Source organism: Patiria miniata, unplaced genomic scaffold, assembly GCF_015706575.1.
Source record: "Patiria miniata isolate m_02_andy unplaced genomic scaffold, ASM1570657v1 HiC_scaffold_23, whole genome shotgun sequence".
NCBI lineage: Eukaryota > Metazoa > Echinodermata > Asteroidea > Valvatida > Asterinidae > Patiria > Patiria miniata.
Window position 1 is genome coordinate 4,315,101 of NW_024037062.1, and position 144,179 is coordinate 4,459,279.

General features: G+C 39.4%; 3 protein-coding genes across 9 annotated transcripts; 1 reads left to right on the forward strand and 2 right to left on the reverse strand.

Moving 5' to 3' along the window:
• Positions 1-3,407: 3,407 nt before the first annotated feature.
• LOC119731162 (chondroitin sulfate N-acetylgalactosaminyltransferase 1-like) lies at positions 3,408-33,407 on the reverse strand. 5 transcript variants are annotated; one of them, XM_038204212.1, is made up of 5 exons: positions 33,193-33,407; positions 23,070-23,122; positions 20,339-20,499; positions 10,327-10,542; positions 3,408-8,451 (listed from the first exon to the last, which is right to left on the reverse strand). In XM_038204212.1, exons 4-5 carry the CDS (start codon positions 10,540-10,542, stop codon positions 6,952-6,954), a joined length of 1,716 nt encoding a protein of 571 aa, XP_038060140.1. In that variant the 5' UTR covers positions 20,339-20,499; positions 23,070-23,122; positions 33,193-33,407; the 3' UTR covers positions 3,408-6,951. The 5 variants fall into 5 exon arrangements, with proteins under 5 accessions (XP_038060140.1, XP_038060137.1, XP_038060136.1 ...); XM_038204209.1 differs by having other exon boundaries at positions 23,070-23,228; XM_038204208.1 differs by having other exon boundaries at positions 23,070-23,234.
• An 87-nt stretch (positions 33,408-33,494) lies between these two features.
• LOC119731163 lies at positions 33,495-68,418 on the forward strand. 2 transcript variants are annotated; one of them, XM_038204213.1, is made up of 12 exons: positions 33,495-33,808; positions 46,522-46,744; positions 49,949-50,175; positions 51,172-51,269; positions 54,023-54,156; positions 56,055-56,111; positions 56,859-56,933; positions 57,806-57,925; positions 62,455-62,586; positions 62,885-62,923; positions 65,963-66,054; positions 68,131-68,418. In XM_038204213.1, exons 1-12 carry the CDS (start codon positions 33,699-33,701, stop codon positions 68,234-68,236), a joined length of 1,413 nt encoding a protein of 470 aa, XP_038060141.1. In that variant the 5' UTR covers positions 33,495-33,698; the 3' UTR covers positions 68,237-68,418. The 2 variants fall into 2 exon arrangements, with proteins under 2 accessions (XP_038060141.1, XP_038060142.1); XM_038204214.1 differs by lacking the exon at positions 68,131-68,418 and adding an exon at positions 66,505-67,244.
• A 19,309-nt stretch (positions 68,419-87,727) lies between these two features.
• Positions 87,728-137,406, reverse strand: LOC119731316 (solute carrier organic anion transporter family member 5A1-like). Of its 2 annotated transcripts, XM_038204466.1 has the most exons (10): positions 137,314-137,406; positions 114,868-115,038; positions 105,662-106,482; positions 104,848-105,165; positions 103,513-103,674; positions 102,237-102,435; positions 96,552-96,705; positions 95,176-95,384; positions 93,257-93,321; positions 87,728-90,871 (listed from the first exon to the last, which is right to left on the reverse strand). In XM_038204466.1, exons 3-10 carry the CDS (start codon positions 106,446-106,448, stop codon positions 90,582-90,584), a joined length of 2,184 nt encoding a protein of 727 aa, XP_038060394.1. In that variant the 5' UTR covers positions 106,449-106,482; positions 114,868-115,038; positions 137,314-137,406; the 3' UTR covers positions 87,728-90,581. The 2 variants fall into 2 exon arrangements, with proteins under 2 accessions (XP_038060394.1, XP_038060395.1); XM_038204467.1 differs by lacking the exon at positions 137,314-137,406 and having other exon boundaries at positions 90,698-90,911.
• Positions 137,407-144,179: the final 6,773 nt, after the last annotated feature.

A 144,179-nucleotide genomic window follows, 5' to 3' on the forward strand; every position in this document is an offset into this window, starting at 1 on the left:
CCATAGACTTTGTACACAGAATTTTTTTTTAAAATGTCAATTTTCAGAGGGCATTTTCGACACTTTGCCAGTAATTCATTTACACCAATCTTTGTCCAAGCAATGACCCTAATTTAAACAACATTGTGTAAGGATGACGTCATGATGACGTCATCCGGTGTTTATTTATAGGCAATTAAATTGTGACACTTTTAATATTTAAAAACGCATAAGAAATCAACCGTACGCGTCCGCAGCATTCTGTTGCCGGCAAGTGGTAGAGTAGGTTGAGGTCTTTATTTCATTCAGTGTGCGTAAAATCATGTGACCCTTGCTTCCGGTCGAAAAAGGCCAAAACCGGAAGTGGCTTATTATTTAAAAGTGGTAACAGATATGAACTTGCTTTTAAACGGTGTTAGTCTCTTGGCTGATAGTATTCTTCAAATCATCTACCGATGACGTCATGCAATCTTCGAGCGCCCTCTAGCGACAGGTTGAAAATTTGCAAAAATGTATTTTGAATAGATGTCTGTGGCGAAGTTTGTCGGAATCGCCTAAATATTGGTGTATATGATGACCTTGACCCACTTAAGGCGTGTGCGAAGTTTTAGGCGAATGACGTCATCAGACCGGAAGTTATAATGAAAAGACCCTTTTTCCATAGAAAATTCCTGAAAAATCAACCATGGCAGTTTTTATATTAGTTTTTACTTTAATTGTCTATTTAAGGGTAGGTCTAAAATATTTCAAAGCTTCGAGGCAATAAGCTTACTCGAACATACCCTGCACACGCTTAAAACTTCAGGTTGACAATAACTCTGCTTTGTACATGTACATGCACGTACGTTGTACATATCGTATGTCAGTCAGCCCGCGCGCAGCGCACGTGTTGCTGAGGTCAAATCCTGTCGACAGTGACCGTTTTAGCCGATTTTCGGCTAACTTTGACAGATTTTAGTTCATGCATAGTCAGGGACGTATTATTGATAAAAACAAATCATAATGCGGAAAAGCCCTATCTCGTAAAATGTGTGACTTCATCATGACGTCATAAAAAACGTGATTTAAAATTCTTTTTTGCAAAGGGTTTGTTAGGTCGTAGATAGATACAGAAAATTTCAAAGAAAATGTGTGCCGTCATCATGACGTCATGAAAAATGTTTTTTTGTTTAACATAGGATGGACACTTTTTGTATAGAATACGCTAAAATTTCTACAGAACGGTTTACAGGATGTACATGTTCATTCGACCTGGATGAAACTCCTTTACGGCAGTCATTAATAAAACGGTCGAAACAGCTCAGTGTTTGTCCACAAACACATTTCTAGTTTCTTTTTTCTTTTCTTTTTCTGGACAATACTTCTCCATGTGTTTTCTCCTAAATGGTTTATGGTATGAACTTGTAACTTTCAACATACATCGACCCTCATCCCCAGTGGTGCATATTACTCCGACTTCATGATGATGTCATCGAGTGACAAATTACAAGCGATTTTAGCTGAAAAAGTGACCAACTACTTTCACCTGTAACTCTTGCACAAAATAATCAATGATGTTTGTATTCTGTAAATCCGATAGACCATTAATTGATAAACATTTTTTGTCATGTACATGAAGTTGCTTGACCTTTACTTCTGGGTCTACCGAAAGGTCAAAGTTATTAGGTGACTTCAAAATGAAAACATTAGCCTGAAATCAAAACAAAGCAAAATTTCTACAGAACGTTTTACAGGATGACCATGAAACCTAGTGTGAACTTGTACCATGTAACGAAGATGTTATACATTTTGTAACGTCATCATGACATCATCAGGTATCAAATTACAAGCGATTTAAGAGCACAATTTGACAAAATAGTTTGAGCTATATCTCTTGAACTAAATAGAGTATCGTGTTCATTTTTTCATGCGGTTGTAGACGGTGCCTTGAGCAACATTTATTATTCCCTGGTAAATTGAATCTAACTCGAAAACGGAAGCATTTTACTACAGACAAATACACATGGGCATCGCGAGGGGGGGGGGGGCAAGGGGGCGCTTGCCCCCCCCCCCCCCCCCCCCCCCCGGGAAAAGAAAAAAGAAAAGAAAAAAAGACAAGAGAAAGAGGCTCGAAGTCATAGTGGTGTAAATTTAATGGGTTGGGGAGGGGGCAAAATGTCCCTGCCCCCCTCTAAAACTGATAAATTGAGAATATGTTGAGAAATACAAGTTTTTTGGGGGAAAATATGTTTTGCCCCCCTCTAGAAAAAATCCTGGCGAGGCCCATGTAAATACATTATGGAAGTGTTAAGTGAGGAATGACAAACACAAAAAAACATAATCTTGACGCCATCCCCCGAAAGGACGCCCTCTAGCAGCACATCAAAAAGAGTTTAACCTTATCAAATGTTAAAACCCTCAATAAAAATTTTACCAAATTGCCCCTATATATTCCGTGAGCAACCACAAATGAATTTGCAAGGTTTCATAATGATGACGTCATCAGACCGGAAGTTACTGAAGGGAAAATTCAACAATGATTATTTTGTTTTCAATTTAAATCCATCATATGATCCTTGTCTCATGACTTTGTTCCTAGCCCAAAAAATGACATCTGTTACACTAAATGTTGACCTTTTGCTTGCAAATACTGTGACGTCATCAAACCGGAAGTTGGGTGTTATTATTAAATACACTTATAATTTCTGTACTTCCATGCGTTATGTTTACTTAATGATAAACAGGTATCCTCCTTGAACTAAATCAGTATTCCCTTCCCTTTTTTTGACTGATGATGTCATCAAACTGGAAATAACTTGTACGTGTACCTAAAATGTATACTGAAATTTATCATACCCTAAAAGATGCATTTTTTACAAAATAATTGGTTGTACTGGAAAGGTTAAAGTTCGTGATCCTTTGTTCTGACATAAACATATTCATAATACTTTACTGGGCAGTGTGTAATGAAATAGTTGTCTGACCGACCACTCTGCGTTTGTATCTCATCAAATGCGAACCTCTAGTTCTATTTTGTTCACGTTTTTATAAAGTTAGACCTAAATGGCCCTTGAACCTATTTGTCCTGCATCTGGATGTGCTCATGTTTTACACCAAACTGTCCCGAGAAGGTTTTCACATACCATTTTTAAGACAATTAACGGAACTTAGTGATGCATGACCAGATGAATGAATTATGCATCAAAGAAATCAATTCAAAAATCCTGCTGAATCTCTACATATGGGGGTTCAACTTTTATGCATAATCTCAACATTTGCAGCAAACATGCACTTGTTTTACTTTGAAAATGCACTCGTGGGATTTTAAAATGTCTGGGAATGATTCCATGGATTCACTTGTCAACTGCACAATTGTTTGTTGCGAGATGTACATCCACTGGCATTCAGCATAAAAACTTATATTCTGAATATGACAACAAACACCTTTATTATAAATCTGTAATTTGTAATACTTTTAAAATATTTATTCTCTGTTTAAACTTGTGGTTTTAAAAAGAGTCTCCTCAAAAATACAAGCACGTTTTGAATATGAATATAAAACAAACAAATCACATTTTGTGGTCAGCAATGCATAATGCATACATGTATGTTGTAGATTCATTACTTTATTCATGTTGGCGTAAACTTGATGCATGTTTTTATTATAAACTTAAAATACATCTTTTTCTATTTAAAAAAACCTTAAGTAAATAATAAAAAATCCACAAGATAAAGACAAACATTTTTTTAAAATTAATTTTAAGCAACATTTTCAGTAACTATTCAATAGTTATTGCATGACTGGGACCTTGTTCATCCATCAAAAGTCTGAGGCTGGGCCTAAAGTTTCAGAAGCACAATTTGGTAGAAAAATTCTTAATAACAAAATTTAATATTTTAATACATGTCTTCCCTATGAAATTACACAGATAGTCCAAGTTAAAGTTATTCAAAAATATATGGGATTCTATCAAATGCGTCACATATCAAAACAGACACTAGAGACAATAAACAGATATCTCCAACTAAGAAAGAAAGAAACAGACGCATGTAAAAGATCCATGTTTCTTTGGTACAAGTCAAATTATGTGATTGTATGCATGAAGATGTTAACTATTTTTAGATAGAAAAACATTGTTATCACCTGATGGCTATTTGAAAGGTTTTCCAAGCCCAAACCTCATGCCGTTCTTCAGGTCGACCTGCAATTTGCTTGCGTTGTGACGAAACCGTCAAACGCAACACTCATTTTCGGGTCACAAACCTGAGAAATTGTGATTATCAATGGAACAAGTGACATCTCGACACAGAATAATCGCAACCACTCTCATGTCACCCACGACAACAATTACCAGTGCGTGGCATAGACATGGATCGCATGGCTTGTTCAAAATGGCGGCGCACATGTGGATGATGGAAGGTGTTTCAAACTGTGTATTTTACCGAGATTTTTCTATCTAAAGGATTGTTAATGATAACAATTGCGCTGACTGATGAAGTTCGTCTTAATATCTTCGCAGTTGCACTCGGGTTGCAAATTTGGTGATTGGTTGCAATTGGTGACTGAAATGTTCTTCCGGTCATAGCTCAGGTGCAGCTTGATTCTTAAAAGTCAGTCTCTGACTGTTCTGTGTCGTCACAAGGTCCACCTGAGGGTGGCTTTACACACAGTTTGTTCAGTTTAACTCAGCAAGTAACACTTACATGTATAATGAACATCATGACAAAACCTCTGCATTTCAACATACTCGTGATACTGCTATTACTTACATGTAGGTCAAAGTGTTGGCAGACTAATTCTTGTGTGCAAGGTTCGTTAGATGGCCTAAACTCTGGTGAGTCAATACTCATTTGGTTGATTAATTTATGCTGGTGAAATTTTGGTAAGATGATTTGGTAAACAGTATAAAATGTACACTTTATCAAAAATGCTCAATTTTCGCTGCATTATAGACCTATTTATAAAACACACTTTTTGGTATTCAAACTTCTTCTGTTATTGCTCTCTCTCCCTTTGCAGCAATTATTATTATTTTTTTTAAGAGAGGATTTTTTAAAGTCTGTTTATAGGATATAAAAATACATGCAACCAAAATCCATATTTAAACAAATGTTGACATAAAATCTACCCTGATTCAAATCAAGGCTGCACAAGTAAGTTAAATCGCTTGTACCAGTTGATGAAATCAACAAATTTTCTTCTTTTTCTTTCCTTTAGATTTAGCTATTTACAGCAGCACACTATTTGCAAAGCAAATTTGAACCCATGGCCACAAATGCTAAATTACGATTACCGCTTGAGAAGTTGATACATTACATGGACATTTACCAAAATTGCTCACATTCAGATGAGGTGTCAAGGATTCCCTGGTTTCATTACCAGAAATAAAATAATAATAATAACAATAAACAGACAAATGCAACATTTATGTTTTTACTTAAACAACGATGATTCAAACAAAGTGTGACTGGAACTTCCACTGGACTGGAGCTCTCCCAACAGACATATTCAATCATAAAATAAATTGATAATACTGATAAATAAAATATGTTTTTACATACATTATTTGGTTGATGGTAAATATTAACTAATGATGAAATACAATACAGTTGCTGAAGATGGTGAGTTGAGTAGGGGTTTACATTTATGGGTATTCCAGGAACCGGGTACCCTATTGAGGTCAAACATGAAATCCAGAAAAGTCAATCCAAACCCAGAATTCAAATCCCGGGAGTTGCTGTTTAGATTATTCATAAAGGCGCGCACAATAACCCTTCCACATCGGTGCATCAGTGCAGCAAGATACAAGTGTGTACAGTGCGGATGAAAGGATTTGCAATTTTAGAATGCACATAAACGTGAAATCTGTTTTGAAATTTTCCACGTAGCCTTGTTTTTATTTTTAAAATTCCCTAAAAAATGGCATACAATTAAAAACTTTCTTTTTCACTGTCTGAGAAGTTAATAAGTAATTTGTAAAGTTGGTTACGGGTGCCCGATTCTGTCATTTGGAACTAGTTCCTGACATCAGCGGATTCCCGGTTCCAATGCACACCCCTAGAGTTCAGGTCAATCTTTTCAAAATGGTACAGTATTCTGTTCAGGAATTGTTGTGGTTACTTTGTGGCTTACATGGAGTCAGGTCATTTTGAATACATATGTATGCATTGATGACTAAACCAAGATCATCTTTAAGTTATTAGCTCTATGCAACTGATTGCTGACCAAATAATGCATTGTGCATTGATAACTATTGTAGAGCAAGCTACCTGTCCTTATTTCACTGCTTCCCACTCTGTCTGCATGTCTCTCGCTGGATGGACATGATGGTGGGTGCAAGCCATGATAGTTTATCATTGCCAATTAGTGGCAGGTAATATTCCATTCAGCCAACTTTACATACATACATGTACCGTTTTGTTGGTATTTTTGTCATAATTTCTTACATTCATTAAAACATTACTGAAATATTCAAAACTACATGTATATTTTTGGACAACTGGGTTCTCATGGTTTCTTTCATATAACTACCCCCACCCAAAAAAAAAATGATATGCATATATTTTTTGTTTGTCAAGAACCTTCCTAAATCCTCCAAAATTCTCAAAAACAGAGGATTTGGCAGGATTGAAGCTATATGGCAAAAATGTGTGGCTGATTTGAAGGATACACCGTGTCAAGGCTTTGGGCCAGACCTTGTGTTGTTTATGCTCAGCCGTGCATACATTTAGGCCTAGATTATACTTGAAACCCTCCGCACTGCTCCAGGATGTCACTGGCTCTGCCTCAACATACTGAAAGTGATTGCCAGAGGATTTTGCAGGATTGAGGCAGTGGCCGCCCCTCCAAGGACCACAGTCAAAAAATAAAGGAGGATTTTGAAGGATTGACGCTGTATGCAATTTTTACAAGGGGGCAGTTGGAGGATTTTGCAGGATTGAGGTTGCATCCTAGCAAAAAAGTTAGGGTTAAAAGAGTTGTCATGAAATATATCATACTTTATCCTGAGGAGGCTGAATAGCACCAAGCCACGTGTGTTTTATCTGTCCCATATGAAAGAGTGTCATATTGACCTTATCCTTGAATGCTAAGATTCCCAGTTGTGAATGTGATGCTTCATTGACAGCTCGTGACATGATACACATACGATACTGCTCAGCAGTCAAGTTTGTTTGACACACTTTTGGGTGATATAGATGGAAGATCGTTGGATCAGTAACACGAATGATCTTGAGATCAGACTGAATATATCGTCTGTAGAGATCCACGTCCTCACCACCCCAACCCTTGATATCCATGTTGAAACCTTTAATACTCAAGAAATCTGAGCGATATTGACAAGTCATCCCAAAACCAAAATCTCTCCAGAAACCCATCTCATGATGAATCATCAACTGTGGAGTGTCAGGCATAGCATCATTAATGGTATGGATGATCTTAGGATTGTACAGGCTAAACACAATAGGGTAATAAACTGTCCTACCTGGTACTGTGTTGTAGCGACAATGTTCAATAAACTCCTTAGTAAATGCTATGTCCACATCACAGAAAAACATCAGCACATCACTTCCATCCCAATTCTGCACCCCCTCTTCCAGGCCCCGCCCACGAGAAAATGTGACATTAAGCCGTATAAGTTTGTAATTGTGGAAGTTATACTGGTGGGCCATATTGAAGAGGACTGAATGAATTTCACTCAGTCCTTCTTCACCAAAGTAGACCACTGTTAAGTATACATGCATCCTGTTGTCCAAACAGACCGATTTAAACCGTTCTATGAAGGACTGAAACTTGTCTAATCTGCCTGATAAAGGAATGATAATATTTACCAGTATTTTATTAGTATCTATAATCTGAGATCGTAGCTTTTGTAGCGGACTGAATGGCCGTAAAATCTCCACACTTTGATAATAGCTTTCCTGTGTACCACGAAATACCAAGTTGTAATATGTTCCAATAGTCCTCTCGGATTTAAATATTCCATCCACAAAATTATCAATTGAAAAGCTATTGAAAGTGTTGTCTTTTTTCTTGTTCAATATATCAATTGCAAAATACACAGCTTCAACTAAATCCTCCTTTTTATCACCTCGAGGTCTCTCTGATGGACGATGTGATAAGCCGCTCTCTAGGGAATAGACAAGCTTGGAGTTGAGACTGCTGAAAGGCACTACATCATACTCACTCTGGAGAGGTTTATGCATTTCAATCTTAGCCATTTGTTGTCTGATGAAATCTGATAAATCATCATGGTTATCCACATCACTGGAGCGTTGGGCTCGAATCCCTCCTTCTAGATCTTTATATTTTTGGGGTTCCTCCACCTGTTGGGTATTACTCAGATGCTTCTTGAGTTCCCGTTTCAATTCTCTGATCTGCCGTTTTAAGGATGCTACTTCCTGGCTATGCTTCTCTTCTTGTTCACTTAGCGAAGCAATGCAATCATCATGGTATTGGATGTCACGAGATTTCACCTGAAGAGATTGGTCAACCTGATGAACAAAAAATCATTACATTTAACTAATAAGTTTGCTTTGTTTGAAACAATTGGTTGGAAAAATAAAAGAAATCACAAAACAGTCATAATCTCAGAGGAAGTTGTTTGTAGTGCTGCAACTGATCCTCAAAGTTCGGTTTGGTTCAGTTCGGCTGCGGTTCAATTTTTTTTTCTCCGAACATCAGTTCAGTTCGGGTTCGGAAGTACATACATAATGTACATGTCCATGGTACAATGAAAAGGCCTACAATGAAAAGCATATTTTTATAGGACGTTCAGCGGTTCGAACAAACATGTGTGTACCACGCACATCTGACAGAAGTAGCATCGCAATTTCCAAGGAGGAATCTCGTTTTTGTTGTGTAAACAAAATACTTTAATAATCTGAGTTTATGATGTTGAGTACTGAACATCGTAAATTGCTACATGTTACCTATCTCGGCCCTATCCCGGTGATCTATGATCAAATTTTCCCACACGTGTTTTCCCCACCAGTTCCATCCCGTCCAAGCATGCCCTGAGCACTAAAAACTTGCTCCGCGGCAATAATTGCGACAAAGAACAAAAATGTCCTTTTACTGTACCAAACTTATGAAATCATACACATATAATTATTTTTAGCAACAAGCTGACAAGAAGTAGCTACCGTAAAAAAATACAACTTTTCGATTCACGACTTTCATCAAATTCTCATTCTGTGGACGAATCAATTAGTTTTGTAAAGGGGTGCTTCACCCTCTTTTGGGAGATTACATGTACTGTACCTGTACATCGTTTTTCGTATAAATTCTTTATGAAAAAAAATATATTGCAACGATTAAAAGCTTATTCTGAACAAGGGAAAGGTTTCAGACTCCATAAAAAGTGTTATTTGTAATTATGACAAGGTGAAAACGCTGGTAAATTGTGCTGAGGAAAGCAAACCCTTCACCGCAAATGGTTTGGTCAAGACGTACTACTTCATGCTGGAACACAGCAGGGCCTAGGGGTCGGGGATAGAGATCGGCCGCGCTGGAATTAAAACACAGCATGCAAAAAGCATGTGCTTTTCATTGAGAGAATCGCAGGTGCGTACAATTTTTTCAAAGCGTATCGGCCCGATATATATTGTATTGTATGCCTGGCTAGAACACTGCAAATAATGAAGATGAATGCGGTGACTTGTCAACACGGTAAATTCAATCATCCGTGTGCTTTAATTTTGCCCTTTCGTTGCAAGCATTAGCATTCCTAGCGCTATCAACAAATACTTGCTGAACTTTCGAACTGACCACTTCGGTTCGGTTCGGTTCGAGTTTGAAAATTAAGGCCAAGTTCGGCTATTTTTAGTTCGGTACGGCGGTTAGGCTGCAGCACTAGTTGTTTAAGAAAAGTAATACAAATGAAAAGATGAAACTAAGAGGTTTACAATTATTCAATATGAAAATATTTAGCTGATAATCTATACGTTTCTTAACTGTTTTTCGGTACAAATGTATATAGTGGTGAAGTGAAGTTGAATTTGAAGGTGTAAAACCATTCTAGTTTTGGGTAAGGTCAAAAGGGAAGACCAAGTGGGAGGGCAATTTCATGCAGTGGTCAAGGAATGGTTCATAAGGGATTGTTCATGTCAGGAATTGCTCATCCTGCCCACTTGGGATAGAAAGTGACAGCAAGAGGTTTAGAGAATGGAGGTGCAAAACTAGTCCAGATATTACTGAGGTGGAACCATCACACGCACACTCACACTCACGGATGGTATGTGAGCACTTAATGCTCTTTTGACCTATAGGATTACCAGAATGTGTGCGACATTCATGTGATCGTGGTTCCATCTCAGGATTGGCTTTGAATTTAGTGTGCTAAATTAGCCTATAAAGAGAGATACTACCTGCTCCATGGGCTTGGGGACTGCAGACTGCTGGTTGTTTGTATTGATACAGGTGTCTTGATTGGCTAGTAGTAGCAGGAAACCAAGGCAGAAGATGATACCAAACTTGATACAGTTCTGTAATGATGGCAATCGCATCTTACAGAAAGGCCAGTAAGAGGAGGATTGAGACTGCACATGGTTGTTGGCCATGACGGACTGTTCTTCACAAGACATCTAGGCAAGAAAGACAAGACCAAATAACAAGGCTGTTAATAGTTGTACTGTGGACCATACATACACATGTACGTCTCTTTTAGACACCTCACTTGGACACTTGATGGTTTGTAATTGACTTTTCTAAACACAACCACCTTCCTTAGATTTATTTTCCCAGTACAAACTGAAAGTTTATTGTGACACATTTCGAAAGCCATTCTTTGAGAAAATTAACATCTATCTACTTACTGTGAATAAAAGGACAAAATCAATGTCAACATTTTAATTTGATTACAATGCTAATAAAGACAATTTTTTTAAGATCTACTGATCAGTCTAAAATGACAACTGCATTTTATATCTCCCCAGCAAGGAGTCTGTTCTATACATGACCATGATGTAGTAGATCAACGTGTGTCTTTCTGCTGGGAAGTCATTTATGAAACTAGGTTACATGTAGGTCACAGATCTGCCATGCTAGATTTATACCTGATATTGGGCAAAGTGGGTCATAAATGATTTGGCAGCTGGCCAAAACCTGCAAATGAGATTATCACTTATTTTATGCTTCTTGTTGGAAAACCTCAATAGTGGAAAAAAAAAAGGACAGTGGCAGGGGAGGGTTTGGGAATTACACCATGCCATCATGACCATAGCATAGCTGATGGCATATTTTTTTATGGCAAGGACAACTTTTACAGAGCATCAGTAGCAATAGTAAGCAATAGCTCATGGGACAGGTTGACCCCAATTTGTTTGCCGAAACTTTCTGCTCAGTGGCTAGCTGTGGTATATTGTAATGCTTGGGGTCATGCTTTTATACTACACATACTCCTGCAGTGTATGTAACACAATAAGCACATGCACGCATGTTAGACTTTTGTGCAGGCATGTCAGACATAAGCCGCGACTGTGATTGGTCAGAACACCATGTGGGCAGGGATTCATCATGGATCAGTCTATTGTGAAGTTATTCCTATAGGGTCATACTAATTAGTATGAACATACCGTCAACACACTGTCAACACATACATGTTTATGTTACATATGTAGTGTGGACATTCTTTTGTTTTCATGTCGTTAAGAAAAACCGGTGAAAAAAAATCATTTTACTCACACTGTGAAAACTCTTTCAACCCAATTTTTTTCTTCAATTTTTGCCGCAGATTAACCCAACCCAAAAATGCCTCTAAACCCGTTTTCCAGAGAGGGGGAAACACTGTGTGGACGTGAGCAAGTCCACACAACGTCGCTGGTACACACTAGGTATGTAACGATCTGATACACCGTACCCTCATGTGTACAATAGGGAACAAAAGATTGTATACGTCTCCACAGGGCAATTTCTATAGATGAATACCGGTATGTCTCCACGAGGTTTTCACGAAATAGATACATGGATTTTACTCAAAAAGTAGGAATTTCCAAAGTATGTTTATCTGTCGCAAATGGTAGAGTTTTAGAAAAGGGATAAGTCCAAATTTCAGCCAAGGAAATTAATTCTGGTTAAAATAAGAGCATTTTGAAACTGTACTTTCAAACTCAAAAACTTAAGTACACGAGAACAAGAAATGTCTCCACAAGGATACAAATTTCAGTATATGTGTACTATGAAAACAGCATCATCCTCTTGAAATGTTTATGTCAGTTGCAATTATCACTGATTCATAAGACAGTTTACTCATTCCTATTGGTCAAGAGCCCGTCACGTTGGTGGTTTTAAACGGTTTAAAACTGGCCACGTTGCACAGTATGTGCCACGGGCGCGCCAATCTACACATACAGTAAAGAGATTTTACTTGTGCGAGGCACAAAACATGAAGTACGCTTGTTGAACAAATTCATTGGAAATCTATATTTTTGACTTGGTTTGACTTTTTGACTGAAAGGTATTTATGAATTTAGGAATAACTACATGTATGTGCTTGACTATTAAATGAGTATGTATAAAACCAGCTAAGGGCCTGGTCACCGATAATGTCCCTTGCCTTCAGCTCGGACCATTATCAGCGTCCAGTCCCCACCCAGTTGTTTGTACTATTTAAAACCAGCCATGCACATATTACTTCCCTTATTCATAGTTAGTACAAAATGAAGAAAGAGGAAGTTGACCAACTTCCTGATTTCCCTATTAGCCTATACACTGTCATGTATCTTGTCAATCTGTCGTGGCCAGCTAGTTAAATCTGATAGGGACAGCTATATGACACACTAATCACTATAAATGCAAAGGCTTTTTTGTTTTCAAATGAGCTTGGTCAAAAGAAACCATTTCATACCCTCTCTGCCTCTCTTTTTACAAATCCTTTAAACTGAAAATGTGAATCCCTTTCAGGTAGCATTCAGTTTTGATAGTCAATTGTGTGCATACAAACAAGGAGTACCTTCCACCACTTCCAAATTCTGGCTGGTTGTGCAGTTTGCAGAGCTTTTCATTCAATTGCTTTGGTCAGAGTTCTAGGTTTTACATGTCCATATCATACATGTACTAGTTGTGACTGGAAAGTTAGTACAGTAAACTCAGGCTAAACTGACATCGTATAAACCGTCATATCGCTTAAATCAGCCGTCTGACGAAAGTCCCGATTGTCTCTAATGCATTTCCATTGACATTTTCATTTCTAAGTCGGCCTTTGTAAGCCGCCATTCCGCCTATGTCGGTGTGTTACTTTCAGCCCCATTTCCTCAAAACCACACAAATTTCTCTGTATACATGTAAGTCGGCATCGTGCTCTACGGTTTGCAAGAAGTGTCTAGTGAAAAGTCCCACACACTGCTAACTGACATCTGTTTATCAATGGCACGGCCCGTGATTGATGCATCGGCCAGCACGTGTACACTAATCGCACGTGTACACTGTTTCATGCACAGTCTGTACATTGTGTGCATCGTTCGTTAGCGCTTACGTATCAAAAAGGGGTTTTCCCGATAGCACATCAATACCCCCTCTCAACTGCACGCATGCGCTCTGTTCATTTTGGGGGTCCCCTTATTGTACCAGTACCATGCACACATTTAATTCTTGACTGTACACGTACGTACGTACGTGCACAATGTACACTACATGTACATGGACGTACAGTATGCAAGCGATCTGTATATCGTACCACTGTTAACGCTAGCCGGCCGCGCCGTCCTTGCTTCGTACATACGTACATGTACATGTATGCATGACTTTCTGTGATCAATACCACAGCCTGTTTGTGATATTGAGGATATATTTGCTGGAATCAACCATGGATGTAGAAATAAACCAGGGTAAATCAAAGCCTTTGAATTTTAGCCATGAATCTTGTTTGCGTGATCCAGATACAGATGCGCATAGGCCATTAATTCAATCTATTTTTTCACTCCGTGATTCAATTTGTGTATTTGTGTAAGTCGGCAAAATGACGACTTGCAGCAGAAGCCGACATTCGCATGAGTCGTCACAAATTCTCTGGTCCCGAGAGTGCCGTATTAGCCGGAGTTTACTGTATGACATTTATACATGTGTACATGTACATGTAAGTCATCCCACATGTATGCACAGGTCTACGGTATATGTACAAATGTACATTACGTACATGTACATTGAACATGTACATTGATGTTTGTAGTGGGAAATGGAACATTCAATTAACTTAGACTATAATTTCATTTGAACACAGGATAACCTTTTTAAGATCAAGGACTTAAATGGTCAACATCTCTGCTACAGGCAATAATTAAACACCACACATGTAGATGTACATGTACACTATACGTGCCTAAAGACAACATATGGAACCATGCAGTAAAAGCAGTACAATGTATATTTTTATTTTTGTCCAACACAGGGTGAGTCAAAGAGAAAGTGACCTGGGTTAAAGGGAATCTACAACATTTGCTTTTGCTGTAATTTTCAGAAATAAATGGATGTGGAGGAATAGTATTTTATAGCAAATATTGTTGCACTGGCTTGTTTCATGTTTTGGGTTTGTAGATGCTGGAAAAACCAAGAAAACCAATCATGTTCTTGTACTCTGGTTCCCTGACTCACTTAAGATAAAACAGAGCAATTTATAGAGGTTCGGGAATTGTAAGGTCAGAGAATCAGTCTTGCTGGCTTGTACCCCTTCACAGGTGTGTAATTAATTGCAATGAAAATGCCAAATAACTAAATATGAAAAATTAGGAATAGGAGCAATTTTTGAAACATGGTGGTTCTCGAACCACGCGTCTCGCCTGTTTTCTTTTTGAAGGGGATACGGATGAGAGGGCCCTGATCTGTGTAGAAATAATTGTGGGTAGTATTGAGGGTGGAATCGTATGAACTGCTAATAATGACCTCAAAGGACCTTTGACCAGAGCATGTGCCCTTTCACATCATGATCATTCAAAGGTTCCATCCTGGATGTTGTACCTATTACCAAAGTTTAGTTGTAATTACACTTCAACTTCTGAATGAGAGCAATTGTACATTTTATGCCCAGTTGACAACTTGACCTCAGATGACCTTTGACCTTGGTTTGTGACCTTTGACAACATTATCATATGAAGGTTCCCATGTCGCATGTATGACCCAAGTTTGGTGCCAACTGGACTGAAACTGTTCAAATGAGACCAATTTTACATTTTCAGCCTAGATTACAATTTGACCTCAGATGACCTTTGACCTTGGTATGTGATTTTTGACATGATGATCATATAAAAGTTCCCATGTTGCATCTATGAATCAAGTTTGGTTCCAATTGGACTTCAACTTTTCAAATGAGACCAATTTTACATTTTCAGGCTACTTTACATCTTGACCTCAGATGACCTTTGACCTTGGTATGTGACCTTCGACATCATTATCATATGAAGGTTGCCATGATGCATATATATATATGTCTTAAGTTTGGTTGCAATTGGACTTCAACTTTTGCAATGAGACCAATTTTACATTTTCAGGCTATTTTACAACTTGACCTCAGATTACCTTTGAAGTCAGTAGGCCTATGTGACCTTTGACATCATTATCAGAAGGTTGCCATGTTGCATCTATGACCCAAGTTTCGTTCCAATTGGACTTCAACTTTTCAATTGAGACCAATTTTTTAAAACTTTAACAGAAATACCACATATGGAACATTATCTAACAGTCCAGTAAAGAATTTTGAGATAATTCGAGATAATTTGATCATTTTGCTTTTTGATGTTTGCAAATGTTGATTATATTTTCTTAAAAAGCAATAAATTTTAATGCACGAATGAACTTTTAAAATAGCATGTTCTTCCAGCCATCTGGAAAAAAAAGAATTACTGAAATTGATTCATGCTATCAGAAGTTATGGATATTTTACTAAAAGAACCTATTTTTTTTTAGCTGTCCATGTAATGCCATTGGAAGCTATTGAGCTGAGTGAGAATTACAGATTATATACAAGCATTCAAATTAATGGGATTTTAATCATTTGAGTCAAGACTGAAACATTATTCTTACTTTCAGATTTTGTGTTTTGAATATGAGGAAGAAGTCCACCCTTTTTCTCTGAAATATTGATGGTGATTTTTGTGTGTTTTCCTTTGCAAGTTTTCGTTCATTCATGGAGGTGGGAAAGCGTTCGTCTCATTGTACTCAATGGGTATTCATTAGTTCGTAGAACAGTTAACGATCAGTGGTGGATAGCTGAATTTGTGATCTTTTTATTAACATAGTACCGGTAGTCATAATTTGGCAAAAGAGTTGCAAATTAAGTTAATTTTCACAGTTACTAGCGAACAATATGTACTTTATACCCATGTTAGTGTTATGAAATACAGCGAGCCACATACAATGTATCTAAAAACATTTTTGTCTAATTCTGTCACTTTCTTTTTGACTCACCCTGTAGTTTATAGCAAAAGTCCATAAAACCTATCAACCAAACTTTGAGCTTTAGCGTTTGTACATATGGCAATCATCAGACAGGTGAATGCTACAGCAAACTAGAGGTACACGTACATGGCTTTCCTCTTAGAAGGCACCAGCATGTATGTTACAAAAAAGGTCTAGCAAAGGGCTTCCAAAATGTAAAGAATTGAAAACTCTAGCAAAAGATATATGATTAAATTCTTCATTTCGGCTCAAAAACAATATCCTGAAAAAAAATCTTCTGTGGATTTGGGTTTGATAGTGTTTCATTAATAATCCCTGACATTTTCAAAGAACGTACAGGTATTTGCATAAATGGGAGATGATTTTTGACCCTATGCCAACTGACTATTACAGAAAAATTCCTCCATCCTGAACTTTGTCTAAGTCTAATGCCATCACGAGGAAGGGGCTTTGATCAGATGGCTGGCTGATTTCCTCTTTAATTTAAAATTACACTGAGACAACCATTTTATGAGTCACCATCCATACAAAGCAATCCACAACTACATGTATACCATATTCATGTCAAACTCCACTACAGGGAGGGTATGCGCATGGGATGGTTGGAGCTCATATGTTACAAACTTATTGTTTATTATTGGGACTTTTTGCCTCCCATACATCAAGGTACCAATCTGATAGCATGATTCAAGTACTGCAAATTGTTCTATTTATTTAGTTGCTATTTAGGCTAAGAGCAATCGTAATTGCCAAGGATATCAACAATATTTGACACAACTACCGTACTTGTAACGTAAAAAAAAAATACTGTGTGGCATTGACTTGTTTACTATAAAATGAAAAAGGCAAAGAAAAAAATACATGGTGCTTATGGTGTGTGTCATGTGTGTAGTGAAAATACCTCATTTGCACAGAACATGAACAGGTTAACTATGCAGGTTGTTAATGCAAACAACACTGTAGGAAGTGTGGTACAAGTATCATCTCTGGCCATGTTCAGACAGCGTTTTAGCTAAAACGGTAAAAGTTTAAACGGTCGCTCACCGCCGGAGGCCGGTCAGAAAAATAAAACTACCGAGCATTTAGACATTGTTTAAGTACAGCAAGTTCAACTCAAAGTGGTTTATCTCAGTTTCTAAGGTCACGTAGAACTTCCCCCTCGGCCAAAACTGCGCACTAAAAGAGCCTTCACTTCTTCCAGTTTTTTTACCAGTTCGCTACACGTGGTCTGAGCCTGTGACCATTGTGACGTGTCGCTGTACATCGTAGCCCCGGCCACAGCGGCACACGGTAAATATGACAGTCACACTAGTCCACCGCGGCGATGCTCTACACGGGCGGGGTACGATGTACATGTACCTTCGTGACTTCCCCAATTTTTTGAAGTATCGTACATCGGCCTTATTTTTTCTTTAAAAGCATGTACACCATTTTTGTTTACATTATGGGGGCTATTTTCTTTTATACCTTTCGAGGTGTAAAAATTCTGACGGGAAAATTTGATGTTCAAAACCATTGTTTGAAACCACACGAACGGATATTTTGCAATCCAGGTTTATTGCGCCTGAATTAGCCCACAAATCATGCCTGTCACATGAAAATACACGTCATATTAACGTTGCAATATTGACCAATTAGCGCCACGGTTTTCCTGGTAGTTGAATATGATAATTACTCTCCGGTTAGTGGTTGTTGTGTTGATATCTAAATGTTTGTCATCGTGTGTGCTAACGGTGGCGAAACGGTTTTCCAACTGGGGGAATCACTAAAAAGGGGCACTTGCTCAGTAAAAGGCATCTTCCGTCGGTGCAGCAGCGTATCCGGCCTTTTTTTTTTTTTGGCACATCTGTGCTGAAATGTTGACACATTTTTTTCACAATCAAATAATGGGGGCACTCATTGGACTTCAACTTTTTGACAAATGCTTCTTAACTTTAACCAAAATACCACCTACATGTACATAAGGACATACACCAAATGTGTGTGTCGATCGTGGACGTCCTATTGTCCCTCTTTTGTTTGTACTCTTAACTTTTTAGGAAGACTCTCATAGGTTTTGTACACGACCCCAATCGCGGACGTATGCTGGGAATCGTGGACGATATTGTTCTCTTTTGTTCTCTGGTATTTTTCGTCCACTGTTTGAAAAGATAAACACGTACATACATACATGTATACGGACATACATGTACATATCAAGGGAATTTTATTGAAAACAATGGCACCACATGAATAACATACAATGTAATGTGGTAAATTGCCAAAACTCAATAAAGAACTTAAACGGAGGTACAATGAAAACTAAGGCCTAAAAAAAAAAAGTGTTATGTTGGCGTAACCCGACCGACCCTGGATATTTTTATTTTTTTTGAAGGGAAGAAATATAATTAAAATCTATAGAAATGAATTTTAAATACGTTTTGAAACCATTTCTGACCGTTTCTCCTCAATTGTATGACGATAGCGCGCGTGGAACTTTGGAGTGCACAATGTTTTGCACCTTCCTCTTCATGACACAACGACTCCATGTTAAGATCGCGCAGGCCTACAGGCAGTGCGCGTGCGGAGATCGATGCACCGTGCATGCATGATAGATGCACACATGTACATGTCCAGTACATGTATAGCCTCGTCCTAGACTGTTGCACGGCGCGAACTGCTACATACACTATTGAAAATACTTCGCTATTTATTTCATGTTAAAAAAAATAGTTCATTATAATATAAATTATTTTAATTAATTTTCCACTATTTTACACGATAACAATTGATATATATTTATTCTAAAAATGGTAAACTATTCTGTAACCCCGGCGGCCGACGCGACCCGGCCGGCCCCCGGCCCGCGTAATTTTTATTCCTAGGAGGGTTAGGGGCAATGTCATGAATAATTCATGTTTATCCATGAGAACGGACAATGACATCAACAGCATTGTTGTTAGTTACTCAACTAGTTACAATACATTAAAGCATTTTAAAGAACGGTTGTCGTCGAGCTACCACACAGTAGCCTAGTGGATAGCGAGATGAGCTATGGATACAAAGATCCCTGGTTCGAATCACGTCGTCGCTGCTCATTTTCATCAGCTATTTTTCTTCTCCAAATTTATCACTGAGATAATTTTAAATTAAGGGGAAAATAGAACGAGAACCTAAGTCTTGCAATGATTCAAAGGAAAAACTGAATTATTCATGACATTGCCCCTAACCCTCCTAGGAAAAAAAATTACGCCCCGGCGGCCCGTGGTTACGCGCGTACGCCGTCGCATCATGGCGCCCGGTACCGAAGCGTACAGTGTTTCCATCAAGGGCAAATGGGGATCTTCGGTCATTTCCGACCGTTTAATGCGGATAAATTTGAGTCTAGAGCTGGGGGTAATCGCCCAGATACACCAAAAACAGCAAGTTGGCTTCATGCCTCATCTGTCCTGAAGCACACTGCAGGCCTTGGTCTACCATGCCTTCCTTAAATTCTCCTCGATCTGACAGTTTTGTTTTTATTTGCACAAAAACAAAAAACTATAAAAGAAAGACATAAAAAGTGAAATAAATGTCACTGAGAGTTTAAAAGTATACAAATATTGTGTGTAGCCTTGTTTTCTTTTGTTATCGTGTACTTCTACCGGCTTAATGTCATTTTCGTTGCTGGGATTAAAAAAAAAAAAAAAAAAAAAAACGACCTACCTAACCTATTTTTTCTGGCCCGTTTCGCCAACATAACTTTTTTTTTTTAGGCCTAACAGAAGCAAATAAATCGATCATTAAAAGGAGCAACATAATGACTGTACAAAACCGGACAATAGATACTAAAGTGGTAGTGTGAAGTGGAAAACAATACTTAATACATACATACATACATACATACAGATACGCTTGTTAATGGTGTAAAGCGAAAAATAAAACCAACATTATCAGTATGAAGCATCTGAAAGGACAGAAATGATATATAGAGTAAACAGGGCGAAACAAAAATGAAGATAAATAAACACTTACCAGTTGTACAAAATGTCACATTGCCCACATAACTTGTTCATGACATGAGAGAAGAATTTATCTTCTGAGGGCATTCCAAGATGCTTGATGTCATATATACAATCATCTCCACATTGTAAGGTCACTGGTACATACAGCTTCTATGTAACATCACAGCATGGCTAGAGAAGACATGTAGAGATAAAAATGAACCAACACATGATGGGGTGTTTGCAAACACAAAACATACATGTAAAATCAATAGCAGCATTAAAAGATGTAGTCCCAGCCCCCGGGGGGCCGGGGGGGTAAAGACTGCCTTTTTCCATTCAAATGCCCTTTTTTTCTGAACAAGTGCCCTTTTCAAAAAAGAAGTGGTGCCCTTTTTTGTGGCATCTGCCGTTTTGGGTGCCTTTTTCAGAATTTTGCACATGTATCGCCCTGAAAAGCACCATATATTGGCCCTTTGTGTGCATAATTGTCGGTTTTGAACAGCCCCCCCCCCCCCCTTTGATTTTATGGAGGCCAAGTGTCCGGAGAAAAAAACCTGTCTACATTTCACAACGGATGTGCAAATGCCCTTTTCAAATTTTTTACCCCCCCCCAATAAAAATGACCGTGCTACGCCCCTGCCAAGGATTCTAATCAGAATTTTGTTGTAACTGAATTAGTATCAACGAAATTCAACTGCATTTCTGCAGTTGATGCACACAACATATGCAGAAATCTTCACATATCACCAACCCCAAAATCCTGGTTTTGGTTTTGGGGTTTGTTGGTGTTTCCCCCTAAATTAGTTACAACTTTTGTATCTAAAACCCAATGTCACAGAGTTACATACATGTAAGTTGAAAAGATGGCACATACAGTACACTCGTACCTATAGTGGCACCTAAAGTCAGCCAGTGTTGATGGATGACAACAAAAACCCTAAAAAATAATGCAATCTCCCTGGCATGCTGGCAGTCAGTTAGTATGGATACTAACCAAAATGAAAGATTTCTATTGTTTTAGCAATAGTCAACTTGATCTGGACCCGTCGGGCCCAACTACCGGTAGGCTTCTTAAGACTTTCAAGAACAACCCACAAACCAAATTTCAAGTTCCTGAGTAAAGTATTTCTCAAGTTCTCATGCTGACAAGAGTCAACCTCACCGAACATAACACACCCACAGACTAGCACGTTTGTTTATGGTGTAAATCAAGGATTTTCTTTTGTTCCTCTTCCCTTTTCCTTTGTACTCTGAACTTTTTCGCAACAGCTCTCATTGATTTCGTACACGTTTTCCAACCGAGGAGTCCTCGATTCGGTTTCTGTCCTCGATTCATTGGTGATGTTGTACTTGTGTGTCCTCGATTTACACCATAAACACGCACATACACAGACACACCACTCAGTCCTGTATTACTATACTCTCGAGGACAATGCTTTTGTATTTCCCTGTGTCCCTGTAATATAACACTCTCCCGTGTGGTCACGTGTGGTTTGACGGTAGAGTATAGGATTCATGATTGTGAGATTGTGGGTTCGAGCCCGGCCGTGACCAGGCATGCTGTGCACTTGAGTAAGGCGCTTTATCTCAATTACTCCTCTCAACCCAGGTTTGCTGGGAAGGTAAGGCCAAAAAAAATTTTTTTCGGTCTCTGGTCAGACCAAAGGTCTGGAATTGACGCGGCCACGCGGCTTTTTTTTTTTTTCTTCAAGCTTGGATTGTACAGTCAAGGTGGGTACTATTTTGCTTTTTTGGTGTCCTCATGTACATTGGTGTCCTCCATAATTTGCCTTGGTGCTTTCGATCATTTGCCTTGGTGCAATTTCCCATTCCTTGGTGCTCTTTAATAAAAAAAAACTTGAGGAGGTGCGGAAATAGAGGGCGCTGTTGGAGCTACCGCGGAACATTTTGGGAAAAAAAAAGATCGACTCGCATGATTAAAATCGACGCGCGTGCTGACCAGAGACCGACTTATTTTTTGGGGGGCCTAACAGACTCGCTGTGGAGAAGGTGGGGTGATCCCCCCACAGCAGCATATGAGTCTGGCCCAATCGCTAATGAAAGAGAGATGGGCACTCCGTTCCTGTAAACACAGGTTCTTCCCCATTTACCTTAAACACTCTGCAATAAACTAAGCACACAAGCTTACTACAGAGGACCGTTTCTAACAATAGACCCAACTCCCCGAGGACTGAGAGCATCTGCTGTTCTCCCTTTGTGTGTCGGTCCTCGGGGGGTTATGTAGAACACGTACACCCACAGCCATGCATGTTTACGTTACATACCTAGTTGTGAACATTCTTTTGTTTTTCTATGATACCCTTTAGTGTTTCTCGTTGCTGCTACCTGGTTTATGTGGACATCTTTTGTTCGGAAGTCCACACAGTGAATGTAATGCTTCACATCTTTATAAACACCAGCAATTGTGGACTCCCTATTGTCCCTATTCCTCATTCCTTTGTTTGTACTCTTTTTAGCAACAGCTCTCATTGGTTTTGTACACAAATTTCAATCGTGGACTATCGGTCAATCGTGGATGTATTGTCTGTGCCCTAACCTGTTGTCCTAGGTCCACCATTGCCTGTGTTTAAAAATGTAAATACGCACACACACACAGAATATCCCCCTCCGGATTACACCCAGGGGGATAAAATACACATAGCCTATACATGTCAACACACACATTTTGGTACATCACAGAAAAATGAGTCTGTGACCTGACCTAGGTTGTCTGCAGTCTAGACCACATCCAATCTCACCTGCTTAACTTTTGGGCTTTTGTTTTTGTTCCACGGAGCTAAAGTTGCTTCATCTGATGATACAAAGGCAATGTATCATGTGTCATGGCAAAGGTCTAAACAAAGCACTCTACCATCTTGTCTCATGTGATGGATTCATGGTCTCAAATGAGCTGGATGCTAGTGCTGAGTTCATCAATAAAAAAAGGGAAATAAATCACTGATGTTATTTTAGCACAAGCACAATTTATCGATGCTGAATAATGGTTAACAAATATCTAAACACTTTTTAAGCAGAACGGTTCACTTCAGTTCAATAATTGTTAAAAACATCATTTACAGAACATGATGAAGAAAACTGCTCAGCACAAAGCATTAGGGTCATGCATATCCCAAAACTAGGGCTGTGTTAACTTTATCAGCAACCCCCTGTATATGATCAAATACGCCCAGGGCCAGCTTGCCACAGGCGTTTGCACGAATGTTTCACACTCAAAGTTTTCAACCTGCAGTGACCTATATAAAAATACTTAGCTCTGATTCAGATATTTTGAAAACTTCAAAATATCCGCTTAAAAGCGGAAAAGCATTGTTTTTTCATTTTTATTTTATTGCATTATGTGTCATTTAAACTGATACATTTCCTCATCGTGGAACCATTCATTTCCTAGTTAAGGCACAAGAAAGCATATCAATACGTGTGCATTTTTGTTCATCGTAAACATGAATTTTGTGCGATGTTCGTGGTTTCCTATGCAGAGAAAATGGGAAAGAGGCTGAATACGTTTCACTTTTACATGCACTTATCCAAATAAGAAATGAAAGGTTTAAAATATTGTGTGCGTTTTCTTGTCAAAAACTAATGTAAATTTTGTACAACTTGCAGTCCAGTATTACAACCGGTTGGTTGGATTTGTATCAGTCGAAAAGCCAGAAATTAAAAGCACATTGTACACAATGCACCATATTTTCTGATGAAATTATTGCAATTACATCAAACTTTAGAGTCTATTTTAACCCTCTGATGCTCGCCCAGGGGCGAACTCACCCCCCTGCTCATTTCACACTACAGTTCTCGCCCTGGGAAAGTGTCTTGCCCCGGGGATAAGATTTTCAACCATGGTCCCAAGCAGGCCAGGTTGAACTCACCCTGGGTAATGAGCAATCTCAGGGGTTGCTTGGGATGGCGCGGGGGGAATTTCCAGCGTGAATTGAGGCTTTTTTTCGCCCCCGCGTCGCCCCGGGGCCACCTCCGAGATTTTGTCTAGTGTGAAAAGACCTACTGTGGAGCTGTCCTGAATATATCTAATAGTCCAATATTCCATAATCAACCAAATATTAGAATAACTTACTGCCGGTTTAAATATTTGAAAGAAAAGAAAAAATACGCACATACATGTACAGGCATGAAACTGGGAATTTATTTTAAAAAAAGAGGAAATTTCAAACCTCACCAGACTTTGTACAGTATTTTTCCATTTGTAATGGCATTCATGGGAAGTAAAAAACAAGGAAATCAGCAGATCCGAGGAAAAGTTGCATGCCTGCATGTTTACACACAACTACCATTATGATGTTATTTAATCGTTAAGTTGCAGCGCTTTATTGTCAGGTGCCACTTTTTGTCGACTGTAACTTTGTTGTCGACAGCGGTCCATTGTTCACATCCTTTTAGTAGGTTTACAGTTAAAAAATACTTACTGCAAAACACTCCAGCACCCCATATCAATCGCCGCACACACATTTTAACTGGCACATTCTTCCTGCAACTTTTTACTGGCGCAGCACACAGTTGCAGTTGGCAGTTTCGAATATCAGAATATTCGGTCCAACGCAATTTTGCATATTTGAATACTAAATTATTCGAAAATGGACAGCCCAAACTGACTGACCCTAAATATTCATGTTCATTGTAACAGGATAGGATTCAGGAAGCTACATGTACATGTACATATATGAACATATGGTAGTACAGTATGGTACAGTATCCTTCATGCTTACATTGATTTCTAGACTCCATCAGTCCATAATATTGTCTTAACATGCAACATTCAGTCATGCATGAACCATGTGTCTGCTGTTACATCCTGACAAGGCCTTCCAAACCAACACAATCATATCACTTCTAATGATTCTATTACAACAGGGAAACATGCTTCAATTCATCAGCCAAGCACATTCATACATCATGATTTAGGGACTACCCTTGATCAATCAGTATTTCCCATCTGGAAAATCACTAGTCTACCCTATTAAACAGTGTTAAAGGGTGTTTGTTACTTTTGTGCTGAATTGATTGTATGTAACTGAACTTCTTGTTTCAAATGGAAGTGTTCAAGCAAATTTATATGGACACAAAATGTGTAAGTAAATCACGACTACATGTATAGTAATACCAAAAAAAATACACTGACTGTGCTTGCCGTATTCTTATGGTCAGATTACATGTACATGTACAGTAGCCGGTGCTAATGACATGGACAAATTTGTCACAGTTTTGCCCCATTTGAACAATAACTTGAAGTAAACAGGCAATAAAGAGATGGCAGGAAAAACTGATTGGGATGTCATTTTTATCGCACAGAGATTGCGTGTGTAAGTGCAACAAAGATAACTTTCACCATTACTTCCTAACAGCTTTAACAAGAATAATTAACTACCAACATTTGGCAAAGTTTCCCTGAAACACCATGGAACTAAATGTAAATTTACACTTCATAAATGTTGTAGCTTGGAATGAAGTTAAGAAAATAAACATGAACCAAGTCACCTGGCATCATGGCACGCGATGAGCAATCTTCCCTCAGTGAAACTATTAAGTGCTTTGTGGGGGGGGGGGGGGGGGGGGTTGATACTCAAACTGTGTATGTCAGCAGTTTGTCTCTCAATGTGTGGCAATTCAAGGTCTTGCCTGGCCAAAAGCCCAGACAGGTAAACACTATGTACGGTAGATACAACATCTCAGATTATTGTATGCATACTATTTTTTAATATAATTTTTTACATAATTTGTTTGGTACTTTCTCAGCTTTTGCCTCTTGAAACAAACCCTACAATTGTGTGTACTTAAAAAAAAATTGTAAATTCTAATGATAATACTAGACATAATTATCTAATTTAAAGTTGTTGTTCTTAGGAATGAGGTACCAAGTGGGAATAGGTTATGTTTCAACAGTCACTGATTTAAAAAAAAAGCCACCAAAAGCCTTAGATTATAATGTTATGCAGTTGTAATTGTTGCCATTGTCTAACATGTCTAATATTGTTATAGCTTTTCTTGGTATCTCCTGAGAGAACACGTTCCCACCAATAATTTCTAGGCCAACTGTACTAAGTTTAAATTGGCCACTCAGAAGAAATGAATCACTTTGAAACACCATTCATAAATACCTAAGACAGTTTGCCCATTCCTATTGGTTGAGAGCCTGTCATGTGGCCAGTCTTAAACGGTTTATAAAACACTGGCTGGCTGGTCTTAAACACTCTTCTAGTGACACATAAAATTTGGACTCCTATAAAATCCGACCAGTGCATTTTACCGTTTTATTGGTTGAACGTTCAGTCCTCACATAGGTATGCGCAATACTAACAGTGAGTCAGTATTTCGGTCATAAATTCACACTACACTGGCACAGGTGCGTTCTGCACCACATCACGCAGGACGCGCAACGTACCAATCTCCATAGGAGTTGTTTACGACCACTCACGAGAGGGACATACATGTACCCATACCATAACATAGCTAGAGGTATGTTTATAAAAACATGAAGACTTGTTGAACAAAATCGTTGGAAATCTATAATTTTTGACTTGTTTTGACTTTTGGACAAAATAGTTTTGATTTTTTGACCGAAAACTGGTATTTGTGCCTTTGGCTCGGGTCATTATTCAGCGTCCAGACTCCAGACCGGTCTTAAACATAGTGTTTAAAACTGGCTGAGCACAGATTTATTCCATTATAATATTACATTGTAAAGTGCAAAAGACTAGGAGGTTTAAATTGTTCTCTTAATAGATATTTAATTTCAAAATTGTCATACCCTGACATGTTTGGGTTTATATGCACTGAAAGTCCAAAACTCCAAAAATAGACTTAAACAAGTCACCTGTGTTTACAAATGCAAATGCCCCGCAACTGTGACTGTTCCCATGACATGACACGTCAGTATCGCCAGCGCTAGTACAACCTCAAAATAAACTCATGAACACGGAAAATACATACATTGTACACAGACAAGAGAGATCAAGTTCTGTGAATTAACTTGTAGAAATCTTCTTTCTCCATCAATGTTTACAGAGCATTTGTACGTTGTCAAACCCGACCTGCAACTGTCGTGCACTCCAAGTCTGTGTATGTCTCACTCTCACACGCTATCCATATTGGCCTGCATGCCACACAGACACAGGCAAAGACCGGTTGCTGCATTTCCATCATGCCTTTTTGGCAAGTGCACGGCGCCGCGGGAACAGCATTGCTACGCACGTGTTTTCACGTGTTTACGTCACAGCAAATTGCGCAGGGAATTTGCAATCGCGTGCAAAGGGAACTTGTAAAAAAAACCGGAAATTTCTTCTCAAAAGTAGCGAATGTTAGTAGGCAAACAAATAAATACAAGCATTGTGACGTAAAGGTTGTTGACAGGCATTTCTTGGAGACAGAAAAGATGATCAGGTTGGGTTTTTTTGTGTTTGTGTTTGTTTTTGTTATTTTTGTTTAACTTTCCTTATCAAAATTGTAGGGTTACGCCGTAAAAAAAGGGTCGGTCGGGTAACCAGAAGCAGAAGCATTTTATTTTTTGGCCTTAATACATGTAAGTGAATTTAATCTCAACTTGGTTTGGACAACGGGGGAAAAGGATCATTTTATTTGAGGCAATTTCTCTAAGCCTCCACCATTTTCCAACTGCTGGAAAAGATAGTTTGAGAGAACTATTAGGCCTACTACGAATCAGGTGGAGTGGGAAAAGTGCAAGCACTATAAGTTGCTTTACAGCAACCCCCACACACCTGAAGCGTCAGCGAAAAAACCATCAAGAGACAACAATCAAGATAAAGAATGCGAAAACAAGAACAAGTGTGATCGACTAAAAACTGGACTATAACGAGCAACACTAGATAGAATGAAATGGACCATAGATTCTTGTTGGCCATTGGCTTAGAAGTACCGTATGCTCACTGCCTGCTGCACATGTATCACCATCTTAGGAATTCCATAGCTGTATGGCACTGGGCAAGAAGCAACGTTGGAACTGGCTGGTGCGACATCTCATCGGCTGCAGAGTAAGTGGATGCAGAGACGATGCAAGCCAAGTATTTCTTGCCGGCACATACAGTTCAGGGACATAATCGTACAGTGGATGGAGCAAATTGGACCGTATCTGTACAGCATACATACATTACTGACACTGCGTCGATGACCCAGATCACACAGAGCACTGCCATCACAAAGAAATTGAGCAGTATGGAGTACCCTGTCAATGAGACGGATGTGAGATGCAGCAGCAGATAACCAAACTGGAACACAATACTCAAGAAGTGGAAGGATGAAGCAGCGGAAACAGCTAGCAGAGATGGACACATTGTTGAATATGGTATAGGCCTTCCTCATTATCCCAAGTTTACGAGAAGCAGAACCGACAAGAGATCGGATATGATGCTCGTAGGTTAATTTCACATCAAACTTGACTCCCAAGATTTTTAATTCATCGCAACCATTGAGAATTAAACCGTCAAGGAGTAGATTGCCCTGCGGTGGATGGAGGCTGCGAGATCGGGAGATGTACAAGCTTCTAGACTAAGACTTCGATGTGTTCAACTTCATGTTCCACTTGTCCCACCATCTACATTATCGGTGTGCTACAAAGATCATCATTTAACGATTCGCAGACTGCATGAAGCGACTGAGGTGAATCAACTATCGCACTCAGAGTTACATCGTCAGCATAGCTGTACAGTGAATTCTTGGTGATCTTGAACAGGTCGATTGTGTAAATGTTGAACAACAAAGGTCCAAGAACACTTCCTTGAGGAATGCCTGAATGGACATTGTGCCAGTCAGTCACTGAAGCTGCCATCGACACATACGCGGTGAGTCCGTCCCCTCAGCAATTGAGTCAAGGCTGACAGCACCAATCCACCAACCCCGACACTCCGTAACTTCCACAGTAATCGATCAAAGGCAGCCGACAGGTCCAGATGGACAACCCTCGCCTCATGACCATGATCAAGAGCTGACTGTAATTTGTGAGAGATTGTGAGGAGATCATCTGTTGTACCAAGATTCTTGCGATAAGCAAACTGGTTGGATGACGATAAAACTCAAATTGGAGCTGGGGAAACCCCAAGCTAGTAGGTCTAACGTTAAGTTACTTCTAGACTTTTTAATTCTAAAAGTAGGCCGAACGTTAGGTAAGTCAGAATTTCTTTGTTAGTATTAACTTAATAATAATAATAATAATAATTTATTCTTATATAGCGCATTACATCGTTGACACAATCTCAATGCGCTTTACAAAGTTAATAAAACAAATGTCATTAAATACACTAAAAAGCTCATTAAAAATACTAATACATCACCAATCTATTGATTTAAATACCAAGTAAAACTCATTAAAAATACATTAAAACTACAATCAGTCAATCATCATGAATGTTATTTAAAAACCTGATGGAAGTAATACGTTTTTAGTTTTAGGCTGACTTTAACTTGAGTAACTCCAGCTGATATGCTCATCGGGAAGTTGACATGTAACGCTGGAGACAAAACTTCGTTGTAGATGTAAGATGCTGAGAGTCCCTAAAAAAGGGGACTCTACAAAAATGATCCTTTTTTCCCTCTATTATCCCAATTCCCAACCCAGATTCCATGAAACATACAGTGGTTTTTATAATGATCTCAACTGTCTTATTCATAGTTAATGTTTGACCAAAACATCCCCTGAATAAAGTCTGATATTTTCCCTGTAACGTTCAAGTTGATTAAAGACTATATGCCTGCAGAATGATTTCTTAAAATGGAAAGAATGTTGCAACCTGACACTGCTTTTTTCTTCATAAATCATCTCAATGAAGGTCAGTCATTGCAAAAATGATAAGACAAGAATCTGGGACTGAGAAACATTGCCAATTTTGTTTGGAAATACTTTAAAAAAATTCTTGGCTCTCCACAGACTTTGTACACAACAGCTGAAGTAGCGTCAGGTTGCAACATTCTTTCCCTTAAAACCCTGCCCTTCCCCCGAAAAGGAGAACAAAAATCACAGAGACAAGTCTACAGATTGGACAATTGGGGGCGCCATTCACTTTACACAGTGTGACGTTTTATTTTTTTTAACGTGCTGTCCTTATTTTGGTCCCATAAAAGTTTTCCCGATTTTGCGGAGGAAATAATGTCCTTCGACTTCATTTTGCATTTGCAGCTGTAGAAGGGGAACCAGACAATGGAAATTTCTAGTCCGAGTAACTACATGTAGGACTCAACAGATCGCTTTTTTAACATTTGGACATGGTCGGGCGATAGTTGCCCGACCATGTCCAAATGTTAAAAAGCGATCCGTAGAGTCCTAGTTACTCGGACTAGGAACTTTCATGGACAGAGCACCATTAAAGATTTATGTTAAAATATAGACAGTAGGCCTACCGTTTAGCAGACATGGTGAGGGAAAATTTGCAAGTTTTGGAAAATGTTAATATTTTTTAAAAATCGTTAAAAGTCCCGGAAGACACAACATTTTTTAATCATCCTTTTCATACAATTTGGCAGAAAATCCATTATGCCTGGTTAACTGGATAAAGGAGTTTTTGCAACGCAAAAAGAGAAATTTCCCATGCCGCGATAATACTTAAGCTGGCCTCAGGTCGACCTTGACTATTCAGGATCAAGCTGTGCCTGAGCTACCATCGTCAGGAACATTCCAGTTGCTGATTTTTTGCGACCTGAGTATAACTGGGACGATATTAAGACGATCGGAATTAGTCGGCGCTCAAAAAATTCAACAGTCAAAAGAGTAGAAAAATTTCAACTTCTACGACGACATCGCGATCGTGTGCGCATCAAGATCATCCTTTTCAATTGTTTAGCCAATCAGCACACTACCCTGGTGCTCCACGCGTTCTGCGCAACATCACTCAGTATACACCACGCGCGCGTCAATCACCATATAAGGAGACTGTTTACTACTAGTCGTGAGAGGATATTCCATATCATAGCTAGAGGGGTGTTTCAAAAACTGTTCAACAAATCGTTGTAAATGTATAATTTTTGACTTGTGTCGACTTTTTGACTCAAAGGTATTTGTGAATGGGAATACAAACTTGACCATATCAGGGGAATGCGCGCTGATAGTGATAATGGCTCCAGCCGAACCGGCCAAGCACATAATTATTTACTTATTGTTAAAGAAGTCGGCGATCGTGTAGTGTAGGGCCCTGTTTTGTTTTGATCAAATTAATTACATCAAAAATCACCTTTACAATCAAAAGCAGACTTTTCTCAATTCTAATGACCCCTGTTTTGCAATTTTGAACAGTTTCTTGGGGTAGAAATCACGATTTTCCTGCGCGGTTTGTGCCTTTCAATTCAGCGCGCAGTGCGTGCTCACGGTACATGCATAACGCGTGCGGTGTTTCGCCATCTTTATTTTCGGGTTGCGTGTTGTCGCCGCGCTGGCATCGTCATTTCACCCCCAAATTTCCCTCCAAAAAATCAAAACCCTGCCCTTAATCTATAACATACCTGTTTATTGAGAATGTCGCCAACTAGTTAGGTCAGTCAGTAATAATTTTAAAGTGGATTTTGTTCCCTTTTCCGCCGCCGGGCCCTACACTACACGATCGCCAAGAAGTCATATGACTGTCTCTATGCTGTTGAATTGTGGTGGATCGGCGCGTCGTGGGTGACATGTGCATGGTTGCGATTATATTGCCTCAGGATGCCGCTTGTTTCAAGAGAATCACACGATTACTCAGTTTTGTGACCTGAGTATTACTTTTCTGCTTGATCCCGACAGTTCCGGTGTAGCGTGAATATCCGACTCCATGAAATGTGGACTCATTGGTAGTACTGCGCACGCGTGAGTACGATACTATGCTATTTTTAGGATCGTTTCGGGAGAGTGACCTGTCACGTGTGAGGGATCAACCAATAATAGGGAAATAGGGGTCCGATTTTCATAGGAGTCAGATTTTCATGTGACAGCACCGTCGCGGCGTAAGCAAATCGTGGGTCGACCTGAGGGCAGCTTTAGGGATGCCGCGATAGAGTCCGAATATACAGTAATCCTTACTTTTAGGACCCCGTTTGCCGTTCCTATATAGGAAGGGAAAGACTCACCAAAACAGTTGACTAAATGACACTCAAAATTGACATTCTGATACTTCTTGGCACATCTGAACAATTGGCAATGACACCTTCTTGAATATCAGCAGGTTCAATTTTGTGGAAAGAGGGCAGGGCTTTGATTTATGGGGGAAATTCAGGGGTAAAAGACGACGATGACAACCAGAAAACAGACTCAAAAACCAAGATGGCAAACGTGAAAGCTCGATGCGATGAAAGCTCGATGCTGATTGGCTGCTAAAAAATAAACATCTTATTTATTTTTTTAGCAGCCAATCAGCGTCGGGCTTTCATTATGTAGGGCTTTCACTGTGTTGTAAGAACTACAACATGCACGTCTGACTGCGAAAAAAGGTAGGAAAGTCACATTTTCTTTGAAAGTGCTTTCAAAATTACAACTAACATGAGTTTATATGAAGAAAAAAGACTGCTTTAGCCTGCAAAAGTCACTTTGGTACTGGACAGACATCTGCAAAAGTCAGTTTTGAACAGAACTCGTAAAAAAATAGAGCTGTCCTAAAAGTGGTAATCCTTACTTTTAGGACACCTCTATTTTTTACGAGTTCTGTTCAAAACTGACTTTTGCAGATGTCTGTCCAGTACCAAAGTGACTTTTGCAGGCTAAAGCAATTTTTAGAAGTCAAGAAGGTGTCATTGCAAATTGTTCAGATGTGCCACGAAGTATCAGAATGTCAATTTTGAGTGTCATTTGGTCAACTGTTTTGGTGAGTCTTTCCCTTCCTATATAGGAACGGGGTCCTAAAAGTAAGGATTACCCTAAAAGTAAGGATTACCGAATATACTTACTTAGGCCTAGTTTTTTTGTGTAACAACTGACAACAAGACTCTCGCCTGATTGAATAACAGCATTACGTGGACGACACGCGGTGCGAAGGACGGCATCACATCAGATTTCAAACGTTGTATGTTTTTTCATTCCATCATGATGATGTTCTTACTTCATGCATGTATCGGCGTCGTCGGCAGCTCTTAACTCAGTGTATGTAACTTAACCCTATAGCAAAGATCGCATAGCGCCGCCTAGCGGCGCTTACTAGGCAGTTGGTTTGGGCTCGAAACCCTTCAACGACAGAGGGCGCTAGTTACAACTATGGCGCCGCCCATTATGCATTAAATGTCAACAGTGGAAACGGGCATGTTTGACAGTGAGAAACGTTCTTTCAAAGAACTTCTTTGCTATTTTAAATACTATTATTAGTATAAGTGAAGCACTTAGCAGTAGTACTGCTAAATCAGCCCGGGCCACTAGAAGAGTGTTCTGTGTGAGATGATCGAAAAAACTCAGAGAATTTATGGAAATGTCAAGAATAAAACTTGAGGGCAGAGATGCATACCCTGCGAAGACTGAGGGGGGAATTTCCGACGTTTTTAGCGACAAGCCGTTCATCTTAGCGAAAGCAAGGCAAGTCTACATTTAGTCCTGTTTATGCGCTTTCTTTATGTTCTTGTGATTTGCGCAATCATAAGAATGCGTATGCGCATTATGATTGTGCAATTAACACTTTGACTGCTGCACCCAAATTTTTTCGGGATAGCTTTTCACCCCGGCCATGCCGGCAGGTGCTATGCCCGAGTATACGCGGAATAGCAGTAAACGTTGTGCTGCCCTCTGTCGAACAACAATTGATGTTGTTCAACAGAGGGCAGCACAACGTTTACTGCTATCCCGAGTATACTCGGGCATAGCACCTGCCGGGGTGTAAAGCTATCCCGAGTATATTCGGGCACAGCAGTCAAAGTGTTAAGGATGTGACGTTTACACGTGTAAACGTGTAAACGAAAAAAAATCAAATCCGTTTAGAAATTTTCCCAAACGTTTAAATGGAACTCAAATTTCAAAAATGGGACCTTGTATTTTGCGCAATCTACCCTCCAGTTTTATTTACAAAGAATCTACGATGTTTATTTTGTTTAATTTATAAAGAATTAGAAACGCATTTTATAGTTGATCACGTTCCAAGAAGTTTTATTAATGCATTGTTCCATGATCAGCAACTGTTTTGTGTCAAATTGATACACTGTGTTTGATGTTTTCAATACTCCTAAGGTTATTCTGATTAATTACCAAATTGTAAAACAATTCCGAGTCTGTCTTTTTTCTGTATTTTTCTCTGAATGTGCTTGTATTTGCTGAAATCATCACTTGGTGTGTGCAGTAATCAAACCAATGGCTAGCACTTTCATAATGATTTTAAAACCGGCGAGGAAAATTTACCCTGCTCCCCCGTAAGCTACTCAAGTGAAGGCGTTATTTAAAACGATGTATTTTGATCCATTGGGATTATTTTTTTCCCCCAAGTGCTGTAAAGTCCGCCGCTCCCTTAAAAAAAAAGTTACTGCCGCTTCCGTGACAAGGAAATCGATGACGATGATCCAGAATGTGTTTGGTGTTGGGGGGGGTAAAATAAAAACTAAAAAATCTTAGGGCGGGAGCTGAGGGGCGGTGGCATATTACGGGATCTATTATAGGAAGGAAATTGCGTTTTTTTAAAGAGCGATATCAACGTAGATTATTTGCTCGTTTTACGCAAAAGTGCACCCCTCCCCCTTGAAAATATATTGTGATACGTAAAAAAAAATCTACCTCTGTAGGAACATTATTGAGTGGTCGGGCACAACCCGACCACTCTTTTGATCTGTTAGGATTAATCTTTCTTTCTTTGTTACTTTCTTTCTTTTTTTCTGCACAGCACATTTCCGCGGGTTTTCTCCTAAACGGTTTATGATATGAACTTGTAACTTTTAATATATATCGACCCTCATCCCAAGTGGTGCATATTACTCTGACGTTATTATGACGTCATCGGGTGTCAAATTACAAGCGATTTTAGGTGAAAAAGTGACCAATTACGTTCATCTATAACTCTTGAACAAACTAATCAATGATATTTGTATTCTGTAATCAGATACACCATTAATTGATTAACATTTTTTGACACGTACGTAAACTCGCTTGACCTTTACTTCCGGGTCTACCGGAAGGTCAAAGTTAGGTGAATTAAAAATGAAGACGTTTCACGTTAGCCTAAAATCAAAACAAAGCAAAATTTCTTCTGAGCGGTTTACGGTGTGATCACAATACCTTGTGTGAATTTGTACCATGTTGCCAAGATGTTATAAATTTTTTTACGTCATCATGACGTCATGAGGTATCAAGTTACAAGCGATTTAAAGGCAAATTTTGACAAAATAGTTTGCGTTATATCTTTTGAACTAAATAGAGTATCGTGTTCGTTTTTTCGTGAGGTTGTAGACTATGCCGTGCAATAAAAACAATATAACTCAAAAGCGGAAGCATTTTACTATAGACAAATATATTATGAAAGTGTTTAGTGAGGAATGCTAGACTCAAAAAACAGTATAATGACGTCATTATCCGAAAGGGCGCCCCCTAGCGGCACTTAAAATAGTGTTTCTTTTCTTGAATTTTGAAACCGTAGGTTCAAATTTACCAAATTGCCCCTTGATATTCTTTGATTAAACACAGATAACTTGGCAAGGTTTCAAATTCATGACGTCATCAGACCGGAAGTAACTTCTATGAGAATTTTGCAACAATCATATTTTAAAGTTTATTCTATCATTTGATCCATGTCGTAAATCTTAGCCCAAATAACGATACCATTACAATGTTCACCTTTTGCTTCCAAATACTGTGATGTCATCAAACTGGACGTTCGGTGTTATGAATACATATACTTATATTTTCCAAATTTTCATACGTTATTTAACTTAACAATGAACATCAACTCCGAACAAAATAAGTATTCACTTCCCGTTTTTGACTAATGACGTTATCAAGTAAGAAATAACTTGTATACGTGTGTACATATAAGGGCCCCCCCCCAAAAAAAAAATATTCGGTCTCTGGTCAGACCAAAGTTCCGGAATTGATGCGGCGGCGCGTTTTTTTTGGGGGGGGCCTTTTTTTTTCAAGCTTGGATTGTACAGACAAGGTGGGTACTATTTTGCTTTTGTTGTGTCCTCATATACATTGGGGTCCTCCATAATTTGCCATGGTGCCCTCCATCATTTGCCTTGGTGCAATTTCCCCATTCCTTGGTACAAAAATTTGAGGAGTTGCGGCAATAGAGGGCGCTGCTGTAGCTACCACGGACAATTTGAAGAAAAAAAAGGTTGACGCGCATGATTAAAATCGACGCGCGCGCTGACCAGAGACCGACTAATATTTTTTTTGGCCTAATGTTTACTGAAATTTATCACACCGTTAAAAATTTATTTTTGAAACAAAATAATTAATTGTACTGGAAAAGATTTAATGTCTTTATTCTCTGTCCTTACATAAAAAAAGTCATAACTTAACTGGACAGTGTTTCATAAAATAGTTGTCTACCCGACCACTCTGCGTTTGTAAAAACAAACGCAAAATCTCTCGTTAAATGTTGCTATCATTGGCAGAAAAACCTTCCTGTATATAAAAATTACATCGAAAAATAAAATTGTTGGATATGTATTATTTTTTTAAACATTTAAAATTGGTTGCCTGACGAGTGACGACCAAAGGATGCATGTAGAAGGTAAAATACAGACCCATTGGTAAGGGCACTTTTTTAAAATTCTTGTCAGTTAACATTTTCCCCAACAGCAAGTTATGGTAACGCAGTCGTCAACAAAAGGCCCACGGTCAAGTTGGTTTAGAATAAAATCTGGACAAGCAGTACTGGCCTTACTGTTCTTCAGTCCAGCTTTAAAAAAGACGTGCATTCAATTAATTATTTGGAATATCAACCCCCCCCCCCCCCCCGAATAAAAACCAACTACAAAAAAAGAAAATACATTTATTTATCATTTATTCACAAGATACAGGCCTTTACAGGGGAGAAATTCCATGTTTATTTCAGTTTCCCTCACTTTTCGTATAAACTTTTCCCGGGCCTTTGAAAAAAAAAATGCCCAAATAAAATCCAGCTCCGAAAAAGCCCTTCCAGAGAATGATTGACACCGGCATTGTTCAAATTGATACAATGTCGCTCTCGTTGTTACAAAGTATATGCGGTTGGGTTCAGCTGTAGGCCATCGAACTTTAAATCCTTTGATGACTTGCCCCCAGTAATTGGAAGATTCTTAGATGATAAACAGCGATGATAGTATCTCAGCCAATGAAATGAGCCGGTTCCCGGCAAATAAATACGCCATTGGTTGCTTTCATCACGGGTCCGTCTGCTTTCATGAATATGACGTTCCTTCCACCAAGTGCAACTTCAGGTTGCCTAGAAATAATGTTGCTATAGGAGGCTCCCCTGTGATGCCAGGGCTGGGACTGCCGGTTGCGTAGCTTTTTGTAAGAAAGCTTACAAAGTTTGATGAACACAAAGCAGTAGTATTCCCAATAAAAAATGGATTAAAAAAAAGTGAACTATAGATTTTAACTGCACACCGATCTTTCTAGACATCCACCATCTTTGATGACCTTTGAACCAGTGTTGGGAAGAGTCCCATACACGGGCGCCACATATATGCCGCCAAAGGAAACATGTCAACTCCTACCTTTGTCAACTTGTATCTTGGGCAACTCGTACCTTTAACTCATTGTACCAACTCATACCTTCTCCAAGTTGTACCTTTGCCAAGTACCTTTGCCTATTGTCATCGCCTACGGCATCCGTCTGTCCGGATGTCCAGGCAGCTTAGTTTCCGGATGATAACTAGAGTTAGAAATGATGTTTGGGATTGTAACTTTGGAAGGGGTTGCCCTTAGGAGTAGGCAAGTTGGGATTGGTTTTGAGGTCCAAAGGTCAAAGTCACCATGGTGAGTTTAATGTACAGTAAACGGTTTTTGGATGATAACTTGAGTTAGAAATGAGATTTTGGTGTCTAACTTTGGTAGGGGGTTGCCCTTGGGAATATGCAAGTTGGGATTGGTTTTGGAGTCAAAAGGTCAAAGGTCAAGCTCACAAATAAAGGTAAATGGTTTCCGGATGATAACTTCAGTTAGAAATCACATTTTGCTGTTTAACTTCCGGTAGGATTGCCCTTGGGTACAGGCAAGTTGGGTTGGTTTTGGGGTCAAAAGGTCAAAGGTCAAGGTCACCATTGTGAGTTTAAAGGTAAATGGTTTCCGGATGATAACTTCAGTTAGAAATCACATTTTGCTGTTTAACTGCGGTAGGATTGCCCTTGGGTACAGGCAAGTTGGGTTGATTTTGGGGTCAAAAGGTCAAAGGTCAAGGTCACCATTGTGAGTTAAAGGTAAATGGTTTCCGGATGATAACTTGAGTTAGAAATGAAATTTTTCCTGTCTAACTTAGGTAGGGGGTTGCCCTTGGGTACAGGCAAGTTGGGATTGGTTTGGGGGTCAAAAGGTCAAAGGTTAAGGTCACCGTGGTGAGTCAAAGGTAACTGGTTTCCGGATGATAACTTTAGTTACAAATGAAATTTTGGTGTCTAACTTAGGTACATGAAGGGGGTTGCCCTTGGGTACAAGCAAGTTGGGATTGGTTTGGGGGTCAAAGGTGAAGGTCATCGTGGTGAGTTAAAGGTAAATGGTTTCCAGATGATAACTTCAGTTAGAAATGAGATTTTGGTGTCAAACTTCGGTAGGGTTTGCCCTTGGGTACAGGGAAGTTGGGATTGGTTTGGGGGTCAAAGGTTAAGGTCACCGTGGTGGGTTGAAGGTAAATGTTTTCGGATGATTACCTGAGTTGGAAATGAATTTTGTGGTGTCTGACTTAGGTAGAGGGTTGCCCTTGGGTACAGGCAAGTTGGGATTGGTTTTTGGGTCAAAAGGTCAAAGGTCAAGGTCACCGTGGTGAGATAAAGGTTAATGGTTTCCAGATGATATTTTGACTCTGGCTGAGGGGTTTCAACAGCAACGTTGTTACTTTCCATGGCGCAAGCGAATTAAGCCGCAGCCTTTGCGTGCATTGCACTCGTCAGTCAACGTACCGGTAGCAAACCGTTCAAGGTGACATTGTTTTGCCAGGCTGCGCCTGCACTTGCCAGTCAACGGTGCCATCCGTGCACAGTTGCATTGATGCAGTTCACCGTTTTCAAAGGCATTATATACACGTAGGCTTAAGTACTTACAAATATTACAGGGCTAATTTTTCACACGTGCACATATTAGGGGCTAAGTTTTCGACCTCTATTCTTAGTCTCTATTTTCATCAGAACTAGCATTATCACTATTTTATTTTTGTATTTAATACAGATGATTCTCAGATCCTGTGGTTTTCTGATAATCATTATTTTGTGCTGAGACAATCACTTCCCAGGTAGCAAGCCCATATGGGTGGCATATGGGTGGCATATGGGCCCCATCGGGGCCAATATATGGGTCCCATATGGGAGGACCCATATGGGCCCCAGATAATTTTGCACCCAAGATTCTTATGGGACCCATATGGGCCAGCCCAGATAACCCATATGGGTTAGCTGTGGAGCCCATCTGGGTAAAATGTGGGTTGTCCAAAATATATTAATCCTAATCTTAATCCTGAATTTTAATCCTGAATATTACCTTATTACATTCTCATCCACCATAATGTCCAAATCACATTATATTTCCATTTATATTTATATTTGCATACCTTAGTCACATTCCTCGCTAATACATCTCACAATGCTCCATCCAACTTTCCAACTCCTAATTAATCCCTTAATCCTCCCAAATAGCATCTACAACCATAATATACCCCGTAATCACATCCCCTATACCCGTAATCATATCCCCATAATCATCCCTCCCTCTCTATCCTTTCTAATTATATCTTTTGTGTGCACACGTCCTATATATATGCCCAATAATTTCCATTTTCTAAATCACAGTTAGCAAATTTTCAAGCTCCGCCCACAGCTTTGTTTCACAAGTGAGCATGCTCAGTTACGTAATAAATATTCATGACTTTTTGCATACCAACTCTTAATGATCAACAAGACATTTTCTAAACAACTTCTTCAGCTTATAGTTATAACTCTTGACTTACACCATCGATCTTGTGAATACTTTCCCTTTCCTTAGACAATTCAATGAACAACAACTTGGCAGTGTGCACAACCTCGTTTGACCTTAACTTCCGGCTCTACCGGATGTTCGAAATATGATCAATTATTTCTCTTATAACTGTTCAACAATATCACCAATTGTGTTCATACTTTGCAATGCGATGCTATCATAGATCAACATTTGAGAACTGTACATGACCTCCTTCGACATTTACTTCCGGCTCGACCGGAAGTTCAAACTTAGATCAGCTTTTCCCCATGTAACACCCATATGGGCCGGCCCATATTCTGCCCACATAAGTTTGCCAAGGTTGTTCCCATGTGACACCCACATGAGCCCACCCGTATTCAACCCACATTGGATTGCCGCTTTTCCCCATATGACATCCGTAATGGGCCAGGCGGTGTTCTGCCCACTTGGTTTTGCCCACGGTTTTCCCATGTGATACCCTTATAGGCCAGCCAGTATTCCGCGAACATGGGTTTGCCCAGCTTTTTCCCTAATGACACCCCGGTGGGCCAGCCCGTATTTTGCCCACACACCCGGTTATTACCATTTACCCCCATATGGGTCAGTCTGTATTTTGCCTACATGGAGTTGCCCAGTATTATGACACCCATACGGGCCATCCCGTATTTTGCCCACACAGGCTTGCCCAGGTTTTTTCCATTATGACACCCACATGGGCCAGCCAGCACTAGTATTCCGCCTACATGGGTTTGCCCAGGTTTTTCCCCAATGACACCCATATGGGCCAGCCCGTATTTTGCCCATTATGAGCGTGCCCAGGTTTATCCCATATGACGCCCTCATGGGTCAGCCCGTATTTTCCCCATATGGGTTTGCCCAGGTTTTTCCCCAATGACACCCATATTTTGAAGAAAAAAAATCAAAGTTTCCGATTTTTTTTGTCTCGCCTGAACAAAGTTCAGGAAAGAGACCATGCAATCACTGTGTCTGTTCGTATACATGTCCATCAGTATGTGTGTGTGTGTATGTGGTATTTTGGTTAAAGTTTCGAAAAATTTGTATCATTTCAACAGTTGAAGTCCAATTGGAACCAAACTCAGGTCACAGATGCATCATGGCAACATTCATATGATAATGATGTGAAAGGTCACATACCAAGGTCAAAGGTCATCTGTGGTCAAGTTGTAAAATAGGCTGAAAATGTAAAATTGGTCTCATCTGAAACAGAAGAGACGTTGGGAGGGAATAACAAAAAATACAATAAGTACATGTAAATAAGAAAATCAAAACAAAAATAATTACAAAAACTTCTTGGCAGAAAAAAGTAAGAAAGATTCCAAAATTCTGTTTAAATAAGTGGGGGGTGATTTAAAAATATAATTATATTGTAATTAATTCAGTTTCAATAGTTAAAAAAATGTAGCTAAACAGATTTGAATTAATCAATAACGTTTCCAAACAAATTTTCTTAAAAATACAAGTCCCCATTATTATCATTGAATAGAACTTTTTAAAGTAAAAAGTGTAGTTTGTTTTAAAACGTATTGGGTGCCAATATAAAAATATCATTAATTATATCAGTTTAAATCTTTGAAAAATGGAAGCTAACCAATTCAAATTAATTAATTAATTAATCCCAAACAAATTTCAAAATAAATATTTTTGACATCTGCGAACATAATTTTTTGAAGATCACCTGTCGATGCATGTTCCTTCTTGCTCAGAGGTTTCTGGATTATCACTCTCAATTAATGATGTGCAAACCTGACCCGAAACAGGAACCGACCCGACCCGAAACCAATTTCGGGTTGGGTCAGGTTTTTTTGTCAATCTTTTTAGTCGGGTCCTGTCGGTTTAGCCATCTTTTGAATAAAACGAAAAAAATGTGGACAACGTGCGTACTATCTAGTTCTCACGGTATTAATTTCTCCACTCGGATTGGCCGCAATAGATAGATTGTAAGTTTTTATGATACCGCGTGGTGATACCATCATAATTGTTCAATAAGCGGAGTTACTCTCGATCAACCCACTGAATATCAGAAAGAGAGCCGATGGTTTACCTTTTGCAAAATGATTCATATGACACGTGGGTAAGGGCAGGCACAAAAAAGGTGATCACTTTTTCGGGTCGGTTCGGGTTCGGGTCGATTTTACATTATTTTTTGTCTTGTCGGGTCGGGTCAGTTGAGGGTCGGATTCGGTTTATATCTCTAATGTTTCGGGTCAGGTTGGCCTGGTCAACCCGACCCGATGCACATCATTACTGTCAATGTCAACAGACCAGTCCTTGTCCAATCCAAAACCTAAAGAGGACATAGGCTATAGAATTTATGAGAAAATACTGTTTATATAAGAAATGAAAATGTGCATGCCATTAAAAAAAAAGTGTACGGTACATGCCACGCACCGGCCGCGTACACACGATGTCACTGTGCACGAACCGCCACGTTGACCCGCCGCTGCTCGCAGAGGCCTGACGACTCAAAGCGGGAAATCACCCTGCGCTTTATTATATGTCATCGTAGCACACAGTCCCGTTTTGGTCCCTAATTAAAGTGTCCCTAATTAAAGCGGTGTAATAACACGCAGGAACGATTCCTGCATCCTCGGCCCCATGCATGTATGTCGCTTCCAATAACCGACTTCAATACTCTGCAAGCTCCTTGTGCACAAACCATGGAGCTTGGTACCAACATTGGATGGAACACTCTGATTGGCTAAGAATCAGGAGGATATGAATATTTATATTATTTACGCATCTCGTTCGGTGCACGTGCTAGGTTTGATCCGATCCCATGGGTGTTATACCGGTATTTCACTGACGTGTGTGGCAAATGCTTCTAGCTCACCATACAACACAACTTGGATTGAATCAATTGCTTGAGAGGTCAAAAGCTAATTCCCGGGGTCGTTTGGAATCCATGCATCATTATATTCCTTTTTGAAAAACAAGATTTGGACATTATATTTTCTATTTTACCACTGAGTGTAATATATCATTCGAAAAAGAGAGAGAAAAAAAAGAGATACATTGATCAAGCATGCTGCGAACTTCATCCCCACTCTAATAATGGATGCTTCCCAGCGATACAGCCAAGTTATCAGTGGCCCTCTTTATGGAAACGTAATGTGCATTTTGCTAGGCGCAAAAAATGAATAACCATCCGAATTCATATTAGTCAAGTCGTTGTACCTGTTGGATGCCGGATGTAAACACAATGTAGGATGCCAGCTAGCGCTGTGCTAGTAAATATTGGGGATCTTGTCGGACTTGATTTGAAGTCTACCATATCACACTATTTCACACTATTTCAGTGGAAAGGTCCGTTGCTAGGGTAGCGGAGGATAAAATCACGATTGGAACTATTTTGTCACTTGATAATCACTCAGGTAGATACTTAAAGCTATAATCCATCATTTGTAATTAGTGCATTTTGTTCATTTGAAGCAACAAAAGTGTTCAAAATCTAATGAAGGATACTGAGCAACTAACCTGATGAAGTTTCAGCTAAGCTTCAGCTGTACATTCCGAGAAAAGCAGCATTCTAAGATCTCAATTTCAAATCAAAAGTTACTGAATCATGTTTTGAATTGTTTTGAATTGCAGCTATACGCGGCATCGCGCACTGATCCGACGAATTATAACAACCGCGCGCGCGTGTGCGTCGTTCCAATACTTGTGCGCGCTGCGCTGAATAACAAAACGAACTACTAATTTAAATTTTCCTACGGTGCTTCTTAAGAATCACCGTTGGAAATACCTTCTTTCGTTGATTACTTCAAAATGACAGCTTTCCAGAAAGAATAATTTCACAGGGAGTTTAGTTCCCTTACAATCTTTCAACCAAGTTTGTTTTTCAACAGTAATTACGCCAGTTATTTTTCGGATGGCTGCAAATGATGGACTATAGCTTTAACTGCTTATTAGCAAACAAACGTTGCATTCTGTACCTTCAGAGGTCTAGTTAACATGTGGACTGGGACCGTAACTGCATAAAAACATGCAAAACTAGAGGTTGTATAAACAACCACACGGTGTTGGGCCATGGATTACCGCAGACTTTGCCACACACATCAACTCAAAATATGCATGTTTAAATCCATGTTTGAATTTTTCAACTTGCCGCCAGAGGGCGCTCTAACATTTGATGACGTCACCTGTAAAATGTTTGTACAGTACTGGCCACACAGACACTCACATCTTTGAAAGCAAGTTCGCATCTTCTGCCAATTTCAAATAATAAGGCACTTCCGGTTTCGACCGGAAGGAAGGGTCAAGTGATTTTGCACTTAATACCAAAAATGAAGACCCTGCAATATTGTATCGATTGCTAAAAAAAAAAAAAAAAAAAAATCTGTAGCAGTTGATTTTATATTGATTTTCAAAGATTAAATCTAGAAATCTTTGATTGCTTGTAATATGATACTTGATGACGTCATTGTGACGTCATTACCAGAAAGTTCAAGAGCTATTTTAACTGTGCTATAGTTAGCCAAATCTTGATTATATCTATCACGGTTGATTTTTTAGCAATTTTTGAAGGTTTAAAGGTCTTTTTATTGTAACTTCCGGTCTGATGACGTAATCAATTTTTTTTCGCGCACAGGTGTTGTCTGCATTATGGTCATCATGAACATTAATTTTGAAGCGATTACCGCAAACTTCGCCACAGACATCAAGTGAAAATGCGTTTTTCGCGTTTTTTAACCTGCTGCTAGAGGGCGTTCCAACTCTTCATGACGTCACCAATTATTTCAACACCGTTGAAAGCAAGTTCATATCTTTTTCCACTTTTAAATTATTAGGCACTTCCGGTTTCGACCGGAAGGAAGGGTCACGTGATTTTACGCGCACAAGATAAAATGAAGATCATATATTATCATGTCGATTCCCGCAAAATTCAAGTTGCGGTCTCTGACGGTTGATTTTATATTGAATTTCAAAGATTAAATTGAATATTTTTTGAAGTGACGTCACGTGACCCTTGATGACGTCATGATGACGTAATTGCAAAAAAGCACATCTTCAGTTGGTTGTGCATTCATGTATTGACAATTGAAGTTCATATATGTTTTCATTTTGACAAACAGTTCCGGAGAAGAATGTGTCTAGAAGAATAATAAAAAAAAATAGTAAATTCTTACAATAACAATAGGTGTTGGGCTGAGGCCCAACACCTAATTACTACTGACTTTTTTTTACTACCCATTTGGCTAACTACCGCCTACGCAACATGTACCTTAAAATGCTATAGTTACAAGCATATCTCCTGTGAAATTTGAGATCTTAAATCCAATTTTTAAGCAAGTTAATGGCAGCTTGAAGTTCACCCATTTCGTTCTAGAAAGCTTGTGTGCTTCGCAAAGTATTCTGGGTCAAATGTAAAAAGTACTTGCAGCTTACTTGTTTTTTAATCGTTGGCCAAATAACATAGCGGCCTCTATTGACAACATACATTATACATATTGCAAGTCTGAGGTTGTAACAACAAGAGGGCGCTGTTTCACTTACGCGACCATATATGAAAATGTCACAGCTGAGGACTTTTTTGTTTGTATTATCCACAATTCATTACAACACACATCAACGTGATGTATCATTATTCGGATTTAAGCAACACTCTGAAAAATATAATTAACAACTAAAATTTTGAGGGTGCGATGCTCACAACAACAACTTAGCAACACAGAAGTTTTAGAGACTTTGAGCAAACTGTGGTGAGTAAGAAGCTTACATACATGTATGTACATAAATTAATGTACGCGGCGCTGCTTTTTTTACGCAGCACAAGCTTTTGCACAATATACCGGTACATGCCTTAATTTTTGGGACTTTCATACAAGTAGTATTGAGAGTCCCAAAGTTTTGGACTAGGTAATATGTAATTTCAGGCGAAATTGGGACGGCTTTTAAGTAGAAACAAACAAGATGGAGTCCATATTCCTGTAATCTGCTTGAGGTCATGGGTCATGATACTCGTGCTTTCCACTTTGCCAAAGTGAACTGATTGGGCCCAATTCTCACTGTGATTACTAGACAGCTGCCTTGACCTGATGAGCACTATCAGCTGCGAATTTGGATAAGAATCGGTCTAAAAGACAGCTTCAAATGACATCGCAATATGTGAATTCTCTAGTCTGTTTAATATAATTTTTTTTAATTGTTACAAATAACAGATGGGTTGGAGATGAGGAGGTGTCGGTCTGTATTGGGTGCGACAACAAATTCAACCAGTTACGGAGAAAGCATCATTGTAGGCAATGTGGACGAGTCTTGTGTGCAAAATGCTGCAAAGAAAAAGTTCCACTCCCCCACCTGGGCCTAGAAGAGCCAGAGAGAGTCTGTGACTTGTGTCTGCCAATATCGGAACTCATCACCAAAGCCCGCTCCAAAATCACAGTATGTACATTGTTATGTTATTGGTCAGCATTACTACTAGGTAGCAGTTTGGGTGACTTAGACAAAGTTGCTGTATATTGCTTTCAGTGGTGTAGCAAAGCAAGCCTCCTATAAACATCCATTTATAACACTAACAGATTTCATTAAAGAAACAATAAAGCGTATACTGTGTTTAAATACAGCTTATGAAATTCTCAGACTTCTTGAGGGTTATCATAAAAATCCACATAGAACACAACCATGTCAGGTGCCCTGACTTACGGTACCCCGCCTATGGGGTTAGTTGAAACATGTTGTGGGGTTATAATAAAAAAAAATTACATATTTATTTGTGTTCAAGTTAATAAAAACTTTTGAAGCACTGTAGCATTAAATCAAACAAATAAACAAATCTGTAGATGGTGTTCAGGTATAATTTGGGGCATGAACTGTTTTCCAAACAATATGAGGCATCAACTATTTTTACCCCTCAGCCGAGAAGCTTGAGGGGTATTGTCATCGCCTATGGCGTCCGTCCGTCCGTCTGTCCGGGCAGCTTAGTTTCCGGAAATTGAAACTTCCATTCTCATGTCGGAGGCAAAGCACTCATGGTGGTACCGCTAAAAAAAAATAGCGGTACCGCTATTATCACCGGCGTTTTAATAATGAGATCCTCCCTAAAGGGGTCATTCTTCAGCAAGTGTCTACTTTTGGCCTTTTGAAAGTTTTGAAATTTTTTTTTCAAATGTAGAATTTCTTGCATGAGATGTGATCATTATGTTGTACGGCAACTATAATTAGCGCACGGCGCGATCTTTAGGGGAGTTTAAACTATTTTTTCAACATTCAATTTTCAGTGTTGTAGCATAGGAAAAAATGCAAAAGTCATATCCATCTCACCTTTTGTGACGGAAATGACAATATTTGAATGAATGTGAAGCTGAGTAAATTCAAGTGAAAGCTTTTAAAGTATGAACATAGAATAATAACCAGTGAATAGAGGGGCTTTTAACATGATAAACCCTATTCATTATCATCCTTATTTTATTACCATTATCGACTAAAGAAAACATCAAGAAATCATTTCTGTCACGGTAAAACGTGACGGAGCTGACTGTGATGGAGCTGACAAAATTAAAAATCAAACTCTTATAGCGCCATCTACAGTTTGTTTAAAGCATGAACACCACATGCACTTGGAAGTTTACACAATATTGATCATATTCATGAATACTTTGTTAGAATAAAATATATATAAGGCATGTTTTAAAGCGTTCGGAGATGATGCCAAATAAAGGTACGCACCTGTAATTTAGCTAAAATCCTAGGTTGATGGGTTTTTATTCATGATACCTGGAGAAAATTTGAACATAATGCACCGTCGTATCTCGCGCGTGTACAAAGACCGAAGCAGTGTTTCTATTCAGTTTTTATCAACTATTGAGGGCGCTGCAAAAGTTTGTGACGGTATCTGACTGAAATCCTCGGGCCAAACATTTTCCGACAAAAACAATAAAAGTTAGGACCTAATTGGTCTATCATGTCATATTTTTAAGGATTGAATAGATTTAAGTAATAAATACCTATCGTTTAAGAGTATTTACATGAAGAAAAGTCCCTCCAACAAATATGATCGGACTTTTTACATAGTACGATCAGGACATGTGGGTTTTCTGAAGGTCAACATCAAACATCAAAAAATAATGAATATAAACTTTATTCTCTAGCTTTTTATGATCACTTATTATCAGAAATATTTTTATTAACATAAATCCACAAAAATACATATCATGAATGTATGCATATTCCGTCTATACGGTGTCAAAGTATCAGGACATGAAAGTAGACACTTAACGAAGAATGATCCAAAGTTGGACAATAGTGGTATCCCATAAACCCAATATGTAGAGGTGTGTGCGTGTATTGTTATATGGCACCGCAATGGAACACGTGTTTAAGTGTAACTTGTCGCACTTCTGGTAAGATGATAAGTGGTTTTTGTGATTTATGTTTTTCTTTATTTTGACGCTGGATTTCCAGCAACTACCCCGTATGCGAATACATGAGATGATTATTCAGTGCTTGGTCATGGCGGTTCATATTTTACATTAGACAAAGAGCTGCATAGTGCGGCTACATTCTCCAAAAGTTTGGAGTCCCAACACCAAATATAACTCATATAAATCCAGTGACAAAATAACGAAAAATGCCTGAAAAAGATAAGCCATCGCTTTGGTTGTTCCAAGGCGTTCATTGAGCCCCACCTGATTTGCATAGTGTAGCCTAGCCTAGCTGCGCGAGGTCCCTGTTCGCGCTTAAGCTTGACACAGTATTGTGAGTGCATTGTTCATAGCCAACCATTGATCATCGCACTCTATTACCAAAAACCTTGACCAATGCTAGTATTTGCCTTAATTTGTAGCTTAGTAATAAAAGAGCATAATAGTGATAAATGTACTCCGAACTTCACAAGACAAACTTACCTCTCTTACTCCAACAGTGTTGTACCACCAGTCCTGTAGGGAATATGATGGAGTGCTGTTGCTAATACCTACCACTAGGTAGCATTATTTCATAAAATTAAATAAACTTTTGTCAGAAAATCTGAATGTTTTAACATACCTTGCACTCTAACTAACCGCACTCTCCCCTACTCACCTTTGCCTTTTCCAGATTACTTACATGATCTTTCTATTCCAATGTCACAAACTAATATGTGGTCATTGGTTGTGAACTTGGGTCTTCAGTTCTTAAAATGGTCTTTAGGTTTCAACCATGTAAAAAGAGTGAGTAGCATACACGTAATACCAGCCAAATTATGTTCCAGATGTGCCTTTGGATGTCAGTTATTGTCAAGATACATGTAATATCTCTTTTGTTTTACTTCTGTAGCAGTCAATCTTTGTATGAAAGGTGCTTCTGGTGAAAAATGTCAACTGGTTTACAAACATACAACTGACTTACAAACAGACTCCTTACATGAAGACCATCTCCTTGTATCAGTAGACGCAAAGACCATTACTAATCATAGTTCATACAGTCATCTGTGGTTTCCTCAGATGACATAAAATTGTCAATTGTCTTGTTTATCAAAGACATGCACTACGCTTCAGTGTTACACGGCTGGCAAACATTTGGGCAGTTTGGTAGGAAAATAGAAATGGATTTTGTGTGTTAACTTTATACCTGTTGTTTTACCTATGTAGTATGTTGTGTTTTTCCTAGGCATTTCAGATAGAAGCAGCGAATGGAATCTCCAAAGGTGTCCAAGAGCCCGAGACCATTATTCAAATGGTTGAACTGGGCGGCCTTCAGACTTTGATCTATCTGACAAGGGTTAACTCAAGTGATCAGGTCAAAAGGTCATGTGCCTCTGGTCTACATACCCTGGCTACACATCAGCCATTACTGCCAGTATTAGCAGAGGCAGGGGCCATCAAAGCTTTATGCAGGTGAGCCAGTAACAGTATCATTAGTAGGATTGCACGGTCTGTATATGCAGGTCTTTACTCTTTACAATGTAAATGAGTACCTTTTGTGTTTACATGTCATCTAGCCATCGAGCAGGAGGTGGATAGGGCTGGCCAGAACTATTGAAGATTATACAATGCTTGAAAAAAATCCCTGTCATCTGATTAGTTGGTTGTTAAAACACAATGAAAAGACACCAAGGCTGGTAAGAGGTACCCTTGATATGGCGGTCATTCAGTGGAGTTTGCTATATTAACCCTAACGATCCCCAACCAGGCAAATTCCAACACCAGGGTTTGTTGGAATCTGTTAGGATGAGTACTGTACTAGTAAACTGACCGTGCTTTACGTGGGATTAGGCATACCACAAATAAACAGAGCCCAACTGTTTATGTGCACTGTTTACAATATGGTGTTGGGATTTGCAAGGATGAGGTAAATCACCCTAGGGGTTAGGGTTAAAAAGTAAAATATCCTTTTTATAGAAAGGTTGGCAACTGCACAGCAATGCTCAAATCAAAATTATAATGCAATACATATATATATCATAGTTGAGGCATTGTACCAAACCAGACTCTGTAATGTGTTGATGGTGCAGCTGCAGTGATGAAAAACCCTTTGGTTCATTAGATTACATTTATTTTGTTCTACATTCTGGGGAAAATAAACATACAGTTTATTGTTCCATACTTCCTGCTAAGCTTGTGCTGTCCTATATATTCTTTACAAAGAATGGCACAAAGATATGTACTTCATAAAAATGTTTGTATGCCATTTTGGATAAGATACGTTGCTGAATTCTTGAAAACAATTGGTTTGTTTTTCTTGCAAGTTATCAAAGAACATTAGGTCCAGAAAAGGGGTGTTTTTTGTATACTGCAAAAAGCAGAAAAGTCCTATTTCTGTTCATTGATGGATGTACTTGTACATGAAGCTCTACTTTTCGTTTAATCTATTTTTTAACATTAATCTTGCAGTATTCTGACCAACGTCTTGGAATCTCAGGAGAGATTGATTGTCGATGGACTCAGTGCCTTAATGCTTTTCTGCAAAAATTCAAGCCTGAAAACCAGAGGTATTGAGTGTTAAAATGTGTTAAGTGGGCTGAAAATGTGGATATATTGTGACCTAAATCCTTGGCATGCAGCTGTGTGTCTACAGAGTGGGAAAAAAAATGAAACCAAAAAAGCAGGACCAATATTGACTGCTGCAGAAGTAAAACAAAAGAGATACTTCATGTATCTTGACAATAACTGACATCCCAAGGAAACACAGGATGCAAAGTTTCTCCTGGGTGATACAAAGTATCCTGTTGGATTAAACTTAAAGGGAATATACAACATTTGCAAACATCAGAAAACAAAACTACCAAATTATTATGAAATACCTTACTGGACTGTTAGTGAATGACAGTCTAAAGCATCCTGTAAAATCATGGCACCTGGTGTGCTGTCATTTCCAAGAAAAGTGGTATTTTTGTATCAGTTTCCAACGCTGGTCGGCCGACCAGCGTTGGAAAAACCTGACCTATTTCAACTACTGCCCCCAGTGTTTGCAATTGGTTACACGTCCGTGAATGGTACTAGTCAGCTAGACTGGTTATCTGACCTTACAATTCCTTGATGTCCATAAATTGCTCTGTTTCATCTTAAGTGGGGTCAGGGTACCAGACTACAGGAATATGATTGTTTTTCTTGGTTTTTCCAGCATCTACGGACACAAAACTTCATAAAAGTTAGTGAAACAATAATTGCTGTCAAATACTAACCCCCCAAGCCATTCATTTCTGAAAATTACAGGAAAAGCAAATGTTGTATATTCCCTTTAAGGGCCTGTCAGCAGTCACAGCTGTAGTCAAATACTTGTCTTAATTCAAGAATATTGAAATTGAAGGTGATATGATACTTGGAGGCAAGCAGATTGAGCCCCAACTTTTGAGTGAAGTGGCAGTATGCATATATGGACAGAGACTAGCTTACCCAAATCCCTTTATGCATATTTCATGAAACATACAGACCATTTTGACATCGTTTGAACTGTTTTCCTGGTTAAGAGTTACATTCACTGTAAAGGTCAAAGTATAATATGTCTGACCATTTGTTATTCCCCAAGCAAGTGATTGGGACATATAGATATGGAAATATGACACAAAATTTGCATTAATTAAAGTGGCAACTCATGTAAAGCTCTACTATACCATGAAATTTTACAGCTAAATGTGTCTAATACTCTGGTTTTGTAAACCCTTTTCAATTTTACCACTTGCGGGTGCCCCCCCCCAAAAAAAAAAACAATGATAGGTGGTTCCCTCTTACAGTCTCACTGGAAAACAATGAAGCGTAAAAAAAAAAAAAAAGTGTAGAACATGATGTCACTTGTAGTAGTTTCGCGAACCATGCGTTCTGCTCCATTGATCATGGTTACTGTCAGTATAGAGAGAGTGTTCCATTCCTGTAAGATGTGTGTGTCTGTGATTTCAGAAATGCTATGGGATTCATTCTTGTGCTTTCAAGCAAGAAATCTTGATGGCTGAAGTTATGAAACAAAACAGACCTATTTTCAATATTCAGATTCAGATATTTGTGACACCGAAAAAAAAGTACTAGTCATTTAATCTGTCCCCTTTCCATTGAAATTTCTCAATTATACCATTAATTTTTAGTTATGATAAAGATAAAGAAATTCCACTCGCAAAACCTTTCAAACACAACCTATTTCTTTCAGCCAGATTTTTGTTTTGAGGGTTATGAGTGAAACAATTTATTGAACGTCCTCAACAATATCTTTTGGATGTTTTAAACTCAGAACCATTACTTTACAAATTGAATAAATCCATTGTAATCAAAATAATTCCTTTAAGGGGATCTTAAATCTTAGAGGAAAGAATAAATTTAAGAACCTCAAAACTTTTAAGAACCTCAAAAGTTTGATATTTAGCATTATTCACGTTAAAACAGACAATTTTAAACAGTTTAGACCTCAAAATAATTAGTGTTTGACAAAGATCGTTAAATTGTTATCATTCTGATTGTTGTCATTTTATTAAGACTTAGTTTCTATAAGCAATGAGGGTTCGCCTGGCCCGCTACGTGGTGGGAGGCGGCTTTGCCGCCTGTCACTTGCTTCGTGGTGAAGCTACTCGTGAACAGACATATACACATACACCATTTGATCACACCCAAGTTGTTAAAAGCAGACATAGAGACCTCAACAGAAATTGCATAAATGATATTTGAAACAATGAAACCTTACCAAGTGACTGGAAGGGGGATTTGATAGTGAAGCAAAGAAAGGTGACATTACTGACTGCGGAAACTAGACAGGGATATCATTGTTACCAATAGCTAGTAAAGTGCTGGGAAAAAGAATCATTCACAGGATTAAGACAGGTATTGATAAGAATCTCAGACCTGAACAAACAGGTCTTCAAGAAGGAAAGATCACAACAAAGCAGATCTTCATCTTGAGAAACATAATGGAACAATCCACTGAGTCCCAATCTTGACTTTTCTTCAATTTCATCGACTTTGAAAAGGCTTTTGATTTCATGATACATCATTATCTAGGGTCAGACAAGATTTGAAAGTTTGCAAAGTCAGCAAAGAGTTCAATATGCGATTGCACAATAAGGTTGTCCTGTTGTTCTATACAAACTGTTGGAAAGCCACCAGGAGATGCCTGAGGACGGGCATAGCTTACTGGCACAAATGTTAGATTTCCTGCTGTTATTCTTGTAACCAAACAGTTAAACGAGTTTCGTTTCACATGGTGCGACCGCAAATGCAAAACGCTCACAAGGCTCCTAACCTTGATTGTCTTTTGATGCAGCAATCCATGATGGTGCTTTACAGCCAGTACTTCAACTGTGTGGTATGTCGTCATCAAGTGCTATTGCCCTGTTGGCTGTTCAAACACTCAACCTCATAACAGAGGATGCAAAAAGCCACCAAGCCATCATTGAGGTTAGTTAATACATGATGACCATGATGTGCAGTCAGCAGGTCACAGAGAGTCTGTGAGTTCTTGGTAGTTCACCCTGAACCCATGTTACCACTGGGCTACGTCATGTATGTGTTGCATCATTACATCAGTATCAGCATTGAACGATTTCATCCCAGCCAAATTAAGCTTTGACATCTTAGTAATAACTTGTTTTCGAAGCTCTTAAAGGAGCACTAGGTCCTCAAATTCCCAAATTTGACAGGAAACCAATCTAATGTCTTGCCGTTCCTGAGAAAACACAAAGAAAACACGGTTGTTTACATCCGATGTAACGGAGTACGAATACGTTGTTCCTGTCGTTTCAGTCAATGTACGATATACACGTTGTGTGTACGTATACAGCACCATGCTCGCAAACAGCGATGACCAATAACCAATGCGAAAAATCAGGTTTCTTACACGTCCGTTAAAGCCGAACTCTTTACGGTTGAAACTAGCACCCAAACAGCTCGACTTTTTGGGGTCGCAAAAGTGGACCACAAAAGTCTTTCTCACACAAATAATACAGGAATAGCACAAAAACGCCCAGTTTTTAAAGGATATTTGTGTGGATGTATATATTCTTCTTTTAAATGTTCTTTCCGATTAACAGCATTTTGTTCAAAGCGCGTTTTGTAGCCCAATTGGGCTGTTCCAGGACGCAGTGTCCCTTTAATGAAAGTTTGTTGTAAATGCCTCACAAATGGTTTTCATGTAACTTAATTTGTCTCAACGAAATTTTGCCCATCAGTGTTCCTCAGAGGAATGTTCACAATTCAGTTAGGACCCAGGATTTATGTTTTCCCTGTGTTATTTTCGAGTTTAATAATAATAACAATAATAATTAATTCTGATATAGCACATTACATACTAAAAATCTCAATGCGCTTTACAACATTTATCATAACTGAAATGTTATTAGAATACATTTTAAAAATAGATAACTTTTCTAAATTGTTAGTTTTCTAGACATACAAAGGTTATTCCCGTTTGAATGAGACATCAACCAAACAAATTGGCCCATGTTTAGTTATCAAATTGTTACTTTACAATTTCAAATCATTGGCTGCCGGACAATTTTTCCTTTCCATCGGATCTGTATCAATAATGTACGGAGCCAGTCTGCTGGCATAGAGGATCTGTTTGTGCTCAAAACAAAACAAAATTTCAGAGGGTTGCAGACATCCAGAAAAGGAAAAAGGTTCATATTATTGGTTAAAACAAAACAAACAAGTTTAAAATGTATTAATAGAAAACAATACTAATTTGTTGAAGAGCACGGGAAATGCAACTTAACAGGAGTTGGCTGTATGGTCATATATTCATAATTAAACTTGCTTTTCCAACTAAATCTCTTTTAAGTTGTTGTAATTACAACCTCAACAGAAAGAAACAATTTTCATTTTTTTCAGCTAAAGTTGCTAAATACATTGCCCCATAATAGAGGCACCTTTTTTATAGAAAAGTTCACAAATAAACTTCACATCCAGCAACTTCAGACTTAGAATATGAGCTCTCAGACAATATCTTATCAAAAAGTGGTTTCTCTGATCCTTCTCATTGTCTTATGTTGTGAGCCTTGCAGTAGTGATGTGCACAGCAATTATTTGAAAACATAGCCAAATGAGCCAATTTGCACTTGCAGGATTTGCACACTCACTAAAAAAGTGCACTCTGATGACAAGTGAAATTATAAAAACCAACTCTTTCCCAAACCACTTTTCAATTTACTTTTGAAATCAGGACCTTATTAAAAACTGTAACTTTCCATGGTGGTAAATGAGAATGTTTTTATTGCCAAGCACTATTGACTGATTTTACTATTCAGAAAAATTATCAATTTATCATGCTGAACTTTTCTACTGTTTTTGTCTGTCAGAGCAACCATAATGCACTCGGAAAACTTCTGGCACTCACAGTTTCACCAGATGAACAGGTGAGTTGGACTGGGAGAGTGTAATTTTTTTTGGGGGGGGGGGGGTTACTTTGTAATGGACTTTAAAAAAAGGGGAAAAAATGGAAGATACTGAACCTTTACCATGACATCATACACAGACACTTTAATTTGTTTAGCCCTAACTCCCTAGGGGGTGTGCAAAATCGTACTGAAATTGGAGGATTCAGGACTGTCAGGGCTAATGCATTAATTTGTTGTAGGCCTATAATTAGCATCCCTCAGCAATTTGTGGAACACTTTATTTTCCTCAGCACCACCTCAGAAAAAATGAACCTTTACCAAAGCTTTCCCAAGAAATCCAATTGTAACAAATTGTTCAATGTTAATTACGTCATATTTTCTCCCAGTGTAATCTTGTGAAGCTGTTAATGTGAAACAGCTTCAATCAGTATCTTCCATTCAGTAGAATCTTGCTATAGTGAACACAGGAGGTACACAAAGGATTGTTCGGTACAGTGGTTGTTCTTAGTAATTATTTGCCATCAATACTTGGTATAATTGAACATACAAGTTTGGATCCAAACGGGATGTTCATTTTAGCCAAAACTGTACAGTGCAGTGATGTTTATCAAAGCATAGCACTGCTCTACTGTATTAATTTGTTAATTTCTGTATAATTTTTCAAATACTGTATACATCAGGAATATCATTTGAAATACATGTCATGAGTTGTTCAATCATCTGTCAATAGATTAATCAAAGCATTCTTATTTCTTGACTCGACAGATGCAAGAGGGTTCATTGAAGACGCTGGCCAAGCTATCTATGGGAACAGAATGGCATAGACACAAGATCATTCAGGTAAAAATGATATGCACTGTACACACTGAGAGACTTCAAATGATCAGAGGAATGCAGTTCTAAGGGACACCTGGACTTGCTGGTTTCCAAAGTATGTGTTCCAAAATACAGGTTTAGGTGTATACTACATCACCTTTCATCATGTTAAAAGCCCCCAGTTACAGCATTCCCAGTACCTAAACAAGGCAAAATAAATGCATTGTGATGTCCAGTTGTGCAGGTTTTATAGTTAACACACAGATTCACCAATAACTGTTCATATTATGAATTTCAGCGGAATAGATCTCTAGGTCATCTGAATGTTAACCCGAACCCTCCTCAATCCTCCAAAATCCCCCTGGCAGTTTTGGGGGAATTTGGAGGATCGAGACTGAATGGCAAAAAAAGTGTTGGTTGATTTTGAAGGATGCATTGTCTAGAGTTGGTAGGCTGTACCCAGCATTGTTTATGTTCAGCCATGCATAGTTGAGCCCTGCATTATGCTTGATTTATCCGCACTGCTTCTGAATGTCAGCAGCACTGCCTCAACCCATTAATGTTGTTTTGTGTTTTGAGGATTTTGAAGGATTTAGGCAATGGTCCCCCTCCACTGAACAAATTCAAGAAATAACGAATGATTCTGGAGGATAAAGGCTGAATCCAATTTTTACATGGTATCAATTGGAGGATTTTGCAGGATTGAAGATGGTTTCTAACCAAAGGGACCTAGGGGGTTAGGGTAAAGTGTGCTCATCCCTATCCCAGTGCAGCAGAATCGTTGTCATCTAATATTGTCAATATGCGTAAAGCACGTTAAATTTACGTGTTGCAAAAATAAAAATGTACCTTTAATTAACAATTTTCAGTGAATACAATGATGTTGTTTTATTTAGGAGGATTTTACAAGTGGAAAGATGATCCTCCGAGCCCTCAAGAACAGACCCAAGAATATCCAAGTCTTATGCAATGTCTTATGTCTGGTTGGTAACCTAGCAACTTGTGAGCAAGATCAGGTAAAAACAGCTGAAACTGCAAACTTTCTATTTATTGGACAGATGTGATAATTGTATTATAGTCAAGTCTTGAATTTGTGTATGTGGATAATAAAAAGTCTTTTGGTTTTTAAATCGCAAGAATGCTAAACTAACCTTTGCACTAGTATCCAGCTACTCAAACTCAAAAATGTACGTGAATGAGAATGGTACTTATTAGAGAGAGAGTTTTTTTAGAGTGTCCAAACATGTTGTGCTCAATTGACAATTGTGCAGTGATGCGTGACAGAAATGAAATGAAACTCCTAGGCATTGAGGCCAAAGATAAGGAAAATGGTGGCTCAGACCCATTCAGAGACGCTCTTTCTTATAGACTGACAATACCCGTAAATATGTACGGGTTTGGGTGTTTTCATCTTAGTGTTAATTTCCATTCTGTCAGGTTTGACAGGATTGGGTTGGGAAATTCAAATATTTTTTCGGGGGACCAATATAGTGGGTTTATCCTTTGGTGTGAAGGATTGTTATGGACATTGGGAAAATATTTCATTTCCTTTAGGGTGAGCAGGAATGCATTTTCGTCCAATCCAGGACTCATCAGCCGCATTGATTCCGAAGAACCGGGGTAGTCCAGAGTTCGGTGTGTGACCGTTGGGTGTAAATGAGAGTGAATCCGTTGATGATGATAATGTAACCATGATGGTTTGACACATGATTGTTGTGACTGTATTTCGTTCTTCCAGTAGGATTGGATAGGAAGAAGAATTTGGAAAGTTCTTCACAAAGGTTTGAATGGTCTTTGCATGTTTGAGGGGTTTGTTTTGCATGACATATGCAATTCTCATTCGTCTTTGGAAGTGACTAATATTATCAATGAGTGAGCATTGGGTGGGTTTGGCCGGAGTGGGAACCAAGTTTAAACCTTTACTCGGGGCTATTCTCTCTGATGTGGAGAGAGATAGCTTATGATAGGTTGAGTATAACACGTTCTCAGTATTTTGTTTTTGTTTTTAGCCAAAGCAGCTTGGGATTGGGGTTTATACTTTTACTCGGTGGAGTTATGATTGGTGGCGAGTTCAGCTATATTGTATTTGCCTTGTAGTTTTTGGTCAGTTTTCTATTTGCCATTATATGTTAAGGGATTATAGTCAGACACGTTTAAGTCTCTTTTTTGAAGATGTGATGTCTGTGAAAAGAGCCGTTTGTGTCTTTTGTCCTTTCGTTGGTGGTTTCCTGCTTAGGAAGTGATGGAAGATCTTGAGTACTGTCTCGATGTTTGATGAGATGTTCCTTGATTTGTTTGATGGCTTCATCTTGCTTGGTCTTGAAATTGGCACGGTTTGTTTCCCTCAATTGTTGAAGCTTTCGCAGCATCAGCTTTATGAGTGTGATGGCAGCTGTCTTGTTGATTCGATCCCAGTTGGCTTGGAAGTCAGGCTTATAATTTAAGCCTCTTGGTAAGTATGGCGGTTGCAGTTTGTTTGCCAAGTATGGCGGTGGTTCGGTTTTTGCGATCGACTTTTTGAAATTGCGGATCTGTGTATGGAGGTGGGTTCGGTGGTGGGCGTATTCTTGGAAAGTTGAAGTCCTCGTCAGCCAGGCGGTGCTTGGTGGTCTTGCTTGAGTCTCTGGATTTGTTGGTGTCTCGCTCCAATGATTGTTCTACTTGAGAAGCGAGTGAGTCTAGAAATAGGATTCGGAATCAGACATATCCGTTTCCGGAATGACTTGGCCACGCACAATTGGTGAGGATGGTGGGGATACAGTTAGTTTGCTACATTTCGTTATGATGTGTCTGATATCGAGTTGGAGTATCTGCACAACCAAAAATTTTCAAAATTGACTTTGTGGTTTTGTTCAAGGTAGTTATTTTAAAAACAGTCAGACGGACACTTTTTGGGGACATACTGTGTTTGAATAGGAAATTAGTTGACAATTGACTTGCACATTTCCAAAGTACCCCTTCACGAAATGTTTGAACCCAGCTCTGTAGCGCTAGCGCTTTGAACGTGCACGCCCAAATGCATAATAATTGGTTGCTACGGATAGTACTTTGGTTGCTATGGGTGTACAGTGGAACGCTGCTATACTGAACACCGCTATACCAAACATTCGGCTATACCAAACATCATCCTCTGCTACCAGTTTTAATGTACAAAACGTACCAAACATTGTTGTTGAAAAAAGTCAACAGATTAACAAAAAATCTACCGGTTGTATACATGTATTAAACACTATTGGGCCACTTTTAATTCCCGAACATCAAACGACCCATAGTTACATTGAGTTTGAATGTTGAAGAGCGATAGATGGCTATTATTTCCCCTAGGAATAAAAGGGAAAATCACCCATTGCTAAAGTTTCCTGACGACTCCTCTCGCAGCCGCAGAATGTGAGAAGTGCCAGTTCACAATTGATCAAAAGAGGGTACCAGCGGTTCAAAATCGCTATACCGAACGATCGTTATTAGGAACACTTTCTGTGGATCTCATGAAGTTTGTTATAGTGGCGTTCCACTATAGTACTTTTGGCCATGCCAGCAAGATAGCAAAATTAGCGAATGCCATGTGACTCGCTCTCGGCCAATCAAGATACAGAATCTGTGGGGGGGGGGGTTGTGGTATTATAATACAATGCACAACCCAGGGTGTCCAGGGATTGGTCTTTTCCACAGTGCATTTGTGGGACGCAAGCACACGTAACAGTCTTCATGTTTTTATGCCCCACCGGCGAACATACTGTTTCCGCCTTGTCCGTCTGTGTGTGTGCGTGAGTGCTCTTGTATTGTATTACGCTCGAGGACAGACAACAAAAGGAGCACAAAGGAGCACAAACGGTTATGTGCTTAGTCTATGGAAAAGTGTTATATTAGAGGGACAAAGGAAAACACAATAGTTGTCCTCAGGCGTATAGTAAAAAAAGACTGTGTGAGGGTGGGTGTGTTCCTGTATTGTATTACGCTCGAGGACAGACAACAAAAGGAGCAAAAAGGGGCCATTCATCCTCGAACGACGGTGCCTATTGTCCTCGAACGCAGGTTTGTGCACTAAGTCTATGGGAAAGGTTTAGATCAGGGAACAAAGGAAAACACAAAGCCAATCCTCGGAAGCATAGCAAAAAACGACTGAGTTTGTCTTACATTCCCTATGTGGACTTGTGAACAAAAGATGTCCACATAATGCAGGTTGTGTTGACGTTATGTGGACTAAGCCTTGTCCACATAACGTTTCGCCCTCTCTGGAAAACAGGTTTAGAGGCATTTTGGGGTTAGGTTTATCAGTGGCAGAGTGAAGAGAAACACTAAAGGAAATCATAGAAAAAAAATTGGGTTGAAAGAGTTTTCACAGTTAAAGTAAAGTTATTTTTTGTGCCGAGTTTTCTTAACTACACGAAAACAAAGGAATGTCCGCATAGCGTATGTAAAACATGTGTGTGTGCGTGTGCATTTGGTTCCACAGCGATATCTGGATTGTATGTCCATGTATACCTTGATACAATGAAGGTAGCTTGCTAGTATAACTTACAGAAAATGAATACGTTTGGACCCCATAAGACAAAGGCCAGGATTAAAACAATAGGATTTTATTTTATTTATTCATTTATTTTTTTATTTTTTTTTACCAAACCAGTATGCATGTGCAAATGTAATCACTCACTAAAATATTAGGGGGCCTGTACACTGTTTATACATTTTTTTTTTTTTTACAATCAGTGTGGCTTCTCCACTCTTTTTTCTTGGACAGTCATATTTTAAATTGAAACAACAGAAAAAAAAATTCTCAATAGACACATGTACATGTAACACTAAAACTTGAGACTTGCACCGTAGTACATGTACATGTATGCAGCTCCGTGGGTTGTTCTTAGGATTTTGCGTCACTTTCGGACCCCATAGGCCAACTGTTCTCATTATTAAAAACCAAAGAAATGATGTCACGATGATAACTCAAGCTTATTCAGATAACCATATTTTCTTTTGATTATTTAAAAATTCTCATTTCCATGTAGGCCTTGTAAATGCTCAAAGGATTATGCTAAAAGGATTTGCCTTTGAGAAATGTCTTGCTTAAGACTGAAAATATCCAGTCGTTTGCTTAAATCACATACAATGACTTCCCAACAGAAAAGCAAAAAAAACAAAAATTCATTATGGGATCATAGGCATCAATACATTACATATATAACCTAAAGAAAACAATAACGATGTCAATGAACGTTCCATGTGACCCAGGTAAGTTGATGTTAATAGAGTGGTGTTATGTCATGGAAATAGGCATGGTTGCGGGGCATTTGTGTGTTTTAACACTACTTTTCTTGTTTAAGCTTGTGATTCAAAAGTGACTTTTATTACTGAGGCTTTCACATGCACTCATTTTTGTGTAGTTCTGGATAAAGTAATCCGACAGTTAAACAAGATGGCATCGAAGTTTGATATAAATTCAAACTTGAGTAAAATTTCATTAAACTCAAGCCAAGCTTAAGTTCTTACATAGTGCACCAGTTACATCACATTGGCAAGAGATATCATGATTGTCTTTGATTATCTGCAGGCATCCTTGATGGAATATATGGATTGTGTGTGCCGCCTTATGGTAGAGTTCAAAGCAAGGAATGAATTGGTGCTCCATGCAGCAAGGGCCATAGCCAACTTTGCTAAATGTCAGCAGAATGCATACAGACTCGTGAGTGCACCATGTTATATTTACATATTGTGCAGGGATCAAATGTAATGAGCCATTGTACATTCTTTTTAAGAATTAACATTAAAATAATTTAAAATTCAATGTTATATAAATTATGTTCCTCCAACTTAGTGTTAATAGGACCTCTCACCCACCTCCTTTCAAAATATAAATGTTAAGTGTTCTTTATGTGTGAGATATTCAGGCCAGTTGAAGGATAGAGTTCCAAGAAAGAACCAAACTAAACAATTTTGTGTTCAAGAGTGCATGGTTCTGATTGTTCTGTTTTGACTTTCAGGGTCAACATACTGCTGACGTTGTTGCAATCTGCATGAAGGTAAGTTTACATCAAGAAATCTCCTGAAAACTTGAAATGCTTGCAAGGTTTCAGCACAAACACTGATTGTAAACTGAGTACAATCAAAAATCTTCACATCTAGAATAGTTAGTTTATGTATGTGTGCACATTTACACCAAAACAATATGTCCTACTGGGCGCCTTACGGAGTTGGGAGTATCTAAGTCCACATAGTCACATTGTTGTCAGAATTAGATGTGTCACATAAGGGCAGGCCTATGGTAACTCAAATTACGTTCAAAAGGGTCTTCCGTCAACTTCGTGCTGTTATTCTATAAAGTCAAAGCATTCAGGGTGGATTTTTCTCACAGTAGATCTCTTATTGGTTAGTCCATGGTGGTGACCAAAACAAATGCAACCCTAAAAACATTTGCCTTTAAAAAAAAGGAATCTGTGGATTTTTATGTTTTGGGTATAAGATTAAATCTGAGAGCATTTTCTTTCAAATACTAAAAAAAATCAACAAATAGCACTTTGGGTTGCTGAGAAATTGCCAATTATGTAAAAGTAGTCAATGTTCATCCTGTACACAAACAATTATGACAGAAGGGATTTTCACTGTACACTTGTACATGTCCTAATCCTTACAATGGCACATAATGTGACAAGAGTATTTGATGGAAATGCCTTTTATTTTCCACCTGAACGGGTATCTCATCCTTTCAGGGGCGGATCCTGGAATTTTTGCAGGGGGGGTTTTCATCAGCCAAAAAATCTGAAAATGTACACAGGTTTTTTTCTCCGGACACTTGGCCTCCGTAAAATCAAAAACTGGGGGGGGGGGGGTTACCATATTTCAATAGGGGGCGCTGTTCAAATTCGACGATTATTAACACTAGATAACAGAATGGTGTACCGTATTTTGAACAGGCGGACATTATACCAGTATAATTTTTTTTTGGGGGGGGGGGGGGTTCGACTTATTTTTCAGGAATTTGTATAATAATTTTTTTTTTTGACAGCTGGGGTTTTTTTTGACCCCCAAACCCCCCCCCCCCCCCTCTGGATCCGCGCCTGCTTTTTAGTCCTATTTTAAACCTTTTCAGCATCATAAATATGTCAAAATACTAAAGAATTGCACAAATGAAGGATAATTGCACAGTAGGCTTACAGTAAAATGTTTCACTCTTTGAAGTACTTGTGTACATGATGACAAATGACTACTTTTACATAATTGACATTTTTTTCAGCAACCCAAAGTGCTATTTTCATGATTTTTTCATTATTTGAAAGAAAAAGCTTTCAGATTTTATCTGATACCAAAAACATAAAAATCCACTGATCCCCTTTTTCCTTTTTCTTTTTAAAGGCAAACCAGTTGTAGAGTTGCATTTTTTGGGTCACCCTGTATATTGTTCACCATAATGCGTATGCGTACAGGGGGAGGGGGTTGGAAGCACTGGGGAGGAGTCCTAAAAATTCGGCATTTCTAGGTACGTACTTTATGCACGGCCCCTAGAGGGATCCATTTTCATAACTCACATTACTGTTACTCACGTAACAGTTAAAACATATAAGAAACAAATAATCAAACAATTACCTCTTTTGGCACAAAATGTTAACCTTTCTCTGTGTTTTAAAAACAAAAATCCACAATAACACTTGTAATTTGCATATGTGCCAATACGACTGCCAAAAATCCATAATTTCTGGACAAAGAATACACATAACCATATTCCATCTCACTGCCACTTCACTTGAATGAAAGATATTATTGAAAGATGTTATTGTCCCCTTTAATTTGATACCATAGTTTAGGTTGTGATGCTTGTAGAGTCTGAATATTTCATAAATGTTCCACTTTCCAGCCATGTCCACCTTCTCCAAGAGGCAGACTAAAAAGATGTTCCTCATCAGCCGTGTGGTTGCGAAGGCCTAAGCGTCGTCGTTGTTAAACAAAGTTAATCCGATTATGTACTTGGACGGTATAACAGAGCAGTGAAATTCATGCACCCAAAAAACATGGCCTTTTGATTGTTGTGTTTCTCAAAAAATATTGTCAGTATGATTGAAATGTTAAATTATAATGGAAGAAGAAATTCTAAACTTCATGTCATTGAAAGAAATTGTTGTCATCGATACCGAAACATCAATTCTGGTTACTGGTAAAGCTGAAAGTCAGGAAGAAGTCATTCGTAAACGTCCCCAAATCATGTAGTTATCTCAATTTGTAGGAATCCCCTCAAGTTGTTATTTCACGAGAAGTTGAACACTTATATCAACTTTTCCAAATTTCAGCTTAATCTGTTTTTGCTAACGCTTGTGTTACACCTTGAACTATCTCCAAGGTAACTTTCAATGAGGATTTTTTTGCCTACCAAATTAACTCACGTGCATGGTTTTCAGGTTGGCTGGTTTGAGGGTAACAATGACAAATTGCATATTAGCATATTCATTAGTGTCACTCTACGTGACTTCACGTGGGTTTCGGTATCGACCAATGGAAGCCGGCAAAAAGTATGATATTTATTAATTAATAACTCGTGAAGGAGGCTATTCTGCAAATTTTTACTGCACACCATAATGGATAGGAACCTAATTAAGATTTGTGAGGCTTGAAAAGATTGACAGATATTGCAAACACCAATATTACAACTTTTAAAAATGCACGTAGCCAGGCCTATTTTTCCAATTTCAACAAAAAGTACTGAACATATCAAAACGATTTTTAGCACATAGTTGGATCATTATAAGGGAAACAAACCCTTGAAGTTGCATGAAGATATGGTCTTCCAAACGGGAAAAATTAATTTTCAAAGATTTCGCCCGCCAACGTGAACATGTTCGTGTGCATGTTGTTTCATTCAAAATAAAGTATTACGTAACCTTTAGAAATTGGCCTTGGCAACCACATGGCTGCCATGGCACCAACCTGCTTCCTTTCCCCAACAAACAATGGGATCTAAAGTTAGGCATCTAAAGTTTGGGATCTAAAGTTAGGGCCCTTTGTTGTGCGGTGATGATTTTTTTTTCCCCAAGTTGTTTGGTATGATTTATTTGATGGTTGTATTTTTATAGTCTAATGTGCCTGAAGTTCATTACCATGGATTAAGAGCTGTCTTCTCTCTACTGAAACACTCCACAGCCATCACCACCATGGACTTGATGAAGTAAGTACATACATGTATATATACATGTAAGCAAACATTTATCTATGAACAAGAAATACCGTATTTATTCTTATGTATGGTCATTGGTAAGGTGGCGTCATCTCTTTGACGTTTTAGTTGGATTAGGTTATCATCACTGATTTGAAAGACCAAACCGTACTAGATTGAGTGTTTGGGGCTTTACAGGGTGCGCTCATCAAGTAGTCAAACAGATTTTTTGAAAGAACATAGGGATTTTTCCAAGCCAAAATTTTTAATCAGAAAACTTGGCAAATGAGATTTAGTAATTTTCTAGTCGTATACCAAGTATTAAATAAGTTCCATTAAAGTATATTGGCTAAATGTTTTGTGGTTCATACTCCATTTATGGCCTTGATTTAATTATATGCTGTTATCACTACAATTCGTTAGATGCCTTTTGAAATGACTGATACATATCGTGTCTTGCAGACAGTTGATTGGCAGGCAAACCCAATGCCTGACTGCTATCCGGTTCCTTAGTGTGACGTCACTTCAGTCTAAACCACGCCCACTGACCATTCAATAGCATTGGAACCATTGGAACTGGAACTTAACACAACTTAAGTGTTTATCCAATGGGCGCTAATAATCAGTGGTGCGCGCGCGTGTATACACCAGATAATGGCAAGCCCCTTGAATTGCTTATTGTAGGTATTTTCCCAAACTTTAATAAATTGTGTTGCTTCCTTTAGACAAGAACTTTGAATGAGACATAGTATTTTGTGCAGTTGTCCTTCCTTCTGGCTTCAATAGCAAAAAATAAATGCTTCTTTACAAGTTGATTTATATGTTCGATGATAAAGGGAATAGTTGGATTTGCATTGCATGAACTGTGCAGAAAGTCTTGATTCAACTAGTATTTCTTCTAAAATCAGTTGAATCACACAGAAGGTACATTGGAGTGCAGTGTTTGGTGCAGAATTTTGACAAGTGATCATTATGAATATGAGACAATGCACTTGTTTAGTGATTTGTGCTGCACCCTATTTAATAAAAAAAAAAAGGCAGTATAGCTTTTTACAATTATCCTTCCTTCTGGCTTCAGTAACAAAAAAAGAACTGCTTCTTTACAATTTGATTTACATGTTTCCAAGACTTGAATACTTACTATGTGCATATTCAAATAAGGTTTTACCCTTCACCGACGTATAAACACTGTATACTCAGTTTATTACCTCCCAAGTGAAAGTTGGAAAAAATCACTTCGGGTGGGAGTCGAACCCATGACCTCCTGCTTTCTAGTGCAGATGTCTTACCACTGGACCACCGAGCTAACGGGATTGGTTGGCTGGTTCAAATCTGATGTACATAGTAGCAGGTACCGCATTAACTATTCATAAGATGGTATTTTACGTCGGAGTGATGTAAATCAAATTAGGTTTTGCCCTTCACCGACGTATAAACACTGTATACTCAGTGTGTTACCTCCCAAGTGAAAGTTGAAAAAAAAATCACTCGGATGGGACTCGAACCCACGACCTCCTGCTTTCTAGTGCAGATGTCTTACCACTCGACCACTGAGCTAATGGGATTGGTTGGCTCGGAATCTGATGTTCATAGTAGCGGGTACCGCATTAACTATTCATAAGATGGAATTTTGCGTCGGGGTGATGTAAATTAAATTAGGTCGTGGGTTCGAGTCCCACCCGAGTGATTTTTTTTCCCCAACTTTCACTCCGGAGGTAACACACTGAGTATTCAGTGTTTATACGTCGGTGTAGGGCAAACTTAATTTGATTTACATCACCCCGACGCAAAATTCCATCTTATGAATAGTTAATGCGGTACCCGCTACTATGTACATCAGATTCGAACCAGCCAACCGATCCTGTAAGCTCTGTGGTCAAGTGATGGGACATCTGCACTAGAAAGCAGGAGGTCGTGGGTTCGAGTCCCACTCGAGTGATTTTTTCCAACTTTCACTGGGGAGGTAACACTCTGAGTATACTGGTATACAGTGTTTATCGGTGAAGGGCAAAACCTAATTTGATTTACATCACCCCGATGCAAAATTCCCATCTTATTTCTTTTGGTTTTCAACTTTTGTTTCCATAGAGATGGGGCAACAGAGGTATTTACTGCGCTAGCCAGCACACCTGGTGCCATTGAAAACATTCAACAGAGTTTACTTCATCACGTTGTGGAGATTGCTGGTCCATGATATGATCTCAAATGTCAATAGAGGGCGCTTTATAAGGTTGTTAAACTCTGCCCTTTTGGGAGATTGACTCATATTGTGATAACATACCAATATGTTAGTGACTTAATATAAAAATGTTTAAAAAACTGTAATGGCCGGTTGACTTACTGAAGTTGTTAGTCAAATGTTTTTGTCTGTGAAGGCGAAAACCAATGCCTGAAGTGTTGCTTGTAAATATTTCCAGAGAGTTGCATGCCACTGGAATAGCCTGCCATGACACATGAATTCTTTAAGGTGAAAAATCATTCGGGAAATAAGAGTTGACCACAACCACAAAGTGCCCAAAGTAAGTCCAGTATGAAGTTGCCAAAATCTAAAGAAGGGTGCTGAACAACTAAACTAACCTGATAAAGTTTCAGCTCAGCTTCAGCTGTATATTCCAAGAAAAACAACGGTCTAGCATCTCGATTTCAAATCAAAAGTTGCTGAATCATGTTTTGAATTGGGCCTGAATTCAGCATCCCGGACACGTTTTTGTTGAGCCGATTGCAGCTACATGATGACGCGCACTGATCCGACAAATTAAAGCAACCACACGCGCGTGTGCGTCGTGTCAATGCTTGTGCGCGCTTCGCCGAATAAAAAAAAACGAACTACTAACGGAAACTTCCAACGGTGCGTCTTAAGGCCTTCTTTCGTTGATTTCCCTCAAAATGACAGCATGCTCTAAAGAATAATTACACAGGGAGTTTAGTCCCCTTACTATCTTTCAACCAAGTATGTTTTTCAACAATAATTACGTCAGTTACTTTTTAGATAGCTGCAAATGATGGACTATAGCTTTAAATAAATTAAGTACACATTGCGCTATACTTCACACAGAATTCTGTTCATAATTTTGAATTTCTCAAACCAGTTTAGATTAAGCAGCTTTTGTGGTAATGGCCAAAACATTTTTTCATGTGATTCTGGTGTTTTTGTTTTTGTTTAATTGTATTGTGAACGATAGTTACAGAACAGAGAAAAGCTGATTTACAAAGGGAGAGTGCGATACTCTCATTGCGTTACATGCACTATGCAAGCTGAGTTGGATCTCAATGCATGACCTTGAGGCACACTTAGATTTCTAGCAATTGCAGCTTTTATCTTTCACTGTGCACTACTTTTTGTAAAAGTGAACCTTTCTTTTAAAAAGAAAGGTTCACTTTTACAAAAAGTCATTTTTCACTTAAATTAAAGAAAAACCATGTATTTGTTAGCTGATCACTCAGTCCATGCACACTGATACAGCACAGCACAGCATAGATCATGTTGGTCATTGTACATCAGTGGCTGTTCATATACATGACTTCAACGTCCATTCATTATTGGCCATTATTGTCAGCATAAAAATGTCTCCTTTCATCAAAACAATTATGAATTTATAATTTTCAGGGTTGGCTGATTTAAATCATGTTGATTTAAATCACTGATTTAAATTGCGATTTAAATCAAATGGTTTTTTTTTTTAAATCACCGATTTATATCACTTTTTTTGTAGAAACCTTATTTTTGGCAAAATAAATTGATTGAGGGTATTTAATCATTTAAATCAACCGATTCCACAAACATGTGATTACAAAGTGTAAGATGTTGTTATTATGTTAACACATTCAAACACCCCAACTTCATCAGCATTGTCTCAAGTTACATGCAGGATTTGCATAATTACCCCAAATCATTGTTTTGATTAAAGTCAAGATCTGAGTTGAAGAGTTTCTCTTCGAAGTTTGAATTAAGACGGCACACTCACTTTTGCTATAATCATTCCTTGATCTGTAATATTGTTACGAGTCCGAGTCATCATGGTCAAGTCCGAGTCATTTTCCAATTTGACTCGAGTTGAGTCCGAGTCACAAAAAATGTGACTCGAGTCTGACTCGAGTCCGAGTCCTGGACTCGAGTCCAACAACACTGCCACCTAGTATGAAGGACCATTAATCAAACACTATAAGTTACACAAGGATCAGTGCTGCCGGTTTTGAAATTAGAAATAAACATGCCCATGGAGAACTGTACTCATATTTTTTTGGTATACCATGTACATGTTCCATAAATCACATTTTTCATTCATATCCACACACAACGTATCTCAGCTGTATCAATCAAGCCATGCACATTTAAGTGTATTCAGTATTTATGTACCATTGAACCAATGATGTAGACTACATCAAGTAATCAAGCAATTTTTCGCTGATTCAATACATTTTTTTTCAAAAGCATTTATCAGTTTATTGAGTTTTGTGGATGATGGGTATTATAAGGGTGGACGGGGAGATTTAGACACATTTTTAGACATATCAATATTTTGAAAGTTAAAAAAATCAAAAGAAAATTTGATTAAAATTTTTAAAAATCTGATTTAAATAAAATATATCAGATTTTTTTTTTTTTAATCACAAAAATTGCCAACCCTGATAATTTTATGGAAGTATTAATAGTTTTGGTTGGGCAAATAGAACTATATTGTAAGTGTTGCAATAGGGCAACCATGCCTAACTGAACTATTAAGTTGTATGTAGTTGGGTATATTTTGGAAGTGCCATGTTTAGGGATTTTGACTGGTTCAGCAGCTTGGCTGCAGCTCCAGATTGTGCCCACACCAATGTGACGATTTAACCATTGAACATTCATTCCATTATCGTAATGTTGCCTACCTAATTGTAGGTTTCCACATACCAAATTGAAACTTCATTTTTTTTTTATACATAAACAATATAACAGTAACACCATGTAAACATACCTGATGCCAACAGAACAAATGTAAAGTATATTGCCTTCTTATAACCTGGCCTTCTTATAGATTGCCTTACTTCAAGCAAAAGTGTATTTTGGTCTCATGTAACTGATTTTCACTTTTTTATATTGATATATTTTCTCATGTGCAACTAGTGGTGAAGATACATGATCTTCCTTCGAACCTTTTTGCTGTGCACAGCATATCTATTGCTCTTTCTAAACCAGTGTTGTCTTATTGTAGCTAGCTGCAAAGCAAGTATATTTTTTCCATTCAATAAAAATTAAAAGAAAAACCAGAATGGCAAGACTATTCAGCCTCATCAGATCATTAAATAGGGATGGGGCTGAAGCGTGTAGTTCATGCAATTCAATCTGAATTCCATTGGATTCTATTTTATGTTGAGTGTATAATCACATCTTTCAATTCTGGTTGTCTGCATATATCCTTACCCAAAGATTGCCAATGCATTGGCAAAACTGTAGTCAAAGACCAAATGAACATTGCCATGTACAAAATGTGTATAAGGAGCACAATAGTTTTGTTTGGGTTTTTTTTTCAAAGAAATCTGCCGTTTTGATAAAATCAAAATGATTATAATCTTTTTAATGATATATATTTTTTAAGTGATTACATAAATGTTGTTTAAAAAAAAATACAATTTTTTTCACATCAGTAAGCATTTACTTTTATATAAGAAAAACATTGTATAATTTTAAAGGAAGACTGCCCAAGTTGTCTTTACTACACAAACGATATCGATCAGTATCACATTTGTCCTTGTTCATTTGTTTGAAATTTAAAATGTCAATCCTTTCTATATTTTCTGTTGTAAACAAAATCTGATCATCTTGATGGCATTTGCCAACATTTAGTATGAATTTGTATATAATTGTTAATGTTAATAAATTGTGTCTCCTGCTCAAAATTTGAACAGGAAAGAGTATTAATTTGAACTGAGACTTATTTTCTTTCTCTAAAGATAAAGATTCTGATTTTTGTATCAGGTACAAATAAATGACTGCCTTAAACCAGTGCTTCAATATTACAGTCACTGACTATTTTTTATGCTGTTTTGTTCTGCCTTTTCATATTAAAGTGACAGTGAAAAGTGAAAACCCAACGCTCATGTAAGTGCTTCTATAGCAAAGATTGTTAGGGCAACATACCCTTCTTTCGCCACATAACAGTAGGGATAGGCCCAGCTTCTGTTGTAGCGGTGGTTTGCAAACACAATGGGACAAACATATTATAAGTATTATTAACACACACAAATAGTGCAACTGTCAAAAATATTAATGACAAAAATAATATTAAAAAAAAACGAATGATTGTACCTCCTTGGCCCTTTAAATATTGAGGACATAAATTTAGAAAAAGCTATTGCACACCACACAGTTTTATGTATGACTACCTGGTGTAAAATGTCTCGCAATGTTTGTAAACAAAACAAAATCTATTGTAAAATGGAATAGCTCACACTATTAAGACTTTAGGTCAGGGGTCTCTAGAGTTGATCAAGGCTCCCGGGTGTGAGCTATTCCATTTTACCGGATAAGTGATATTCATTCACACCAACGATAAAATTAATAACTAAGAAATGGCTTGTAATAAATTCAAAGTTAATCAAAGAAATTGACTGGAGTGTGTTTGAACCATGTGACCCCTGGGTTACCGTACCGGTGCCCTACCAACTGAGCTATCCAGCCTTATATGTTGGTGGTGAGTGATCCCCGTTTGCTATTCCCCAGCTTTGCAGCAATGTTGCTAGCATCGTGATTTGGGGCGCGATACGCATGTACGGGTTTATGGCTTCCGACTAGCGCCCTTGAACAAAGACATTGATACAATGGGGAGGACTGCATTATGGCTCGGTTGGTAGTGCACCAGTACGGTCATCCGCCCATCCGGCGATCGCAGGTTCAAACCCCACTCCAGTAATTGGTTTTGTTCAACTTTAAAATAATAATAATGCACCTACTCAATTTCCCTTTGTGCTTTATTCGCAGAAAAAAAAAACTTGTCATTAAAAAGCCGTCTCTTCCAAATGTGATCTCCGTTTGCCAATTCCTAGGTTTTCAGCTTTGCTAATACTTACGACGTGATTCCTGACTACTACTGGTAATAAACGCATCTAACTAGCGCCCGTGGACAAAAACATTGAGAAAATGGGGCACCGCCAAATACATAGGACTGGATGGCTCAATTGGTACGGTAATCCACGATCCGTATAACCCCACTTCAGTCCATTTCTTTGTTCAACTTGAACTTCACCTAGTCGGTTTCCCTTTATTGCTTTTTTGAGAAAAAAAATCATTTCTTGAAATCAGTTTTGAGATACCTCGAAATTGATTTAAATGATTTCGAGTTACCTCGAATTTGATAAGTTAAGATATCTATCGATGAGTGCAAGAGAAAGCCCCGACCTCCGCCGATGGGTCGGTTGGTACCTGTACAACAGACATGAAAAGTGTGTCCCGAGTGTCATTGGCAGGTACTGAGATAAGATCCGATTTGTGATTGACAACTTGTCATAGTTACTATAATATGTAAAGTATTAAATTATCAGGGGAATAATACAATTTGTTTGTGTAGTAATAAGTTACCGACTGATAATTTGATGTTTATATTTCAAGCTATTTGAGTTTCAAAGGAGGTTTCAGTTCCTTCGCCTATAATTATGACGCGTACTGTGGTTCAGTGCTTATATTAGGATGCCGCTGTAAAAGGCATTTGGTTATCACACTTCATGGAAATGAAACTCATATATCCCTCCCTTGGAGGTTAATATTTGATATCTGGCCTATTAATATCGTATGGTCACAAAATGGTTTAATTATATTCACCACAGCATAGCCAGCTGCAGTTACAGTCATGATGATTATCAGCGACTTGTTTACGCTGTATGACAAGCCTTTCGAAAGCCAACAATATCCAATCCACTGAGACACGCCATTTCCTTGTCTTCGTTATTTCCTGCTCCGCCTAACAACCGATCTCTGGGTATCTATGGTAACCGTATCCTGCGTTATATAGGTGAGTTAAACATTAACTCAAGTCGTGTGTCTGCCAGCCACTCGAATCGAAACTTGATTATTACGAGTTACAGTGAGGACCTCCGCCTGGGTTGTTCGGTAAACAAAATCTGTCATTAATTTATTGAATATGTAGCACTTTGAACTCATCTTGTACTTTACCATATGTTCGATTTACGCACGAAAGACCAGACTCATGACTTTAACGAAAATAGAAAGCCAAACCAGCCCCAAAATAATTTCCGCTTTGATGAAATCCAACATTGTCCATTACTATAAAGGTATATAGGGATATATATTCAAATAAGAAACAACACGGGCACCATGGTCGCTTGTCCACCGTACACCTAAGATATTGTGTTTCTGAAATGAATAATTAATATTCAAAAAATACGATGTGGTAAAACTACTATAACAGACAAATACAACATGGGAATGGTTCTCGGGGATCATTATTTTGGCTGGTATGGCAGGTTAAACATTTGTAGAATTGTTTATACAAAGGAAACGTATTAACATATGATTGTTGAACTTTCTGCTGAAATTAAATGGCTATTGTAAGCAAATCAAATATTTTATACTTTATTTTCAAATCAGAAATTTACATTACTTCTCAGCGACACTGCCAATAAAACAATGATACTTTTGCATTATCAAGAGTGAACGATACTGTTTGTGTTTTCGTTGTGATACAAGAGTTAATATGTCACCTCAATGGTGGTCATATATTATACATATTTTGATACTTATTTAATATTGAATTGGCATAGGCCATGATAGCTTTTTCGGTCAAATGTTTAAGTCCCAACAACCCACAACAACAACAACAACAAAATTAGCCTTCAAATTCCTCTTCGTCTTACGTTTGTTTGTTTGTTTGTTGGGGTGTTTAATTTGTTTGTTTGTTTGTTGGGGGTTTGCTTGTGGGTTTGTTTGTTTGTTTGTTTGTTTGTTTGTTTGTTTGTTTGTTTGTTTGTTTGTTTGTTTGGTGGGGTGTTTGTTTGTTTGTTTGTTTGTTTGTTTGTTTGGTTTTTGGGGGGGGGGGGTTATGAGCGTGCAATTAAACTGGAAGATATTAATAGTTGGACGAAAATGTATAAACAACTGCGCGCATTTACAGGAAAAAATGTCCTGTCTCTTATTTTTGAAACCGATTATTGGTTCCTATTATTTGATTGAGAATCAGATGATTGGGCAGTCATCGAACGTCCCAATCGTTGTTGTCATATCCACATTGATAGGGTTATTACTCTCAGGATCGAGTGCAAGGGGAAATTGTCGCCGGGAAAAGTGCAATGCCAGAAATTGAATTATCATTAATGGCTGGTCATATCAGAGCTACCTTGACGACACCATGATGTGTTTCCAAGACAACCAGAATACAAACTAGCAATGCGTTGTTTGGTCACCTTGGTGAAACTATACTATTTTGACAGTATGGGTTACTATGGTGAATCGTGATACTGACTATGGGTAGGGTTCATGCTATCGTCTGTACATCCAATGTTTCTGATAAATGCAGAAATTATTATTTAGTTGCACAGAGGATTGTGTTAAATTTCCTGTAACATTATTTCAAGATTGTGTCCGCACTCAATCATGCATCACCAAGTGTTTAATCATGCATGTTAGGCGATCAAGAAACGCCCTCAACCTCGTCCCCAATGCGTATTTTATTTCCAACCTCGTTTCCAATAGGAAGTTCTGGATAGCAAACTTTCTTCATGTATCCCTTATTCGATATCGCAATTTGCTAGTAATGGATTTATATCGTGTAGTTGGTGTTGTTATTTCCAACGTGCATTACGTGCTTTCACGATTATTGTAATTATAACGCCTACTCAAAAATACTCCCTTCCATTCCAGTTTGCTTATATTAATATGAAATGTGATACTGCATATTGGCGGGCCAGATTGTAACATTTTAACTTAAAAAAAAAGTGTTTTCATAACTAACGGCGAGATGCTGTTTTTGACCCAGACACCGCATACAAAAACAAACGCTAATGTAACGCACATGCAGGCACCAGACTATTCCTCATTTGCATACGTGTTCAAAAATCTTGAACATTTTGGCCAAGTTCGCGCAAGGACTATAGTTGACCAATGGTTAACTAACGTTTGCCCGAACTCTGTCTAATCGACGGTGGTTGACTACGCTAGTCGTCTATTTAGAACCAGCCTACTGGGGTTGGTTGCTTCGCTGGTAACTAATAGCCGCGCGCATTCATAACGCTAGCAGAGAGCCAGGATCCAGAAGTTTTACAATGACATTTTGACCAGCGTTTGACTAGAGACGTTCGCACGTTGCTATTAGTGCGCAGGCGTAAGGTACGTCACAAATCAACCACTAGTCGACTAATGGTCCTTGCCCGAACTTGGCCACAAATGATCCAATACCAGGGTGAGATAGCAGGTAGTGGTGGGCGCGTACTGCTCGACACCCTGGGGACGAGGTTGGAAACGCCCTTTACTAACCGTTTTCGGTGTAGCGCCTTTATAACTGTGAACCTTTATATGAAACTTTTAGTGCCATTCTTCAATGGCAACATGTTCAAGAAAATCCGAATGGTTCGTGATAATGCTCTACAGTTTCTGGTTTCATCGGGGTACCGGACGTTAGTGTGCTTTGGGAATGGGTCTTGAGTTGGGTTCGGAATAGAGGTTTGTATTTTTTTTTAATCTTCATTCTCCCTCCAATGTATGCTCTTCCTTTCATTCTTCATTTCGTTATTATTATTGCGCTATTTTACTTTAGAAAGTATCTGAAATAATATATGCCAACGATGTTTCTGTAAGTTACGAAATATTGCTTGTTTTCGTTAAATAATGACCTTTTGTTATTAATAAAGTTTTATTTTAAAGTAAATTTTGCTTCTTTCTCCATGATGAGTCTTGTATATTAGGCCTAAATATTGTATTACTATTTTTTTTATGTAAGGCCACTCAATCAGGACAGGCCATCGATATATAGTAACTGGATTTCTTTTGGGTGAAAACCTTACTATACGGGGTATTTCGTCATTAAACTATCCGCTCGTGTGTTTGTATCCCTTGGCTATAACCTATGCTATAACCTATGCTTTGTTATACAAATAATGAATGTTATAAAGTTTCAAACTTTATGAGGGCAATGGTGAGAATATTTTCATGAGTTGTAAGATGGGATGTTCCATTCAACGAGGCGCTATTTAGACCATAATCATGCGTTATAGCAGTACAAAACCTGCCTTTGAAGTTGATGCAATTGCTTTGATGATTTTTTTGCATTGTTTTAAGAACTTAACATTATTTTTCATTATTGTCAATGATATAACTTTTAAACCTTTGTTAGCCTTAAACAAGCTGGGACAAAAAGTAGTGGATATGATACAATTTGGTGAGTTTTGTTTGTTCTTAAAGTTTTATCCTCCAATTGAATGACAAAGATCTACTTGGATGTTATAAAACAAATAATAAATGTTTTGCATTCGTGTAATGGTGAGCATATTTTCATGAGTTATAAGACGCTGCGCCTCGTTGAATGGAACATTTTCTCTTTCAATGGTGAAAATATTCTCACCATTGCACTCATAAACATTCATTATTTGTATAATAATGCACCTCAAGCCAAGAAAGTAAGTGTACAAACAATGACGGTATAAACTCAACGAATTTTACCAATAGAAAACAAGTGTTGCAAAGATAAAACAGTTCTATGTGTGTGGCAGTCTTGTTGATTGTGGAGAGGCGTGTGAGTCAGCAGGTGCATCGTGTTGGAGAGGCCCTGATAGGTTCAAGGGTCATCCTTTCAGACCAGCTATGACGCCTCCGAACAAGGCGTGAACCCTCTCCTAGTCTGTATCAAACACCACTCACACACAACACAATGTCGGGATAATTTCACCATCAGGTTATACATTAACAGACAGAGGTGGTGTCCCTTGCAACCCTTTCAAAAAGTGCACTTTCTTTGTCTCCGTTGTTGGTAGTAAATGTGATATACATATAATTATACTCAATCATACTTATTAATGTTTCAATCGTTATCTCTTTGCACAGCAAGGGTATATGATATGTAGCAGATTCGGCAATTACCGGTAATTATGCAAAACAAGACTGCGATCATTCTGACCATGCATGCAGTGGGCGCCTTCTACCATGTCTTCGGAGACCCGTTGTTGTATTACAAAACATGGCAGCCAAATAGACCAATCAACAGCTTAGTCCACATTTCTGATCGAAATGACGTCACAATTTCTAAGGTCGACTCCGATTGGCTGGCGCGTGGGGTCGCATAAAATGTGCATGCTCACATAATATATCAGACATTGGATAGGGAAAGGGCTCCCTTGAACAACGGATGATACTCGGACTATAAACCCAAGCTTCACATCAATAACAAAATGCACGCAACCAATGGTACAGAAAACATAACAACCTTCCGTTTTATTTTCAAAATCTAGACAGAGATTTTGAACTGTATCAGATCCACTGAAAAAAAAATCTTTCAGTTTTGTGTAAAAAAAAAAAATAGCCTACCACCATACACGATTTTTTTTACAGAGATTTGGAAATCAAATGTATGAGTTACCTGAAGCATTCATTGTTGGAAATGATAAAATTTGGATTATTTGATGATGATAGGCCTACATCTAAAAAAAAAAAAAAAAAAAAAAAAAACACGATATAAATCTTAGAAATTGAGTCAATTTGTACGCACTATCAAAACGATGTAGGCCTGTTACCGTGCGCGCCCGGTGCTTTCGACGGACGGCGGCGGAACGTTTCCTTTAGCGGGCTTCCCAAAAATGGGCGGGCAAAGGAAACAAATTCAAAAGTCGGAATGGGGTGGGATAAAATACTCCCATCTCCGACTTAATTTTCCTATTGAGGAGTCCGGAAGCGCGACACCAGGGGTCAACTTTCAGGCTCTATATGCCATGAATTGTGTGACTTGCGTGAAACATTCACTCATGACGTTAATTTGAATGTGGATCCCGATGAATTATCATTGATAATAGTTTATAGAGAAACTCGGAAATACGAGTTCAGCGTGTAAAGGTTCAAAGTACAGCATCGATCGCTCGTCTGGTAGCTATGCGTACGGTAGTGGAACGCGGAACAAAGAAATCAGACTGCAATAGGAACTGAATGGACGTTATAGGGACAGATTTAAGGTCTAGTAAAATATTACATTTAAAACTCCAGGTTTTTCAACTGCGTTTTATACTTTCTGCAATTAATTACTTACTTAATATTTTAATAGTACAAGTTCTCCTATCAAATGTCACATTTTGTTGTTTCGGTTATGGAAATCTTCCATTTGAATTCGTGTAAAATAGTGACAGGGTTTTTATGCTTATGCCCGTTCCAATTTAAACGAAACATACAAATATTTAGGGTTTCCTCGTTCATGCAATAAGAACAAATTACTTAACTTGTACATTAAATTTCGTTAGTCTTATGCCTCTTGCAGATGATCGCAGACGCTCCAAAAAACAACGAATTAGTGTTTTGTTATATTATTATTTTATATTAAAACATTTAAGTTGAAAATTCGTTGCGCCAAAAAATTGAACTTACAAAATACCTGAAACGGGAGAAAACTTTTTAATCGCGTCCAATGTAGTGTATCGAACACGTAAATACCACTAATTAAAAAAACACAGTTGGCCTGGTGATTTCTGATTTTTTTTAATGCATATTATTCTTAGGGGTTATTATTTAGTTTAGGCCAAGAAACTTAGTCAAACGAAATTAACATTTAATGTACAAGTTAAGTAAATCGCTTTTATTTTGTCTTGCTTTTGCGCCCATATCGCAACAGAAAAAAACACCACACAACAATAATTGTCGGACCGCAGTTCGACAGTTGTAAACTAAAAATATTCCACACTTCGGTGGATTTTTTGTTCAATGTCTTGTAAAAAAAAAAAAACAGTTCTTTTGTAATGCTAAGCAGCAAGTTTAAGGAAACTTTAAATTTTCTATAGTGCCCCGATCGAAAAGTCGAAACATATACAATAAAGAGCAAGTTGCTCACAATGGCTGTTTGTAAACTGGCAACAATGTACATCTGGTTTCACATGTCAGACGAAACAAAAGGAAACTAAACCGAATTTAGAAAATACCGCTGCCATTATCGATATTGTCTAGAATTGTTTGCGATGTGCGAGTGAAGAAAATACTGAGTCACTGATTGACTGACTGACTGAGTGACAGAGTGTTGTGTCCTATTGGCCTAAACTAAGACCGGGTCTGGACAAACCTGGTCTTCTCCAAGTTGCTGATATCTTCCCATATAATCAGTCTGTGGCTGTCGAGTTAGTTTGCGTGAGCTGTATTATCATAGAATCTTCACTGGCCCACGCCAACTGTTGACATTTCGGCAAATTATTAACTAAGGATAATTGTTCATGTTTGGTTGGCCTGCCCTTCCCCACGGAACACGAGGCAGAAAGGCTGCAGACGCTCGCATCATCCACCACACAACTCACGCTGTTCAGTCCAAGTTCTGTCTCTGCACAGCTAGCTATAGCTCTACATTCATGCTTGTGTGCAACACATCCTTGAATCAGGATTTGTTCGGGCAGGAGAAGGCAAGTCTACATTTCGGGGGTGAGTTTGTATCACGGTGGCTTAATTTATGGTAACCTATACGTTGGCCAACGAATTTTTAATTGTTTTTCCTTAAAATATCGAATCGAACGGTAACATTCGTTAGGGAGGTTCTATGGGATAGCTATTTAATTTGCACTTTTCCGCCCTGTTGTTTCTCGTATTAGATAGATCAATATCTCGAAAATGCCAACGAAATCAACTATTATACATTAAAAATCAGTGTTTTTTGGTCACTTTTCTGTTTTTCATCATTGTTTTACAGACCGCTCAGCTTGGCATATGCTTTTTAGATACAATTCACAAATGACACTGGCAGTTCATTGTGAGCAAACTGCAGAAAATGTCTGCAAATATTACGAGCGTGATGCAGACACGTCGTAGGCTCAAGTAGCCGCAAATAATCAAGTTCGTATTTCATGAGGAGATTTTGTTGTCAGAATCATATTGCGATTCAGGCCTTGGTAAGATATTTAATTGCTAAGCTGAAAATATATAGGGGGAAACTCTGGTAAGAGAAACACGATGAGTTTTGAAATTATTTTTTGTAAATAAAGTGAGACGTTGTTTGTTCGTAGGCGATATCTCAATCGTAACAAAGCTTGGAAACGAAACCACGTGGAAATACATGTCAGCCAAGCCAGCCTGTGGTCCTATGTGTGTTTTCTCAGTATCAACAGCGATCTTTAACCAAACATTGTGAGTGGGCATATGGGTGCAAGGTGGACCTTTGTTGAAGGCGAGGCCGGCATATCATTCACGTCGGATATAATGTTTAGGGTTATCTTGTTATGAACAAACACTTCTCAAAGAACACATGCACTGACTATCACGATAACCGTGAGTATATCAACACAACAGTACAGATAGTCAAAATGATAAAACGGTCTTTAACATTGCAATTTTACATCTGAAGAATATATGAATGTCCAATCATATTATTTATTATAGTTTTATTATATGGATACACATTAAAAAAGATACATTAGGAAAACAAAGAGAAAACAAATGCCGTTAAAGCTGGTGTACTCCTGTTTTTCCCCCCTTTGTTACGGAAACAAAAAACACTATTGCATTTTCTGCAAGCGAGAGCTCGAAGGGCGTGGATCGTACTGCGCAGTACGGTGCTAGACAGTGTTAAATCATTAACTTGGTCTGTTAAAACATCAACGATATCACCCCATGCACGCGTATGTATAACTGATGTACACAACGATAAGTTAATATGACTGATGTTTACATGGCAACAATCGAATGCGTCAACGATTACGTCATTTGCCCTTTTGGGGTGGATTACGTCGGAGTTTCAATTATATTTAAAATTACGCAACATACATAGTTTTGTTAAGTCTTATATAGGCCTAAAGGGGAAAAAATGAACATTCTAGACATTTATGCTACATTATCCCAAGCCATTCAGTTGTAGGCTATAATATAGGCCTACTCGGAGATCAAGGAACATGGTATTTTCTCCTCCGTGGAAATAACAACACAAAATAATGCGAGGAGACATTTTGTAGTTAAATTGAAATAGATCAAAGAATAATCTGATCAGATAAACGAAACTCACAACACTATCTTACGCCCTTTTAATTTCCGAGGAAAGAGAAAACATACATATTGAGGCTTCAACTTATCCGGATAGCGTAATTTTCTTATTTCCTGGTGTGTTTTTTTTGGTCATTCTTGGCTTTTCTCCCCCCCCCCCCATTATTTCCCCCCTCCCTTTTTCCTTCTCCCTTATTTAAAGGCATATATGACCATTTGCTTTTCATAATTTTTTTTTGACGCCAATAAGAACACCACTCAAAATCCAAAGCAAATCTATTCTGTTGAAGTTTTAGGTCAGCGGATATTACACTTTTCGATAAAACAGTGGAAAACCATGCACGACCTCCTGAACACGAAACACGAAGTAGCACTAAAAGCTTTTGTCAATTTTTAGCCAAATGTAGTAGATCGGATTTTCTGACTCGATTTGTTTGGAGTCAAGGGTCAGCTATTTTAAAATGCTTCTTATCCATATTCCAGTACTTATGCGCAAAACGGTCAGTTGCATCCGTGTACTGTCACCTGCATGGCTGCAGTGGCGTACCAAGAATTTTTTTTTTAGGGGGGGGGGGGACAATCCTGTACGAGGGGAGTTCCTGACGTCCGCACCCAACTCCCTGACACTCACTAGTCGCTACCACTCGCAGGTCCACACTCTCCCCGTGGACGGTGGGAGATAACCCACCGTCTTCCAAGAGCTTCAACATATACATGATATAAGCTCGATGTCTTATCACGTTGCTAGTCTTATTTCCAGTGTCAAGAGTCCTTTTTGACTACAGGTGCTTCCTGCCTTTTCTTGGCATTATCAACTGAAAAAAAATAGAACTTGAATCGTATCACTTGCTTCAATTTAATATTAAATATCACAATACAGTAAATAACCCACGGGTTTGCTTTAGAAGATAGTATGAACAAAAAGTCGCATTGCACTTACAAAATCTTAAGTTAACCGACCCGTTACAAATTATGAGGGAACAATGCACATTTTCCCATTCTAGTGCACAACACCTTTATAATCCGCCTCAAAAGAATGTGTTTTTTTCACAAACATGTAGTTGATTATGTGATTGGCGATAAAGGTTTATAATACTTTGACAACTTTTAAATAGAGAAGGAAAGTTGTACTGGTTTACTCGAGATTTTCTGAGATTTGCTAGTCAAGCGCATCACGTAGGCCTATACGCCAGGCCCAGTCTCCTCTTGATTTGTGCCAACTTCCCGAACACATTTTTAACTTTCAGAGTGAATTTTACAACAAAATGTGTTCATCAAGTTTTCATAAAGTGGTGTGTATATAGAGAGGGTGGTTGGGCTTTCAACCGCCCTTCTGTGACTACCAAAAAGAAGAAGGAAAAGTAAGGGGTAGTCTAAGAAATTATATTAGTAAATGTAACAGCCTCTTCTTGCTGGAAGGAATCCAGAATATGGCAACGCGGCGGCACACGTAATAATTATGTGTAATGGCTCTTCCCCTCTTTTCCCTCCGAATTTTAACGTCAGGCCCTAGTCCCGAAAATTGGGTAATCTCTCCCCTGATTGAAATGTTTTGTTTGTTACTGCCATAGTATATACCAAGCTAGCTCCTCCCGCATCCTTCAAGGATCACTTTCAACCGCTGAAGGTCCAAATTTAGTGTTCACAATTTACCAGCTATATTTCAAAGGTTGGGTCACACTCGCTTGCTGGACACCACATTACACTAGGGGCGCTGTTCATTATGCAGATGTACATCTTATGCATACTTACGCGCCTTAACCTTACATCAAAACGGAGCGTTTTACACTTTTTTGTCCACTTTTGTAGTGCTATTGAATAGACATTTTGGTTATTGGGCATTTCGAAAAATGCTTCAACTCCGCCTTTTTTTGTAGTCTGAGTATCACCCGTAATCCACGGAGCCAAGTCTCCTATATAACGTCTGATATGTCTAGACATGCAGATAAATGCAAGCCGTGCGCAAGCCAATCGGAGTCGACTTTACTACATCGTGACGTCAGTCCCAACTCAGGACTAAATTCGAGTGCAGTGTTTTATAATACAACAGCCGGGCGCGCATTCGCGTAACATTATACAGAGCGGGTGACACAGGTTTTTTAATCCAGTCTATGACGCGCAGTGGGTGAATGACCGAAGACCCGACATAGAAAACGCCCGCTGATTGGTCAAAATCTAGAGGTCAAGATGAGGTTGTCTTGCATAATTAATCAGCGAATCTGCTCAAATACAATAGACCATGGCATACGCCATGGCATATTACGTAAAGACTACCTTTTTTGTTTCTCACCACAAAAAAGTGTGGTCTGAGTATCACCCGTTCTCCACGGAGCCCTATCTATCTCCGGTCGAACGTCTGACGTCTCCTGACATGCAAATTTATGCAAGCCGCGCGCCAGCCAATAGGAGTCGACTTTACTAAATAGTGACGTCACTTCATTCTCAAATCAGGACTAACGCTGTGATTGGTCAATTCGAATGCAGTGTTTTGTAATACAGCAACAGCCAGGAGAGCATTCGCGTAACATGATACCAAGCGCCGCGCGCCGTGACAGTTTTTTTTTTTAAATCCATGTCTATGACGCGCAACCGGTGAATTAGTCTGGTTCCCAGACCAAAAGATTCTGACTATTCCGGGCCAACCTCGTCCCCAGTGCTTACTTTATTTCCAACCGCGTTTCCAATAGTAAACCCTGGATAGGAAACATTCTTCCTGTATCCTGATTGGATAACGCAATTGGCTAGTAATGGATTTTTATCGTGTACTTGGTGCTATTATTCACAACGTGCAGTACATGTTTTCGCGATCATTCGTCCACGCCTTCTCGAATATACTAATTTCCTTTACAATTTGCTCATATTAATATAAAATATGATACTGCATGTTGTCTCGATAAGATCGTAACAGTTTGATTTCAAAAATCGTGTTTTTGTAACTCACGCCGTGCTCGCGCTGCTACGAATTGACTCTGTTTTTACCCCAGACACCGCATACAAAAACAAACTCTAATGTGTAACGCATATCCAGGCACCAGACTGTTCCTCATTTGCATACGTGTTCAAAAATCTTTTAATGTTCGATCTGATCAAATTTTTAAGTAAATTACTTGCTTCGTAATATCATACAGCTATGATAATACAGTTTGATGTTTCTGTAAGATAACATTGACTAATGTTGATCTGGAATCTTCAAAATTAGGCACCCAAATAGCACTGTTAGCAGGCGGAGCCGAATGAAGACCGAGTTTTGGAAAATCTCAGTAACGGTCGTCAAATTCAAAATTGTACATGACGCAGCAAAAAGTTCGCCCATACGATCCGAGAATATTTGATGCACAAAATCGTCGTTGAATTTCAAGTTTTCTAAATGAAAGCAATGAATATTAATTATCAACTCATTTAAAAAAAATAATTAATAAGCAATTAGCAGTTAATTAAACCTATATTATATTCGGAAATACTCGGGCGCTATCCGATTGTCGACGAAACGAATTCAAGGGCGGATCCAGGGGGGGGGGCCAAAGGGGGCCATGCCCCCCCCCCAAAAAACGAGACCAATTTTTTTTTTTTTTGATGTGACATCGCAATAAAGGCAGGCAATGAGTACACCACCATCTTTTCCTCAAAAAAAACATTGGTTAAAGTGGTCAGAAATTGCCTCAGATCGCACCACAGAGCATCTAGAATCCAAAAAATTTTCGGGGCCCTTCAGCGGGCCCCGAACCCCACGCCGTAATTTTTTGGACCCACTTTTGGGGGGGTCCAAAAAAATGTTTGGCCCCCCCCAAAAATTGTGTTCTGGATCCGCCCTTGAACGAATTCGGCAAACTTCGGAAATTTTCGGGAAAAGGAGGAATTCCTCCCGTTTGTCACGTGACGTAAATTGTAATACAATATATTACCGGTGTCATATGAATCGGACTCGTGTGAAAATCGGACTCTTTTTCCCTTTTATTGGTTAAACTCTCTCACGTGACCGGTCCCTCTCCTAATTATCTATGCATGAGCATGCGCAATACCACCAAAGAGTCCGTATTTCATAAAACCTAAATTCATGCTACACCCAACCTCGTCCCCAGTGCTTACTTTATTTCCAACCGTGTTTCCAATAGTGATGGGCGCGTACTGCTCGACACCCTGGGGTCGAGGTTGTGCTTACCGGCCGTGTCCGAAATGGGCTTCCAGAGGTACGGCTACGTCTATTGTCAGCGCGTCCCCGCGTATTTTCAATGGGCGCGGACCTAGACCTAGCTCTAGACAGTTGATTCGGATGCAGCCCTAGCTCTAGACAGTTGATTCGGATGCGGAAATAGTCAGAATTTTTGGTCTGGGAACCAGACTACCGGTGAATGAGCGAAGACCCGATAGGCCAATAGAAAGCGCCCGCTGATTGGTCAAAATCTAGGAAGTCAAGAGGCGGGGTCTTAACTAAAAAAAAAAAAGGGGGGGGGGCAATATTATTATCCAATAGCCTATCCGGCTCCCCCGGTCAAAAAGTGTGTGTACAGGTCATCCTATAGACTGAGGACTTGGGACAATGGGATGTATGCGATAACAATGGGCCCGACGCTGCCCGAGGACCTGGACACTAGTCCTCGGGAGTTCGTGTACAAACCTTATGGGAGCTCTCGAGAACAAGTTAAAGAACAAACAAAACGAAACGAAAGAAGGGAAGGGGCAGGTCCTCATGAGTATAGTAAAACAGGACTGGGTGTGTGTGCCCCCCCCCCCCCCCCCCGGATTTACGCTCCCGTGGACACTTTCATGTTATAAAATCACCTAAAGTAACAGCTGGCGAAGGCCAGAATCAAATTGTTCTTTCTGATTCCTGGCTCTGAAGGATTTGTTTAAGGGGTAATAAAGTCCGAGAACCATTTGACGCATGCCCAACGGTCGACTTTCGTAAAAATAGCAACGGCAAAAAAGAGGGATCCTAACCTGCTAATTAATCAGATTCGAACCAGCCCACCGACCCTGGCAAGTTCGGTAGACATCTGGGCTAGTTAGCAGGAGTAAGCAGGGCCGAGGTCGTGTCTCGAATAAGTAGTTTGTGAAGTTGGTTTTTTTTTTTTTGCTTTACAAGCACTCGGACGATACATTTACTAATGTCAAGTTTCTTCTTTCTTTAACTCAAAGGGTTCCAGGAGTTCAGTTGCAGCTACAGTTACAGTTTTTATCCATCTTTTACCCCGTATTAACACTGCGGCTGATGAGGGCTGTTAAACCAACCATCAGCCTCGCTGTCAATACGAGGTAAGGGCTGACAGACTTCCAAAGCCAATCACAGAAGATAGTATGTACATTGTATCCAGTAATCACGGCAGCTGCAATCAGGAGTGCAGGAATTTGTGCGCGCATGGTAAGTTTGGATGCTTAGAACTGGTGGATGGAGATATTTTCTTTAAAAACAATCAAACAATTTTGCACATCAGTAACCCGAACGTGTGTAGAAATGTGGGCAATCAGTATTCAGAACAAATTATTGCAAAAAGAAGTATACAGTTAATATTTTATGAAATGAAAAATGTTTTATTAATCGAACAGTGCAAAACGAACTTGTTTTTCTTTCATTTTGAAAATGCATGTATAGGCCTATATAAATGCAAGTAAAAAACAAACAAAAACAGACTGAACAGACAATGGAATTAGACCAGCTTATCAAAAATAAATGGAACGAGGCAAGAAAATCGGAAAATAATGTTTTTTTTGTTTGGATAAAGCAAACGGAGAAACCAAAATCTTGAGCAAAGATTGCATTTCAGTTTTGATTATACTAAAATACATGTACACAGGAGTGAAATGTGCCACCTCTTTATCACTTAGTGCAGACCAAACGGAGATTTACTGACTATGGAATGTGCAACTTACATTGTAAGTCTAAACATAAAAGGGAAAAGTCTTCCGCCAAAGTCAGGATACTTAAGAGGAAGTTGATAAAATTGTATAAGCTACACAAATCAAAAGATTCTAAGGTGATCAGGCTGTCCATCAGGCCATTTCATGTAGATTTGTTGTCTATTTCCGTGTGTTGCTTCATTTACTCTTTGGTGGGATAACATGCAATGTACTCTTCTTCTGGTAGCATTAACCTTTTACTTTCTTAATTTGCATCTTGTATAAATAAGGTTTAATACCCTCATGTTGCAGTTTATTCAATTGTTTATTTTCCTGGCACATATCCCTGGCTGTAGTTTATGCAATGCATTGATTCTGTTCGTGGTTTGGTTGCTTAAATGACAAATAAAATAATAACAAAATAATTGTTGTACCATGTACAATGTTCATAATTCAATGTGGAAGTGACTAATTAGTAATTTCCGATTGTTTGTGCAAGAAATTCAAGCGTTTCAAAACTAAACAATCTGTAATAATTTGGCTCCTATTCAAGGTTGTTCTAGGTTCTTTGAATTTACAGACACGCACGTCAAAATTAATGAACCTACATGTGATTTATTTGTTTTGTTGGATTTTTTGGCAAATTTGTTTCCTTCAGACTTTGAGTAGTTCAATATTACATAATCTCTATGTAAACACTCCAAAAACATATATTTTGCTATTATGCAACACATAACATTGATGAAAAATGAGGCAAAATTGCTTCAGCAAGGTTTACCACGCCCACTTGGGGGTCAACATGCAAATTGAGGTCAAAGTAATACATTAGTACATGACTCCACCCAGCTAGCAGGTGCTGAGCGAAGTGCAGCATCCTGCTAGTGGTCTACAGAGACCCCACAGGGTTTGTTTATAACTAATTACAGAGTCCACAGTAAAACTCTTAACATACTCATTAAATAATAGGAATAACTGAACTATCCGAGGGATACGAAAGTTTCATAGCATTTGGGTGTTTTCCAGCATGATATTTTTACTTTCAAGGAAAATGGGTTTGCGATCACTACCGACTTTTCCTAACATGTATTTCGAAAATTCAGTGTTCAGTCTTAGTGCTATCCCAAGAAATCAGTTAATTTTAATACAATTTAAAGGCAATATACAACATTTGCAAACATAAAAAAAACCTACAAAGTTATTATAAAATACCTTACTGAACAGTTAGGCAATGACAGTCTAAAGCATCCTGTAAAATCATGGCACCTTGTGTGCTGACATTTTTAAGAACTCAGGTGGAATTTTGTATTAATTTCCAACGACGGTCGTCCTACCGTTTTTGGGAAAAAGTGGTTTGTTTTTTTCAATACTGACTCCAATTTACCAAATTAATCGGTTACACATCTGTGCATGGGTACAAGCCAGCTAGACTGGTTCCCTTACCTTACAAATCCCCAACAACTATAAATTGCTTGTTTCATCTGAAGTGGGGTCAGGGAACCAGACTACAAGAAGACAATTTTCTTGGTTTTTCCAGCATCTGCGAACACAAAACTTTAAAGAGGTCAGTGTAACAATATTTGCTATAAAATACTAACCCCAAAAATCCATTCATTTCTGAAAATTAAAGCAAAAGCAAATGTTGTATATTTCTTTTAAATGAGTGTGAGATTTAGCATCAGACAGCAGATTTATTGGAATAGCACTTTGAAACTTTCATTTAAATTTCCATAATACAAGTTTGTAAAGATCTATTGTATTTTCAGATATTAATTTGGCCGGAAAGGTGTACATAACACTTTCAAATACTAATCAAATATGGTAAAAATTATGTGGTGTCCGTGCTACATCGTTACACTGTTTTACTTTAGAATATTATGCTGAAAAGTGTCCCAATGCTCAAAAGCATTCTTAAACAACCACAGGAGCCAGAACAAACATTGTTGATAATATCTGGTTACTCTGAGCAACCCCTTATTGATAATATACAAATATGTCCAAATGTCACAAAGCGTTCCCCAACTTCAAGGAAAGACCCATATCAGATCAGAATCAGCCAGCTGACCACCGCAGGCTTGGGGCTGAAAGTAAGCAATTACAATTTTAAGCAAATATGTGTGGGTGTGATGAGATCTACTCAGTCAGCTTGTACAGACTCCGTGCACAAGTACCCCCCCCCCCCCACGTCAAGACAGGGGTGGTTGGGGGAGACCACTGGGAGAGACATTTGAATGCATTGATGACAACGCCCGACACTATGAAGACGCTATGGCTTTGTGCACGTTCAGAATAAAAATAACTCATACATACTTCATGCTATACGTGCGCTATATGTGCCCCATCCACAGGGCTCTCAAGCTGGTAAAAAGCGTCTTCTCCTGTTCCTGTTCGGAGCCCATAGGTTCTTCACAAAAGCCGTTCACATACGGGGTTTACAATATTATACTGTACAACTGTCAATGGTAAAATCGAACACTAGGCATGGTTCCTTTTCCAAGTAACATTCCAGTCGTTATTACCTCGTTTTTCAAATTTAAGATATTGATCCAAGTGTACTGGCTATTCTGGCTAACACCTAGTGATCAATCCCTTCCAGCTCTATATTTTCCCTGTCCGATGACAGATGACCATCAACCTGGACTTGAGCAACAGTCTCATATCTGGCTCCCCTTCGTAGAAAATACCAACACAGGGAGAGCAGACTAGCCTGGAGTACCAGCACAAGTAACCCAGTGCCAGCCATGGTGTGCCGAAATCCAGCAAGATCATGGATCCAGCATGCACGGCGAGAACCACATTCAATCTGCCACAGCTTACAGGTGGTGTCAATCAGACTGCCTGTTATGACTGGTGTTGGAATCACACCTTGAAAATGAAGAGTCAAAATACATACATGTGACTCGCTCTGAAAAAAATAATAAATACTTTTGATTTAAATACCTGAGGCTTCATGGGTTAATCTAAATCTAGTTTTAAGGGTCAATGCGATTAATTTTTCTTGGGAACACATTTTGTGCAACTTTCTATTCCTCTTAAATGTATGAAAACTATTTGACGTCCCTTTTTGAATAATTTTTTGAAAAGTGCACTTCTAAGGCCCCCAAAAAGTCTCCGGTTTCTGGTATGGAGCTTGCCCCAAAAGTGGTACGGCGACGCAGCTTCTTTTTTTTTTACCCAATTTTTGTTTTCTCTTCAAATGTCAGCTGATGTTGCAGATGACGCTTCGATCCCCTTAAAACTCTCAAAATATCCTTCAGAGTGCAGCTTGAGGTGGCCTCAATAAGGCCATAAGGCTTGAGAAGTATATTGAGCTAATTAAAAAGTGTTTACAGGTTCCAGATACACGACCATCGCTCCGTCAGTCTGGCATCCTGACACACAATTACAAAATTACAACACCGTCTGCAAATGGTGCCCGACTAAATTTAGTGCAAAATATATGGGGGCCCAGAGAGGCCACATAAAGCTTATACACAATTGTAACCCCATCTAAAAACACGTTAAAATTGTGCAGCAGCAGGATTCCAGTCAAACCAGTGAGTTTGGCGGTTTTGAGACCTCATCTTACATTGAAAAAAACACTTTTTAATTTTGCCGACGCGCGGGCATACCAGAAACCGGAGATTTTTTTTTTTGGCCTAACTACACATTTGAAGTTGTCCATGCTTTTCTGGCCAAATGAGAAGTTGCTGTGATATCATTTCAGGAATGTTCAGTTTGGGGATTTTCTGTTGTGAACATAAAATTTGCTCATTGAAAACATTTGTGAGAAAGGGTTGCTCACTGGCTTTACTGCATTGTTCTTATAAAAAAACGGAATCACCAAAGAAAAGAAATTTTATGACCGGAAAATATCCAAAATTCTGGCAAATTTTGGTGCAGAAATAGCTGTAACATTGAGGTTTCTGCACGGAATGACATCACAGTTTTGCTCATGAATATGGAAATTTGCATAGCATAAAAACCAAAAAGGCACCAAAATACCCTTCAATATGGCAAAACAAAAGTTGAAAATAATGTTAAATGGGACACAAAGGTGCATTTTCAAGGATTACACTAAAAAGAATTACATTGCATGAACCCTTTAAATCAGTGTTGTAATGAGTCACTGAAATTTGCGACTCAAGTCGAGTTGAGTCATTTGATCAACAAGGTTGAGTGAGTTGAGTCACAGTGTGTACTGCGGTCAAGTCGAAATTGAGTCAAAGTTTGGCTTGAGTCAATTCAAGTCACTAACATTTGAACACCATCTAATTAAGTGTCACAAAATGAGACAGATACTGGTTTATGATTCAGCATTTGTATTTATTTTGATGTGTTTGTTTGTTTGTTTTCTGTATCATATCATCTGTATCATAATGGCTTGCTAAAGCCCCTGTCACACAGTGCCGTTCTCTAGCCCTGTGCGAAATACGATGGTTACGACCCCCAAAAATATTGAAACGTGGCTAGGACGCGGGAAATTAAAAACAAATTATGGCTCCAGTCTGGGTTCCCAAACCATAATCTGTGTGTGCCCCGTCCTCATCTAGTCCAAGCAATTCTCAGGCAGTTCTATTCAAGACAAAAGTGGCTCACACTCTCGTCCCATAACCGTCCTCGTCCCGTCCCAGCCGTTGGCATCAAGTCTATCATGTGCTTATCCCATGCTAGCAACGGGGAGAGGTCTGGGTACGCACTGTGTAAGCAAGGTATAGACGTAGGAGAATCGTGAGTGAAAGACAGTCCTAATGCAGCTCCGTGCATGCAGTGTTCACAACGATGCTCCCGACTGCCATCCCGTCGGCCCCACGTCCAGGTCGTTTGAGTGCCCCATGCCCTGACCTTGCAGCGTCCTCACCCCGTTGTGAATAGGACGGGAGAGTCTCCCGTTTGTTTTGAACATGCTCAAAACAGTCGGGGCACTTAGCTGTTCTGTCAGGACCTTGCAGTGTCTATCACGACCTATGCACGAGCTCCCCGTTCAGAGCAGTTGCTGTCAAGTTCTCGTCCAGTTTCGCCGCTGTCTATGGTCATGACACCATCGGGATGACGGAACGGCACTGTGTGACAGGGGCTTTAACCTCTCTATGAACTGAAGGTTTCTATTGATACATGAACACTGAATGGCAAAAAGTGAATGCTCAATGGCAGAGCCATGGAGTATATATTAAATGTGAAAAGGATTTGAATTGAATGCTGTTTCTCATCGGTAGATCTGTGCTTAATTCACATTGACCACTGATTTACCAATCTATAAACTTTACTTACCAATCACATACTGGAGACACTTTGTGATACCATAGGCAAACGTCTTATCCCTGGTGTCAACACTCCTAATAAAGATATTGTCACAGTGTGTTAGAAATAGTGTTGTAGTCGAATCCATCACTAGTCCCTCCAAGTCCTCGACTACTACGACATCCAGGATACATGTATCATTGGAATAACTTTCTTGCTTTATTCATAAAGGTTCAGTCAGTTTATAATGCTTATTAAACCCTTATCAAAACTAAGCTGATTTCATCCTTGCAATGCTGCTCAAACTCTGCATTCATATTCAGACAAGGTGATCCAAGGATTGCACGTGTCACCTTTTTTGCGGTCGATCCCTATATCATGTTTTGTGTTCTTAAAAAAAGTCAAATTTTGTGCATTTTAAAAGAACGACCTCAAATGACACCTAGATGACCTTTGACCTCCAATTTCGGAAGAGTTGTGATGAACCCCCCCCCCCAGGATCACTCCATCCAAGTAAAGTTCAAAATCCATCAAGTTCTGCAGACAAAGAAACATTTGAAGTATATTTGAACAATGACCTCTGATGACCCCTACATGACCGCAGGGTTCTCCCCTTGAACAAACATGCGTATTGGCCCCATACACTGGAATTGCAGCCCAATACGCAGAAAAAATTGCCAATCACATTTTTCAGATCACATTATTACACACGCCATTAACATACACAATACAATCGTTACACACACTGTTATTTCATCTTACCAAGCAAAATCTTGACAAAAAGCCACATATTCTGACATATGTGTGATCAAAATGCACATGCATGACACTGAAGCTGTGTTGCCGTATGAGTTCAAGTGCCGCAGCGGCCGCCGGTAGGCCAGTGCCATCGTAAAAAATACCAAACAAACATTGATGGAGAAAGAGAATTCCTGCGAATAAATTCCCAGAACGTGATCTCTCTTTTCTGTGTATGTTTTTTCTATTTAAATATATTTATAATGAGGTTGTACTGCTCATACTTGAAGTGAAACAGTAACATATTCGGTCACACCACGTGGTTCGTTGCCCGCTACAATACACAGTGCAGGTATGTCGTGACTAATGTTGAGCATAGTGATGTGAATGACGAAAGGCATGTAATCGAGGGCAGAAGTTATTATTTTTTTCTTGGCCTTATTTCTTAATTTGGAACTTACTTTTAATCCATACTTTTTCAGTTCAGGGAGTTGCAATGTTTGTGTAATGTTGATTCTTTTTTCAATAAAATATTATAAATCTCCTCTGAATTTTAAGGAAAAATCTACCTTAAAGACCACCACAATTATTCTAAAATGCACCAGAGAGCTTCTTAAGTTAAAAATTTTTGCGGGGCCCTTAAGTTGGCCCCAAACCCCACGCCGTGGCTTTGCAAGTTGCAGGAATGAGATTGTTAATTTTAAAAAAGTCTGACAATTGGAAAACTTTTCTGAAAGATGCATTTCTTTTTATAGATATGTATTTCTCTCAGATTTAAAATGTCTGCTTTCAAACAAGAGTCTGACAAATCTCATGCCTGAAGTTGTTGAATCACGACAAAGCTTCCCCCCACAGGTTTGAAAATTCCTGGGGACAACCCTGAATTGACCTTTGACCTTACTAATCCGATGAAGAATTGTGTCTTCCCAACCAAGGGCTCACCGCATCTCTGTTTCATCCAAATTAATGAAAGCATGTAGAAGTTACACACTTTTGTTTAAAAACCTAACCTCAACTTTAACATACTTACAGGGATATGGTCACACAGAATTTAGTGTCCCCACAACTTTGTTTAGGTGCCACAACAAAATTGCTTAGCACTTTCATGAATATCAATGGACACAATTGTCTTCATAATATTGCTATTAACATGTACACCTCATTCAGTGTCAATGAGAACCCTCACAAAGGTTATTTAACATGGTTCCTACCTTACTACAGTCAAAATCAATGGTGCCCCCTCAGTTGAAAAAATGAAGACAAAGGTGATGACACATATGACGAATGGGATGAGTGTATTGCACTGATATGCACATGCTCCCTTTACTACAGCCCACACACTGCTGACTGAGGTGGCATTTTGCACAACATCGGATGATGAAAGGTCATCAACATGAAGACAGGAACAGTTCACAAATTGCTGAAGGTGAAATAATAATGATAGGTTGCAACAGATGATATGATGTATGTGAAACCACACAAGTACCCCTCTCCGTTTGCAAAGGGAGAGTTGGGGGAGATCACTGGGAGGGAATGCATCACTGTTGTCACATGATGTGTCCCACCCACTTGGGCTTTGGAAGTGGTAAAAAAAAGCCATCTACTGTGGGGGGGGGGGGGGGGCCTCGGGGGCGCTAATTCAGCCCCCCCCCCCCAAGAGGTCAATTTTCTTTCAGTCCCACGATTTGACATTGTGATATGAATATTAGAGTAGTATAATAGGGGTATAAATGGTGCCACCAACGTCAAAATGGTCCTCCCCCCCTCCCCCCAAAAATATTTTCTGCGGCCAAAAATTTTGGGCAACATTTTTTTTTAAATTCAAACTTCTTACAAAATTTGATTAAAAAAAAAATTGTGTGCCCCCAAGCCAAATCCTGGGTGCGGAGTGTGCATGGAGACCAACTATTTCTTTCTTGTACGTTTTTGCATTAAAAAAAATGTTGTCACTATTGTGCCTAAAGTTCAATAGATGTCTGTTTCACTTATAAAGTGCTTGTATTTGTAAACTTTGTGTTAATGTTCGTAGTCTGTTTCACCAATGTATTTTTTTTCTTGTGAACAGTACTTTGCTTAAATATATTTAATAATTTGTAAATGTATGCAGGGTCCCAATGGAAACCAGTTTAACTGTTTGGGCATACCCTGGCCTGGGTAAAGAAGCATAATAAATTAATAAAACTAGTTTGTTAGCTATTTTAAAGTTTCGTAACTAACAACCATGCATAATATACTGTTGAACTTAATCAAGAATAATTTACCACACTGAATCAGAAGGTACATTGTAGGATATGGAAAAGTATAAATAATACATTTTCATTGGCGAAAATTAGCCAAAATATAAACAAGTGATGATGCATTGCACTGCATTCTGCTGCTTGCAAAACATTTCAAAACACTGTGCTGATTAAAGAGTTGTCCATCAGGTTACACCCTTTCCAGTCCCTAACTTCATCAATTCTTGTTCCAGACGAGTCAAATCACTGACTTAAGGAGGAAAAAGGATCAATGTGATTACCAGCACAGACTTGACAAAAAGTCTCTTGTGTTGTCTCAATAGAAATAAACATAAATATTCAATACAAACCATGGAGTCCGCTGCGTCAAACTTCTGAGTACACCCAGCAAAGCATGGACTCATGTATGTGATTTGCTCAGCTTGGAAGCACACCATCTGAAATGTGTCATGTCTGCAATTACAGTCCATGTTGCAGGATGATGTCAAGTTAGGAATAGCTACTCTGAAATCAAACAAAGTGCAAAAACAACTGAGCAATCCATGGATCCTTACCAAGACTAGGCTTGCCAGGTGGAGCTGGACAAGAAAACATGAAGTCAGTAAGTCAGTAAGATGACCGTATGGGGGAGTAATTCAGTAAGTCATCAGTCAGTCAGTATGTCGGTCGGTAAAGTACCGGTAAGTCAGTGATGTTTAATATCAACGATATCACATACTTTACAGTCCACATGTGTTTTATTTGCTGCTGATGCTTTGATCTACACGTATTACCCAATTAGTTCCAACTCTGATGTCACTGTCCTCCAACAAGATCTTGATAAGATGTGTAACTGGTGTTCTTCAAATATTATGAAATTTAATGTCGTTAAGTCTAAACTTATGCACACAACTAGAAAACGTAACTTTACGCCTCCTGTTTATACATTGAGTGGTTCCCCTGTAATGTCATTTAAGTACCTTGGAGTTACACTGAATGCTCAGCTTGGTCTGACTGATCATGTCAAGGATATAGTCTCCCGTGCTAATAGAATGCCGAGTTTGATCAAAACTGTTGCTTTTAATTCGTCAGTTAGTGCCAAACTCTGTTTGTAGAAGAGCCTTGTTCTGCCTGTGCCTGCATGGTTACCTCATACTCATGGACAGGAGGAGGCTCTTGAACGCATACAGAGGCAGGCTACTCAATATATTTTGGGACAAAAAATTGGTGACTGCTCTATGTTCCGACACCCCTATGTTCAGTGGCGCACCCAGGATTTGATTTGGGGGGGGGGGGCTCACAATTTATTTTTTAGAAGTTGAATTTTTTTTTAAAAATTTTGCCCAAAATTTGTGGCCGCAGAATTTTTTTTTGTTTTTTTGGGGTGGGGACGGACTATTTTGACGTTGGTGGCGCCACTTACACCCCTATCATACTACTCGAAAATAGGCCACTTACATATCACCAAGGTCAAATCGTGGAACTAAAAAAAAAAATACCCCCCCCCCAAAAAAAAAAAAATTGACAACCTCTGGGGGGGGGGGGGGGCTCAAGCCCCCCGAGGGCCCCCCCCCCCCTTGGGTGCTCATGTTCCGACACCCTTATGATCCGACAACCCGCACATAAGATTGTGTTACTCCTGGTTCGGGTTAGGAATAGGAATATGTGCAGTCGGAACATAGGAATGTCGGAACATAGAGGGTTAACCCAAAAAGTTGGGGTTATGTCTTATACCGACATAGTTTGCTCACTGAACTGGCTTGCTCTTTCCAATCGTCGTAACATGCTGTTGATTTCCTTTGTAATTAAGTGTCTTTTAACTTAATTCGCTGTGATACAGTAAGTAATTATGTCCATGTTAATCCTAGGTATCCTGATGTACTGACATTTAAACATTTATATGCTAGGACCCAGACTTTACACACGAGTGCTATTCATCGATTCCCTAGGATTTGGTCTGCTCTGCCACCAGAATTTAGAAATTCTAGTATGTTAGATTCCCTACCCAGATTTCTTACTGCCCTGAGAACAGAGATATCTGATATAGTGACTTAGTTATTGCGCAATTCTAATTGTTGGGGGGGGGGGGGGTAGTGCCAGTTAGTGAATACAAGTACAGGGTTCGACAGTTAATGGGTGTGGTTTTGATGTCAGAGTGCAATCCCCTTTAGCATTTTTTAATGTCATGTGTATTATACTGTTATTTTTAATGGGGGGGGAATTCTGATTTTCTCTATTTTTGGTGTGAATAGGACCTTGTGTAATATATAGGGTGGGGTCATTTTTTTTTTTGCTTTTTGCTAAACTCTACCTTCCCATAAACTCGGTGCACAATACCGCCCGGGTGCATAAAATATGCTGCAGGTTTGTGCTCATTTTCTGTGCAAGCCATGCATGCCAGGGTTGGTGATTTTTGTATTTCAAAAAAATAAATATATAAATTAGATTTATAAATTAAAATTTAAAACGGATCCTTTTTTTTTGAACTTTCAAAATACTGATTTGTCTCAAAATCTGTCTACCCTTACACCCATCAACAAAAGAAACAAAGATTAATCGGAACAACTCCAACGAGTGGTCGGGTTGTGCCCGACCACTCAAAGAAAGAACTAGAGATTCGCGTTTGTTGTTACAAACGCAGAGTGGTTGGGTAGACAACTATTTGATGAAACACTGTATATTTTAATTTAGAATTTAGATTTTGAAATTAATTCCATTCCAGTACAATCAATTATTTTGTTTAAAAAAACGTCTTTGACGGTGTGATAAATTTCAGTAAACATTCTGTGTACATATGCAAGTTATATCTTGCTTGATGACGTCATTATTCCAAAACGGGAAGTGAATACTGACTGAGTTCCGATTGGATAAATGCTCATTGTGAAGTTAAATAATGTATGAAAATTTGGAAGTGTATGTATTCATAACACGTCTTCTACCTTCCGGTTTGATGACGTAACAGTATTGGAAGCAAAGGTGAAAATTGTAATGGATATCTTATTCGGGCTAAGATCGACATGGATCAATTGATAGAATTGCATTTAAAATATGATCATTTTCAAATTCTCATAGAAGTAACTTCCGGTATGATGCCATCATGAATTTGCAAACTTGCCAAGTTATCTGTGGTTAATCAAAGATGATCAAAGGGCCATTTGGTAAAATTTGAACGGATGGTTTTCAAATTAAAGAAAGCAAACACTATTTCATGTGCCGCTGGGGGCGCCCTTTAGAAAGATGACGTCATCACGCTATTTTTTTGTGTCTGGCATTCCTCAATAAACACTTTCACAATTTGTATGTGTGTAGTAAAATGCTTCCGCTTTTGAGTTATATTCGGTTATTATTGCACTTCCGGTAACACCGGAAGTGAAGGTCAAGCGGTTTTGTGTTACTCACGGCATAGTCTACAACCTCATGAAAAAACGAAAACGATTCTCTATTTAGTTCAAAAGATATAGCGCAAACTATTTTGTCAGAATTTGCCCTGAAATCGCTAGTAAATTGATACCTGATGACGTCATGATGACGTAACAAAATGTAGAACATCTTCGTTACATGGTACAAGTTCACACTAGGTTTTAGGATCATACCGTAAAGCGTTTGGAAGAAATTTTGCTTTGTTTTGATTTCAAGCTAACGTCTTCATTTTGATTTCACCTAACTTTGACCTTCCGGTAGCCCCGGAAGGAAAGGTCAAACGACTTTCAAAAATGGTTATCAAGGTATTGTCCATCAGATCACAAAGTATGAACGCGATCGTTCATTTTGTTCAAGAGTTATAATTGACGGAAAATTGTCATATTTTGACCAAAAATCGTTTGTAATTTGACACCCGATGACGTCATCGTAACATTAGAGTACCACCACTTGGGATGAGGGTTCATATACACTGAAAGTTACAAGTTCATATCATAAACCGTCTAGGAGAAAACCCGCAGAGAAGTATTGTCCGGAAAAAAAGAAAAAGAAACAAAGATTAATCGGAACAACTCCAAAGAGTGGTCGGGTTGTGCCCGACCACTCAAAGAAAGATTAATCGCAACAAATCCAAAGAGGGGTCGGGTTGTGCCCGACTACTCAATAATGGAACAATCTTATATAGCGCAAAACATAACAGAAAGAAATCTTGATGTGCTTTACAATTGGATATGACAAGACAAAGTTAGTGACATCTTTACAATGTGTAGACCTAGTTATAAGCCTGGTGAAATACATGTAGGTGAGATTTGAGGGTGGATTTAAACCAGTAAAAAGTGTCTATAGTTCGAAGAGGGGTTGGAAGGGCTTCCACAGCCTAGTAGACTTGTTTTTGGGTGTCATTGTGGTGAGGAGTCCCTGATGAGATGACTTAAGCATTCTTAAGAGCTCGTATGGAAGGAGCAGGTCGATAATGTATTTTTGTATTGGATACGCTGCTTAATGGGTAACCAATGATGGTCTTTGAGGATTGACCTGTGGGCGCATGCTAAGGTGACTATCAAAGATCACTCCTAGATCACGAACCGACTCGAAGGGTTTAGCCTAGCAGTCGCCAGAGGTTATAGGGATATCACTGCACTCTGTCTGGTGTGTGATGAAGAATGGTGAAGGGCTTCCATTTTGCCGTCTATAACTACAGTTTGTTTTCTGCCTGACAAATACGAACCAAACCAGTCTACGGCTGTACTCCAAATATTTGGTTCAGTAGGGTAAGCAGGATTGAGTGGTTGGTCTACAGTGTCGAAGGCTGAGGAGAGGTCCAGGAAAACGAGAACTGCCCCATCTTCTGTGTCCAGGCTGTGTAAGACATCATTGTAGACGCGAACCAGAGCTGTTTCGAGGCTATGATTGCATCTATCAGAGATGCCACCAATATATCAATAAAAAGCCTGAAACACTACTAAAAAATCTGAAACTGCCCTTACCCACTTTCAAAAATGTGTTTTCTCTGGATGTTTCAGACCAAATCCAGCACTTGTAATTTGTCACATTTTTTGAAAAAAAACCCTGAATTCAGGTTAAAACCTGAAAAGTGGCATCTCTGGTCTATAGGGGGACTGGGATGCAGCAAGCAGAGAGTGTTTGGTTGGTGAGAAGCAAGTTGCTGGCTGACTACTTGTTTCATCACCTGTGCAATGAATGGCAAATTGAAGATGGGTCTGTAATTCTGCAAGATCTCGGGGTTGAGAGTTGGTTTCTTAAGTAAAGGAGTGATGAGTGCAGACTTGACAGCTGATGGGAACACTCCATGCTGAAGTGACTGGTTCGTCATATCAGTTATCGCTGGTAGGAGAATATCGATACAGCTGCTAATCACACTAACAGCAGCAGGGTCGAGGGAACAGGTGCAGACCACGTACTTTATCTCTTCAAAGAAGCTGACAAAGTGTTGAGCAAGGTCACTCTTTGAGTTGCGAGACGGCAGAACCTGTGGAGGTTTTTCGACTGTCCAGCTCTAAATGACTCGAACAAGGTCACTCTGGCTACTATTTTTGATCTTTTCCTGATGGTAACTTTTCTTTGTGATCTTTAGCGAGGTTTGATACTCTGAGGTGGCTTGATGCATTGCCTGATAGTCAACAGCTAACTTTGACTTCATCCATTGCCTCTCTTTGGAGGGCTTCTTGCGTTTTAATGCTCAAAGAGATTCATTGCAAGCTTGCAAAATCGATGGCCCGGAGGTTGCGAAATTGATTTTTGTTTTTTGTGTAGTTAAGGTGTGATAAGGCAGCAAGGAAAATTACAGCCATGTGATCTGATGGCATGGCGTTAACAACAGACACACTTTTAAAACAGTGATCGTTTTCACTTACAATCAAAAGGTCCAGTGTGCCCAGGTGAATGTGTAAGTTGGGTCACCAACTGCTTGAGACCAGCAACAGAGAGGATATCACTCGATGACTGTCTCATGATGCTGCGGGCAATCAACGCGAATGTTGAAATCCCTGTATCTACACATTATATTACATACACATAATGTTGAAATCTACACATTATGTATTCAGATTTGCGACTTCTGCGACACCTACAACTGAATAGAAATTTAGTTCAATTCTGTTTTTCAAAGACCTTACCTGTTTTCACCGAAGTCATCATTTATGCCAGCTATGGATTGGTTGTCACATCCAAACACAAAGAGAAGTACCTGGAATACAGCAGCGGTGCAGACACAAGCCAAGCAGAGTTTGGTCTGGCCAACAACCTGTAGTTTCCATCGCCTGCACAGATAACCACCTAGGATACTACCCAAACCCAGGGCTGGTATCATGATGGCTGTTTGAAACACAAACATGCAGAGTTAACATGAAGAACACATTTAGGACACTCTTGTCAAATCACTTGCATGAATGACTCATGCAAGTTGACCAATTAAAAAATGGGGCCGTATCATGAGTCCGATGCCTCATAAGTCCGAAATTTTGGACTTATGAGGCGTCGGACTTATGAGGCATAAATTTATTTATTCCGCCTCATAGGTCCGATGCCTCAAAAGTCCGACGTCGGAAAAACAAGGCGTTTAAATTGTCAGACTTACGAGGCGTCAAAGCTATGAGGCGTCGGACTTATGAGGCGTCGGACCTATGAGGCGTCAGACTTATGAGCGGACCCCTTAAAAATTATGTCTAGGTGAAGATTAATCGCATCAACAACATTACCATTATACCACAAAATTCATTGGTTATAAACTGATCAAGCAACACACATCCATTTCATGAATTTGTATATGACCATCAGATGAAAACCGCAAAGTGTATTGGCTGCGTAAAAAACTTGGCTAAGACATGCAATTACACATGCAGCTGAATCCACTAACCCCAGATGCGTGTGTAAATGCCATCTGTAGCTAAGTAATTGGTGGCAGTGGCGGCAAATTGTTGTGTATTTTTTGTCCCTTCTGCTTTATACAACACGCTTAAATTAAAGTCTTGGCAATAGACCATGAACAAGAAATGTACACCTGAGTGTACCCATGCTAATGGGACATGCACAGGTGCTTTAGCCTGTGACTTAAATAAGATAAAATTCCTTAGGTTGTCAAAATAAAATAAAAATCATTCTCGAAAAGACTCAAAGGCCCATCAATCTTAAATAAATACCATTGTAGGTCCATAGATAAATACCATCGTACTACAAAAACACAGTTTTTTATACACCCTTTGAAGCAAATTGCATTTCTGCAAATTGCCATGGACCATGCCACTATAGAGAACATTGTATATTGGGACAATCTCAATAATAGACCATGACTTGATAAGACCTCACTCTTTGAAATAATACAATTAAGGTTCATTAGCAATGACATCTTGTACATGTATTATCTGACCCATGCCACCCAATCCTCGAACTTACCCACAAGAATATTGACAAGACTAGTTGGCAGGCCAAACTGTGACTCAATGTATTTTGGGAAGAAACTAAGTAGGCCTGTGATCAATCCAGAGGTTACAAATGCAAATGATGCCAGCAAGTAGGATCCATTAGTGAGAACCCTGAGCAGGGAATTCAACAGAGCTGAAATTATAATTAAAGAAGACAAAAATTACAATTCTTGACAGAAGCATCTGACGACCCTAAAAACACGTTATGAGGTTAGGGAGATGAAAATCGATCACGCATACTTTGCACCATATAATAAAACATACAAAATGTTTGCAGGAAAATAAAATGGAATCTGTTGAAAAGCACGGGCAGTACATCACTAAAGATGTACTACCTGTCTTCCTCATTTAGTTAGATTTTTTCTTCAAACAAATGTTGACTTTTAAACATTTCATGTAAATGAAGATACCCCTTTCCCCCTATTTTAACATCTGAAAGGCTATCGTTTTGTGCACAAACAGATCTGGCCTACGAGTTCGCTCGTACCCCCCACCCTGCAAACAGGACGCTGAGATACTCTGATGAATTCATGCTCTGATTGGTTGGATTTTGCGTTACCTGTCACCTGCGCGTCATCACGGTCTTGACTCTGCAAGGTTTGAAACGGCCGTTAAGACTGATTCATTAATCTTTTATTCCAGTTTAGAGATTTTTTTTTTCATTGAAAAGCGTAATAATGTAGGAAATTCTGTAAAACTTATCTGTATTGTAAATTCACAATTCCCATCACTTGCTCAGGCTCCGTTTCGAATCACGAACAATCGGATTGCATTATGCGATGCTCAAAATTTTGTCCACATGGTCCGCAATGAAACAGAAATCACATCTGGTATCGAACGTGTGCATTTCTATGGGAAGTTTTCGGATAGCATTTGCGCACATTATCTAACTGCGGTCTTGAACAGCTGCAGCCAAATGCTTTATACATAGGTCATAGGCCACTTCCTTCACAGGATTCTTTGAAGCTCATCAACGTATCCCAGCGTCCTGTTTGCCGGGTGGGGGGGGGGGGCAACGAGTGAACACTACGAGTAGCTTTATACCTGGTACCCCCATTATCGGTTCTAATTATTGTTGGGCTAAAAATAATTCAAAAACGTGTAAGTAATTATTCAATTGCTAAACTAAAATAGCCAATTTGGATGCAATTTTCTTTATCTGCATTTCCTAATCGAAATATGTATCGCTTGAAATTTGTGACAAATGTGACATCATACTACAGGTTACTTCTGGAAAGCGGGTCACGTTATAGCATTATCACCATTTGACACCAGAGTCCATTCCATTACATACATGTACATGTACCTTTAATCCCACCAAGTTTCAGTGTACTGAGTATGGGTTCAGAGCTCTTGCTGTCATCAGGTACTGCACTGTCGACATCATCATTTGCAATTCTCCATTTCCTTGGCAGCTGTTTTGGGTAACCAAGAAATGGAATCCCAGAGAGCACAAGAATAAATGCTACAAAGATGAACAACAACCACCAAGCAGATACCCATGCCTTATCAGTATGGGTTAGAGTTGTTTGGGTACGATAGAAGTCCACCCAAATCAGGGAAGCAGCTGAACTGGCCAGAAATCCAAGGACAACACCAATACCATACATGCTGGACACTATTCCTGGAATATCAGACAAGACCAATCAAATACTTTAGTGGTTGTCCAAATAACAGTAGTGTTTAACTATGAAAAAAGACACTACAGTACTACATGTATCAGTCAGAAGCATCGATGTCCTGTGACATTGGAGTAACAAAACCGAAACATACAAAAATAACAAATAAATTATACTGACAGACCTGTTATCAATAATTGACTATATAACTTTGCCCTCCCAAAGTGCAAAAATGCTCATTAAAATGTCTAGTCATCCTTTGTGCCATTTTTCAGGGAAGTACACAGGTATATTCATACAGTTTTGAGATAATGTATTATTATAACTGAAAATGGGACTTGGGGACTTCATATTAATTTGTAAATATTATTTAATTCTTTAATATTCCATTATTTTTTAAACAACTCAGAGATGGAAGCTCAACCAACAGATTCCGATCTTGAAAAATTATGAAAACTGACATGAACTAAAACAAAGAAGTTGACGGCAATAGCAACTTACCAAGGTAAAATCCAGCCCTGTTTGGTTTGACATTATCATCAATATATGATATGCCCAATGGCCTCGTTGGTGCATAACCAACGCCTGCCACAAACTGACTTATCAGAATTATAATGTAGGCTGCTTCATCGTCCAATGAAGTGCTTTCTGTACATTCTGCATATGATGATGTTGATGAATAATTAGTGCTGGCACTGCAAAGGTCATAATCATCTGAAAGAACAGATTCAGTCATATCTTCAAATTGACTGTGATGGTATTGATATGGCTCAAATATAAACTGTGGGATACATGTGGCAATCATTCCAAAGGCCATCAGGAAGGCGCTAGCTGCTATCCAACGTGGTCGATGGGTATTAGGTCTTCCACCTAGGTATGCTGCTACTGGCAGACCAAGCATTGTACCAATTTTATTTATTGTGACAACCATTCCAATTTGGTAGGCAGAGAGTCCATATCTGGTCTCCAGAGTAGTTAGAAGAGCAACTTGGATTCCACTAAAGAAGGCATCACAGATGGTAAATAAACAGAGGAGGACAACGAACACAACCGGGTTTACCAGTCTCTGTAGGCAATGGGGATGCCAGGAGCCAATACCAAAATGCTGACTGTCTGCCTCATTTGGGGCAACATCACCACTGACATCTGTCACATGTTGAGTATTTGCATCACACTGGCCTGAGCCTCCAGTCTTTAAGTTTTGTTCCCCATTAAAAGCCGTATCAATGCCCTTACTGGGAGCATTGGGTGAACCCTCATGATGCTGAGCAAGCTTTAAAGATGCCATCGCATATAATCTCAGAATGGTTGTAGGAACACGTCTGCACAAAGAATAACAAATTTAACCATAAAGATTTAGGACACTTTTTTTTTCATGGAAACTGTATTGTTTGTAAGGGGTTGGGAGAGTAAATTATTCAGACAGCATTCAGACATCACTTTGGCAATTACGTTCAGAATTTATTGGAATAATTCATCTCATATAAAGAAAAAAAATAACAGTGCTTTCAACATATCCAAAATGTGAGAATACCAATCTGGTCGGCAGAGAGACCATATCTGTTCTCCAGTGTGGTTAGAGGGGAAACTTGGATTACACTGAAGAAAGGCATCACAGATGGTAAATAAGCAAATGGGGATGCCAGGAGCCAGTACCAAAATGCTCACATTTTCTTATAATTCTATCAATGCAATTGAAAGTTAGCACTGACGTGTCTGTTTGATAAAGGGTACTGTTGGCAACACTGTGAAATCAACAACACAACTCTTTGACTTGTAAAATTTGTAAACGTCCCATAGGTTTAATCTGGTAAAATTGCTCAGCGCATCAAACTACATTTAATATCTAAACACATGATTTTGGCCCAAGGTATTAAGGTTTCTACAGTACAATGTATATGGATGACACCAAGTAATTGCCAAATATGACAGGTGTCAGCAAACTACATGTATATTTAATTGAGGGGATGACAGTGCCAAGTAGTAAGAAACGTGTACTAGCTTAAAACCAGAAAGGGGCCTCGTCACTGAAGCTTAATTGGGCAAAAAACAGGATAACACGCCAATTGAATGCACAGGTGCAGTCAAATCATATCCACATAAAGTATCACTATTTTGTCTACAAATTAAAGTTTCTGGCTAGTTTAATTTTTCTTTGTGGGGTTACAACCATCTGCATATACTGATATTTGGTGCACAGTGATGTTAATTAATGCACACTTGAAAATGATATCAGAATCATATTAAATCCATGCATATGCATAGATTGTTTATGGTTCTGCAGAGAATATTTATGGAAAAGAAAACTGAAAACAGTTATGTACAAAACAAGAGAAAAGAAAATGTTTTGTTTATAGGCTTTGGTTTGTGGTGTCATTATATTTAAACATGTTCTTGATGGCAGTCAGAAGGTCACACCCTTTCAATTCTACAGATCTGGTATTCACCCCTTTCAATTCTACAGATCTGGTATTCACCCCTTTCAATTCTACAGATCTGGTATTCACCCCTTTCAATTCTACAGATCTGGTATTCACCCCTTTCAATTCTACAGATCTGGTATTCACCCTTTCAATTCTACAGATCTAGTATTCACCCTTTCAACTCTACAGATCTGGTATTCACCCTTTCAATTCTACAGATCTGGTATTCACCCTTTCAATTCTACAGATCTGGTATTCACCCCTTTCAATTCTACAGATCTGGTATTCACCCCTTTCAATTCTACAGATCTGGTATTCACCCCTTTCAATTCTACAGATCTGGTATTCACCCCTTTCAATTCTACAGATCTGATATTCACCCCTTTCAATTCTACAGATCTGGTATTCACCCCTTTCAATTCTACAGATCTGGTATTCACCCTTTCAATTCTACAGATCTAGTATTCACCCTTTCAACTCTACAGATCTGGTATTCACCCTTTCAATTCTACAGATCTGGTATTCACCCCTTTCAATTCTACAGATCTGGTATTCACCCCTTTCAATTCTACAGATCTGGTATTACCCCTTTCAATTCTACAGATCTGGTATTCACCCCTTTCAATTCTACAGATCTGGTATTCACCCCTTTCAATTCTACAGATCTGGTATTCACCCCTTTCAATTCTACAGATCTGGTATTCACCCCTTTCAATTCTACAGATCTGGTATTCAACCTTTCAATTCTACAGATCTGGTATTCACCCTTTCAATTCTACAGATCTGGTATTCACCCTTTCAATTCTACAGATCTGGTATTCACCCTTTCAATTCTACAGATCTGGTATTCACCCCTTTCAATTCTACAGATCTGGTATTCACCCCTTTCAATTCTACAGATCTGGTATTCACCCTTTCAATTCTACAGATCTGGTATTCACCCTTTCAATTCTACAGATCTGGTATTCACCCTTTCAATTCTACAGATCTGGTATTCACCCTTTCAATTCTACAGATCTGGTATTCACCCCTTTCAATTCTACAGATCTGGTATTCACCCCTTTCAATTCTACAGATCTGGTATTCATCCCTTTCAATTCTACAGATCTGGTATTCACCCTTTCAATTCTACAGATCTAGTATTCACCCTTTCAATTCTACAGATCTGGTATTCACCCTTTCAATTCTACAGATCTGGTATTCACCCCTTTCAATTCTACAGATCTGGTATTCACCCCTTTCAATTCTACAGATCTGGTATTCACCCCTTTCAATTCTACAGATCTGGTATTCATCCCTTTCAATTCTACAGATCTGGTATTCACCCTTTCAATTCTACAGATCTAGTATTCACCCTTTCAATTCTACAGATCTGGTATTCACCCTTTCAATTCTACAGATCTGGTATTCACCCCTTTCAATTCTACAGATCTGGTATTCACCCCTTTCAATTCTACAGATCTGGTATTCACCCCTTTCAATTCTACAGATCTGGTATTCACCCCTTTCAATTCTACAGATCTGGTATTCACCCCTTTCAATTCTACAGATCTGGTATTCACCCTTTCAATTCTACAGATCTGGTATTCACCCCTTTCAATTCTACAGATCTGGTATTCACCCCTTTCAATTCTACAGATCTGGTATTCACCCTTTTTAACTCTATAGGTCTAATTTTTTTGGCCTTTTAAGTTCAATGTAGGGTCGGTCAGTCAAAAAATAGCATGTGCAATAGTGTGTATTGTATGCTTTTCTGTAGTTTTGTTCATTGTAAGAGAGTTAATCAGGATTTGCAAGGTAGACTGGATACGTTGAGGAAAAGCAACAACCTCATGGCATCTGAGATTTCATTGGTTGATACCCCGACAGTTTTATATATTCTTTGCAGTTTGATTGGCCAACTTTTATGTACATGAACAGAAAAAATGCCTATGCCTACATAAACAGTTATTAAACGCCCAGCAGTTCATGAGGTTGCCATCAAATAGACTTGATTCAAGTCAGACTTTTTATACGTCTATGTATTATGTGCTGCAACATAAACGACTCTTTCATTTTTGTCTCAGAAGGTATTAAAAAGTGTGGAACACAATCTGCAAAGGTTTTAAAAAATTAACTGAATGTTGTGCTAATTTGAAACAAACTTTTTTTAAATACTAATTGTAAGTACAATTTCGTCTTATTGCAATTGTGACTTGTGACAACAAAAGAGGTTGTAGACATTGTGGCAAACCTGTAAAGGATGTTGAGGTCCATGATTTGCCTTGCATGTACATGCGCACAATAAGCTGTTAACAATTTTTTAACATGTTGGGCTGGAACTGATGCATGAAGGTGCAAACCTCTTTATGTTCAACGTTCTGTAGCTTCTTGTCTTGTTTTTTTATAGATACTACTGTACCATGGGTGTGTTTCAGCGGCTTCTCTTCACTTGTCCCCCACCCCATAATCAATACCAATTAATATGGATAACACTATTAGTTATCCTGCGAGCGCGAGTGGAACACGGAATATTGTAGTGCGTCTTGTGTCCCACATACCACTCGGCCTTCGGCCTCGTGGTATGTGGGACGCAGACGCACTACATTATTACGTGTTCCACTCGCGCTCGCAGGATAACTAATAATGTGGTGCGTCTGTGTCCCACACGCAACGAGGCCGAAGGCCGAGTGGTATTTTGGACGCAGACACACAACATTTTCCGTGTTCCACGAGTGCAAGTGTGACAATGAATTTATCTTCAAGCAAATTTGACGCACAGTACCAACGTGAACTTTTCAGCAGTTATCCTACTACGCGTGCGTGTTATACGGAATGGCGCGCGCATCTTAAAATAGCGCAGTTCGCGGAGTGCGGTTTGGACTGTGGCCGTGCCACATGGTTATATGTAGCACGGTTTGTTGCCATAGATCAACTTATCCGGATTGAGGATTTAAGTTTATTTGAACATAAATGTTGTTACCACCATTGCTTCTGGAACATAAGAAATATGTATGGAAAATGTTTTAGTCAATTTGGCAAAAAGAAATAAAAGCAGCCGCAAACTAATTACTAAGAAAGATTGTTAGCATTGTTAGTATCCAAACCGGAAGCACCATAATACACGACCATTGACCAAAATGAAATCAATGAAGTCCACAATATCCCAAGCTCTCATACCTTTAGCATTGATTTATTTCTACTTTTTTGTAACTCTTCTCAGTTGATTTGTACATGATGTCCAACAAGGACCTTGTGTCCTCCTTATGTTATTCTTTTCTTCTTTGTCTTTGGTATACACCATAAATATGCACTCACATTCGTCAGAAGAGTACCTCCCATATATTACAACAGCTCTTTCAATTTGATCAATCTAAACAATTGAAATTATCGACAGGATCACTCATCTTAATATTCAATTTCAAAATGTCTTTGAGGAGGGTTTGGCATTCAGTTGTCAGTGGGTTCCCTTCCAAGTTGATTTCATGCAGAGTGAATGCAGCTGTTGTCAGGCACTGGCAGTCCACATCTGCATTGATAATGAACATTAAAAACGTACATGTATTAGCATGTTCACACAACACACCATGGTAAACGTTTGCTATCACCCACCTCTTTCTAAAATCTATTTAATTACTATTTCTAAAATGTATTTAAATTATATGAAAGCAGTTCTGCTTAAATTGATTTCAGAGTTCAATTTATTCAAATTCAAGAAAGGAGGCTCACTAGTTTAAGAAACTTTAAAAGCTTGATTTAGTACCGATTGATTACTTCACTACAGGTTCATTATGTTTTCACTTTGTGTTTACTATGCATGAGTTTAACTAAGGGGCCATTCAAAATTTTGATGTTTTTACATTTCAATTTCTTTTCGAAACTGTGGGTGGGTGGGTCAAGGTAGATAATTGAAAATCGAAATTCACTTTCATTGCAAAAAAAAAGCCCCCCAAAAAGCTAGATCTCTTGACTTGCCTGAACCACGCACCAGCGTTCCGATGCGCATTTGGTTTCCAACTTCGTCCCCATTTACAGACATCATGACCTGCAGTCTTGCTAGCGTTGCATGCACAGCGCACATGAATGAGGCATTCCTACAAGGATTATCATGGCTGCCACTATGGATGTCACAAGAGGCGAGATCTGGCAGATCTTTAGGCGCAGTTTTTGGACGGAGCAAAAGCTGTTCATGAATACTCATGTTTACCCTACGAACATTTTGTTTGTGCGTCCTGTTTGCTGTCCAAAAGTCCCAAAGAAAACAGCTATTCAGTGCGACCGCTCAGCAGCAATTGAAAATTTTCCAAAAGGACACGCCTGCCGCGCAGGAACGCCAGTCTAAAATATTGTGTCGTTTAGTAATAGTGTCCTTTCTTTAATTTGGGTCATGTCTTTTCCTTCCTCCATGATTAAAATGAAATATTTTTTTTAACATTCCACAATGAATTTTAGAAGACTTTTTAGGCATTAATAAGTTTTCTTTTGGGGTGAAAGTGAACTACGGATACCTACTTACAGTTAGTTTTGCAAATGAGGTTCATAAATACAAAGTCAAACAGACTTCTTTATTAACCCCATGGGCCCGGGAAGCGGTCATGGCCGCGGCCGCTAATCCTCATTGGAATGCAGTTGCCAGCTGTGGTATGCCGTGGCACACGGCTAGTGGGTAGTTCCACAGCTGCTGCTTTTGTGCAGTCCCGCTACCACACAAAGGCTGTGCAGTCATGCGGGCCACTTGCTCTATGTGTGGAGGAATGTCCCCATTATAACCCGTGCTTAAGGGGTTAAGATGACTTTATAAAAAACTGTGAGCAATTACCGGTAGTTCTATGAAGAAAATGCTACTTTCTCACTTGTCTGGTTTTTTTGGGTGTGTCTTTTAGCAGATAGGCCTACCGTAGGCTTAAACTTCAAAGGAGTTTGAGCCACAGAACACATTTTTTGTTCTCTTTATGGAACAGGTTCTGGAACTACACTTTTTTATTTCGGTAGTAGGGCCTTGAAAAAATTTCTTACTCAGGCCACCACATTCAAATTTTTATTTTTTTTTAAATTCCCAAACAGGTTATTTAAAGGGGCAACATTTATTGGGAGGGGGGCCAGAGGGCAAGAGAACTAGACACGCATACATGTACATACATATACATGTAAGCATCTAACTCAAGTTGTCATCCGGAGACCATTTACCTTTAACTCACCATGGTGACCTTGACCTTTGACCTTTTGACCCCAAAACCAATCCCATCTTACCTACTCCCAAGGGCAACCCCCTACCAAAGTTAGACGGCAAATTCTTATTTCTAACTCAAGTTATCATCCGGAAACCATTTACCTTTAACTCCCCATGGTGACCTTGACCTTTGACCTTTTGAACCCCAAACCAATCCCAACTTGCCTACGCCTAAGGGCAACCCCCTACCGAAGTTACAACCAAAACAACATTGCTAACTCAAGTTATCATCCGGAAACTAAGCTGCCCGGACGGACGGGCGGACAACCGGGCGGATGAGACAACCGGGGTGATGGCATTGTAGTCCTTTATCCCTTTTTCTAAAGATTTCACATCCGGGGTAATGTTTTTCTATAGATTTCACATGTGGGGTGATGTCCATGAAAGAAAATCACCCCACATGTGGGGTATGGTCAGGGCAGATGGACGGACGGACGCCGTCGGCGATGACAATACCCCTCGAGCCTCTCGGCTGAGGGGTAAAAATCTAAATTTAAAGCATTGAAAATTTTGAATGGCCCCTAAGGTGATTCAGAGTGGTTTGGAGTCTAAACGCTGATAATGACCTGAGCCGAAGGCGACGGTCATTATCAGTGTCCACACTCCAAACTGGTCTCAAAAAGGGACTTGATTTCATAGTGTCCAAATTTCATGTGACACTGGAAAAGCGTTTACTGAAGACCAGCGGGCCGGTGTTTTATCAACCTTTAAAACCGGCCTTGTGATGGGCTCTCGACCTATAGGAATGGGTAAACTGTCTTAGGTATTTGTGAATATGGGTTCACTACAGGTTCACCTAAGGAGTCACTGTGAGTTCACCACAGGTTCACTATGGGTTCATGTAAATGATTGAATGTGATAAACACACACAAAAAATAATCACAAGAAGAACATCTACATTATAGAACACCAAACATGTTGTTCCTGAAAACATCCTAGATGACCCCTACCAAAATGGCCAGGTTTACAGTAAACAATGAAATGGGTTCGCCATAATTTTTGTCCCAGAATTACTGTATACCCAATTCACAACTACATACATGTATGCAACGTTTGCTTGAGGCATGTACAAACAATCTTCTTAGATGAAAAACACTGAACACATTTCTTTGATCGTAAATACACTTACAAGTTACCTGGTCTAATCAGAACAGACTGGCCTCAAAACATCATTTAAAATAACAGTGTTGCTGTTGAAACCCCTCAGCCAGAGTCAATTTATCATCCGGGAACCATTAACCTTTAACTCAACATGGTGACCTTGACCTTTGACCTTTGACCCCAGAACCAATCCCAACATGCCTGTACCAATGGGCAACCCCCTACTGAAGTTAGACACTAAAATCTCATTTCCAACTCAATTTATCATCCGGAAACCATTTAAATTTAACTCACCACGGTGACTTTGACCTATGATCTTTTAACCCCCAAAACAATCCCAACTTGCCTGTACCCAAGAGCAACCCCTACCGAAGTTAGACAGCAAAATTGTGATTTCTAACTCAAGTTATCATCCGGAAACCATTTACCTTAAACTCACCACGGTGACCTTGACCTTTGAATTTTTGACCCCAAAACCAATCCCAATTTGCCTGTACCCAAGAGCAACCCCTACCGAAGTTAGACAGCAAAATGTGATTTCTAACTCAAGTTATCATCCGGAAACCATTTACCTTAAACTCACCTTGACCTTTGAATTTTTGACCCCAAAACCAATCCCAACTTGCCTACTCCCAAGGGCAACCCCCTACCAAAGTTGAGACACCAAAATCTCATTTCTAACTCAAGTTATCATCCAGAAACTAAGCTGCCCGGACGGACGGACCGACGCACAGACGCCGTAGGCGATGACAATACCCCTCGAACCTCTCGGCCGAGGGGTAAAAATGACCTCAAGACCCATGAATGGATGTGTGCTGACCATCCATTCATGGGACATGAGGGTAGAAAGAGAAGAGTGAAAGCGGGGGTAGGGAGAGCACATCTGTCTTCTGTTTGCAAGAATACTTCGTTATGAATTGTTGTCTGATTAATTCTAATTAGAATTAATTCTAATTGTTGTCTGAATGTCTTACCTGTAATACTGTTATTCTGAAGATTTAAGCTCGTTAACTTTGGAAGGCTGGAAACTAAAGTTGCTGGGAAAACAACAAGGCAGTTGTTAGATGCATTGAGAGTGTGAAGATCCAGCAATTGTGATAACCCATCTGGAAGACTTCCAAATCTGTTTGATGACAGGTCAAGAACTGGTAACAAACAAAACGAAAACAGAATATTAAAATACAAATGAGAATCCAAATTAGACTGAACTATAAGTGGCCCCTTCCGTTGAGAAGGTCCCTAAACATGTGTCCCTCACTCCTATTCCCCCTTTAGACTGGTTCACACTTCATGTGAATGCAAATGCAAACCAAATTGACGTCAAGAAACATTTACAGTCAAATTTGATAGAGTTGCAATGCATTCAACTTTTGCGAATTCACAGCGCGAATACATGTTTTGACATCACAAATTTGTATTATTGGTACATGCACTTTCAGGCCAAGTTCACGCCGAGTCTGAACCGACCTTTACCCATTCTGTGAAAGTCCTGGCTTTTTCTGTCATGACACCTCACCCACAGATTCGATTATCAGAAAGTGTTCCATATGGTATTTGTTATTTTGTATTTTTTACCATACACAGCCAAAGACTATGCCACGGTAGCCTTGCACTGAAAAAAATTTAATACTACATGTGCATTGCAACCAACATAGCAACCAGATGTCTGTGTGCCTTGTACGTGCATATACCATTGTTGTGTATGGGATAATGTCAGCTGATGAAAAATTAAATTTATTTGCACACATATTTTCATTGGTTGCAATGAGTTACCATTAAAACTCAAGAATCATTGAGTTTTAAGTTAATAGGTCTGGGAGCTAGACATGGCAATGCAAGAAGATCCCGGATGTTTGTGCCCACATATGGTATAGTTTTGAACTTCTCATACACTACAGAACTGGGCACAAACATTTAGAAAAAACGGTACCCCGCAACGAAATCTTTAGAAATAGGGACAATTGGACAACAATGGAAGTACCCCAGAAGTCCACGCCGTAGGTGATGACAATACCCCTCGAGCCTCTCCGCTGAGTGAGGAGTAAAAATCAACCGATGAAGTTATGACCTAACTTCAGATTTTGCATAACAATAACAACATCTCACTGTCTGTCGAGTTTCGTAACGATCCGATATTGGGTAATATGTGATTTAAAAATGGCTTTTGATGATGTCATCATAACGTCCGACTTTTTGTGTAAGTATGTATGATCTCATGAACATGTTACAAAAAGATTTGTGAATTTAACGTGCTGCATTCGTGACATACAGCAACACACCTCAAAATTTAAAAAAAAATCCATTTAAAATCATACGATGACGTCACAACAACGTCACCTCAAATTTCGCGTATAACACATCCCGATGTAGGTACATGCAAAGGATCAACCCAATCGGACAAGTAATTCAGGAGATATTGGCCTGCAAAGAATGCAACTTTACAGCCGTGTCACGTGACCAGCGATGACGTCATCGTGACATCATGGTTCGGCGCACGACTTCAGATGGTGATCTTAGAGTATGCCAATTTGGAAAAAATACCGAAATCATAAAAACACCAAAATAAAGGCTATTGCGTAGTTTATGGACCAAAAGTAGACTTCTGTGAATCCTAATGACACTGGCTTTTGAAGTTTGGAAAAGTTTTTTAAGTTGGAAAAAAATTAGTTTCTTTCGTGAGTCATGTTTTAGCTTGGTCAAAACTACTGTCGCCAGGTGCATATTAACGTGTACAACGTGGTAATGCGCAATCTTGCATTTTTTTCCCACTTAACCCTCGATTTCCTTCAAAAAACCCATGCAGTGCATTTAAGACTTGGCTGTTTGTTCGGAATGTGGTACAAGTAGATTGCATTCATGCATTGGGAAAAGTGTCCTAAACTACAACATCGCTCAAAAAGACTGAAAACAAAGGCTGTTTGGGCAGGTTGCTGAAACAGCCTATAAAAATAATAATTACTTTTGTATTTAATCAAAACTGGGTGGAACTCTTCGGTCACAGGCAGCCACTTCCCATGCTTTGAAAATTAAAGTTATTGAAGTTAAGTGTCAGTGTTAACATGGGCGTTGCCAGGATTTTTTCTACAGGGGGGCAAAACATATTTTCCCCAAAAATTCCTGTATTTCTCAACATATTCTCAATTTATCAGTTTTAGAGGGGGCCAGGGACATTTTGCCCCCCCCCCCCCACCCTTTAAATTTACACCAATATGACTTTGCGCCTCTTTTTCTTTTCTTTTTTTCTCTTTGTTTTCTTCCATGGCTTTTTTTTGGGGGGGGGGCTTTTCCGGTGGGGGGGGGGCAAGCACCCCCCTTGGCCCCCCCTCCGAAGTCCATGAGTGTTATTATTATGTCGTCCATTGGAACAAAACTATTTTCATGCGTATGAGCGAAATCAGAAGAAAAAATATAAAACCAACGAAAGCCCTCATGTTCAAAACTGCTCTTCAAGACTACAACCATAACCACGTCTCACCTGCTATGAGGAAAGAGCCAATCGCTCCAGACATTGATCATCACAGCCAATCAGCCAATTATTTATTGTTTTATTATCTATGCTGTTTTCTTATATTTGATGTAGTTAGATCTCTTTTGCGTTAAGACTGTATTTTCCAAAACGGACCAATTTACTGGTAGACAGGGCTCCTCTGTTAAAATCACCAAAACATTTTATCCTACATACTTGTTCGGTAGCCTTTGCAGAAAGATTCCTTAACACGTTAGGCGACCCAGGCGATTCAGAATTACCAGTTATTTGCAGATTCATATCACTTAAAAGGGGTCACTCCTACATGTACATGCACAGAAAAGTTACTCCAGAACACACAAAATAGTTCTTGAGGCCACAAAGCCTTTTGTATCCGACACATCCAAGTTTGGGCTTCACAGCGTTATGGTAGGTCTGGCAGTGCATCCGCAACAAGCAAGACTCTTGTACCTCCTGCACTGATTTCACATCAAGGAATATGGAAAACAGAAAAGGCTTGAAACGCATACAACCCAACCATAAAACCAACCTTATCCCCTCAAAATCTCTCAGCATATACATGTACATGTAGTCAATTGAAAGTGTACTGTGAACTGAAAGCATTGAGTGAGTGAGTATACTTATTCGCAGCAGACTATAGATGATATTGGAATTTTTGTGTGCAATGTTTGAGAATTAGTAAATATAGCAATAAATGAGCAAGTGTCAGTGCTTGGGCCTGTTAGGCATGACCAAACCTGATTTCGTCATTTCTCTTCTCTAATTGTTTGTTAAACCATTGCTTTGACGTCACACTATTGTTAGAAGTGTGGATTCGGAACTACGAATCTGTTACGCTGGTCACAAAGTGTGAATTCGGAATGAAGAATATTTAGTAAAGTGTGGATTCAGAATTACGAATCCACACATTGAACACGTCGGACAATTGTTCTCCATAATGAGCATTAATAGGACCATATGCGTGAAATCTTTCCTTCCGAAATTACCAATGCATCTTCACTGTCAGATTCTCTGCCGTCACTGCAAAACCTACTTCGAGTCAGAAGGAAATCATCATCTGAACTATCCATAGGCCCTATGTCGACGAAAGGAGCCGGGAAAAATTTTGCAACCTGATGCCACTTATTTTCTTCATATATCATCTCAATGAAGGTCATTCATAGCAAAATGATGATAAGACATGAATCTGGGACTGAGAAATATTTCCAATTTTGTTAGGAAATACTTACAAAAATTTCTTGACTCTCCATAGACTTTGTACACAATCGCGGAAGTGGCATCAGGTTGCAACATTTTTCCCCAAGTCTTTTCATCTCCACTCACTTTAATGCCCATACTTCTTTTGACGCAATGGTTTAAGTCGCAGAATACACTCGCAAGTGTGGATTCTTAATTTACGAATTCACTCGGCGCTTCGCGCCTCGTGAATTCTTAAATTACAAATCCACACTTTCTCGTGTATTCTCCTTAACGTATTTATTTACATGATGAAGCCCAAGAAAAGAAACTAGTTTTGTGATGGAGGAAAGGAAGAAGAAATTGGATTTCTTGTTATATCATCATACCTTTGAAATTTATGGGTATTTTCAGTTATCCAGACCTTGTAACGTGAAAGGTAAAATACAAACAAATTTGCAGATGAACTTAATGTGTACTTTTAACAAGGGCGGATCCAGAGAGGTTACTGCTGGGGAGGGGGGGGGCGGAAGGACTCCCACAAGCACCCCCCCCCACCACTGTTTAAACACTTGCAATAATTACTGCTCCCAAACTCTTTAGATTTTTCCATTCATTCAGCCCCAAATCATCGTGTGAAGAATAAAAATAAATAGAAGAGCTTGGTATGCACCCACGAATCCACATCAACATTACCTTTCAAATGGATAAATGTGGTAGCAAACTTTGCTGGCAATTTCTTCACTACATTATGTGACATGTCACATGACTGGATAGCGGTATGCCTCATGAGATGGAAGACAGCATCAGGCAATGATGTCAAGAGGCAGTGAGACAGGTCTGCATTATAAACAGAAAATGCTGATTAGTACTTTTTTAGGAGCGTTTGATAAAGGAATTAAATAAAAACAAATTAGAAGAAATCAAAATATAGTGAGCATCAAGTGTCACAAATGCAAATGTGCAAGGTAAAACAACTTTGCAATTTACTAACAATGGGTTCACCTACAGGTTATACACTGTAAGGACCAACTCAAATTTGGACAAAATTGTTCCTTGCTTGCATCATAAAAACACACATACATTGTATATCAAATCTTTTGCCAAATAACAGTTATTCAAAAGCAATTCATTTTTAGTGAACAAGACACCAAACTGATAGCACACTCAGACAGTGTGTGTACCACAAACCCACACACATGGTCCGCTACCTCCACAACCCATCCTTTCATCACCCAAAGATCAAGCCGTCCATCAACCGCACCCTAGTGAGGAGAGCATACAACATCTGCACTCGAGAACATCTGCAGCAAGAACTTCACCAAGTCAAGACAGCACTGCCATGCAACGGATACATGGCCAACCGAATCCAGACCCAAGATTCAAGACCATCTCCTGGCCAAAGGGTCTCCAATACCCAAGGTCTTCCATACTGCACCCGACAAGATCCGCAACATTCTTTAGTCCTATAAGGACAGGCAGTTCCCCAAGACCACAGTGCCCCAAGGCCAAACCTGGGAAAGAGTACATCAGGGAAAGTGGGCGTGATCTCAACACAAGACTGAAGGAGCATAAAACACAGGGCCAACGAGGGGACTACGACAAGTCCTCCATCATCAAACATTCCCACAGCGAAGACCACACAATCAACTGGCAACAAGCACAGCTCATCATCAGTATCCTAAGTGGCAACCTCGGCGAGTCTGGGAGGCCATGGAAATCTACAAGCACAACACAGTTCCACAAGACGTAGGGTACCACAGCAGTGATATATGGCGACCGCTCATGGTAGGTCCAATGGGTCTTAGATGCCCTGGACCCAAACCAATCCCGGTAGTTCCCCTTCATTAGTTCTGCCTATGGTTCCCCTATACCCTTGGCACTCTGCTTGATGTTCATCCTGGCTGTTCCAACATCATTCTGGCATGCTTCAGTGAGCACACACAGTCCAACAAAACCAACTGGTTCTTCTCAGAACCACACAACTCAAAAGAAATATCATTCATCATGATGTTACCGCAAACCTACCATTCATTGAAATCTAAAACATTAACTAATCAAATTCTTTATCTGTTCACAAACTTTTTCAATTCAAAAGAAATTTCAATTTTTATTTTCCATCAAGTGGCAAAAAAAACTCTTGATCGTATTGATACAGAGCCATTTTAATAAAATAAAATTGCTTGTAAACGCTGTTCACAATGATAAAACAATTTTGAAAAGGGAATTTCATTGGCTCAATATTTTTTTGAAATATCATGAACATTTTGCAAATACCGGTATGTCCAAAAACTTTGTGTGAATAATGCCGAGTTTATTTGAAAAGACCTTTTGAGTTTTGATAATAAAACTAGGATCTTGGTCTCTCAATTTTTTGCTGTAAACATTGCAAGCTTGGGACAAATATCCTCACCTGCAAAGGATATAACTGGCTTTGTATTTTAGAAAATATGGTGGACAATGTTTTTAAAAGTGTTACATATGTAACGAAGGACAGACATTTTAGATAAAGTTACAAAATAAGCATAACATTGAATGATCCCCTAATGTTGTCTGATTTAAGAAGATGTACCGTGGAGGAATGCCATCAGTCAAAACCTAGAAAACTCAGAGTCAATGTGAAGAATTATTTGATATTGTGTAATCAGGATTTATGCATACGAACAGACTGAATAGTTGTCACAAAATGTCTGTCCCTGTTCATACGTAACCCTAATCACATCATAACTTTAAAGCCAGTGCAAAAACTTTTATTTTCACTTGACAGCAATGTAAATGGGTTGATAATGTCAAATAAAAGTACCTATTAGAAACTGAATTTTTCCTAAGCACCCTTTGCCTTCCAGTGTGTCTGTCTATGTTACGTACGTATAACACAGAAAAAAGACCTGTTACTTTCTCAAATAAAAAAGATATCATCTCTTGTATTTTCCTCACCTAGTCACTTTCAACTTAGCAAAGTATAGGAACAAACTTTTACCCTTTATATGCAACATCCATAAACTTATCTAATTGGCCCATTAGTGTGGAATTAAGTTGAACAGCATCCCTGAGTTCAAGCCAGTAATCATAGTAATGGAATGTAAGGCTACACTGCTCACCAAGTTTGCCATCTTCACTTGCTTGTTCACATCGACGGACAACCCTTGTAACTTCTTCTGCTGCCATTGACAAAATGTGCAAAGTCTCTTGTGTAAACCTACATGAATGGTCAAATAATTTTCAGGGTTTTTTTTAATGAAATGGAATTTCCCTGTGTGTAACTGCATTCTGTATGAATGTCCATTGTTTTAGTGCATTTCATTTGATCTTGATCAGCGGCGGTGGAATAGTTTTGAAAGTGGGAGAGCCAAAGCACCACTGGTGCTGGTTGGCCGTTGCAAATTCAAAAAGCTAAGCCATGGCAACTGCATTGTATGTACAAAAAATGTATCCAACTTTTGATGTCAGTGGGGGCAACCACACCCGCACATCCACGCCGAAATGTAGCAAGTTTTCCCCTCTGGACACTTGGCCTCCGTAAAATCAAAAAGGATGGGGGGGGGGGGCCCTGGGGGGGGGGGGGGGCTGGTACCCATCTTCCGAAAGTGGGGGCGCTCTTCAAGACTGACCATTATCATGCATACTGACAAATATGCCGATATTCACAGCGCATTATTATGGTTTTGGAGCAGGTTTTCTTTTCAATTTCATGTCAAAAGTCTCTAAGCATTCATGAAAATAGTGGGGAAAAATATAGAAATATAGCTCAAAGTTTAAATGAGTCATTAATTGAACAAATATCTTAAGTAAAATCTAAGTTCTCAGCTAATAAAAAGGTCAGTGATTCTAAGTAATTCAGAGAGTTCTATCCTTAATTTAATTATGAACATCGGTAAGCATTGGAACTGGAAAAAGTAAACAAGCATCCTGGCGATTTTCGCCACACTACCCCCCACTTAAAATACATATGCGTCCTCGCATTTACTCACTTTAAAATGTAAACAATTTTGAGAAATTGTATGCATCAACAATTCGACTTTTGCAATTTAGGCTAACACATCTGTCATGTCTGAATAAGTAGGCCTCAACATTAACAAACAAATCAAAATTAAATGCTCAATTTTGCAAAATGTTTGGTCCTCAACAATATAAATTAACCTAGGTTTGTCCTCAACAATTTCGTTACACTATTTACAGAGAAGATGGTGCTGAAATTATGAAGCAATATAAATCAATCATGTAAACTACATGTTATCAAAATCATCCTATGGCTAAGCAATTATGTGTTCAGAGCAAATCTTGCCTTGTCATTGCATGTGCACTTATGATGTAGGCTACATGTACAGCACAGTTGTACACAAACAAGTACCATGGACGTTTAACTCAAAACTTACTTTTATTTAACTTTAAGTCTCCCAACTCTTGTTTAAACTTCGGAGCCAACTTGGGCTCTAGAACTATAACAGATTCTCCCCTAGTATTAAACTCACCAGAATTGGTCGGAGGTCTGCACAAATTATTAATGAAATACTGAAAATACAGAGAGCACACAGTTTTGACAGCTGTCAATCTCAGGTGTTAATAAACAAAAATAGCACGTCTGGTGCCTCGTCTCAAAATAGTATTAGATTTCTGAAGAGTGTTAGGACTCCGACTACAGGCTTTACGCAAGGAATGGTGGGTAAAGATCAACCAATCACAAGCTAAAGATTCCTGAGTTACCATGACGTATTCCCAGGTCAGTCATACGCTTGGAAAACTCGGAAAGGTGGCAATTTCGAACTGCATTAAAATTTGTAAACAATGCAGCAAGAATACACGCTAATTTTAACTCAAACTCAAACACAAGTTACACCTCATTTTTAGTCCTACATTTCCAAAATAAAAACCATGGCTATTTAAAGTGGATAATCGCCTACCAGATGGAGTAACTCGACGGGACTTAGCTGCGTCAATTAGGTGATTTATTTGGCCCTAAGTTAGTGTCCATTGTTCGGATTCTCGGCTGCTGTCGACTTTGCATAGCCAACCTGCCACTGTGATCGTCCGAAGGCTGCGTTGGCTGGAAGCAAGTACTCATTAAACCTGACAGAGTAGATCCGCCCGTCTGGAAAATGTGCTGCCTCCACCACCTGTCGGTAAATCAGTCCGTGATTTAGTTGATGAAGTTCGTTGTCCTGTTGTCTGACGAGGCCTCGAGAGTAGGCCTTGCTTCGAAGATTGCTGACTTCGGCCTCTGCCAAACTCTGCGGAGGGCCGTTCCTCAGGTAGCGAGGCGTAGTGACGTTCGGCCTAGTCACGGGAAGCTGGACGGCGGTGGTGGCTCCGGTGTTTGGCTTGTGCTGCTTGGGCTGGGTAGGGCAAGTTGCTTGGCCCACTACAGGAGTTTCTGAGTCCTGGAAAAGTTCCCTGTCCGGAGTCGTCGGAGGAAATGGGTCTCGGGGAGAAGTGCCTGGGGATGAGGAGGCAACATCGACACTGGGTGAAGTCGGCGGTGATGGTGTAGCAATTACAGGGATGGGAGAGAGGCGGGGCAGAGAGATTGTCGCCATCTCCTTCAAGATCTGCCTCGTTAGGCCTAGGCCTACCAGCTTTCTTGCTATCTTGTACATGTCGAATATCTGGTTCTTGAGCTCTTGCACTTGGCATGCTTGGCATATCCCTCTTCTCCGTTTTCAGCCCCTCAGGTCTCGAAACTATCTTGGACGATGCTGGGAGTCCGCGGTGCCGGTGTCGACTTCGACTGCCATTGATGCGGGGTAGGCTTACAGGTCACTTGTGTTTTACGACAGTCCCGGGGGTGCATCTTGTGCTCCCGGAGCATATGCTGCTGGTAATATGTGAATTGATCGAACATCTCGTCACAAAACTGGCAGGTTTCTCCTCTGACAGCCCGTCGTTTTCCCCAACCTGCGCCTTGACCTTGACTTCTCTTTCTCTGTCGACTGTCTTGCATCTTGTAACTTGTACTGGTATTTTTCATGATCTTGACTTGCTCTCGACTATACTGACACTGACTATACAGACACAATGAATGATGAAAATATATGCATATGCCCAATCACGCAGTGTGCGTGTGATATGCCTAAGTGTGTTACGTCATCGTGATTTTAGCCACTTTTTCACAAGAGTTGAACTTGGCGCCAAGTGTAGTGACGTCACTGACTTTCGATAGGTCGTCATTTCTATCATTGTTTCACAGCTTTTCTTGGATGTTTCTTTGGGGGAAGAAGGCAGTTTCCTTTACTTTCTTAATTAATAAGTCCCAATAATTGCTGGTCAAACTCTGAAATACATTAAGTCATCAAACTGTTGAGCCTGATATTTATTCTATCATCTTGGGGCACAATTTTGCGATAATCTTCTTTTAATACTTGAAGACCTTCCTCTCATGAATGAACTCTTGTAGTCAACTCTCTAGCTCATCTCATAAGCTATTCTAGTTTCTTGAAAAATAACACACTGCAATACTAGACTTTTACACAGACCCATGCGGCTCTTCCGCAAAACAATGAGGGCGCCCTTCATAAACATCAGCCGCTCCAGTGCATAATACCTGTATGCATGAGTGCACAGAATACACAGTCTAGAACTTGAGGTCCTTCTAGTCAGGTCTTGCATCGATTCGGTAACTTCTTGAACTTGGGTAAAAGTTGATAAATAGCAAATTCTCTTCCCCATTACAAAGAAAAACAAATGTTGTGGCCAAACAATGTTTTCTTTCTCTGTCTTCGATCAACATCTTGATCACGTTCTGGATGAAGTCTTGACTTATCTTTGCTTTCGCCCTTATATTCTCCTCAATGCTCTTGCACAATAGCTCGATGTATATTTGCAGTGTTCTATTCACCAATAATTTTTCAGTTCATTCTTCCGTGGTATAAAGTCTAACCACCGTTGCATCAATTAATTAATTCTTCTGTCTTGAAAATTCTTGAACGTTGACTACAGAGGTCCATCTCAAGGTTGTCTTCTAATATCTGTATTTTGCCGGTCTTCGGATTTCTCTTCCACTAGCACTCCAGGTTTCTTGTCTCCATTGTGTTTTTTCCTTCTTTGACTTGTGGTCCCTAACAGAGGGATCTTTGCTCATATGAGGCACACCTTGCAGAGTCTTGTCTTGCACGGAGGCTTCGTCTTGTTTTAACTCTTCCTCTTGCTCATTTCCTGACTGTCGTGCCTTCTCAGTCGTTGAAACGGGTGTACATGTAGTCGCTGGAGCTTGCGTACCTGTCTTGGCTTCAAACCATGTCGGTGGATTTTCTCCGCTATATGGCTTTAACCGGTTGTAATGTACAACCTTTGGTTTCCCTCGTGAACCCTTCTGAATCCGATATGTGACGTCGCTTAGTCTTGCTGTGACGACGTATGGTCCTTCCCATGGCAACTGAAATTTCGGATATAGGCCTCGCTTTCGTTTGGGGTTATACAACCAAACCGAATCGCCCACGTCGTATCCTCCTCGTTCCGCTTTGTTGTCATAGTTGCGTTTCTGTCTTTCACTTGAGATATTAAGGTGTTCCCTTGCATACCGGTGAACTTGTTCCAGACTTTCTTGAAGCAATATCACGTACTCGGATTGATTTTCTGGGAAATCTTGTCTCGGTCTTTCTACGAGCAAATCTGCCGGTAGTGTTGCCTCTCTTCCCATCATCATCTCACTTAATAAAATAATGCTGTGTAGCCAGTTGTTTCATGAATACATCATCACGTATGGTAAACAGCTATCCCAATCTTTCTGGTTGTCATTGATAAATATGGCTAGCATATTCTCGATGGTCTTATTTGCCCGCTCAATCATTCCGTCTGATTGTGGATGCAGTGCTGATGTTCTTGTCTTGTCAATGCCGAGGAGATTGCGAATTTCTCTGAACAGATTTAATTCAAAATTCCTCCCCTGATCAGTATGAAGTTGCATTGGGACTCCATATCGGCACACGAACTGCTCAACAAAAACTCTTGCTACCGTGATTGCCTCTTGGTTCGGTAATGCATATGCCTCTGTCCATTTTGTGAAGTAGTCGCCTACAACCAAAATGTACTTGTTGCCTTGATCAGTTAGCGGCAGCGGACCTAATATGTCCATAGCAACTCTTTCCATTGGCATCCTGACGTTACATGTCTTCATGGGGTTTCGTCTTGTTTTGTTGGGGGATTTTCTTGAAGCACACTTGTCACAGGCGGAACAGATGAGATTAACATCCCGTTGCCATCTGTTCCAGTAAAATCTGCATCTGACTCTCCCTCTTGTCTTGTTCTGTCCGAGATGACCACATGTCTTGTCGCTGTGAAATCGTGTAACTATACGCTTTCTCAAACTTTTCGGCAGCACACTTTGCCATGTCACTTTATCGCCTACCGGAGTTTCCCATCGTCGTCATAATATGCCGTCACGGATCTGCATGCAATCCCATTGTGCCCAGTAAATTTTCACCTCTGCACTTTCTGGTGAAACGTCACACCATTCTGGTCGGACATCAAAGGCTTCTTTCCACTAAATGATCTTGCCAATGTTTCTATCTTTCCTCTGTTCTTCACTGATTTCTTGCCCAGTTATTATATCATCTGCCACCTCATTAGTGACGTCATCAGCATGCGAAACCGTCTTTGATTGTCTGGTTAAAATCGCACAGTGTGGATTATGCGATGCTGCGCTTGGTTCTTGTATCTTGTTATTCTTGTCGAAATTTCTAGGCTGACGGGGCTGTCTCAGACTGTGCTTGATTGTCAACGCATTTTCTTCATTCTTTTCTATCCTTAGCCAAATAGTGTCCGTTTAGCGTGCATCCTTTGGCACGCATGCGGTCAGCTTAAGACGACACGAATGAAATAGTTTTCATCTAATTTTCCTTTTATAATTTTGTTTCAACTAAAACTTTTCTATGTGTTATTATTAAAGTGATTGTAGAATTTGTACTGAATTGAAATTTCTGACATTAAAACTCACATTTGGGGGAGTAAAAGATTTGTGTTTTCGTACCAGGTCACCGACACGTGTACGAAAACGAGTGTAGACCAGATAACGTTATAGTGGTCAATGTACGAATTATTCCTCTGGCTGCTTATTAAAAGGGAAGATACAACATTTGCAAACATCAAAGAACGGAATGATCAAATTATCACGTAATACCTTACTGAATTGTTAGGGAATGACAGTCTAAAGCATCCTTTAAAACCGTGGCTCCTGGTGTGCTGTCATTTTCAAGAAAAACTGTATTTTTCCAACGCTGGTCGGCCGACCAGCGTTGGAAAAAACTGGCTTTTTTTCAAAAACAGTTCCCACTTTTTCATATTTAGTTATTCTGACTTTTTTTTGCAATTGATTACACACCTGTGAAGGGTTCAAGCTTGCTAGACTTATTCGCTGACCTTACAATTCCCCAAAGTGAATTAATTGCTCCGTTTCATCTCAAGTAGGGTCAGGGAAACAGACTTCAAGAATATGATAGGTTTTCTTGGTTTTTCCAGCATTTACAAGCCCAAAACGTGAAGTAAGTCAGTTTAACAATATTTTCTATAACATACTAATCCTCCAAATCCATTTATTTCTGAAAATTGCAGCAAAAGCAGATGTTGTACATTTCCTTTAATAATGGTTTCTATCACAATTTTGAGTATCGTTTTGTGCAGTATTTGCAAGAAAATTGACAAACAGTGTCGTACGAACGGACTGAAATCCATGCTGCAATGCATGACAGTGCTCAGACACTAGTGTTTAGCACCGGACACAAGTGTCCTGCGTCTATTGTGCATGCTCACAGCGGACACTATTTGGAACCGAACAGTTTTTGGCATGACACCGGCAGCGCTGCATGGCCAAAGCAAGAGCACGCTTTTCATTGAGAGAATTGCAGCTTCCTACGATTTTTCAAAGCGTATCAGCCCCAATATCCTATTGTATGCCTGGCTAGAACATCGTAAATGATGAAGATGAATGCGGTGACTTGTCAACACGGTAAATTCAATCATCCGTGCGCGCTAATTCTGCCCTTTCATTGCAAGCTTTAGCATTCCTAGCACTATCAACAAATACTTGCCGAACTCTTCTGAACCTACTTTTGGGTTCGGTTCGGTTCGGGTTCGGTCTGGAAGGCCGAGTTCGGCTATATTCAGTTCGGTTCGGCGGTTCGGCTGCAGCACTATCCATATCCATATTAATTTCCTTGCAAAGGAAGGAAGGGCGCGCTTGTGACGGGGCACTGGAGCCGAGGAGGCGCAGAGCCGTGGAGTCACGCACCGGTAGAGGGCGCAATTCTCGGAGTCGGAGGTAGGTCAACTGCGGCTCCACGCAGCCATTCGGAGGCGCGGATATAGAGTGGAGTGACCCTATTTTCTTTTCTTTTGTGCCGAAGACTGTTTTTGGGGAGAAATCTGAAGATTTTGATAGAGGGTACGAGTGAAAATGGGAAAAAAAATTATTAGTACTGCAATAAGGCTTTTATTATTTACAATATGTCATTGGTTCTATCGAATAAAATGAAAATAAAAATTTAGATGCAGTAAAACAATACACATTATAAATTGTACAAAACAATTACAACTTGGCTATTTTCTTGTTCATTAAATATGGGGAACATTATGATAATTTCCCTGTCAGTCAAGGGGCCCCTCCTCTCAGGCCACAAGTATTGTCTAAATATGGATATCCACGACGCAAGAATTCTTTCTTCTGAAAATGAAATTGTTTCAAAATAACAAATTGAAATAATTAATAGATCTAACTTAATTTAGTCCGGGCAATTGGAATAATATTTTTTTGGTAATTATACCTAGCTGGAGTTACCCAGCCCTAAATTTTTTTCATTGGGTTGTCATTTAGGGCTGGAGGAAGTTTTTCACAAATTTCAAAATGTGCAATTTTGTCCCCGTAACACACTAATTTCAACTGGGACTCACCCAAACCTTGCCTGGCATAACCACTACACAGGTCCTTGAAGAAAAAAAAACGATCCACGATGAAGATTCAGCCTACAATTGCAGTGAAAAAAGAAGGCATAACCGACAGCCGTGCGGCCATGATGACCCGTAAGGCTATAGTAGCAATTATTTAAGGTCTTTACTACGCCCCGATTACAATAAGCTGTAAACAGTTGGGTTTTTAAAGTTTTTTTATAAATGGACCTCAAACCATGAAAACGTTATTACATATGTGCACCTCATTACACCCATTCCCTAGATAAATCAATTATAATAGGCCTTAATCTGCCTAACGTTAATATTAGGAAATTTTTTACACCCACTTAGTATAACTTAAGAAACATGTGCTAGGGGTAGTCCAAGTAACTTGGACACAACTTATCGCCTTTTTAACATTCGGACATGGTCTGGCAATAGTAGGGTCCAAGCTAATCCTTATATGCCGAGCAACACAATTCTGTCATTGACCAAAAAAACCCAACATTACCCAACAAAAACATCAGATTTCACCCTCAAAACGGCCTCCACATTACTAAATACGCCACCTGAGGTACAAGTAGACATCGATAAATAAGATGGTTGTACTGAAGTTTACTTACGATCCGGATGAAAAGTGAGATTTCTCATTCAATTCCGAGAGCTCCCGTCGCGATCGTGAACACGTTAAATTTCCGATTCGTGTTTGAATTGCAATACGCGATGTGATCTTCATGCCTAGACCCGTGAACGTGGCATTGTATTCAACGCCACGCTCTTGTGTCATTTCGAACCTAGCGAAATCGATCCGCCATCCATAATTTCGTACGCAGGTTGAGACCTAGAATTCTTTATTTGCCTTCACGCGTGTTCAGGATATGTCATTTCGAAGAAATGAAGACCCATACGAACGTGTAGAAATTAGAAACATAAAATTGGACAGAAAAGTACCCAGGGTCACTTGTATGCCGAATTATTGGAGCTCTCTAAGCTACCTGTCTGCTTCATGTGACGCTAAGCACCGTCGATATATCGATATATTGATTTTATTGATATTGGTTTGATATCGATATCGCCGATGTTAGTTATTTGGACATTCATGTTTGCTGCCCTCTGTTTTTGGAGAAATATCGAAAATATCGAAACTTCGAAAACATCGATATTCAAAAATACATCGAAAATATCACTACTGAGGAACGAACTTTATTAAAAAATACGAAAGTACATCGTCACGGCTTACGAAGTTACGTTGGCTCTCACGCTGAGTGAAAAATGTCCCTGTAGCTTATATTCCAGGCGGCGTATACCGCGACATTTGAAGAATAAATTCAGTCACCTATCTCAATCTCGCACTCAAAATTCGAGTACACTTTGCCTCGAAAATATCACCAAATTTATCCTCCAAAATAGAGAATTATTTGCTAACCAAACATACATAGACTAGCACCACGTGCTGATGATATCGCAATGCACGGCAGCGTGTATCCCAGGCCCATCCCATGTAGGCAACGTACGTAATACAGACGCTAGAACCGCAGGCAGTGTCAGACGTGCCAATCAAAAGACCACGTGATAAACGCTGCTAAAAAATGGGAATCCCACTTACGATCCGGACATGAGGAGTGCCCGGAGCATCAGTGCGATACCAAATTATCCGCAGCATTTATCATGTGGATCACACCATTACGGTCTAGGGGTGTACCCTTAGAACAATTTACCAGCATTTCCACCGTTTCGGAATTAAAACACCGAATCCCAGCATCAGTTTTGTTTGTGATTGAGAATATATACGTTACGAAATGCCGAACACTATAGTCCAGTATAGTCGTGTTCCCTAACGTGGCGCACTTCGAAGCTTACCCAACTTTCCTCGTGTAGTGTTGCCAAACCTCTTTGTTGACAAACCTCAAATTCATGCAGTGAAAAACTGGTACTTTTACCTTATTAATGCTTGCTATTTAACCTCTGTGAACAATTTCGGTTTCATAAAATTTAAGCCGAAATTGAAAAACGGTGGCGTCCGGAAATTGGGCACAAATTGGCGGAGTGTTCCCTAACGTGGCGCACTTAAATAAATCTCGGAAAATTCCAAATTAACATTTAAGAATTTCTGTAAACTTGATAAATTTTGATAAGTCATTATTATCTCTACTTACATACCCAGCCAGATGTTTGTCAGAAAATTATTTTCTTATTTTTCGGGGCATTTTCAAAGGGTTCACTTTGCACTTGAAAATAAAATCGGAAAATCACGCCAAAAGAAATGTTTCTTTTAACTTTGTAGCTGGTAAATAAACTCACAATTTATAAACGGGAGTGTTTAGAACTTGATGAAATTTCACTTTCTGTGAAATTTCAGTTAAAACTTTTGCTGTAGCTAGGCGCTACAGGCGAAAAATCAAAGTGCGCCACATTAGGGGCCGCGCCACGTTAGGGTACATCAACAATATTATGGTAATCCTTACTTTTAGGACACCTCTATTTTGTACGAGTTCTGTTCAAAACCGACTTTTGCAGATGACTGTCCAGTCATGCCAGTACCAAAGTGACTTTTGCAGGCTAAAGAAGTCTTTTTTCTTCAGACAAACTCATGTTAGTTATAATTTTGAAAGCAGTGACTTTCAAAGAAAATGTGACTTTCCTACCCTTTCTTGCAGTTCGCCATCTTGCTTTTTAAATTTATTTTCTGTTTGTCATCGTCGTCTTTAACCCCTCATAAATCAAAACCTTGCCCTCTTTCTACAAAATCAAACCTGCTGATATTCAAGAGGTGTCATTGCCAAATGTTCAAATGTGTCAATAAATATCAGAATGTCACTTTTGAGTGTCATTTAGTCAGCTGTTTTGGTGAGTCTTTTAACCTTATATAGGAAAGGGGTCCTTAGTAAAAGTAAGGATTAGGGCTAGCCCAGGTTGGACATCAGTTGCGTTGCGACTGACGTCCAGGATAATAGTATTCGTACCATAGTAAAAAATGGCTTGAAAGCATTTTCTCACATTTTTACCTGATGGAAGAAGCTCAACTGGTGTCCACATATTCCTTGTACCCTTAATCACTCAAATTCATGGTTGAGAAGTAATGAATATGTCCCGGGAATAAATTATTTAAGGAAACTATGCGCTAATTCGTGCTTCCGATTGTAAATATCTCGCACCGACTGCTCGAATTTTTCGTGCACGCACGCGCGTAGTCGACTCTAGTCTTAGTTCCAAGACGTTGCTACATTGTATTAGCGTTTGTGTATAAATGAACACTTTCGCGCTATATGTTATTTTTCCAATCAACAGAGGGCGCAATTTTCAGGACAACCGAACCATTCCGAACCAAGACTATGCCGCGTGTGCGCGTGCACGCGTGCACGCAGTTCACGTACTCGAGAAATTCGAGCAGTCGGTGCGAGATGTTTACAATCGGAAGCACGAATTAGCGCATAATTTCCTTAAATAATTTATTCCTTGGACATATTCATTACTTCTCAACTAGCTGGAGTTACCCAGCCCTGAGTTTTATCATTGGGTTGTCATCTAGGGCTGGAGCGAGTTTTTCTCGTAACTTGTAGTATAGGCAAACAATTTTGGAAAATGTTCAATTTTGTCACCGTTACACACTAATTGCAACTGCAACTCACCCCAAACTTGCCTGGAATAACCATTACACAGGTCCTTGAAGTAAAAAACGATCCACGATGAAGATTCAGCCTACAATTGCAGTGAAAACAGGAGGAATAGCCGCTAACCTGACAACCTTGCTGGCATGGCCAGGACCGCAATTGGTTTGTGCACACAAAAAAATTGTGTACAATGAATGGCGGTCGGTTATCAGGCACAGAGCGCTGTCAACTACTCGTTTTTGCCGGCTGCACTGGCTGTTGGCGCATGACGTCACGCGGAAGCGTAACACCCGATGACTGTTTCATGCACAATCGGTTGCGGTTCCAGTACAAAAGCTGTGATGCGAGTGGTAAACCTCATATTAGTGCATGAAACAGTCATCGGGTGTTACGCTTCCGCGTGACGTCATGCGCCAACAGCCAGCGCAGCCGGCAAAAACGAGTAGTTGACAGCGCTCTGTGCCTGATAATCGACCGCTATTCATTTGTACACAAATTTTTTTTGTGCACAAACCAATTGCAGTCCTGGCCATGCCAGCAAGGTTGTCAGGTTAGCGGTTATTCCTCCTGTTTTCACTGCAATTGTAGGCTGAATCTTCATCGTGGATCGTTTTTTACTTCAAGGACCTGTGTAATGGTTATTCCAGGCAAGTTTGGGTTGAGTTGCAGATGCAATTAGTGTGTAACGGGGACAAAATTGAACATTTTCCAAAAATGTTTGCCTATACTACAAGTTACGAGAAAAACTCGCTCCAGCCCTAGATGACAACCCAATGATAAAACTCAGGGCTGGGTAGCCCCACTAGTGTGGCCGCGGTATGCTGCGCTGAACCTAAGGCCACACACCGTGGTCCGCGCACTACTGAGGACGTTTTCATAAAATTTGCAGGGAATTTCTTACATATGGTTGTATTCTACGATGTCCCATCTATCACTTCTGGGATGCTTAGGTGTAATGATGTTCAATTTTCCGAGATATTCTTGAATCTTTCTGGAGCCCATATGCACTCGTGAAACGTCCGGTGATGGCAGCCATTTTGAATGTGACAAGAGATGACCTCAAGCTGTGACGTCGCGTTTATGAAAATTGCTTGTCGAGCGAGGGCGCAAGTTGCAAATGCGACAGCTGTTTCCTGTACTATGCATTTATCGTCTGGGGGCCACGTGCACTGATCTCTATTCAGGATCTACGGCACAGGAAACAGCCGTCGCATTTGCAACTCGCGCCCTCGCTCGACAAGCAATTTGCATAAATGCGACGTCACAGCTTGAGGTCATCTCTTGTCACATTCAAAATGGCTGCCATCACCGGACGTTTCACAAGTGCATATGGGCTCCAGAAAGATTCAAGAATATCTCGGAAAATTGAACATCATTACATTTACACCTAAGCATCCCAGAAGTGATAGATGGGACATCATAGAATACAACCATATGTAAGAAACTGCCTGTAAAATTTATGAAAACTTCGTCCTCAGTAGTGCGCGGTACCACGGTGTGTGGCCTTAGGTTCAGCGCAGCATACCGACGGCCACACTAGTGGGGCTAAGGGCTGGGTAGCCCCATAAATGTGGCCTATTTACTGGACTGCCTCCGTAAACATAGGCCACACATCCACATGTACAAAAATCGTGTCAACGGAGCCAAATTTTGATTTTCACATTTAGGCTTAGTTTGTAGGTTTTTTTTGCTTTAGAAGCATACTCACCCTCTTTACAGGCTAATCAGAAAGTGCTGCCTTTTTCAGATGTCTAATTTTTGTGAAATTTCATGTTGAAATTTTGATACGCAAATGTGTAAAAATGAATCTGGAAATTTCACGAAAAATATACATCTGAAAAAGGCAGCACTTTCTGATTAGCCTATAAAGAGGGTGAGTATGCTTCTATTTAGTTCTAAAGTAAAAAAACCCTACAAACTAAGCCTAAATGTGAAAATCAAAATGTGGCTCCGTCGACACGATTTTTGTACATGTGGATGTGTGGCCTATGTTTACGGAGGCAGTCCAGTAAATAGGCCACATTTATGGGGCTAAGGGCTGGGTAGCCCGACTGCGTCTGGCCCGTACAGTACTATCACAAGCTCTGTAGTACGGCCAGACGCTGAATGCTTCCAAAAAGACTGAATTTTTTTGGCCGCTGATGTAGCGATTTTGCTACATCTTTTGATCGAGATTATCTTTTCATCCAGGACAAAAATTTCCACAGTTAAGGTTCTTAGTCGTAGAGCAACTCATACCTTTTCGAAAAAACGTTCTTTCGTCTCAATATTTTCATCCATCTTGCCAAAAGACGACTTTCAGTCATCATCTTCCACAAATATCGTCCCGAAAATGCTCCCCCATGCGATTTCAAAATGGCGGCCGCGCTGTAAGTCATGAATATGCATAAACAGTCTGTGACGTATGACCTTGTGTTTTTGGGCGTGCGTGCGGCGGCGCCGTACGTACATGTACGTACATGTACATTACTTGTAGACAACCGCCCAGTACGTGCATGCACACCGCCGCGCGGACGTACGTCCAAAAACACGAGGTCATACGTCACAGACTGTTTATGCATATTCATGAGTTACAGCGCGGCCGCCATTTTGAAATCGCATGGGGGAGCATTTTCGGGACGATATTTGTGGAAGATGATGACTGAAAGTCGTCTTTTGGCCAGATGGATGAAAATATTGAGACCAAAGAACATTTTTTCGAAAAGGTATGAGTTGCTCTACAACTAAGAACCTTAACTGTGGAAATTTTTGTCCTGGATGAAAAGATAATCTCGATCAGAAGATGTAGCAAAATCGCTACATCAGCGGCCAAAAAAATTCAGTCTTTTTGGAAGCATTCAGCGTCTGGCCGTACTACAGAGCTTGTGATAGTACTGTACGGCCAGACGCAGTCGGGCTTAGGGCTGGGTAACTCCAGCTACTTCTCAACCATGAATTTGAGTGATTAAGGATACAAGGAATATGTGGACACCAGTTGAGCTTCTTCTATAAGGTAAAAATGTGAGAAAATGCTTTCAAGCCATTTTTCGCTATGACAGGAAAATGTTATATCCTGGACTCCGTCGCGTTGTACACAACGGAGGAGTCCACTGGGCTAGGATTAGGGCCTACCAGTATTTCAGTCACAAATAGCTGGAGTTACCCAGCCCTGAGTTTTATCATTGGGTTGTCATCTAGGGCTGGAGCGCATTTTTCTCAAAACTTGTAGTATTTGCAAAAAAAATTTGGAAAATGTTCAATTTTGTCCCCGTTACACACTAATTGCAACTGCAACTCACCCCAAACTTGCCTGGAATAACCATTACACAGGTCCTTGAAGTAAAAAACGATCCACGATGAAGATTCAGCCTACAATTGCAGTGAAAACAGGAGGAATAACCGCTAACTTGACAACCTTGCTGGATTGACCAGGACCGCTATTGGTTTGTGCACAAAAAAAATTGTGTACAATGAATGGCGGTCGATTAACAGGCACAGAGAGCGATCGCTGTCAACTACTCGTTTTGGCCGGCTAGGCTGCGCTGGCTGTTGGCGCGTGACGTCACGCGGAAGCGTAACACCCGATGACTGTTTCATGCACTAATATAAGGTTTACCACTCGCATCACAGCTTTGGTACTGGAACCGCAACCAATAGTGCATGAAACAGTCATCGGGTGTTACGCTTCCGCGTGACGTCACGCGCCAACAGCCAGCGCAGCCGGCTAAAACGAGTAGTTGACAGCGATCGCTCTCTGTGCCTGTTGATCGACCGCCATTCATTGTACACAATTTTTTTTGTGCACAAACCAATAGCGGTCCTGGTCAATCCAGCAAGGTTGTCAAGTTAGCGGTTATTCCTCCTGTTTTCACTGCAATTGTAGGCTGAATCTTCATCGTGGATCGTTTTTTACTTCAAGGACCTGTGTAATGGTTATTCCAGGCAAGTTTGGGGTGAGTTGCAGTTGCAATTAGTGTGTAACGGGGACAAAATTGAACATTTTCCAAATTTTTTTTGCAAATACTACAAGTTTTGAGAAAAATGCGCTCCAGCCCTAGATGACAACCCAATGATAAAACTCAGGGCTGGGTAACTCCAGCTAAGTCACAAACATGACAAATGGGACTAGGCTAGGTCAGGACGATACTTGATCTACGAAATACCTGTGTCTGGAATTCCACTTTCTGAAACACAAACCACCCAAAAAGTTGCCCTGGTTGATCCATAACTATCGAAAATTGGACCATCGGACAGATATTTTGGGGAAAAATCTGAGCTGTAAGTTCACTTACCACCATCAGTTTTCAGATACTGCACCTCGGCGCGGCCTCGAACGTAGGCCTAGCCAGGGGGACCGTAAGGTCATGGCAAAATTCTGCTAAATGCGCTTCAAAAATCTGTCAGATTTATCAAAAATCTGCCAAATTCCCCAGATTTCTTCGAAATACACTAAAAACCCTTAAAATCACATGCAGGTCTGTAGTACTGACTTAATTAAGGTTTAAATTACATTATTAACAATTTATAGTCACATAAAGATGTTATGAAATTATTACGTAAATTTCAGGCAAAACGCGGTTGCGGCGTGAAGTCCAGCTCCCAGTGAACCTCAGCGCCTAGAATGTACAATTTTTTCACATTTGCTATGGTTTTCTGTAAATAATACCATTTTTGCAGAATTCTGCCAGAAATCTGCCAAAAATATCCATTCTGTCAAATTTTCTGTCAAACTCGTTTTTTAACAACAAATCTGTCAAAGTTAGCTGAAAATCGGCTAAAACGGTCACCCTGGCCTAGCCCTTAGTCACGTCTGTAGCTAGCTAGCCCGCACCAACCTCGTCCCCAGTGCTTACTTTATTTTCAACGTTGTTTCCGACAGAGCAGGTAGTGGTGGGCGCGTACTGCTCGACACCCTGGGGACGAGGTTGAGCCCGCACTGACTCTCCGCTCGTACCTCCCGCCCTGCAAACAGGACGCTGGGATACTCTGATGAGCTTCACAGAATCTTGTGAAGGAAGTGGCATATGACCTATGTATAAAGCATCTGGCTGCAGCTGTTCAAGACCGCAGTTTGACAATGTGCGCAAATGCTATCCGAAAACTTCTCATAGAATTGCGCGCATTCCATACCGGATGTGATTTCTGTGTCATTGCGGACCATGTGGACAAAATTTTGAGCGTCGCATAATGTAATCCGAGCGTTCGTGATTCGAAACGGAGCCTGAGTGAGTGACAGGAATTGTAAATTTACAACACATATAAGTTTTACAGAATTTCCTACATTATTACGCTCTTCAAAGAGAAAAAAACATCTCCTAAACTGGAATAAAAGAGTAATGAATCAGTCTTAACGGCCGTTTCAAACCTTGCAGAGTCATGACCTTGATCATGCGCAGGTCACTAGTCACGCAAAATCCAACCAATCAGAGCGTGAATTCATCAGAGTATCCCAGCTAATTTCACGGCGCTGGTAAGCACACGGTTTTCTGCTAACACTAGCCTCCGTCTATTTCATGGAGACCGTAAGCATAAGCACAGCAAAAGGCACGCTTTACTTCAGAGGACAAATTTGCTTAACTTAGTGACGTAACAATAGAAATCTCCATGCACGCGCGACCGTGAGCACACACACGCCGTGAATTAGTGCTTAAGGTTAGCACATTTTTCTGCTATGCTAAACACAACTTTTCTGCTAACTGTTAAGCAGCGCCGTGAAATTGGGCCCTGTTTGCAGGGCGGGGGGTACGAGCGAAGCACTAGCCTTGTTCAAGGCGGTCTCTCGGCTTTTTGTCGAAGGGAGATAATCGGGCCCTGCACCCACAATCAACGCGGCTACGCGCGTGTACCACCGACCCTTGTCCGTACGAACGGTAAAGCAAGCACACACACGGAGTACGGATACTGTGCGCATGGTGTAATAAGGCATTCATAAATACCTCAGACAGTTTAGCTATTCCTATTGGTCGAGAGCCCGTCACGTGGCCGGTCTTAAACGGATGATAAAGACATGGCTAGCTGGTCTTAAACACTTTTCCAGTGTCACAATAAAATGTGGACTCCTAAAAATCCAGTGCCTCTTACCGTTTCATTGGTTGAACGTTCACAATCCTCATGTAGGCGTGCGCAACACTACAAGCGAGTCAGAATTTTATAGTTCTAAATTCAAAACGCAACGCCCCAGGTGCGTTCTGCGTGACATCGCGCAGAACATGTTACGCGCGCGTCAATCTCCATAAAAGGGTTGTTTACATCTTACTCGCCAGCTGAACACTCCATTATTTTGCTAGAGGGATGTTTCAAAAAGCATGAAGTGAACTTGTTGAACAAAATCGGGATTTTTTGAACGAATTATTTGATATTTTTTTACGGATAAGGTATTTATGAATGGGAATAAATATGTGCTAGGTCGGTATTTACCACTCTGTTTAATACCGCTTTAGAGTCTGGGTGCTGATAATTACCCTCGCCTCCGGCTCGGGTAATTATCAGCACCCAGACTCTAAGCGGTATTAAACGAGTGATAAAAACTTCCGGAGCACACATTTATTCCCTTAGTAAAATGTAGGCCTACTATATTCTGCGTGTGGGTGTATAGTCGTGTTCCCTAACGTGGCGCACTTCGAAGCCTACCCGACTTTCCTCGTGTAGTGTTGCCAAACCTCTTTGTTGACAAACCTCAAATTCATGCAGTAAAACACTAGTACTTTTACCTTATTAATGCTTGCTATTTAACCTCTGTGAACGATTTCAGTTTCATAAAATTTTATCCGAAATTCAAAAACGGTGGCGTCCGGAAATTGGGCACAAATTGGCGGGGTGTTCCCTAACGTGGCGCACTTGAATAAATCTCGGAAAATTCCAATTTAACATTTAAGAATTTCTGTAAACTTGATAAATTCTGATAAACAATTATTATCTCTACTTACATGCCAGCCAGATGTTTGTCTGAAAATTATTTTCTTATTTTTCGGGGCATTTTTAAAGGGTTCACTTTGCACTTGAAAATAAAATCGGAAAATCACGCCAAAATAAATTTTTCTTCAAACTTTGTTACGGGTAAATAAACTCGCGATTTATGAAGAGGAGTGTTGAGAACTTGATGAAATTTCACTTTCTTGGAAATTTTAGTTAAAACTTTTGCTCTAGGTAGGCGCTACAGGCGAAAAATCAAAGTGCGCCACGTTAGGGGCCGCGCCAAGTTAGGGTACATCATCAATACGTACGTACGTGTGGGGGATATACGCGCCGCGTGGCCTGTCGGGTTACGCGGACTAGCTCATGCATGTACATGTACATGTACTTGTACTGTGTGTGCATGGCTGTTGTACGAGTACATGTACGTGTGTGTACGTGCGTACGTACTGTACAAGCATAGCCTTGCTGTATGGTACAAGTTACTTTCTCACTAGCAGCGTACGGGCATCGATATGTGCACGCAATTATGCCTTGCCAAGTTGATTAGGGATTTTGTTATCGGCGAATTTTTTTTATCGGCGAATCGATAAGCTCAACGCCTTGGTCAAGGCTAGCGAAGCACTGACTCTAGCTCTACATATCCATCAATGCTGGGCCGGCCATACGTACATGTACATACCTCGAACGTTGACGTCTACGTACACTGCTGACACACTACCAAGTATCTATGGGCGGCCATTAGGGCAAAAAAGACAATCACAAAATTAAAGTTAAGCAAAAATAAAATAAAATGCAAAAATAATAAACAAAACGTACAATTAACAATGAAAATGTAGGACAACAAAATAAAGAAACCCAAAACAAAATTAAAACGTAAAAAATAAAAAATAACAAATGAAACATTCTTGTTAAATGTACATTTATAAATACCTTAGACAGTTTACGCATTCCTATTGGTCGAAAGTCCGTCACGTGGCCGGTCTTAAACGATGATAAAGACATGGCTTTAATAAGTAATAAGCGTAATAATGTAAAACTTATCTGTGTTGTAAATTTACAATTCCCGTTACTTGCTCAGGCTCCGTTTCGAATCACGAACGGTCGGATTGCATTATGCGACGCTCAAAATTTTGTCCACATGGTCCACCATAAAACAGAAATTACATCTGGTATGGAATGTGCGCATTTCTATGTGAAGTTTTCGGATAGCAATTGGTGCACATTGTCTAACTGCGGACTTGAACAGCTGCAGCCAGATGCTTTATACATAGGTCATAGGCCACTTCCTTCACAAGATTCTGTGACGCTCATCAGAGTATTCGCTCGTACCGTACCCCCCGCCCTGCAGGGCCCCCCGTACGAGCGAACCCAGCGTCCTGTTGGCGTGCAGCGTGGCCGCGCTTTATGTACATAGGCTGTACACGTGCAACTTTTGTGTTTATTGGGAGGGGGCGTAATCGAATCCACTCTGTTACATGTAAAGTCGGATTGGAAGGGGATTTTTTGGGGGGGGGGCAGCCACCATGATCAATTAATTTATTCAGATTGGGCATTTTTTTCTTTTTTGAGAAGTGATTTATAGCTGAGAAAATAGCAAGGATGGACCGATATGTGCAGGCTAATTAAGGGAATAATAAATTTTTATCGTTGGAAAATTCCAAGAAAATTGACAATTTGCCGCCGTGAACTCCGTGAAGTAAAGTTGATTCAAAGGGGACTAAAATTGGGTTTTGGTTTTGTTATCAGCATCAGCAGAACCGTTCCTCATTCTTTTTACTTTTTGGGATAGGAGTCAAATGATCTGAGGACTTAAGGCTCTGCGAACATTTTTGATAGAGAATATTTCTGTTGATTTACACTGGTATGGATACCAGTGTAGTTACATAATTGAGCTGGCCAGAGTGTATTATTTTGTTAGGGTATTTGAATATGTAAAATACGCATTTAGGAAGTTCCGGTTCCGATACAAGGTGGCGACGGTGGGTGGGTTAACTTGTCAACGCATCAACCGCCTGCGGGCCTATTAGGTTAGTGATTCCAAGAGAGCGGGATTTTTTAAAAACCTGTCTCCGGTGTAGGCGACGCAAGGTTTGTTTTACGTACATTTGTGGTTTTTTGGATTCTGCAGGGTGCTTTTTCCGAACTTCATCAGTCACCATAATGTATTCACTCTTTTGCTAATATATTATGCGTTGTATAAAACAGTTTTTGTACTGATCAAAATAGGTGGATTTCAAATTGTTGTCACGAAATCCACGCCTTTCTATGGAGGCCCTTCGTGCCAGGTTTTTAAAGTAAAAAAAAAAATTTGATTGCGAAATAACGCAATAGTTTTGCGAAATAATGCAATAGTACTGCGAAATAACGCAATAGTATTGCAAATTAACGCAATAGTATTATTACTGGTTTATTAAAATCTGTTCATTGCAGCCAAAAGGCTGAATTGTGACAGAGATGAACATTAAAAATGAAAATTACATAATTTATACAATTAATGCATTAAATTAAAGTGTTAAGGATAAAACCAATAAACCATCCAACAGTAAGAGAGAGATTTTAAAAGAACATTACACAGAAAAACAGAACAAGACAAACTTAGCACACAAAAAACCAAGCCAAACTAGTTTACAAACAAGGAACAAAAGCACACACCCAAAAAACAAGAACAAAAACCATACAAGACAAACAAAAGATAAACAAACAAACAAACACCCCAACAGACAGACCATACAAACAGACAGACATCACGACAGACAGACAGACAGACAGACAGACCAACAAACAAACAAACAAACAAACACCCCAACAAACACCCCAATACACAAACACCCCCACAGAACAAGCCAAAACAAAAAACACCCCAACCAACCAAACAAACACAAAACAAAGAACAAAACCAAAGAGGCAAGAGAGAATCAGTAAAAACACACAACCAGGCATAAAAAGGGTTTTTAAAAAACAGGGGCTAGTGAGCAGAACGTTTACAAAAACAGAAAGAGAGAGGCCTACCTTTACATGTTCAAAATGTTGGTAAGGTAAGGAATCGGGCTAGTTTTGTATCGGTTGGTTCTGCACCTGATAGTAGTCAAAGAGTCCGAATTCCTAAGGTTATTATTCCTAGATGGAGGCAACCAGTCCCTATGCTCGGTTGAAGACAATAGCCTAATACCAAAGTTCAGAGAAAGCTGTTCAAGTCTCTCAATGAGGGGCGGAATGTTAAGAATCTCACAAATATCTGAGTACGGTTTAAAATTACAAAAATCACAAGTAAGAATAATTTTGAATGCCTTCCGTTGCATTTTCTCGAGGCACTCTCTCTGGGATTTAGTGAGACCACAAAACCAGGCTGGTGAGGCGTATTCAAAAGTTGGTCTAACATATTGCAAGTACACAGTTCTCAAGTCGTTAACAGGAATGTTACATTGTTTAAGTTGACGTAAACAGTACAGTTTTTTGTTAAATGCTTTACACATGTGATCAACCTGAGTATCCCATTTAAGGTTTTCTTGCACATGGATGCCCAAAAGTTTAACACAGTTTGTTTGATTGATGACGTTATTACCAATGTGAAAACTAGGCACAACAGGTTGGTGTCTTTGAAAGCACGAAATCATGACCTGACATTTTTGGGGATTTAAGTCTCATGTGATTTTTTAATGACCAGGAATGCAGACAATCAAGCTGCTGTTGCATACAGCTTGTTTGGTCATTTTTACGATATGTTTGAACCAACGACATATCGTCTACGTATTTGTAGTGGGAAACCTCAGGGAGCCAGAAACAAAGTCATTTATCATTGCTAAAAAAGCCACCGGCCCTAATTTAGTACCTTGGGGGACTCCAGCATTTGTTAATTCCCAACTAGAAACACTACCATTGTAACGCACAGCTTGACTTCTGTTGGATAAAAAAACTACACACCCACGGAATAATTGAGGTACGAACACCAAGGTTAAGGAATTTTTCAACAACAATCTGATGGTCAACCCTGTCAAAGGCTTTAGAAAAATCAGTTGCCACTATAGCACAGCAGAATGTTGGGGTCTATCGGTTCCCTTAAAAATATCATCTAATAATTTGACTAGACAATGAGTTGTGGAGAGTCCTTTAAGTGACCCGAATTGACGAATATCAATACAATGTTTGATATCATCTAAAATCCAATTAACAACAAAATCCTCATAAACCTTGGAAAACAAACAAGTGAGCGAAATAGGACGCAGATTATTAATGCTAGGGGGAT

Bases quoted from the DNA above. Each gene is read 5' to 3' on its own strand.
- LOC119731162 (XM_038204211.1), bottom strand. From the start codon at position 10,542: ATGTCTTGTGAAGAACAGTCCGTCATGGCCAACAACCATGTGCAGTCT. The intron at 8,452-10,326 runs GTAGTATCTCTC...TTTGTTCATCAG, and splicing joins TCCCCAAGCCCATGGAGCAG to GTTGACCAATCTCTTCAGGT.
- LOC119731163 (XM_038204213.1), top strand. From the start codon at position 33,699: ATGGAAATGTCAAGAATAAAACTTGAGGGCAGAGATGCATACCCTGCG. The intron at 50,176-51,171 runs GTGAGCCAGTAA...TTAATCTTGCAG, and splicing joins GCCATCAAAGCTTTATGCAG to TATTCTGACCAACGTCTTGG. The intron at 54,157-56,054 runs GTTAGTTAATAC...TTTGTCTGTCAG, and splicing joins GCCACCAAGCCATCATTGAG to AGCAACCATAATGCACTCGG.
- LOC119731316 (XM_038204466.1), bottom strand. From the start codon at position 106,448: ATGGCATCTTTAAAGCTTGCTCAGCATCATGAGGGTTCACCCAATGCT. The intron at 102,436-103,512 runs GTAAGTTCGAGG...TGTTTCAAACAG, and splicing joins TCTTGTCAATATTCTTGTGG to CCATCATGATACCAGCCCTG. The intron at 90,872-93,256 runs GTAAGTAAAGTT...TTCATTTTCAAG, and splicing joins GTGTCTCCAGTATGTGATTG to GTGTGATTCCAACACCAGTC.